This window comes from Strix uralensis, chromosome 5 (assembly GCF_047716275.1).
Source record: "Strix uralensis isolate ZFMK-TIS-50842 chromosome 5, bStrUra1, whole genome shotgun sequence".
Taxonomy (NCBI): domain Eukaryota; kingdom Metazoa; phylum Chordata; class Aves; order Strigiformes; family Strigidae; genus Strix; species Strix uralensis.
Window position 1 is genome coordinate 76,912,685 of NC_133976.1, and position 119,937 is coordinate 77,032,621.

Sequence of the window (119,937 nt, forward strand, 5' to 3'; positions counted from 1 at the left end):
CAGTGTGAAAGGTGAAATATAAACCTGAAATCTATCATCGGGATTATTACATTAAGAGGTTGTATGGTTATGTATTCACAACTGCAGTGAAACAAAGATAAGTATGTTTGCACTTGCATGTTTCAACTTAGTATTTTAATTGACTACCATAAAACATATCAGGTTGTGATAGAACAGCCTTTACCTTCTCTGAAATCCTGCTGTTGTTCTGATACGTTAGATTTTCTTTCAATGCGTTAAAATACTGTTATCAATCTGGTATTTATCATAAAGACCTTTTCAGCAAGAAAGCAACTTAAAACACCTGATTTAGTGAATGCTTTATGTGTGCAAGCAGCATTTCGATGGATGTGGCATACAGGGATATGATGCAGGTCTGTTTTTACTTTAGATGGGAGCACTCTACCACTTTGGGGGAAGATGGCCACAGGCACTGGGGACTTGGGGACAGCAGGCTTTGGGGGGCAGCGGTGGCTGCCGGCTCCAGCTCTTCTTCGCTTCTTCGCTGGAGAGAGCGGCATTTCCCAATGCACCATACCCACCACCTTGCTTCCTCTGTCATTCAACCCGAGGACCGAAGCCCACGGCAGGTCCCGCTGTGTGAGCTCACCTTTTTTTTCCCCTGGTAAGCCAGACTATCGGGGAAGGGGGTGCATGTCCCATCATGCAGACAAGGTGCAGACAGGGTGGACACTCGTATTTGGAAACAGGCATCTGCTCCCAGACCTCCAGATCGGACAAAGCTGGCCAGAGGATAAGGGAGGTGTTACCGAGCAGGATGCTGAGCTCACGACCAGACCCTTCCCTTGCCTGAAGCACCCTGTGTGGCGGCTCAAGGCCCAAATGCCGTCAATGGAAAAAATAAGGATGTTTTATCAATTCTAGCAATCAATTATCGTAGTTATAACTAGAGTAGGTACATCATTTTCAGATGAAAATATGGGTTTTGGAAGTATCTCTGTCATCGCCTCAAGGTACCTGTTTATAAAGCTACCTCAAAGCCACCACACTATTGTTTGTCAAATGACGTCAAACCAGTAAAGGGTCCCTTTCCTGCCCTGGCTCTTCACCGCGCTCCTGTTCCAGCACACCGTTAGCTCACACTGTACGTAAGGTCCCATTTGTTTCTCATTTTAATCCTGCCGGCACCCCAGTCCCGGTTTTATTCCACCCGCAGCTGGCGGGTTCCCCGCGCTGCCACCGAGGCCGCCGCTGGGAAGGACCCGCAGGCCGGGGCAGTGCTGGCAGCCCGCCGCAGGCCCCCTGGCGCTCGGTGCTCGCCCCCTCGCCCCGCCAAGCCGGCTCTGGGCGGGCTCCTCCGGCCTCCGCCGCCCTCCGAGCCCGCCCGCGCCACCGGCCCCCAGCGCCGGGCCCGGCCCCGTCCGCCACCGGCCGCGCTTCCGCCCCGCCAGGGGGCGCTGAGGCGGCGGGGGGCGGGGCCGCGGGGAGGGGGCGGGGCCCCAGCCCACGTTTGAGTTCCCAGGGCGACCGGTGGTCGCGCCGTGACGTCAGGGTGTTTCCCGGTGACGTCAGGCGGCTCATGCGCAGTGGCCGCGGCGGCGATTCTGGGTGACGTCACGGGCCGGGCGTGACGTGCCGGTGGCGCGGGCCGCTGGGAGCTGGCTGGGATCTGCGCTCGCCCCCTCCCCCCCTCCCACTACGGGTCGCGGCTGGGGGCGTCCCGGCGGCGGGGACGCGGCTCCCCCCTCCCCCTCCCTCGCCCCAGCGCTTCGATCCAAGATGGCGGCGCTGAGCAGCGGCGGCAGCGCGGAGGGGGCCTCGCTCTTCAACGGGGACATGGAGCCCGAGCCGCCGCCGCCCGCGCTCGGCGCCTGCTACGCGGGGGGCAGCAGCGGCAGCGGCGACCCGGCCATCCCGGAGGAGGTGAGGCCCCTCGGCGGCTGCGGCGGCCGCCCACCTCCCGCCGCCGAATGCGCCCCCGCCCCCTCCGGCCGACCCGCGCCCGGGGGCCGCCGGCGGGCCCGGCCGGGGCTACGGCGGCGGCGAGGGGCTCGCCGGAGCCCCGCAGGGCAGCGTGAAGCGCGGGGCCGGCGGCGGCGGCGGGGATCCCCGCGCCGGGGAGGCCCCGGCCTCCTCCCCCCCCTCCGGCGGCGGGGGCGCCGCTCGCTCCAGCCGCCGCCGGTGATGCAGTGTCGGGGCAGGGAGGCTCCGCGCCTCTCCGCGGCCTCGCTCCCGCCGCGCACCCCCCGGTGCCCGCAGGCAGCGCCCGCGGCCCGGGCCCGCTCTGTCCCGGGGGCGGCCCGTGTCGCCGTGAGGAGGCGGCGCGCCTGGGGCCGGGGGCCGGGGCTTCCCCCGCCCCGCCGCGCTCCGGCTGGGGAGGGGCGGCGGTCGCGGTCCGGTTTCAGACGAGCCCCGCTCCGTGCCCCTGCTGTCAGAGGGCTGTTAGCGGGCGGCTCTGGCCGGCAGGGCTTTTGTGTGGGGGTTTTGTAATCGGTTTCCCCCGATGGTTTGGAAACACTCGAAATATATTTTAAAAGCGGGGTTGGGTAGGGTTCCTTTTGTGACTGTCGGCCTGGCTCACCGTTCCTATGCGAGGACTCTGAGGAAATGTTAACGGACAGGGCACTGTGCAGGCACTGAGGATGTCGGGCCTCTGGTTTGTGTTTCTTACATACTTCCTGTGTTTTGGGGCATGTTACTTAACTTCCCAATCCCACGGAGAGCGAGCGGTACTACCTGTTTTGCTAGGGTTAAAGTGTAAGTTGCTAACGCTTCTGAAACGTTTTCAGAAGGCAGAATGAAATGTGCCGTAGCAACACAAGGTGTTCTGTCGATTCAAATACCATAGGCATTGAAGTCAGAACGAATTGCCAAATGCCATATATCAGGTTTGTTCTGGAGGTAAATACAGATGCCAGAAGCTCAGCCTTCTTGTTTTGAGTGTTAGTTGCAGAAGACTATTTCAGCCCAGCTCTCCCCAGCGTATCTGTGTAATTGGTACAGGACCTCTTCTCGGTGAGCAGAGTCTTGTGGCCCTGGGAGGTGCCGAGCCCACCAGGTGGCTTCTTGCTGCTCTGGGGGGAGAGCACCTCCAGCAGGGAAAGCGAACTGGCTTGGATCATCAGCTCACAGGGGGGTCCGCTTTGACTCCCAACTCACCGGGAAAAGGCTATCTTTTTATCCATTTTATTTATCAATAGCATAGTGGATTACAGCGGAATTAATGAGTTGAGAAGTTTGACAAGTGCTAGAACTCATGCTGGGTAGACGACCTGAAAGTAGAAATAGGGAGGGAGTCTGCCCCTATCGATGCTAGTGAGAGGTGAGATTGATTTCTTCATCTTAAGGAGCTACTGGCTTACTTGCTGAAGGCAGCTAAAGCTCAGTAGTATACGTGTATTTTACACCTAACCGACAGGGTGATTAAATGCTTTGGGTAATGCAAGTCCAGTCTTAACTTTCCTGAGTAAGGAGAAACCCTCAACTGGTCTAGAAACCTAAATACCTAAAGAGTGGAGTTGAACAAATGCTTTCTTTTGGCAGCAAAATAAGGTTAAAAAGCTTCTTGATGACTTTTATCACCAGATTGTCCTGGTACAGCTGTGCATGGAACTCAATTTCTCAGTTATTTCTGCCATAAAAAAAAAAAAAATATTTCAATACCTGGTTTATATTGTGGCCCTAGAAACAGTAATATCAATATAGTTGAGTTCGGTAAATAAACTGAGGTGCAAGAGAGAGGAGAGGGGAAAGCAGTGGCAGGAGGCAAGAATTTTAAAAAATCAATTTTTGTACCAAGGTGATTTTTTTGCAGAACTGCTGTAAGTCACTTGAACTTCAGAAATGTTAGATTTGACTCCAAATGCAAAATTACATACTGTAGCTTCTTCTCCCCCCACCCTGAATACCTTACGTCTTTACATGAGAGAGAGCAGCAGTCTGGTATCTGGAACACCTGCCAAGCAGAGACCTTGGTGCGTTGCAAATATGGGTGCATATATTCAAGGTTCGGAAGTGTGTGGGGGTATTCTTGTATTATTTAAAAGCAAACTTCTTGAACATTGGAAATACTGAAACACACATGTGTAAGGCAGAGCTGGTGCTAGAATTTTTATTTTCTGATGTGGTTTTGTTCTTTAGTTAGCTAGTTCTTAAGTAAGTTAAGTAATTACTTTTACTGTGTAAGAACACCTATTACTTCATCTAAATCTTTACTTTTAATAAAGTTCAAGACCAAAAAATTGCTGATACAGTTAAAATGGAAACTATCCTTAATACTAAAACAAGCCAACCTAAAGTGTAAGGCAAATTCAAAGTGACATAAGTCAGAAAAATACTGAAGTGCTTCTAACTGACTCATAGCTCTAATGCAAGTACATGTTCCAGTGTTTTGTTTCATTCCTTCAGGACATGGGTGAATCTAAGCTTTAAAAGTAACCTTGCTGTAGAAGCCCATCAAGGAGCATAACCTCTCTTATAGTGAGGACATACCTGGGAAGTTTTCGTTCCCTGTAATCTTTTTGGAACTGCTGTCCCGATTTCCAGAAGGAAAACCTTGAGTTCTATACTCAGTTTCTAGTTTTAAGCGGAGTGTACCACAAGAATACCCCCGTACTCGGCCCTGGTGAGGCCGCACCTTGATTCCTGTGTTCAGTTTTGGGCCCCTCACTACAAAAAAGACATTGAATTACTCGAGTGAATCCAGAGAAGGGCAACGAAGCTGGTGCAGGGTCTGGAGCACAGGTCGTACGAGGAGCGGCTGAGGGAACTGGGGTTGTTTAGTCTGGAGAAGAGGAGGCTGAGGGGAGACCTCATCACCCTCTACAACTACCTGAAAGGAGGTTGCAGAGAGCTGGGGATGAGTCTCTTTAACCAAGTAATAAGTGATAGGACAAGAGGTAATGGCCTCAAGTTACACCAGGGAAGGTTTAGACTGGATATTAGGAAGCATTTCTTTCCAGAAGGGGTTGTTAGGCATTGGAATGGGCTGCCCAGGGCAGTGGTGGAGTCCCTATCCCTGGAGGTGTTTTAAGAGTCGGGTTGACATAGCGCTGAGGGATATGGTGGAGTTGAGAACGGTCAGTGCTAGGTTAATGGTTGGACTAGATGATCTTCAAGGTCTTTTCCAACCTAGGTGATTCTGTGAATCTCTGAGAGACCTTGAAGTAGTCTTATACAAACTTGTAAGTTGTAACCCTCTGGTAAAGGAGGTATTCTGGATCAAGGTTGTAATCGAGTGCTTCTGTGTTGGTTAAAACTGCATCAATGTTGCTTACAAATTCAAGGGTTGGGGTTTTGAAAAACAAGTTTAAGCCATATTGTTCAACTCATGGTCAGTTTTTAATCAAATAATGAATTTAGTTCTTCAGAAGTTGCCTCAGTGGCCTAACTGCTGATGCTAAAAATCTTCTAATAATGAAGTTATTACATGAAAGTATAATAATTGCTAAAGCATTTTTTTCTGTGTTACAGTTCAAGATTAGTAAGAGTAACTGCATATGCACTCACATAGTACATTTAGGAAATGGGTACTTCGTGGAGGCGTAAGGATTTGAAAAGGGTTAGGGGAAAGCAAATTTAGCAGAAATTTTTTTCTTCCGCTCAACGTTCAGTTGCTGAAGTTGGGAGGCCTAGGATAAGTGCTGGTGTGCAGAGGCACGTAGGTTGGCTTCTTCCCCAGGATGAATTCTCAGGACAAGAGATTGTTTGGATGGAATGTTTTTAGAGTATAACAGGGTTGTTGATATAAGAAGTAAGGGGTGTGTGACAGCTGGGAGGAAAGGCTCAGTTCTTGTTGCTAGAGATTATTTACACCAATATTAAATAATTCAAATGGGATTTTCTGTACTTGGAGCTTTGTGCTCTGAACTGCTCTTTGGAAGACAAAACTTACTTTGAAGGTTGTGAAGTGAGGGCCTGAGCTGCTGGATGGTCAATTGTTTTATAGGTGGCAATGCTGGAATTTGTCCTGCATGAATATTAGTTATATATTTAGAGACCTTAATCTTATAAAACAGATTTAAGAAGAATAATAAGATGCGTAGAATGAAAAGGCGCCTTTAACCTTATAATATGAGGTAAGTGGCGAGTTCTCATAAAATAGCATAGGTACACCAAGAAAAGCTGGGGTTCATTTAGTTGCAATAACATTTAAGGAACCTATCATGCTGGGAATTAGAATAACTTTCCTTTTAGGTTTCTGTTTCTCTGAAGAGTTTACAATTAAATGTGTTAGTTGGAAAGTTGAAACAATATAAGCATTTTTTTTACTTCATTGCTTTTGTAGTTTTGGGAATAAGTCTATGTTGACTCTCAATTACGTTTCATTGCACTTGCATTCAGTGATTGAGATAACTTTATAGTCTGTGAATGACATCCTATTTAACTGTGAGGACAAGTTAAACTTTAGCTACAAGATGCTTCATATCCAGCTAATGTTCTGCTGGAGTATATCTCAAAAGATAAGTGAAATAATCCTTTTGTTTTGCATAGCACAGGAAAGGCCTTAGCTGAATGCTATGTCTGACTTTGGGTCACAGCTTCACAAGATACATGGTCTAGCTGAGGAAAGTCTAGAGAAGAATAATGGTGATCTGAAGACTAGAAGGTCATAGCTTTGAGGAAAGACTAAAAAAAACCTGAGGGTGTTTAAAAAAGAAGTGGAAATTGTCAGATCTGATGCAAAGAAGAATGCAAATAACTTGTTCTCCAGACTTGTGGTGATTACTGCCAGAAGTAGTGAGTTTAAATGTTAGCAGAGGAGATGGCTTCACGTTACTATTAGACCTTTTTCTTTATGACTAGGTATAGCGAAGCATGAAAATAGACTTTCTTATTTATAAAATGTCCATGAATAGATTCTGTCACCTCTAGAGGCAAACACGTGTCAGGAGTGATGGGGGAAAGTTGATCCAGGTCTAGAAAAGACAATGACTTTGATAACCTCTCGTCTTTTTTTCCTTAGGCGTTTTAGGATTTATTTGTGGCAAGGTAGATCGAGCATTAGAACACAACCTTGAAATACTTGAATTTAGTGGGATACTAAAGAAATTTCTGCTTATGGTGTTTTTCCCAAAAGGCAATAGGATTAACAGCTCTGTCCTGTGGTAGCTTGTTCGATTACACAAAGTTTACTTAATAGAGTAGTAGCTGCCTCTGAAAGGTTTGATGTCTCAGGAGGCTTGTTTCTTGTCTCTGTGGATATCCACAAACTGGTTGGATACAATATGTTTGGTACTGAGTTTTTTGTTAATTTATGTTGTTACTTAAGCCACTTACGCTATTCCCATTTGTATTTTGTTGTAGTTGTTAAACCCAAAGACATCTTATTTTTAAAGCTGTTCTAATAACATCCTTCTTGACACTTGTTTAGCCAGGAAAGGCAGTTCTTTTGTTGCATGTAGTTAAAAATACTGTAGACCAAATGAGATTTGTTTTTCTAATGGCAGTGTCTTTTGATGGTAGATATTTTAAAAAACAAACTGGAAAAAAAACCCTAATTTCCTTAAAACTCATATTCCACTTTGGTTATTTTGTAACAAATCTATAGTTCAGTTTTATTATTTATTGTATCTATAGAAAATTAGACTGCATGAAAGATTTTGGAGGGATTTTCCATTAGAAGGAAGTATAATTTTGTTTGTACTTGCAAGGGAAACAAGAGGACGTTTCAGATGATCATGAAATCGCTAAATCTCTTCCAATCCAGCCTTCTAGAGAAGCTGCTTCAGGTTTAAAGCTTTTTTGGAGACACTTTTTGGCCAAGTGTAATTTTTTTGCAAGTTTTATTTTCAGTTTGAACCACTTACTTTTGAAGGGCAGTGTAATGTACAATATAGTAGAAATGCTCTGTCATAACCATAGTCCACAACAGTTGATGCTGCTCCCTATCGCTGCGGTTACAGTAAAGGCAATCAAATGGTGCCCTGCCACCCCAGGGTGGGGGTTTTGCTGTTCCCTGGGCCTGCGTCGGGCCGCTCAGCCAGATCTACTCCCTTGTGCCGATTTAGGACCTACGTCATACTTTCCTACGTTGATTCAACTCACTAACACTGAAGAAAGTTGGCATTGCTGTTGCTGGGTTAGTTTTCTGCAAGCTTAGTGAACTGAATCTCCTCAACGTGGCATCCAGTGAGCTCCAGAATTCTTGCGAGGTAGGAGACAGGAGGAATGTGGTTAGGGGGAGTAGTGGTAGTACAGTGAGGTTTCCCCCTCACCTCCTTTTTTTTTTTTTTTTAAAGATCATCTTTGTCTCATGAAACTGCACTGGCCTTCATTTTTTTTATATTTGAATGAGAAGTCTTGTTCAGCTGAGGCTTCTGTAGCTGGACTTGCCAGGTTTAGATCCTGACACATTGGGTCTTTATGATCTTGAGCTTCCCATGCTAGGTTGTAACAATCCTGCTTGGTCTCTCTGGATTGCTTCTGAGCATACTTTTCACAGAAATATGATTACGTGCCATAGTTTTGTCAGTGTGCCAGGGATGCGAAGGTCCTCTATGAGCTTCTTGTATAGTAAGTATACTTTTCCAACAGCTTTGACCACTTGAGAGTTCTAGGTACAGTATTTAGGTTTTTGAGGTGTGAGATGGTTTTTGTAATTTTCAGCTGTGGTTTTCATAATTTTCAACTGTTCACACATCTGTGTGTGTGAACACAGCTACTTTCCCATAGCTAGTGCATGATACAGCAGTCAGTATGCAATGTACGTTTTTCTTTGCTTCAGCTTTTTTTATTCCAGTTGCTCTTGAGCTTTTTGGGCGTACAGTGAAATCCTCCTGATCTTCCCTTCTGCGCACAGCTTCTTTCTGAAATGATGAAATACGTATTTATGCAACTGATTTCCTTTTCTGTGGCCAGTGCTAAAGTCAAACAAGGCTGCTTGATGCAGAATTACATGCCCTTTTCTTTTTTTTTTTTTCCTGTTTAAACCCCTTTTTGCAATTATTTGGCTTGTTACTCCACCTTTTTAGCATTTGTGTGTTTTGAAGGACCAGCAACAGTGCAGTTCTTTATTCTGTTTCTGATGATATTTTATGAACGTGGACCCTAGCAAAAAAAGGTGAGACAGCAAAGGTTTAATATTTAACTATTCCCATTGTCCAAAAGTGCTGTCAGTTCAGGCAGGAGTTAGTTTTCAGGGGACAGTGCTGCCAGCTGTCAGCCCCCCAGACACTCCCCAACCAATGTGAGCATTAAAGATCAGAAAGCAGAATGTGTGCTCTTTTCAAAATGGAGCTGCTTGTGCAGTGCAAGTATAGTGTTTGGTATCAAATGAGTTCTCCACACTATTGATACTGAATTCAGGAGATCATAGGAATGTGTTTGGGCACTGAAGGAAGCTTTTGTTTTTCTAAGGTTTTGATCAAGTGAAATATTTTTGTAGGTTCTCCCAATATACCTGCACAAGATTTAGTATAAAGAGGCAATTCAATTTCTGCATGAAAGGTATCAACTTTCTTTAAAACCTTTCTTCTACGAGGCAAGCAAGTAAGGCTGCTAATGAACAAAATGTACCTACTGTTTAAAAATGTGTTGCATAACTAAGTGGCTAGGAATTATTTTTTTTTACCACTAAAAGGGGGATACCAGCTCAAATATCTTCATCTGTTACGTAGTGAGGCCCCTTAAAAAGTATACATTAGTAAAGTTGTTGTTAAATGCACTGATAAGAAGTAAATCTCAAATGCAATTACAGTGTTGTGTTGGTTGTTTTGGGTTGTTTTTTTTTTTCAGATAAAGGGATTGTTTTGAGGGTAGGCATTTCTGAAGTCTGAGTAGCATGTCTAGTTTTTTTATCCCTCTAGTACTAGTTATTCACTAATGGTGTTTGAAAAGCACTCTAAAATCAACATGAAATAAAATACATCATTATAACTTTGAGTTGATAGTATCTGGGTGTTTGAAACTGGATGGTTGTATACTGGTGCCTCAATCTTTGAACTGGTTTTGTAAATTTATTCATTAAATCTTAATAGGTTGAACATTCTTTCTAGTTAGTTGTAAGTAATATAGATTTAAATGTGAGTCTTCAGCATCGTCTGAGGTAGCTTTCAGAAAGGGTTTCTGTAAGCATGCTCATAATTTTGCTAGAATTATGAGAATGACATTTTTAAGCTTATGTACCTCATTGGAAATTGATGTAGCTTTTTCCAGTCAACTCAGTAGTTATGGGTTATAAGCCTAGCAGCAGGTTTTATGTACTAAATAGTTCTCCAGTTTGATCAGCTAAAGTTTGGTTGAGTCAAATGAAAATACCTTTTTCAGCAGGTTTTGTTTTTAATTTTTCTAAACTAGATGGTTGTTTCTAAACTAGATGGTTCCTTCTATGGTAGCTGTTGTATCTTGGTTTGGATTTTTTTTTTTTTAATTCGCCTAACTCTGTGATGAGTGGCAAGGAGCCAGTTCTGCCTCTTAAATGATTTCATTTTTCATGTTGGTACTAGGATTACTAAGGCAGCATGGTCTGCTGAGTAGAACATAGAATGCCCTTTAGGAGAATGTGGTTTCTGTGATCAGGAGCAAATTACTCATGTTTTACAAAAAAAAAAAAAAAAAACCCAACAAGTACACCTGCTCTGTTTTGGGTTATGAGACCTATTGTGAAAAGAATGGGATGGATACCTTAGTTACTTTATTGCATCACAGATATTTCTGAACAAACAGAATATATTTTTAGTTGGACTAACAGTTCCAGCTGTCTTACATTTTCAAACTAGTTGGTAGAAACCTCATGCGCAGTGTAGTAATAGTTTAGTTCTGGAATATTGCAAAGTGTATAAGAAATTATTTTATGGGTTGATTACATGAACTTTTAAATAGCTGCTGATTATCTTTTCTGGACAATCTAATTAATTGTGTGGCAAGGAGAGAGCAGAGTAAGTTCTGTAGTTCAGTTTATTTGTTTTGTCATTTTAATTAATGTGATCCAAGCTGTGTAAGAGCTCTGCTCGACTAGCATTTGCTTCTTATAGGCAATTATTGTAATTAGCTGGTTGGCTGCTTGCTTTCCATCACAAATATGACTTGTCTTCGACTTAAGGTATGCAGAGAAATAGTCTGGTGTATGCATGATAGTATTTTTTAAAATTTCATTGCTGTATGGATTTAACACATTGAGAGTCTGGTAGTTACCTCTCTAAATAAAAATTGCATTCTTAAATAAGTTAGGATAGGGTGTTTTATCTCTTTTTTAAAACTGTGACAGTCTAGGGAGAAGTTGTTAAATTCATAAATATAAATACAGTGAATTGTACGAGAACTTGATCTGTGCGTGATCCTCATGACTACTGAGTTAGTACCGAAGTGAATAAAAGAGACTAGTAATAATGCAACACAAAGGCCTTGAGGAATGTGGAATTAAAGATTTAGTTAGATCAAAGAAAGCCGTGCAGCTGGTGGTTAATGATTTAAATGAAGGATACAGACACCTCTTATTTTTCACACTGCTGTTCTACTATGGTAGAAAACACTTGTGAACTTTCCTTTTTATAGTGCTTGGAGGCAAATTCTACTCAGCAGCAAGCAGCAAAGATGGCAGGTGATGGAAAGTTGGGGAACGAAAGAGAATTAAACAGGAAGGCTGCTGCTTCATAGTAGCCTGAATCCATCTAACTGGGCTGTAGAGAGGAAAGGTGACTTTTTGTACCAGCTCAGGTGGTCACTGGGTCCTTTGCCAAGCTGTTTCAGCACACTAGACTGGCAAAAAAACTAACCTTGACAAAGAGAACAGTTTTCTGCTTATTTAGCATACTGAAATGGTTCAGCCAAAGGTTTAAGTTCTGGAGAAAGAGTAAGGAAGGGAGCAGGGATAAATAGCCAAGGACAATACCATAGTTGCACCCACTTTCTCGGTTGGTGTAAACCACAGAGCAAACGCTGCCCAAGGTTCTTGGTGACTCTGTTCTTACAGAGAAACTGCTTGGTTATGTTACAGGGATAGACTTTATTGAGCTTTATCCTTTACAATTTAGCATTGTATTTAAAAAAATATTTTTAAACACTTATAAGAAGTAAGGAACATTTGAAGTTTGAATTCCTTCTGTTAAAGAGGATGCAGCTTAAGTGGCAAAAGTCTGCCAGACTGAAAGGCTATTTATTCTGCGTTGGGTAGAGATGAATGATGAGCAATTCAATTTGCCTTTAGAATTAAACAAAGGAAAATGCATAGATTACTCTCAGTTGCAACTGATGGTTTGCAAATAAATGAGAGGTGCAAGAATATTAAGTGAAAACTGTTAGTAATGCCAGGATTTTGTGTGGTGCAAGTCTTCTGGTAAAGAAAGCAAGTCTTTATTGAATGTGTTTGTCTTAGAATCGCAGTTAGCCTTCCACTTATTTTTTCAGTAGATTTTCTGCCACTAGTTCCTCAGAGATGATATTCTGATACTTGAGTGTTAACTTGGTCAGAGGTTTCCTAGTTTTTTGGAGTAGAGGGGAAATTGTTTGGTGTTTCGTTTTGGCGGGGTTTTTTTGCTTAACAGGAACAGTGTTGTAACAAACACAGTTGAAAACCTGCATTACTGATTAGGGGTTAAGAATTGGCCTTCCTAAAAAATATTACCTGATAAATGGAAAATAGTTTTCATCTTGAAGTCTTTTTAATATTTTACTAACTGCTGTGCTTACAGTAGATGCCTGCTGATCACATTACTGTATTAACTGACCTAGTTATGATCCTAGTCATCAGACAGGATGGTACAAAAAATGTTGTACCTCTTCTTCAGGATTTTCCTTCTTGAACATACCATTACACATCTTCACCAAGGCCATTCTTCATCAGTCTAGAAAGATATGTTCATAGACTTTTGTGGAAAAAAGATACAGGATCCTTTTCCTGTTTGCTACAGTAACTTCTGTAGATACTGTTGTCTGTAACTTAATTACTATTCTGTGATTGTGAATTTTACTGGACTCATTCTGAACTGTCTAGCTAGCCAACAATGAAAATACACTGTCAAAGTTCGTATCTCAGACATTGTAAAGGAGCTGCAATAAAAATGATTCACCAACATTAATAAAAAATGCTGACGTTCATGTCACTTCTATAAACTCTCATGTGAAACTCATTGCACACTGGTTTTCAATTCAGTAAAGTTTTTCAGATGTTAGTGTTTTTCACATTTGTTTAATAAAAAGTTTAACTACACTGTTGAAAATGTGCTAAGCATGAAGAGCAAGCAAAGAGTAGGAAAAATGCAAAAATGTAACACAGTGGGTGTGCAAGTTGAGAGAAGCTTCCACTGATAGGTGAAGAGCTAGAGCCTGATGTATAGGAAGAGGGAAGGGACTGCCCTTCTGTAACACTGTATGTGTGTATTCCAGCAGATGACTGCAAAAAAAATAAAAGCGAACTTTGTAAGAGGTAGGACAAGGACTGGCAGCATTCAAGGTTGATGAGGATGGGAAATGTCTCAAGAAAAGATAACGAAATGTGAGAAAGAGGTAACAGTGATTTTCAGCAAAGAAACTGGAAGATGCAAACTCTGCCTCTTGACCTGTGAATGCTGAGGTGGGGTGTTATTAACCCTATTCATATGTCCTGGTGCCTCTCTCTCACTCTGACACTTCACTTTCAAGTTATTTAAGACATTAGTCCAGTTGAGAACAATCTCATACGTGACAGCTTTCTAAAGCATTTTCTGACAAAGTGGATCCTATCCTAGCTCAGTGGACCAAACAATTGAATTGATTGTGTAAAAAAGAAGCTTGAAGGGGCTGATTAGAATAGTATTGGATAGGTATTGATGATTTTGTCCTCTCTATAAAACAGTTTCCAAATCAAATGCTTAATTTTTTTTTTTTTTTTTAAATTACTTAGTTGGTTCTATGAAAGCATTCTCCATCATCGCCAAGTGTGATAAACCAAATGCAGGACATACTGTGCCTGGACAAATAATGGCTGCTTTTTTTTCTTTACAGAATAGATTTGAACTCTCAGGTTTCTTTTACCAAATGTGAATCATACATCTTACAGTTGGGGTGTGCTGCAAGATTTGAGTACTGATGCCAGGTGCAAAAAGTATAAAAGATAGTTTTCTTTTGTGCTGTCTCAGGCACTCTGTATTCTGACGAGCAGCAAAAGATGCGAAAATAAATTTGTGGCTTATAGCCTCGCATTTGTGGGGCCATAGTCTTCCTTGAATAGAATGGATATAGGCTTCTACTATATCTGACTTGCCTCTGTCTTGAAATAGGTCATCATCTTTATTACATTGCGAGGGAGTGCTTATTTGCAAAATTAATGCACAATTATCCACAATAGGCAGATATAAGTTGATATATTCCAGTATATCTGGAATATTTCCAGTCTTCTGGCTGCCTGTGTCCATGTTAGCCTGCGTCAGCTTCCTTGTGCAGCACTAAAAGGAGAATCAAATCTAATCTCTTGTGATAGAGAATAAACTTAACCTAATGCTATGAGATAGGACAGAAAAATTTATCTGAAGCTTTTTTTGGAAAAGTGATAAGGTTATCCAAGCTGTAAAGGATTCGTTCCTTTTTTGTGGAACTACAGTGAAATGGTGTGTCTCAAATAACCATGCTGCTTCCTGTGGGAAGGGACTGAGCTTGTATGTGGACAGTACTAGGTGCATTACAGATTTGTTTCAGAATACACTAAGATTTCTAGCAACTGTCTCTTAGGCCAGCATCGATTTTTGTATTTCTGCAAGATACTTGGCAGTTGTGATTTTACGGTTTCTTGCAGGTATGGAGTTTCATAAGTGTAGTAGAGTGCTCATAAGAGTAACAAAAAATAGGTCTGTTCTTTCTTAATAACCAACAGGCTTCTGCAGTTTTATTTCTAGAGAAAGTGTGAATAAAGTGTGGATAAAGGGATTACTGTGAGATCTCGAGGAAGAAATGGTATTAGTCTGTACACATTTAACTTGAAAAACTTTGTTTAATTCTGTTGTCTGGGAACAAGCTCTTTGGTTCAGAACTGGTTGTTAGAAGGATTCTGTATTTCATGTTTTTGCTGCCTCTGTTGTTAGGTAGTCCTTTGCTGCTGTCCTGGAATGTATATTCTTATGAGGAATAAGACACTTCCTAAAATGCTAGGCAATTTTTGTACACTCTTAAGTGGGGGGTTTTTTTGGCAGTTGAAAGAAACCCATACATCTGTGAGTGCTACTGAACTCAAGAGATCTAATTCTGAAGAACCTAGTGTTTCAGGTTGTACAGAGATGATGGGGATATATCTTGGCTCAAAATCTGTAAGGCTGGGCTGGTCCACATGATGCAAACTTAGCTGAGTTATCTGAGCAAGCAAGTCTGTAAGGAGACAAAGCAAGGCTGAAGTTGCTGGCTCTTCTTGCTGTGTAAGTGCAACAGGTATGGTGTATTTTTTGTAAGGTGGAAGCTGTGAGTACTGTGGTGTGCAGAAGCAGACATTTTTGAGTCACATGAGGTCACTTGCACAGAGCACCGGTTCCAAATTCCGGTTAGGAAAAGGCTTGAGTTCCTTCAGTTGAATTGAAGTAGTCAAAGATCCTGCATAGTAGGATTCACAGGGCTTGATTCTCAAGGAGCTAGCTAGTTAAGGGTGGCTCTGGATCACAAAAAAAGTGTGTCTAAGCATATTCACTGATATGGGAAGCCAGAATGTAAGTTTTCTGTAAGTAAAAATAAGAAGTTGCCACTTAAAGGGAAATTGTGAAGCTTGGAAATTTGCCATGGTATATGTGTTCTTGTGCGTACTTGATTAGGGATAGAATATGCTAGTCAATACTAGATTTGTGAAAGTTTTTTCAGCTTGTCGGAAGACTTTTGATGAATATGGCACACAAAATAGGTTTTCCATTTCTGTGAGCAACAAGTAATGATTTGTTGCTATGGTTGACTTTGATAAATTTCCTTCTGCCTTCAGTGTACTTTTAACTGTGTGAATAGCCTTTCAAAGATGATAGAAATCCATATTAAGTTTGCCTGCAAGATTCACTGGTGGAAAGGCTCTTGGTTTAGTGCACAGATGTATAGTAGGTAATTCAGGGCACTGTTTTCAGCTCCTCTGATCAATGTTGTCTTCCATTAGGCTTTAACTTCATCTTCTTCAGGTGAAGACATTTTTATCATAGCCTGGCAGCTGGCAGGCAGTAAGTTTAAATTTTTTTTAATTTTCTTTATTAGTCACTCAGTTTTTGCTCTTGTCATGATATTAACTTAGCAGGAAGATTTCTGCCCTCGTTAGATGCTGTTTGATTCTCTTGCTAACATCTCCTAAATAGCATGCTTCCGCTGTGCATATTGCTGTTCCTCAGTTGTATTGGTTATTCTGTATCTTTACTGTAAGAGAAGAGGGAAGCAAGGTTGTGGTTATGGACACAAAATAGAAAACATATGAGAGAGGAAGTTATTCAGTATCAATCTTCAAAACAAGTTTGTGGAAACTCACCTGACAGGGTGTGCTGGGTTTGTGTGGTGGGGTTTTGGTAGTGGGGGAAGGGGCTACAGCAGTGGCCCCTGTGAGAAGCTTCTCGAAAGCTCCCCTGGCTCTAAGTCAGAGCTGCCTCCGGCCAAGGCCGAGCCAGATAGCGATGGTGGCCATGCCTCTGTGATAACGTATTTAAGAAGGGAAACCTGAGAGGTTGGGGACTTTGCAGAGGTGTCCTCCTAGTAACTCGTCCTCAAACACCGAGGTCAGTAGAAGGAAGGGGGGGAGCTGTGCTGGAGCAGAGCCCCCCTGTATGGCATGGTGAGATGGCAGGGCTGACCCCGTCACCCACGGAGGTCACTGGAGGAGCAGAGATTTGCCTGTGGAGGACCCCCAGGACTCTGGGAAGAAGCCCCCACTGTTGTAGTTTGGTGCTGGGAGGACTGCAACACACTGGAGCATCTCGAGAAGAATGCATCTCCTGGGGAGGACTCACGGCAGAGGAAGTTTGTGGAGGACTGTCTCCCGTGAGAGGGATGCCACGTGTTGCAGGGGGAAGAATGCAGAGGAGTGCTTTGCCCCCTGTGCCTTGCAGGAAGAAGTGGCAGACTGACTGCACCCCCCATCCTCTGCCCCTATGCCATGGAGGGAGGAGGTAGATACATCAGGAACAAAACTGAGCCTGGGAAGAAGGGAGGGGTGTGGGGAGGTGTTTTTAAGGTATGGTAATGCTCCTCACTGTCCCATTCTGTCTGTTAAGTGTTGTTGTTGTTAGTGTTTTGAATTCGAGTGGTGTCTTTTTTTTTTTTTTTCCTTCCCTGAACCAGCCTGTCTTTTGCCTGTGACCATAGTGGATGAGCAACCCCCTCCCTGTCCTTATCTCGATTCCTGAGCCTTTTGATTCATTTTTCTCCTTCCCAGCACAAGAGAGACGTGACTATACTGGAGAGAGTCCAGTGAAGGGTCACAAAGATGATTGGTGAAAGGAGGATGGAGCCAGGCTCTTTTCATTGGTGCCCAGTGACAGTACCAGAGGCAGTGGGCACAAACTGAAACACAGGAGGTTCCTTCTGAACATCAGGAAACACCTTTTTCCTGTGAGGGTGATTGAGTGCTGGCAGAGGTTGCCCAGGGAGGTTGTGGAGTCTCTATCCTTGGAAGTATTCAGAAGCCATCTGGACATGGTCCTGGGCAACCTGCTTGAGCAGGGGGGTTGGACCAGATGACCTCCAGAGGTCCCTTCCAAACTCCACCCTTCTGTAATTCTCGGTTACTTTGTCAGTGAAGCATCTTCCCACATTCCCCATTGTCAGGCACAATAAATTGTCAATACTGGTTGTGGTACAGTACATGTTGAGGAAAACTTCTGGTGGGAAAAACTGCCAGGATGGCCAAATAATATAAGTTCTGCTAAGTACTAATGAAACCAGTTTCTGAAGGTAATCCTGAGATGATTCCCTAGTCTGCCAGGTATTTTTTGTATGCGCACCCAGGTTAACAGCATGTTACCAGTTACATAGTAGCTAAACATCCTAAACTCTTATATTGAACAGGTTAATCGAAATAGTTTTGATTCAGACTTGTTCTTTTCACCAAGCATACAATTAGCCCTCACCATCTTGGAGAAAAACTAACAAAATAGAGAAATCCTCCTCTTTGCTGCTGGTTGGCAGCCCTGGCTTCAACTTGATAAATGGATTGCAAGTTGAGAAGCAAGCTGACTTCCACAGTTGCCTCGAGGGAATTTACATATGGAATACTTGAATAGCACACTTTTTGTTTGGTAACCCCCCACTCCCCTCACTCCTTGTAGCTTGGGTTGCTTGTTCCTGAGCAAACTATTTCTGTTTGACTGTAGCTTTTTGATGTGATCTTTGTTTTGGTATCTGTTCTCAAACTTGGGCTAGAAGTGAATCGATTATTAGTTTACTTTAGGAAATTGCTGACAAATAACTGATGTCTAGAATAGAAGGAGTAAATAAGGTGGTGTGCAAAATGTGAGTTCTGTATTTTAGAGTTTGGGTTTTTTGTGAACATTGCAAGTTATGAGTAAAATTTGTTTTGATCCAACTTGAATTGGGTCTTATTATTGGTGCCTACTTTAGAATATGAAGTTATTGGCATCTTCTTTTCAAAGAGGTAGGTCATCACAATTTGTAAATCCAGACCTGGTCATGAGGCTGTATATATTATAATCTGTGAAGCAGAAAAGAGTTAAACTGAAAAAGGTAACAGGAATCTTTAAAATCCTTTTGGAAGAAGCACTGTTTATACTGTCTTCATTTATTCCATCCTGGGTCTGATAACTCTGACCTAATAATTTTCCCTGATAAATAATCTGAATAACTCTTCTATGAAGAAGAGATTCTCCTCTCTTCTTCTGTCTTCCCTGCTATAAATTTCTGTCTTTGGTTGGACTGAAGTAGTTTCTAAATCAGTGTAGTGTTATTGCTTTAAGTGTTTGGGTTTATGCTTCGCTATCTTTTTAGGTATAAATTAGGATTCATAATACTGTTCACCTATAGTAGTCTCCACGTCCTAAAATTAACTCTTTCAAGATATTGTGAAGAATGAGTGACAACCTGAGTTGTTTCATGGTACGGTGCCAAAAGTCTTCTCTGTGCACTAGAGGTAAATGTCTTTTTCAGATCATGGCCAAAGTCTGTAAGAAAACTTGCAGGGTGAGTATAGAAGTCAGGGTATAGAAGGTGATCTTTAAGACCAAGACATCTTGTTCCCATGCAAATAGAACACTATGTCTAGATTTTTGTGTATGTTGTTTACGCAGATTACTTAAGGTTTGATAGAACTTCGCTAAACTTTGTAGTACTGTGGAAATTGGGTTGCAAAGTCTTGGGAGGAAAATACTTAATATGATTTTGATAAACATGAAAAATAAACTGTTCTTAAGTTGTTTATTCAATGGTTCCTGAATTTTAAAAACAAATTTAATTTTTCTCTGTTCATCTCAGAAGCAAGATGTGTATTACTGACAGTGGATGAACAGGATAGCTTTGTGCACTCTTTTACTGATAATTAAAATACTTTTATTATGGACTTCTGTTATTAAATATCAAGAAAATACAATTTTTTTGTTTAGGACAGAATCTCTAGGCTCCTTTTGATTCTAAGAATTTTAAATTTTCTGTTTCAGGTGTGGAATATCAAACAGATGATTAAATTAACACAAGAACATATAGAGGCACTGCTAGACAAATTTGGAGGAGAGCATAACCCACCATCGATATATTTAGAGGTAAGTTTACATTCAAATGAATGTGGTTAGATTAATGGTTTGTTATTTTAATCTTATAAGAAGCATCTTGTGTTAAACCTGAGAATACCTGTAGTAAAAGAGACTATTCTCCTTGTGTATTAGAAACTTAACTCTTTCCCTGAAGATAGAAGGGAACTGTATGAGATTCCTGATATGCATCAGTAGGGGAAGATCGGTGGCATGGTCTAGTAGTTATGTTGGTGCAACTGAAATGTAAAACATCCTTTTAAGGTGTGGAGGCAGGCAAGACTGTGTGTATATAATAGAAAAAGGCATGCTCTCTTATTAAAAGCAAATATATACACACACCCATGAAAACATCTTATAAGATTAACATTGCCTTTAAAGCAGTTGACTTTACTTTTTTTCTCTTTGAAAAATAATCATGTAGAATCAAAAAAATTGTATTAGTAGAGGGGAACTTATTAAAGAAATACATAAAATTGTAAGGTGGAGTAATATTTTCAAGCTGTGTTTAATTTGTAAACTTAAATACAAATTAAATTTCTGTATTCTTTCATCACTCCGGATTCATAAAGTTGCATTGCTGTAGAACCATTAAGAGCATAAAAAAGGACTGCACGCATAAGTTACATCTATTAGGAATTGAATGGGTATCACTTGCTCCAAACCCTGCCCTTTTCTTGGTTCTCTCAAGTATTGAAATAACCGGAGGTCAACCAGATTTCTTTTGTAGTCTTTTTAATTGTAACTGCTGCCTAAAGGCACTGGGTAATTAAAAATAAAGATCTCATTATTTGAGGTACTTCTAGCTTTTATCTTAATCTGTCAGAGCAGGGCACTAGCTTGATTATACGAATATTGACATAATGTCCTTAACAGTTAAGGTCAAATGAGGCCCTCTATAGTTGCTTTAGTTACTGCTAATGTGAAATGGGAGTAGTGAATGAGTGCTAATAACTATTTTAACCACTCGGTGGTATATAAACACACCTCTGTTTTCACATGAACTGGTTTATTCCATATGTCTGGATTTAATATTGCCACATGTATGTTGGTTTCATTAGATTGTGTATGAAATTGCAATAATAATGAGCTTAATCTGTACTAAATCTGTATTTCAGGTAGTGAAATTGTTAGTTCATTACAACTATTTGTCACTTACTTGTATCTAAATTAAAACTGAGATCCCTACACTGGAAGCTTTTTGATTATTCTGTAGCTCATTGATAGGGAAGAGGGTATATGCAGTTGTAAATGCATGCTAGGAAATTGTTACAATAGTAAAGAGTATAGTAAGTCTGAATCAGTTTGTGACTACAAACCACAGAGCTTAATGTAGATTTGCAAGTTTGATGGTTCCATGTGCTGCTGAGACAAAACTGCAACTCTGGCTACTCAACATGGTAGGGAAGCCCTGCAAGACAGAGTGAAGTGTTACTTCACTGCCATGAGTTGTGCTGGGTCATGAAGTGGGTCTTGTGACAGGTAGTGCTGGTGCTGGCTAGGGAGCAGTAAGTCATTGGGAGGGAGGTGGAAGTGACTGGGATTCTGCTTTTTCAGTTGAATTATCCCAAGAGGCAGTGAGTCCTGTGAGAAGAGCCCATTCTCAATGAAATGAAAACGCCTTGCTTTTCCTAGGTGTTTGCAGTGTGGTTCCTCTGCTTCCTTTGTACAGGTGGTTGCGGTACCAGTAGTGGTTAAGCCACTTCCAGTCATTAACCTGGAAGGAGAATCTTCAGGTTTTGTTGGATTAGTTTGCCATCCCGTTAGTAGATTGAACAACTTCCTGATGAAGTCCAGTGAGCCCCAAAGCTGTGGTTAAGGTTAGGGAAGGGGAAGAGCTTGCAGCTCTGAGCCAAGAACCTAGAAAATGGGGTGAGAGAGGAGAGGAACTTCCTATTTGGATGGCCATTAGCTTAGACTGGATCATCCTCAGGTGGGTTGATTGAAGTGAAGAGGATTAATTGCTGCAAACCTGTCATTTGTTTAGTGTATTTGTTTAGTAGATTTCCTGTGGTACAACTAGTGTGAAGGAATAAAAAAGAAGAAATACATTACAGAGTACCTGATAACAGTCAGAAGCAAGATTACTGTCTACCCTTGACTGTTCATTTCAACCAGCAGCAGTTGTCTAGTGCATACTTTCTGTGCCTTTCCTGCCTTTTTGGCTGCTTTTGGCTTGGTCAAGATCAGGCGTTACTTTCTATTGTCAGAATTTACTTTGCAGCAATTTACCTGAATCTTATCTGGCACTGCTAGAGCTGCTGTTTTGACTTTCTGTACTTCTCCACCTTTCAGAAGAAGGGCCAGAACAACCCTGCTTGCAATGTAAAAGGACAAAGCTATATGTAAAAACCTTTGAATGTAATGTGATAAAGTGTGGAAGAACACGTTTGCTTCTAGGAAATGCAGAACTGAGAAAATACAGTAGTTTTGATATGAATAAAAAGAACAGGGGAGTGTGTAGAATACATGTGGGTAGCTTAAGTGGTTCAACAGACAACTTGTCTGTCTGGTATCTCTTAGAAATGGCAAACTCCCTATGTACGGAGTGGCTGTGCAATGTGGGGCCTGTTGCTCAAGTTCTGTATATGGGCATCATCACTAACTTCTATGCGTGACCCTTCTTTCTCCCCACACTTTCATGTCTGGGCTATGTCTAGGTCTTGATGCTATTTCCAAAGTGCTCAAACAGGAAGGTAGCATAATTTACACTCTGTCTATCCTTTTCTGACTGTTATATTTTGATTGTTTTGCTGAAGCCTTATTTCTGGCTCTAAAGTGCAATTGCCCTGCTTTTACCCAGCACCTGTATGGGTAATTTTGCTAGTCTGTTACTTGGACTGCATCACCCTTCCCTTTGTTTTCTTCCACCGCTCTGATCTCTTTTCATCTTCCATAAAATGTGGACTTCTGTAGATTGTGCCTGATGATCATCTCTTGAGTGCTATCAGCAAGCACATTGTCTGCTTCTCTTAGCAAAAGTTGGAATTAGCCAAAGCTAATTGCTAGGTAAGTACCTGCAAATGAACACTTCCGCTTTCACCGATATTGCCTTTCACTGTTGTAAACATCTAGTTTGTTATTATAATGCTTTCTGCAAAACCATGGCTTTTTGTATACCTATGAAAAGCTTGACAGCTATCCATCCATCTTCTGGTGTGTAGAATTTCAGTACAATAGGATTTGTTTGGTTCTTTTGTACTCTTGTCTGTCTTTATATCTTTCATTTCTTATGCATTTACTGCTCACATTCACAGAACTTACAGCACCCCTGTGCTGGCTCCTGGCCTCTGCTGGAGCTGCCTCTGTAGACCTGTCAAGTAACAGGTTGGTTGAACCTGGCAACAAAATTGCATTTCAGTTGAAAGTGGAAGGGAAAGGGTTGGGGGCATAGAAGCATGCAAAGGAAAGCTGAAGAATTGAACAAGAAAATTAATTCTGAAAACTGAGCATTCAAAGGATGTAGTTAAAATTATTTGTGCGTTGAAGATAAAACATACACCTCATTTAAAAATAAAAAGGAATTTATGCCTTAGGTACAGTTGCTCAAGAAAATGGAAGCTAAGAAGCTTTCATTTCTGTCCTCATCTGAGAGCAAGAAGACAAAATGTTGGTTTGTTTTATTTTTGTGGCAGACTTTTATTTTAATTCTAGGGGGGTTCAATGCGTTTTACATCAAAAGCACTTTAAAACTGACAGCTATTGTCACAGCCATCATTTCAGGATTCATTAACTGACTATGAAAGAGGAATGGATGTCTTGAAACATCGGAAGTGATTGACATGCGCTATGTTGAATTCGGCATATATTTAATTATTCCTGCAAGAGGGGGTACTTGGATTCAGGGGTATCTCCCTGCCTTGATCCATCACTCATCAGTGACAGTCTTAAAAAGGTGACTGTAGAGCACAGGGAGTAAGGCTGCTTGGTTTGCAGCTGCTTAGGAGTAGAGAATGTAGTGTGAAGCTGGAGGGCAGCGGGTAGCTTGTCTCTCTCCTCTCAGGGCAGGAAAGTAGGGGCCAAGGAAAGACACCAAAGCTGCAGACACTTCTGAGTGTGTGTATAAGGTACAGGGATAAGAAACAAAATGAACAGAAGAAAGAAGAGAACATTTGTCATTAACCACATTAGTTTCTTCTAATTGTTATAATTAGTAGTAGCTTCAGGTATCTTATCAATGGTCTCTCATATCATTATAAGAAAAACTTTTCTGTTTGTTCTGGCTGGAAGAAATAATAAACGTAGTAAGCAATGGCTGTATTAAAATTGAAAAATGGCTTGTAGCTAAAATTCTTTCTTAAGTAATCCTAGTTCTTCTTCCATCCCCTGTGTGTGAGCATGTATCTCGGATCTAACAGACCCCTGGAAATCACTGTCAAATATTTGAAATGACTGCTTGACTCAGTAGATGTAGAAATATCACTAATAGCATTTTTCTTTTCTTCTGGAAAGGAGGCTGCAGGAACTCCTTGGTAGGTTTTATCACACTTTTTGGAAGCACTCTGTATCACAGCAGCTGAAAACATCAATGATTTTTGTCTTCCCACATAATTTCGTAGTGCATTATATCTGTCCTTGAAGTGCTGTTTCCCAAAATACAGTTTGTGATTCACTGTGGAAAAACCCTTTTCTTAAGGGTTTCTCTAAGCATTGTAAATATTGGAAATCTTTACTGCAAAGAAGTCTAATATTATGATACTGGGAAAAGCTGGAATTCAGTCAGCAAAAATGTTTAAAATATGCAGTTGCATATTATTCTATAATGGCCATCCAAATTAATTTTTTTTGTCTCTACCAAGAAAGTACTGATGAAAACAATAGCCTAAGTTAGAGAAAGGTCTGTGCATTTCAACTTAGCATTGGCAACAAATGCTTTTTACAAACTGAAACGGGTTGTACAGATCCAGACTGGCCAAAAGCAGTCACCTCAAACTTAGAAAGGAGAGATCGTGCTTAAATGGCTTAATCATTTGTTAGCCTTCGTAGACTCTTAATGACTGTTCAGGGAGGCCTTACCTATTTAAACTTCCAAAATACATTGTGCACCCTTGCCTTGTAGTTATCTGTAGGGTATTATCTACGAACATTTCATCTGTGAAAACTTAATTGAACAGTAGTAGTCCATTTGCATGTAAATAGTTCTTCATGTGGTGTGAAGTGGCATCCTGGACCTGTAGGTTACTTCAGAGCTGGCCACTTCTTTTATGAACAAATTCATAGGTAGAACGATAGTAGTATAAAAAGAAGTTTTAAAACTCAGTCAGCTTTCTAGTATTGTCTTGAAGGATTCATCATCTTTCCTACTCTTGAAAGCAATTTAAAATGAGAATCATGGGGGTAGAGGTATATTTGTCCCCAACTACTGTGACTATTTTTTTTCCTGACTTGCTCTTTTCCTGGACTATTAAACGTATTTTATTCAGAGGCCTTGCTGTTGCCATTTTTGAGAGTTTGGCCATTGAATTTCAGGAGAGTAATTAATTCCTTATTCCTGTATATCTGAAGAATCCGTGCAGGAGGTCAAATTAATTAATCAAAGAAGATTACCTCTTTGCTGATCTAAAGTATGCTTATTGCAACAGCAGGCAGATGCAGTCTGAAATGCATCTTAGTGCTGAATCTCAGGTTGTTTCAGACTGACTGTGGGATTCCAGGAGAATACCAACTCTGAGTACAGTCACTGGGAAATGTGGTAGTTCTCTGGGGAAATTCAGGTTAATTTTTACCAGACTCCTAACAGATGCTGATCAAATACGTTGGACCAAAACTGGAGCGTCTAAAGTTAGACTAAGTACTGATTTAGGAGTCTTACTAAATGAAGAAATCTTGACGTACGTTACAGTCTATCTTCAGCTCCCACTTAACTTAGTGGAATTTGCATTTGATCAACAGCCGAAAAGGTCAGACATCTTTTAAATAGAAACTGTCTCAGTTTCAAAGACCAGGAAACTGTAGTTTAGGCTTTTTAAGAATTGCAATGTGTGGATATTATCTGAAATTGATTGAGGGAGGGACAGAGAATGGTAAAACCAGTTGGTCTGCCTGAGTTTAGACTGGGTTTCTAACCAGATGTGGTAGGGGGCAGGGAGAAGGAGAAACCCCATTTTGCTGCTTGGTTTTATCCCAGATTAATTTTTTAAAAAATATTTCATTTGTTGCTTTTTGTTTCCTTAAATGTTATTACTAGAATGTATAGGCTGGTTATGGCCCAAGGAAGCAAATTTCAAATATATAGTATAAATGATACCTAATACAAAAATATGCATATTTTTTTAGAAAATCCCTCATCATCATCTTGTCAGCAGAACTCTGTTAGCACATCTGTATAACATCCTGCAAATTCTGTTGACTTCAGAGGTCAGTTTTCACATTGTCAATAGGTTGCAACATTTAAGAAGTAACTTTGACTCTGCTGGTCCTGAGTGAGCAGCAGTTGTATTGTGGCATGTATGTATATTGTATACAAACATGCTAACTTGTAATGCTTTAGATGGACTTGGCAGTTTACCAGGCCTTTATACATTTTACTTAGTTGAAGCCTCAGGAGTGTTCTCACATGTATGAGAGTATATTTTATGATATGCATATATACTGATATGCAATATAATTAAAATTAACTTTTTGTTCTATTTTAGGTAACTAGAATTATGTGTAGATTGACAAGATGTGCCAATTTGGATCTAATATTCAGCTTTTCAAATATTTTTTCCTTTAGCTTTGTGAAATACTGTAAATTCACACTAAACTGGGAGCCCTGTAGCGATACAGCAAACAAACTTGTTGACTATAATATATGTTATTAAAGACAGGCTATTTTTGGCAACTAATAAACAAGCTGGAGGAGTTGAACAACAGAAGCCTCATGACAAAAAGCAGCACAACAGCAAAGGCGAATGCAGCATCTGGCGCCCGGGACGGGGTGGCTGCCCGTCGGCACAGGCAGGAGGCTGGCTGGGTCACAACTCGGCAGGAAAAGGGCCAGGGAGTGCTGGTGAGCCCCCAGCTGAGCTGTCAGTAAGCCACCCTCACCGAAACAGCAGCAAACTGCAGACTGAGCTGCGTTAGCAAGCGTGTAGCCAGCATGAAAAGGGACCCATCTACTTGCTACTTGTGTGACTGCATTGGGGTGGTGTTTAGCATAGAGGAGAGAAGGCTGAGGAGAAATCTGCAGGCAACCGAAAGAGAGGGCCAGACTCTTTTCAGACATGCACAGCAAAGGGGGAAGAGGCAATGCCACAGATAGCATCAGTGAATTTCATAAGAGAAAATTCTTCACATGAGAGTGGGTTTTGAGCCCTGGAACTGGTTGCTGAGAGGTTGTGGAGTCTCCATCCTTCAAGGCTTTGGAAACTTTCTTTGGCAAGGCTCCGAGTAACCTGATTGAACTTAAAAATTAGCTCTGTGTTAAACAGGTGTTCGGACTAGATGACTTCCAGGGATATCTTCCAACGTGTTTTTTTTTCTTCTTCCTGTGATTCTATATCAAGCTGAAAGCAGGATTTAAGTTTTCTTCTAGAACATTACTCCCTTCTTAATGAGAATATGTAAACTGAATGGATTTCATTCTAGATTTCATAAAGAATTCCTTCAGAATTGCCTTTAAAATCCTTAATTTAATGAATTGCTTGAATGTTCAGCTTAATCTTCTTCATGCTTTACATGCTGTACAAACAATTTTAATTTTTGTTTGTTTTTGAAAAACAATGTTAGAAATCAACCTGATTGACCCAGAGGGCCTTGACTGACTTAAATGTTTGTGTAGCTGTTGATGCCTGTCTGCTAATATGGCCATGCTGATGCAGGTCTCTGTTGTAGTTAGGCCAACTCTGTGACATAATCTTTCTTTTAGCTAGAAATATTTGCCATTGGCCAGCTTTGCTGTTGTAATGCTCTTTCAATTTAATGCCATGGGATAATTCTATGTTTTGACTTGGTGCTGTTGGCTGTGTAAGGTCTGTGGGTGCTAGTCATCAGCTGAAGTCAGTGTCTCACCAAAGTACTTAATCTTCATGAAAATGAGATTTCATTGGAGCTATTCTTTTCTGCTGCATGTACCGTTGCCCCTTCTGTATAAAAAGAATTTATTTTGTAAAAATAGAAAAATAAAGTCTCCTGGTGCATTTTCAGTTCCATTATGTTTTATTATGGGATCTTCTGCTGTGACACTGAGTAACAGAATAATACGTGAGAGCTTTTGTCTGCATAAAAAATAGAGAGCTTTTCATGCAGAACTTAATGGTATAGAACCCAAAGCCAGCAGCAGCTTCCAGCTTTCCATACTCATTGTTTATTCTCTTAAGATAAATCGTTTGGCTTGGAGTTTGCATTAGTGACAGATTAAGCTGCCAGTGTAAACATTGTAGGACTGAGTATTTTGAAAGATGTGTGTAATTTTGTGAAGGAACTAAGCCTGCAAGTATCCGGAAGCAATGTAATGTTGCATGTGTTCAGATAATATTTTGCAATGTTCATGAGAAAAGGAAGTAAGTATTTAGAAAAGTATTGGTGAAATGGTAACAGTTTATGATTCTTAATTTTTGTTTACTGAAGATAATTCTTGGCACATGGAGCTTTTACTGGAATTTACATAAAAAGTTGATCCTGGAAGTAGGAGAGAGATACTTGTGTTACTGTACAGCCAAAAATCCCATTATTTATAATTGGGTAACCTTTCAATTTACTTTTGACAGTAGAATTGGGCTAAAGTGAAAATGTTTTGGTTTTAAGTCTCTGAGTTTGGGGTCTATTAGTGAAACACTAGACATCTTCAATTTTTAAAAGGAATAGTAAGTAGTTCTCAGTTTCCTGCAACTTATGTCCATTTATTAACAATGGAACCCATAAAATTTAGAATTTGAAATTGTGATGTTCACCACCATTTTTTAAAATGCTTTTTCTTAGTCCTCACTGTCAAATTATCATTCTCTTTGTTAACACTGTGGGGTGATGACACAAACTTTGAACATCAGTCCATGCTGGGGGATGCTAAACCTTCATAAAAAGGGAGGGACCAACCACTGTTGACTCAACCTGGGTTAGGTGAACCTGCACATAAAACCCCGAGAAATAAATTCATAGTAAAATGTAGTATTTCTGGCAGCAGTACTGAATACTGGTTATTTTTTCTCTGAACTTTTAAGATTTGATTTTTTTTTTTCCCCACATGTAGACCCTTATAGACTTTTGGGTCAGTTCAATTCTCCTATAACTTCAGTTAGCAACATATTGTGCACAGAAAACTTGAGGAAAGCAAATTTAAAAAAAACCAAACAAACCAAAACACAACAAAAGACTATCTTTCCCTGACATACATACCCTTTGTGGCATTGAAAATTTATGCAGGTTGGCATAGATCTTGGTCTTGCTGCAGAGCTAAGTAGAAAATTCTGTTCCCAGCTGCTTAGATGTTAGGTTTGTAAGATCTTTGTTTCTTCTTGTCTGTAAAGGTCTAACATGTCCTAGGTTGACATTGACGTGCTTATGTAGCATGAAATACACATTCCCTAGTGGATTCAGGTTTTTGGAGATGCTCTGAACTAATTTATATTGCTGAAAAAATAATTCTGATACTTGGACACAGATCAAAACTTTCTTGTTACAAAGACAATGGTGGAAACAAACTATAAACAAAAATACATACTGATTATGTATTTGTATTATAGAGCTTAGCAGTAATGTTTAACTTAGCTACATTTTATAAAAACTTAGTGGGCAAATTTAATGTTTTGTGTAAGAAACTTGGTCAGTGTGTAATCAGGTTTTACATAAATTTGGTAAAAAATCACATTAATCTCATACAGATGTTAAATTCTTTCGAATTATCACTTTTTCATATTTATGGATAACTTTGTAACAAGGTAAACTTAGTTGTGTTCAAACTGCAATCAAGTTTTTTTTGTACTATCTGTTATGAAAGGATAGTGCCAGAGGTGAAGGATGGTGAACAATGAGTTAGGTGAGTTGTCAGGTAGAAATGGTAAAAAGCAGATTTTGGCTTTCTCTTAATTATTGCATTAGATGTACTTAACTGTCATTCCAACAGAATGATAAATTTAGCTGTGGACAGTAATTTGGCAGTGCAGCTGACAACATTTGTTAAAGATTGCTGTCTTCTATAAAGTAGTTTTGAATTAGACTATTTAGTGCAGGTGCTTTGAAACTGTGACTTACTGTTTCTTTTATTCACTTACCTATTTATTAAAAACTTAGTTGTTGGTTCAGAAGGTTTAACATAGTAACTTGAAAGCCATTTCTTCTTCATGTCCTACTGAAAAATTTGACTAGACCATTTTGTTCCCACTCCTGGGAAATTTGAAATCGCTTAGAAGGTGTTTTATTTCATGTTCATTCTGAATTTAGATTTCTGGTTTTTGTCTGAGGCTACTACATCATTAAAACAGCTGCTCTTCCTTCACAGGCCTATGAAGAGTACACCAGCAAACTAGATGCTCTACAGCAGAGAGAACAGCAGTTACTGGAATCCATGGGGAACGGCACGGATTTCTCTGTCTCCAGTTCAGCTTCAACAGATACAGTTGCATCATCTTCCTCCTCTAGCCTCTCTGTAGCACCTTCATCCCTTTCAGTTTATCAAAACCCTGCTGATATGTCACGGAATAACCCTAAGTCTCCACAGAAGCCTATTGTTAGAGTCTTCCTGCCCAACAAGCAAAGGACTGTGGTGAGTCAGTTTCTAATCACACACTTGTAACCTCAATGTTTCCTGTATCTCTCTCTCTCTGTATGCAAAAGTTAATTTCAGAGCCGAAAAAATATCTGTGTGAAGGTCAAAGAGGTGGCACGATCACTCTTTGTGCTCTGCTGCACTCAGTTGTTTTGATGTGTTGAATGTTTTCTACACAATTAACACAAAGATGTCCATGATAGCAGTAATACAGAACACAAAACTTTCAGGAGTTTTGTAACAATGAAGGTACCTCAAGAAATACTTTTCTCAAATCAGCTTTCTTGGATAAATAATAATCTACCATTTTACAGTGGTTAGGAGGGGGCAGGAAGCTCTATTTCTTGTATTATACAAAATTATTGATTAGTTTAACAGGGCAAGATTGGGGAAAGTAGGTGTTTTCCATGTTGTCAAAGTTACTAGCAGCAGTGGATGCTTTAGAGCCAGTACCAGCCTCCTGCAGCTAAGTAGGGCTGTGCAGAATCGCTTGTTGTGGTTTTTTTTTTATTTTCCTCCCCACTCACTGTGGTGAGTGTTTCACGTTGGGACCTTGATGCTACCAGGCCCTGTGTAGAGAACTGGCTATTAGGAGAGGCAAGAAGTATTGCCTGCAAACTGCTCAAAAACTAGTGTTTATCAGTTCTGACAATGTTACAGTGATTCCTGGAGTCATGGAAGAAGAGCTGACTTTCTGCTGGCTGTTTAATTGTCTGCTGTAGGCAGGATTTTTTTATTGGTTAAGAGCTGCTAACTGAAGAGCCTTGATATGTGCTTTAGACTAATACACTGCAAACCGTGATACATGAAATTACTGACAAGCTATGGTCCAGGCTCTGTTTTGCAAGGCAGTGCATACTCCTCACTTACAAGGGGAGCTGTGGTTCTGCAGGAGGTGGAAAATGAATGGATAGCACACCCACTGTCCATGTGGAATCAGTGCTTTTTGTAGCAGTCAGTCAGGTATTGGCTGTCACGGGACTGGCTGCCTGTGGAAACTGAGCAGTTGGCAAAGAGAAGAAAACAAACTGAGTAGTGCTGGGCATTGGGAGTATGTCCTCTCCCTTCCCCTGCTGCTTTCCTTCCATCCATCCCTCTCCCTGCCCCACTGAACAGAAAAGATCATAAGACTTGTAATGGGAACAATAAATTAAAGGGCAGTTTTCACCTGAATTTTTTTTTTTTTTAGTATTGCTTAATTGTTAAAGATACTGCTAAAAATTCAAAGTAGTATTTGGTTTTCAACCTAGAGGATGGGGGTTTAATGTAAACTGTTACACTGTGCAGATGTACAGTGTTAAGCAAGGTGATTTTGTTGTCTGCCTGTGAGGTATGGCTGGGTACATACTACAACCCTTGTTGTGATACGTGGAGAGACTCTCGTTTCTTCTTCATGTCTTCTGTCTCACCCTGTCTGGCTATTGTAGCCTCAGCCCCTGTGTGGGGCTGTCCCACAAATTGTTTTTGTTTCTTTCCTGCAATGGGTCACAGTGTATTCTGTGTGTTTCCTTTTGTGTCTCTCCTATCTGTTACCTCATCCTCTTCTTTAAGCCACATAGTATATCTCCACTCTTCTCACCTGCAGTATGCCTCTTCTGCTCCTTTCCCTCTCCTCTTTTTCATCTCTTCCTCAATCCTTATATTAGAGGTGTGGTAAAGCTTTTCTCAAGTCTGAGCTCTGTTTGGCTTTTGAAAGAATCATTTTATATACAGGCAAGAATGTGTTTTTTTTTTATGTTCAAATGTGTGTATTTCACCAAGTTTAAGTTATTTCTGAATATACAGATCTGATTATAAGCTAGGAAAAAAAGCCAACTGAATTTCAGTGTGAACAAGGTGATACAATTTTGGGCCGGTACAGTCTTGCCTCAACTGACTGTGGTTTTGTGCATGTTGCTTGTTAATTCTAATCAAAGTAAAACAGGATGTCTTCAACCAGTGCATCTTTAAGTTCTTAAATAAAAGTAACAGATGAGCTTGGTGTGCTGAAAAATGTGTGAGACTGTTTTCCTGGACTAGTATTTTGTCTCAGTTTTATCCTTAAGCTTTGAGGTTTTTCCAGCACTGAATCTAGATCTTTTCTGGGTAGGGGAGACACATGTGGCTTAATTTGGGTGTAGTCAGGGAGAGGCTCTTGCTTCTGACTCGCATCTCTCTACTGAAGTCTAATCACCATGTGCCTTACCAGTTTAGCCGTGCAGCTTGTTTCCAGCTTGGTAAATGTGGGACACTAAGAGTAGAGTTTCAGGAAAATTTGTAGTCTTGTGCTGTGGTAAAAAGGTGGTACCAACAAAAGAGCAGGAGACAGGGTAGTGGTGGAGGGAAGGTGTAAGTCCCTTTAGTCTCAAATCTGGTATAAGTGTGTCTGTAGATGCACTTACATCAAGGAACAGATGCCTGCAGATGCAGGGAGGTATGAGCTACACATATAGGATCATTGGCTGGAAGCTCAGGTTGACAGGATTCGGCTTCATATGTGTAGTAAGGTGGAATCTGCAGTTCTGCTAGGAGAGACCTATTTTTGGTTTAAATTGTTATTCTAAATAAACAATTGGAAATACATACTCAGGTACGATTGGAAATATATACTCAGGTATGGTCAGCAGATACTGCAAATTAATGGTTAGGCTTTGGCTCAAGGAGAAAGATGATTTCTTTTTATTTCAGTTTTATACATTGCTTGGATCTAGTTACATTACTAAATTGAACTTTTTTTTTAAATAGACCTAGTATATTATCTTTATTTTAGATCTGGGAAATGGTGCTTAGAGAAACTAATTGGGGTTCTTGGTCTTGGAGCTGAAGTTCGTTTCTCTGAAACTTGAAACAGTGCTCATGTTACTAAGTCAAGAATTTCTTGTATGGCAACTCTTAATTTAGTTACTCTGTTTTCAATATTTATTGATCCTACATATAGTCTGTTGAAAACTAAGGGAATTCCAGAAGAAAATCCACTTCAGAAGGAATTGCAGCTTACAGTGCAGTTTTAACTGCAAATAGTCAGACGACAGGGCACCACCCAGCAGTTTCCAGTGAATGCTGAGCTTACTTGCACTTGATGTAGTACACTTCCTTCCTTCTCTCAATGGATAAAGTGTTGCACATCTTAGTCTTCCTTCATAAACCTCTGGCTTCAAAACCAGACCTGTTGTTTCTTACTTGGGCCCATTAACTGAGCCATTTGCTTATGTAGCTATGATGGTAGTTTGGGGTTTTCAGGTATACAGGCTAGCTTCAGATGTGGTGGGCTGAAGTAGGAAGGAGATTCCTCATGAAAATACATGGTATCTGCCATTAGGGGCCTCCCCCTGCCCAAGTCCCCATTCCATGTCTGTTAAAGTAAGGCTAAAATGTGTCCTACAACCAAGCGTGTAACTGGGAGAAGAGAGATGTTCTTAAAGTTGCAGTGTTGCAACAAGCTTTCCCCCACCCCAACCTGAACTGCTTTCAGTTAATATCTACTTCTGACAGAAATCTTTTTTTAATATCACAATAATATTTTCAGTCTCTACATCCAACCACAGACCCCCTTCAGGAGGAGAGAAATCTTGGCAGATACTAGGGAGTCTTTGTTTATCTGGAAATGCAATGAGACTTCTTAAACTGACTTCATTTAAAGCGGCTGGAATTAAATTGGTAATAGAGAACCAACCTCCTCATTTATCTTTGATCATACTCTGAAGCACTCCCAAGTACTACAACAGCCTTCTACTTGTTCAGAGCTGTTAAAAATGCAGGAAATGGGAGGGGGGGGGGGGGGCACGAGATGCTTACTTTTTTGATTAGCAATTGCCTTGTTGCTTGAGAGTTGTCTACATTTTTTGTTTATTAGTAATATTGTTTGTGTGTAGGATCAGGGAAATATATCTGTTTGAACTGGCTCCAGTTAGAAATAAAACATGAAGAAACTGATGTTTCCTCAGTATAAAGAAGTAAGACCAAGTTGATCAGTGTACGTGATGCATAGGTAGTGTAGCTAATGTCATGTTTCTTTATACGTGTCATGATAAAGCAGAGTGTTGGATGGAAAGCTTTTCCTAATGTAGGAAAAGGTGTCACGGTGCTTCCTTGAAAACTTAGCCAGTACGTGATGCAGCCTACTGCTGCTGCTGAATTAACAGTCGAAGTTAGCATCTTGATTCAGCTGGTGATACAGCAGGGTTAGAAGCTAACTTTTTTGAAAGCAAAATCAATTTTATCCCCATAATGCAGAGAGATAAATATCTGAAATATGTATACTTCCTTGTTCAACTGGCAAGTTAAATGTCCTTTGGAAAAATATTCTGTGTAGATGTGACCAGGATGAGTCTGTGTGGGTTTTTTTGTTTTGTTCTAGGCCAGAGAAGGATGTTGAAATAATAGAAGTGCAAGATGGTAGAAGTCTGAGATTGTCAGTTATTTTGCAGAACAAATGGACAAGGCTTACCCAAACTGTGGGTGAGGAGAGTGTAGGGAAAAATAAGTTTAAAGCTTGTTTGGGTTAGGGATCTAAATGACTGTGGGGTGGATAGTAACAAAACTGCTAATTAAAGGAGAGCTTTTGGATGGGAGAGGGCAGTGGGAGCTCTGACCTTGAGCTGACTGCTAGAAGTCTGAGAGATTGTTGGATGCTGAGATTTGGTTTTGTTGGAAGGGAGATAGTTTTGAATGGGAAGTGGATGGTAGTGTGTTGTCAGCACGAAAGCATAGTTTACATTTACCAGTGAGATTTCTGAGAGAAGGCGTGGAGCCAGAAGAGAACACAGCCTTGTGGGATCCTTAGATAATTGTGTTGTGGATTAGGATTACTTTTTTTTTTTCCAAATTACATGATTATATGATTGAAGGTGCAAGCAGAGAGAGAAAAGAAACAGAAGATACTCATATAAATGAACGGAAGGAGACATGCAGCTGGTTGTTGGGGAGGGGTAGTAGTTCAAGGAGAATGAGGATTAACAACTGATCCAGGGGTATGGGAAGAAGTCATTAAAGATCTCAATAGGATAACTTCAGTTTTAGTGTAAGAGGCAGAAGACAGTGAAAAAGTTTAAAATGAACTGAAGAGTTGTTCCAGGCAATAAGCATTAAACAGCTTTCTGTGAATGTAAAGATTACAGGAATATAGTATTTGCATATAGGACAAGATTTAAGCATTTTTGGGGATTGCTTCTAGTTGTGTGGGTTTTTTTAATTTTTTTTTTTTATTCTTTGAGGGTTTGGGGGTATGTTATTTTTTGGGCACCTGGGTAAAGTATCTTTTTGCATGTCTTTGGGACTGCCAATTTTAAACTGGTAGGCTTAGGATAAGGAAAAAAATCCTCATTCATGATTGCAAGGACTTCTGCAATTTTTGCCTTCCTTTGTAAAAGTTGACAACACAGTTAAAATTCTTTAGGAATTTCACCTATTAGATTGCTTGGTTACTGTAGACCTTGACATTAGTAAGACTTTTTAGACATGTTTCCTGTGGCACATCACTCATGTCTGGTCCCTTGCAGGAAAGTGTTCCAAGTCCTTGGGTGGAATAAATATTTTGTGGATGTATCTGGAGTGTATCTCTGTCGTAGTGAAAGAGTACAAGAATGATGTAGGCATGTATGATATTTTCCCCGAGTTGTCTTACAAATTTGAGCTCTTTGTCATTCAGGAATTTTATGAGTTTAAGTGTTTTATATGTGGTGACCCTCCATCCAATCTCCCTTAAGTCCATGGTATGGATACAAAAAGTTTGTGTTTTGTGGTAAGGAATTCCATGGGTATGATTATGTGGTGTGAGTAATCATATTCTGTGTTGGCCTTTAAATCTGCCAGATGCTAACTCTCTATAGTGGATGAAATAAAGGTTTCTGAGAAAAGCCATTTAATACAAGGCCTGGTACAACAACAAATGGCTAAAACTAGTCATAATTTAGGAACAATATTAGGAGGTTTCTGATGTAGTGAAGTTGAGTAGGAAAGAAGAGAATGGAGTGGAGGGGCTTCTAACTCAAGTACTTTATGGACAAGATCATATAACTTGCTTATATTAGCAGCCAAGAATGATTTTGATTACCCAGGAAATCTCTTCCAGCCAAGTACTTAACAGTGTGGGAAGAAACAGTCCAAAAGCAAATGAGCAGTCCTGAATCATGGTATGCTGGGGCATGGGAAGTTAGAAAAAAATGGTGTTTAGGTGTAAGAAATGATGGGCAGTTAAAAGCCATCAGGTGGTGATGGTTCTTGCTCTTAATCTGTATGTAACCTGTTGCTGTCTGCTGCACAGTGCTAGCTTCCGGAGGAGATGTTTGCTTTATGTCCTCTGACCATCCTGGTGGAGTTCTTGTAAGAGTGGTGAGGAGTCTCTGCTTCTCTGCCCAGTGAGTTATAGGGGGTCTTCTAGCAGCTCCAGTGCTGTTCTGAGCATGCACAAGGAGTGGATTTGGTAGTTTTGAATTTCATTTCTGTCCATAGTGGTCTGAGTAGTGACAGTGGAGCTCAGAGGAAAAAAAGAGGGTGGGTGAAAGAAGGAGTAGAGGATGCTGTTCATGCTTTGGGAAAGCTTAGTAGCCTCCAAGTACTTAAGCTGTCTGCAGATTCTGGATAGAATCAAATCATCTTGTGTGTTCAACCATCATGAGGTCTAAAAACTTCCTATGGCAGCTTCTAAACCAAAAGTAATACTTTGGTTAAAAAAAAGTTTTCCTTTCTTCTGTGTTCAACTGTAGAAGATTGTGTGTGTTTTGGTTGTTCTTTGTTTTGCTTTTTTTAAGTTTGAGAATAGTTAGAGGTGATTTGTATAAAAACAAACAAAAAAACCCCACAACAACAACAACAGCAAAAAACCCCACGAAAACCTCAGCATAAATTTGGGCCAGTAAAGTTCTTTTCCACTTTATTATGTATCAGTATGCTTCATGTAAGTGTCATAGGTATATATGTATTAGAAAATTCATGAAAGTTCTCAATGCAAATGTGAGACAGCTTTTCAAAGGGAGAATTTGTATTTTTAAGACTTGCAGAAACTAAACAGGATTGTGAATGCTGTGCATGGGGACAACTCTTATTTCAGGTTTCTCACTCTTGTCACACCTTGGTTAATTAGTACATCTGCCTTTTAATTAGACAAGCAATCATGTGGTCTCTGCAGTTGTGAAGACTGGAAGAATCAGATATTTTTACCCTACTTAAATTCTTAGCATAAATTAATTTATCATGCATGCACAACTGGGCTCCTTCAAACGTTCTGTTTTTGAATCTGGTGCTTGATGCATTTCTTTTGACTTCAGATTTGCATCTTACTTTCTGGAGTTTATGCTGTGAGTTTGTGCCTGAAGCTTACCAAGTAGTAAGCACTGTATTTCTATAGGCATTCAAGCTGTCCTACCAGTTTCACCTCTCAAGTATAAGGAAAATTCAGGGAAGGGATGTTCAGGCAGCTGAATAAACTAGTTTCTTGCTTTTAGTTACACACCTGGTTTAACACAATTACATTTTTCTAATCAAAAACAATTAAAAAATCTCATGTAGTCTCAAACATGCAGCAGAGATGGAATTTATGTGTGGCCTGTGCTTGCTTGCTGAATGTATCTGTTTTGGAATTTTACGCATCATATGAATAGACTAGTAGAATGAAGTAAATGGTAACTTACTTTCAAGTGAACTTTACTTGATATGTTTTTTAATCTTTTTAAAAATACTTAGATTGTCGTGGAGAACTGTTGGCCTACTGATCATATTGCCGAAAGGCAAAATCAGATTAGAGACTAAATTACCACTTTCCATTGGGAAGAAATTTAACCATGGAAGACCTCTTTTAGGCTGTCAGTAGGCAAACAAAATTTTACTACATCACCAGAGTTGCACAATGAAATAGACTTTACAGGTGCCATCAGCAAGTCCTTCACATCTAGGAAAGCCTGAAGAACGTGTCTTTGGGAGGTGTTGAGTAAAGGAAGGTGTGCAGCAGTGCTGCACCAGACTGTACCAGAGTATGGCTTGAGTGGAGTTAATTTTTTTCACAGCAGCCCATGAAGTGCTGTGTTTTAGACTGGTGACCGAAACCATGCTGATAGCACAGCAGTGCGTTCGCTGTTGCTGAGCAGTGCTTGCACAGGGTCAAGGCCTGCCCTGTTTCCCACCGTTTCTCCCAGCAAGTAGGCTGAGGAGGGGGCACAGTGGGAACAGCTGACCCCAGCTGACCAAAGGGATATTCTGTGCCATATAGCATCATCCTCTGCAATGAGACGGAGGGGAGTTTTTCCAAAGTTGCTGTTGCTCAGGGGCTGGCTGGGCATCAGTCAGCTGGTGATGAGTGATTGCTTCTGCATCACTAGGAAATTTTTTTTCCCTTCTTTTTTTTCTTCACTTATTAAATTGTCTTTATCTCGGTCTAGGAGTTTTCTTGCTTTTGTCCTTCCAGTTCTCTTCCTCCATCCCACTGAGGGCAGAGTGAGCAAGCAGCTGAGTGATGCTTAGCTGCCTACTGGGTTTAACCCACCATGCGGGATAAACTCCATGTTGGATAAATTAAAAATAGTATGTGTTGAAAGGCGAATAATTTGATCGAATTTTATTGACACACAGTCTTAGATTGCAAACTCAAACAATATTGAAAACTTGCCATTATAAAATCGATGGCTTGTCATCTGGAATGCCTTGTGCAACATTGATCACTCCTTTTTAAGTGTATTCCTCGAGTAAGGAGAGCTTAGCGATTTCTTAAGAGATGGAAAGTCTGTCTGTAGAAAGTAATGAATGATAGAGGAAAATATTGTTTGGAGTGTGTTTCCTTTACCTCATGATGCACTAGGCACTTGACGAAATGGAATGCAAGTCACAAATCTGAAAATAATTGGAAGAAATGTTTTAATTCCATGTCTAGGAAGTCATACTTAAATTCATGGCTTCTTGTATTGTTTAAACAAACTAACCAACCAAACCTTTAATGTTTGTAGAGAATGTGTTTACCACCTGGAGACAAAAGTATCCTTTTGTTTATAGGATACCAATTGCAACAGTTTAGAGAGGGAGGTGGATTCTAGCCCTTTTGCGGTACAGTTTCTTGCCCCCCTGCCTTTAAAGCATTTGGAGTGTGATCATCTGAGACAGGATACTGCACAGGTAGACTCTGGGTCTGACCTGTTAGAAAGATTTATTTAAACTATTTTGTAACTTAAATTTCTAATGCGTTTGGGGTTTGGTTTGGAGAGCAGCCAGCAGACTTTTTCATCACTTGAACAGAAACCTGAAGGTCTTGGGTTTTGATTCCCATATAGTGGCTATGGATATTTTTCCAGATGAGTATTTCTCTCAAGTCTGAAGCCTAAAGCTGTATTTTCCAACTTATATTTTGTTTTCATTAGCAGATCACTGTCAGCCTTCACAACTTCTGGCACTGGTATTCACCCTAACTGAAATTTTAAGGTGGTGATCTCACTGTCTACTATAACCTTACAAATGACCAGTGCTCTTCTGATCAGTTTGGGTGCTGTCCCTCAAAGGCTTGAAAAATTGATGGTGTGGAGGCTGTTGATTAGGCACATCAGGTTTGGTCCGGTGTAGTTTAGTGATGGTATACTCTTGAGCAAATGTTTTTGTGTTGACATAAATCAGTCCATTGTGTTCTACAAATGAGTACCCCTTAATTGCATTGGAGGTGCAAGTGGGTGCTGGTAAGGGATATCTTTGCAAGTTTAATGGGATGCATTTGGTGGAATGGTAACAGCTTTGTAAAATGAGTAAATTCTGTTCAACTTCCCTTGGAAACAAGATTTAGTGCCATGAAGTTGTGTCCCATTTGTCTTACTACCATGCTCCATTAAGAATGTATATTCTGAAATGCTGCTTTCTCCTGGAAGCTGGTTGGAGCATCATGTCACTGAAATCCAGAACAGGTGTGTCTGAAAGCAGTGTTATTTGTCTTCTAGAGGATGTGAGGTCCAGTGAGGATGCTTTTTGCCAGGAGGAGGTTAATTTTATCTGTTAGTGCTGTAAAAAGTGGCCCTTCATACCTAAGATGAGAAACTAAATGTGGGTCTCATATTCAGATTTTTACCAGAAAACCTAACACGTGGGAGGGCAAAACTAGTTATGTGGCAAAAAGAAAGCTTAGCTTATTTCTCTCCCAACACGTTGTATTCTGTGAGCATGTTGCTGGCATTTATTTAGTCATCTGGGTATTGGGGGGGGGGGGGGTGTGTGTGTGATCTTTTAAGGTGTATGTGTTGAGATAAGGTGTATATGTTAAGTACCTTGAAGTGATATTTCAAAATCTGTACTACATGGAATATTCTCATTGTTGCACCCAGTACTCATTTTAACTGTTTAGAATTTTTCTGAAGCTCTAAGATAGGTTACACATATACATACATAACACTTGGCTAAAGTGAGCTGAACGGCAGTGCTAGGCTGAGGAAAAAATGGAACCAGCTAACTAGTTTTGAGAAGTATAGTGTGAGATATTCAGAGCTGTCCAGCCTCCACTTTCAGAGAATACCTTTACATTGATTTTGAAGTGCTTGTCAGTCTCGTCCATCTCTTTATTTCCATAAAATATTGGAAACTGCACTGGTGTAAGGAAGCATTTTTAACTTACTGAGACTATGCCGGTTTCTGCTCTGATGTTAGAAAAGTGATGTAAGAGTTATTTAGGGATGTAGCCCTGAATTTCCTACTGAATCAGGAATGACCTGATTTACAGAAATAAATCATTTATTATGCATTGCTTAAATGTTTGTGGCTGCAGTACTAAATATATATCAGCAATGTTGTTATGAATACTTGCTGTCCATAGAAATAGTTTACATGAGTAAAAGAAATGAGGAAATTGAGTGCTATAGTTCTGCTTAATCTGTTTAGGTAGTAAGACTCTGCTTTGAGAATTTTTGGAATCTGGAATAATTTTCATTTGTTTCCTTGGGACTTCACATTTGCAAAGTTGAGCATGTGTTTTGATGTTTTCCTGAATCACTACTTGCCCGATTCAAAATGCACAAGTAAATTACTTTCTCTTATGCACTGAGCACATCTTGCAGTCTGTATTGGCAGCTTCTGTGCTATTCTTCAGTATTGTTTAGCCCATACTCTTTCGTGCTCTTTGCTGTTGAAAATTGTTTGCTGAATCAACTTTCAAAGTATTATAAAAATCTAAACCTCTTCTGATCTACAAATCTTAGGTATATAAGTACCTTAAAAAGAAAACCCTTATCAATTACAATTTGAAAACAGATCCCCTAATTCAGTACCATGGATTTTTAGGTGGTAAATTGTTGTGAAACATTTAGATTCTCTTAGTTACAGAACAGAGGGATCAAAAGATAATGGATGAACATGGACAAAATGTGTTTGAAATAATATTAAGCATTCTTCGTTTCAATAAAATGCAAACTTTGTTCAATTTACTTGATTACAGTCATAAGGATGCATATTTCGGAGTAGATTGGAAATTTTCTCATGGGGAACAGATTTTGTCAAAAATTGCTGATGTGAATCAGTTAAAATGCTCTGTGGGAATCCTGTTAAAACTCTTGATGGAATTGATAAGCCCACTTTGGTGCCTGCCTGCCTGCCATGTTGGAGCTGCTGGCTCCTGGCAGGCAGCCCTGGGGCTCGGCGGGTCTGGGGGCTGCTCCTCACCAGGGCTGCTGCTCTCTGCACCCCCGGACTGCAGGGCTGCACACTCTCCCTCTGGCTGGGGTTGAGTAGGAAGCTGTTGTGAAACTCATGCCTTGGGGAGCCTGTCTGTGAGCTGGAAAAATATAATTTGTTTTGTTTTTTTTCCTTAAGATTGAGTTACTCTCCAAATCACTTTCTTGGAGCAGGATTTTTCTTTAACTTTGCCATGATTTGGGTGTGAGAAGAGGATGGGGGGAAAAAAGAGAGGTTTTAGAGGTAATGCTCTACAGGGTGAGATTTTTGCTTTACAGCAGGTGCTGGTAGGAGGGGGCTGAAGGGCTCCATGCACAGATGGTGATAGACCGTAGTGTACCAGTCTGGGAAAATGATTAATCAATACTCCAGGGATTTATTCCAGTATTTTGTTCTTTTAATTTAGCCTTCTGTTTCTCTGCTCAGGAGCTCTGTAAGAGAATGTTCTAAATAGGATGCTGATTCAGGATCCTAGTGATTTTTGAAAGTAATTAAAACAGTTCCCTAACTGTTTCTTAGCTGGGTTTTGTTGCAAATGGCAGTGAAGAGAACAAATGTTCTATCTATGTTTCTAATTGCAAGTTGCATAAATATGGCTCCAGTTTTAATGAAGGAGACTTGGGGAAGTAATACTGAGGAATAGTGAATAAGTGAGCAAGATGCTTAATGCACATTTTTCATAGTCCTATTGCACTTGAGTTGCTGTAGGCAACCTTCATTCTGATGCTACCTAAGTTTTAAGAGCTTGCCTTCCTGACTTTATTGATGTCTTAAAAGGAAGCATCTAACTTCATAAATACTGTTTTCAGCGAAGTTGAAAAAAAAAAAATCACCTGAAATGGCATTATTTGCACCAGTGTAATTCATTAATAGAGTTGTAAATTTTAGGTTCCTCATGCAGATCTTTGCTTCATGAGGTACTGAAGGATGTTGTCACCCTTTATGGAGGATCAGTGCTGGAGGAAGAAAATGTCTTCCATTGAGCACAAGGCTCCTTCCCTTTTTTTCATCAGCTCTTCTTTAATGTTGGTCACCTTTCCACTGCTTGGCTTTTCCTCCTTGTCCTGTTCCATTCCCTCACCCAGGTCTAGATTTTGCAACCTGTTTTTTTTGTAATACTTAGTGCCTTAAAGTTTTCTGCCTGAGCTAGAACCTCTCCCTCTTCTATGCTCAGTTCTAATGCCTCTCTTAGGCACTCCCTTCCTCCTGGTGCTCCTTGTCCAAAATGAGCCACCTTTCCTAATCACAGCAGGAAAGCTTCCTGTTCAGGATATGCTTCCATTGCCTCCCCAGCTATTTCAACTAGATCTCCCCTACGCAGTTTTTCATCAGGTCTTTTTTTTACTGCCCTCTGCCTCATTTAGCTCTTCAGTCTGTCTTCCCTCTGTCCTGCGTGGTTTGTTTCCCACCAACCTGCCGATGCCCTCTCCCAGTATATACATGGTTTCCCTGGTCAGTTCTTAAGTTTGTGCTGCCTCTCTCTTCCTGTTTCTCCTTTGTGCACAACTACTTTTCTGGTTCTCTTCAGTCCCCTTTTTCCTCCCGCAGTCTGTCACCCTGTCAGTATTTGATTTCTTTTTCCACTGTGGGTATCAGTGGTGCGGTAATGGAGGTTGCTGGAATGGTAGACCTGAAGGGTCTGTGGGGGTTCTACCTCAGTCCAGCGGGAGCTGTGCTTAGAGGAAGAATTAGCCTGGAGCTGAAGAACACTTGCTTGCTGCATCGAAATGGCTCGTGGTTGGACCCGACGTGTGTTGGTGGTTGGAGCATACCTCTGAAATCCTCAGAGATTTTAGTCAAATTTTTAAAACCATTTTCTCTGCATTTGTAAATAGATATTCTGGAGACAGGGATAACTTGTCACCGGACACTGAGGGGACAGACAGGTTCTTTTAGGGATCCTTGGCAGAATGATGATGGCCCTAAATCATAGTTACAATTAAAGCTTTATTTTCCTAACAGGATAAGTAGCGTTATACAGAATTTATAATACAACTGAATTTAAAATTTCTAATAATCTGGACCCTCTGCTGATCAGGTCAGATCTTTGATACATGGTTTGCTCTATCAATATAATAATCATCATCTAGACTCAAAATTCATATAAAAGATTATGAGTCACTCCCTTAATCCTGAGAGGAAGCAGAGGATGGTGGAAGCATCCCAGGCCACCAGCAGGTCCCGGCTCTTGCTGTCCAGCAGCAGCTCCAGTCTGAGTCCCCCCCTTAGGACTTGTCACTACTTGGCTTTATAGAGAGTGCTCTGTGCGCTGTTACACTTCCATGCTCTGCGACAGGGCCATCGCCATGGCCTCATGTGCCTGGGACCTTCAAGGCCAGCAAGGGAGGGAGTAATCAGCCTGGCGCCCAGGAACCTTGAGGCCGGCAGGGAGAGGAAGAAGAAATCTGTTTGGTTTGTCTGCTTGGTGCACAGGGCCTGATTATGAGGGGGAAGAGAACCGATATGTGACCTGCTTGGTCGCAGAGAATGACTGCTTGCCTCATAAAATGGTGTTAGTTATGCTAACCACAGTGCCAGGGCTCGGGAGCAGGGGTGCTGGTCATGGAACGACCCTGTGAAAAGTTGGTTTCGGTGTGAAGAATTAGTTTGGTAGAGACTTCAATAACAGGGGGCTGAATTTTACGATGGGAAGTTGTTGATGGTATTGAAGATAATAGGTGCTCCCAGGCTCCCTCTTAATACCAGTGACAGGTATTAGTAACAATTAAGGATGTTTTATGCTGGAGAAATGACCTACAAGTGATCGAAAGCCACAGTGTTTACTTCTACTTCTAGATTAGTTAAAAGGTGCATTAAGAAGTAATGGAGTGTGTAAAACAAAGTTACTTAAGGCTGAATATCAAGATTGTAAAGCAGTATGCTATAGGATGTTTTTTCCAAGGAATTAGTAAAAATTCTCTTTTTTTAAATGTTTACATGTTGACGAATATCCTATAAGAAGCACTTTCATATTGATAGGAGGAAGATTGTGAAGCAAAATATTCCTTTACTTTGTCTCTTCTGAGAGAGCATATGTTTGAGTTCTAGAAATGTGATATATAGTGTAACCTCAAGTGGTGCTCACAAAGCTACTTGAAATAGACTGCTACTTTTCACTGTCATCCTTAAGTAGGACATAGGGCCCCTAAATACCCATGGAAATTTAAGTGGAAGGAGCAAAAACTAGGCTCTGATCCAAAGCCAGTTGAAGCTGATTAAGAGACTGCTTTTGGCTACTGAGGGCTCTGGCTTAGGCCATTAGCAAGCCAGAATTGAGCATAAGGTGTTCAGACAGACTTTTGTTGTTCGTTAAGTCTGTGGGGTCTTTCTTTTGATTCATGTTTGAGGTGCTGTCTGTGATTACAGGAGATGTCCCAGTGTGTATATGACCTTAAGCGTTACATATTTTCACTGTTGAGTTCTAGAAATAGTAAGTGGGTAATACTCAACACCTTAACTACACTTCGTCACCAGATTATGTATTGTTCTGTTTTTGTGGCTTGACACTACACTGTTAAATCACAGGTATACCTAGAGATGATATACTTACTCCTTTAAGATATGCCTACAGCTGGGATAGAGTAGAGGCAAGGAAGATATCTTCACTTTGCATAGTTTGCAGTTATTTGGCTAGTTTTAGTGTGCTTCTCCATTCTTCCTATCCTGTTAGATATTTAAACTTTTCAAATAGTGAAACAGAAGAGGAATATGTTTCTCAAATAGGAAGTGTCTGTAGAGTTGCAAATATAGGTTAGTGAGAGGTGATGGTGTGCCCGACCCATATGATTGTTTTATTTTACTTGCTTGCTTATCTTCTATTTTAGAAATAGAAAATAAAATGTTTACATTTTTTCATAATGTTTTTTTGAGCTCAGTCCAAGTTAGTTCTTTCATTTTAATTTCACTTGGCTTGTTGCCCCACTTAATTTTACAGCTTGGCCTAAACTTTTTATAGATGTACATAGTTATTAGCTATCTGTGTGCTGTGTCTCCACTTTCTTCAAGTTGAGAAGAGTTGGAAGGTCATTTTTGGAGTTGGGTCAAGATTTCATTCCAAATGTTAATAGAAATGTAGAGCTTATTCCCTCTTCTAGCTGAACTAGATTGATTATATACTATTCACCAATAAATTTATGGGCTGCCCGGGGAGGTGGTGGACTCCCCATCCCTGGAGGTGTTTAAGAGTAAGGTTGACTTAGTGCTTAGGGATATGCTGTAGTTGGGAACTGTCAGTGTTAGGTCGATGGTTGGACTAGATGATCTTCAAGGTCTTTTCCAACCTAGACGATTCTGTGAAAATTATCCACAGTACAAAAAATATTTTGAAAAATTCAAAAAAAACCTAGCATTCTGTAAAGCATTATGAAAAGTAGGTTTTAGAACTTCAGGGTCAAAATGTTTGCATTGGTTTGGGGGGATAAATTGGAACTTGTTTTAATTAATTTCTTTTATATTTGACCTCCAGGTTCCAGCAAGATGTGGAGTGACAGTCCGAGACAGCCTAAAGAAAGCTCTGATGATGAGAGGTCTTATTCCAGAATGCTGTGCTGTTTACAGAATACAAGATGGGTACGGTTTACGTGTGATGGTTTTTGCTCTTAGAATCTCTTCTTGGAGTTACCCAGTGTGGCCGATATTGTGGAAGTTGTTTTCAAAGCTGGCACTAAATTTGTGTCTTGAAGACGTGTCTAAAAACAATGGCAAACTCCTAGAAAAAGATTAAATCACTTCAAGAACAGGCATAATTTAGAGTAATATGACTGTTGGCAAAACACTCAGTAATCGAACTCATGCTAACCAAACAAGTATTAAATAGGTTTCGTTAAATTTTTGGGTTTATTTGATTTAGTTATAGTGCATTCTTAACTGTATAGAGTTCCTGTGGGGGGAAAAAAAAGAAGAGTTTCCAGCCCTAAGAATTTTGTAGATTATCTTACTGCACAAAATTAGCTGCCTCTTTGGAACTCTTATGGAACAGGTACTTTCACAAGCACTTTACTTCATCAGAAGGGTGTCTGTCACCTTGGAACCAAGGAATTGGCCACTACTGGAACTGATGGAAGAAGACCATTTCCTTCATGCAGTTTGTCCAGGAAGGTGTGCTTTTCTTGCTGTGCACTGAGCTTAATGTCTTGACTTTAACGTTTCCTGTAGTTAGAGACAGGGTAGCAAAGCCCCACAGTGCAACTTTCGACCTGATGTCACATCTTCAGCTGGAGACCTGCAAGGGCTTGTGTGCTGGTGCTAATGAAAGGCTTATTTACACTTCAGAGAGAAGAAGCCAATTGGCTGGGACACTGACATTTCCTGGCTCACGGGAGAAGAGTTGCATGTGGAAGTCTTGGAGAATGTGCCACTCACGACACACAATTTTGTATGTACTGTTTTTTATGAAATGTTAAGTAGAGTTAAATCAACTTTGTACTTTCCGATTCAAATTAACAACTTTGAACAATATTTTGTATCTGTGGAATGTGGTGGGGGTTACAAAAGAAGTTTTTAATCACAATAGCTTAAGCAAATTAGATAGAATTGTAATTTAAATAAGTGATGTTAGAGTACTTGATCGCCCTTAAAACTTTCACTTTTGGATGGAATACACCCTCTAAAATCTATAAATATAGGGGGTTTAAATCAGCACTGCATTGCAGAGCTGTAATAATAATCTACTATTTTTGTATTGCTGTATCTATAAAATGTATTCTGGGCCTCCCTGCTGGCTCTGCAGCAGCAATTAACTAATGAACTAACTATTCCCAGAGCGGTGCTGACATCATCAATGATGCTAGTGCACAAATATGTTCTGACCTGATAAGGCACCAAGTAAATGGAAGCTGCTAAACAGAATCGATCTAAATGGTTCCAGCTACATACAAAATCCTGGAAATAATGTTCGTCACATTGAAAAGAAAGACCTTTTATTTAAATTTTAAAAAAAAAAAAAAAAAAAAAAAAAAACAACAAACAAAACAAACCCAAAATTCTATTTGGAAGCTGCTTAAACTATTTTACTCAAACAAGCTAGTTTGGCTATGGCTAGTTAGATGAAAGTCTAGTAGGCTTAATGGTTTTTTTTATATCCTTCTGGAATTTTGATTATTACATATAGTAATACAACTACAATGTGTTTTTATGCCAAACATTGCTAAATTTGAAAATGAAACTAAATCATTTTTCCCCCTCTATAATATAGGGATAATATATGTTCACCCTTTCGCAATTTTAAATGTTTCTGAGTTTCAGTAGTCAAAATTACAACTATATATGTAACTGTACGTAGAAGCCATATATATAAGCCATATGTATATTTCCAGTCCTGTGAGTGTTGGATAGAAATGTCATTTGACTCCTGGAAAAATTAGATGAGATAATCTTTCAGCAGCTTTTGTTTTTATAGGTTGTGTCCAATTAAATTCTGAATGTTTGTCTCTAGCATGATAATAGTGCACTGTTTTGCTTCAGATTTGTTGCTGGTTTTCTTACTGCTAATGAAGTGAAGCATTAATTGCAATAAATACTTGAAAGAAAACTTTAATGCATGAAGACTATTTCAGAAAGGAGATAATCTTTTATGTGAATCTGATATATAAAACTGTAGCTTCAGCAACAAAAAAGAGGCTTGTAAATGTATTTGAGGGAGCTAAAAGCAAATTGTGTGTCTTAGGCTTACAGGAGGACTCTATTTAATTATGATTATTTTTGACGATGTAGGTACGAAAAACATTCTTCACGTTAGCATTCTGCGACTTTTGTCGAAAGCTGCTTTTCCAGGGATTCCGGTGCCAGACATGTGGCTACAAATTTCACCAGCGCTGTAGTACAGAAGTGCCACTGATGTGTGTTAATTATGACCAACTTGAGTAAGTAATCACAATTGGTTTTAAAGTTGAGCCTTTATTAAACTTAGAGCTGTCAGTGATTTCTTATGTTAAATCTGTAATTCAGACATTCAGAGGAGGTGCCTGAAAAAAATATAGGAGTTCAGCTGTTCTTGTGAGACTGCATAATTCATATTCTTTCTCTACTAGCTCAGACAACCAGTTCATAATTTTTTTTCGGGACTATGAAGTGCTTTCTTTGAAGCATGAATGGGGTGGCTGAGCACTTGACTGTATCAAACAGACTTCTCATTGTTCACAGTTGTTATTCTTAATCAAAACTGCTTCTTTATGTGGTGGCTAGGGCCCTGTTTAAATGTTTAGATGTGGATTTAGATGCGGGTTTATTCTCTTCAACCTGAAAAAAATGTTGAGACACTAGTTTAATATGGGGAAATTGCAGTTGGTTTTAGAGTGATTGAAAATAAATCCATTAGTGAGTTTGATGCGTAGGTAAGAAACATAAAAAAGAATGTCCCAAACAGTCATGTGTTCTTGAATTTAATAGTTGATCTATTTGTGTAAGTCTTTCATATAGGTTAAGGATCTGGTGTAAACTGGTTCTGTGTTATATTTGATTGGTTTCAACAGAGGCTATTAAGTCTTTTAAATAGACTTTCATATAAGGAATCATTTAAAATGTTAGTTTTTTCCCCAAGAATAAATTTAATTTCTGCTTATGTTGGTATTTATGCTGTTTCCTTGGGCATCTCTAGAGTTTGTGCTCAGGGCTTATGGATAACATAGTTCTATCCACTTAGCATTTGTTTTTTGGCAGTGCATCAGTGCAAACATTAAAATAAGTTCATGTACTCAACATATAGATAGGTGTAAGTTGTGCATTCTTGAGGAACCAGATGTTTGCAATTTCAACTAAATTAAAAAATTACTTTCTGCAAAGTATGTGTAAGGCATGATCTTTTGTTCCTTTGTTAAGTAAATAATATTTTTAACAAATCTTGCAGATTAATGTGTTAGTGTAGTCTTTAATTTAAAATTTAGTATTTGATCAGAGGGGTTTTTTTTCAGTCTTTGTTATATTGTGAAGCTTCTGGATTTTGCACAAGTTAGGTTGGTTTTGTTTTGTTCTTGCCTCACAGTTTGCTGTTTGTCTCCAAGTTCTTTGAACATCACCCCATACCACAGGAGGAGGCCTCCTTAGGAGAGACCACCCCAGCATCTGGATCGTACCCCTCAGTGCCCCCCTCAGATTCTGTTGGGTATGACCTTATTCCTGCTGTTTAATAACATTACATTTCAGTACTGTATGCTTAGAAACAATCAAAATACTGCTTTGCAACTCTCTCTACATTTTTGTAATCTGGCTTGTCATGCAACTATATCCACCTATGCTTAACTTCGGAGAAGTGAATGTTTTCATTCACATGAATTATATAAATTAGTAATGAACCCAAGTTAAATGTGTGCATAAGTGTCTGTAGAATTGGGGCCTTACCTGTTAAACTGATTTCTTCTGCATGGTAGCTTAGACCTGGTCTAAACTGGAAAGATTTTATACTTAAAATTAATACAACCCAAAACTATATCCTCGCAAATTCTTTTAGTTTGTGTTATCAAACTACAATTTATTTGCCTTGAAGTGACATGCCTCTGTTTCAGAATAAGCAACACCACTCTAAGATTGGTGGGAACAGATGCCAATTTCAGGTCCATAATACTGCTTTAGTAGCTTTTCCACATACACATTGCTTCAGTATCCTACAGACCAGCTGTCTTCCTCCTGTTTATATGTTAGGATATACCAATAGCATCTGTTTGCTGCAGATCCAAGTTTTGTAAAATTAGCCTTCTAAAACTGACCACAGCCTCCATCCACTGTATTTCCTGCAAAGATTCTGGACCCTCTCTCTGAGAAGAGATAAGTGATCATGTTTAGATCGTTCCCCATAGCTAAGAGATCACTGATACCACCCAGCACTAGATAGTTGAGCAAATCTCCAGGAAGGAGTAACTCACGGAGTATCAAAGTCAAGAAACCTGGGGCAGATTTATTAGGAACACCAAATACAAAAGCCTTCAGAAAAACATTCTTAGGACATGTGTGCTGCATGGAGATGAACTGAACTTGACAGAGAGGCTCTCTTGGAATAGTGAGCATTGTGCCCAAACTAAAGCAGAAATACAGCTGGAAGCTACGCAGGCACCTGTGGACTCTTAACTAGAAGAAAAATTCCCTGGACAGCCAAGACTATTCTATGAAAGATCAAATACGATGTCTCCCAGGAAAATAGATGAAAGTCCTGCAGAGGGAACCTCATTTGGTAAGTACAGAGAGATATGATGCTTTTATTTGTATGATTTTGTGCAGTTTCAAGTAAATTTGGAAGTGCCCCTTCCAGGTAGTGGATGTTGCCTTTATATCCCATGAATGTTAGTAGAGCAGACTGTGGACAAGGCTGCTGCTGTGGTTCTCTAAGCTAAGGCTCTGCCTTTCTCGTGGTACAGCTGAAATTATAACCAGGCTAGAACTATTCATCTGTGAAGAAACTTGTTCATACCAAATGTGTTAAATGCCTGTGGATGCCAAAGGCACTATATAACCCCAATCCTAATACTGGTATATGCCAAATTTTCCTACTTTTCAATTCCCTCTGCCTCACGTTTGTGCTTTCTTACCAGTTTATGAGGATACAACAGGATGGATTATCTTAATTGATACATTCACTACTTCAGGTAGTCTTAGTTCTGTGAAGTAAAAGCTGAAAGAAGAAACTGAGACCAAAGCTGATCAATGCCTTAACGTTTTAAACTTCATATATGTATAAATGTTAGCGTTTAAATATACTTGCCAGCTGAGGTTAAGGAACTCATTCTGAGTATTGCATCTGTAAATGTTTGTGGTTGCAGGAGCTGTAAAAGGTTTCTAGCTTTCTACTTCTTGCTTTTTTGCCTTGCTGTACACTTCATTGTTAAACAAAAGGCATACATCATACCTTCAGAATTCTGTTTATTTTGAAAATGGTTTATGATTATCAGCTGGTGTTCATAAGTAGTATGCATGTTAGAAAGTCATGCACTTTTCCCCAAGCACCTGTGTTTGTAGTATTTCCTTCCAGAAGCAGTTCAGATATTATTGTATGAGCATATAGCGCTGTCCATACCTTTCTCCAGTTATCCTTCTGCCTTTCTTTAATAATACTTCTCTGCTTTTTAAAGACATAATTGTGGAGATGATAATATTTCTGAATATTTTTAGAGTAAAAATAAAATGCTGGCCTTTTCTATAAAAGCAAACACTTACCCACAGTTTTGTTAAAGGGTACTGCTACAATATGGGATAACAGCTCAACTGGAATAAAAAACAAGTCTGACATTTGTGGTTATTTTGTCTGGGAAGAGATGAGGGATTGAACTTTCAGAGTTGTTGGGCAATGGGATTGACAATATGAGGAACTAGCGTGTTATTAACACTTACTAGTTTAATAATTGTTCCTTTGATTTTTCTGTTCTCCTAGCATCTTGCATGGCACAGCCCACAGAGGAAGGGATGTTACTAATCATTTGGTAAACCTGAGGAAAGAGAAGGCAAACATCCTTCTTCATCTTTACCCTTGTGAAGGGATTCCAGCAGCAGGCAAAGTGCCCAAAGAAAGGAAGAGTGTGTGTTGCAAGACAAGCTCAAGAGCCAAAGGCATGTGTGACATGCTGAGAAATTGTCAAGGGATCAAATGAAGAAAGAGAAAGGGACATAAAGGAAAAGACCATTGGACATTATGCAAAAGCGGCTAAACATGCTGGAGAACTTTGTTTCGCTTTGCTCATGTGTAACATCCTAAAGCAATCCAGTCCTGTAGCCTTTCATTCTTCCAACTGTAAGCCATAGGCAGTCCCTCCAGATGTTCCTTCCCAAGATAAAGGAGCACATATGGTCCCACATGCACATTTCTGAATTCCTTATAAAAATGTGTCCAACCTCCATATTAGGTCTTTTGTCCCATTTTAGTTTTTTCAGTTTGCACTATCCTGTTGTGCCAAAGCAGCCCTTCTAGTTATAATGTGCACTTAACTGGAAAGAATTATTAAAGTAGGTGTCCCTAATAGTAGCCATTTGTAATAAAATTGAAGTACCCAAACTGTATATAATACATTGTATTCATTTCATTCATTGCACTATCATAAAGTTTCTTCTGTATCTTTGCTAGTAAAATATGAGCACAGAATTTCTGTGAACCCAGTTCCCTGGATCTTACAGATAGATGAAAAAGGGAGTTAGCTACTCAAAATATTCCAAAGTTGTCTTTTCCAACTTCCATCTATTCTCTCAGATGTTGTGATGTTGGGCAAAACTCGGCAAATTCATGAGGCAGATGTTATGGCAGGCTAAGTAACCTGTGAAGTGGTTGGTAAGGGGGTACATGGTCAGGCTTTTGAATAGCACAGAGGCAGGTTGGACTCAATAGGAACTGAAAGTGTTTGCTTTGCTTGAGGCAGAACACTGCTAGTAAGCAGGTTGACAACATCTTGGCTCTTTGAAAAACAACATTTCCCAACATGCTTAATCTTCTAAATTTGAGAAGGGAAGGGGGACTGTCTGGTTCACCATTCTTGGAAGCTTGCCAGTCCCTGGCTTGGAGGAGGCTCCGGCATGTGATTAAACACCTCTGTTTTCCTTTTTGTCTTTCAAATGTTCACTGATCATTCTGCCTCAGCTGAAGGTATTTTAGTCTAGAAAAGCTTCTGGAAAACCGAAGAAACAAAGACACAGTCTTACAATATTGTATTTAGTACTACAGCACCATTTAGATCCCCATGTGCTTAAGTGAACAAAAGCTTTGTGTTTTATTGCATAAAACAATGATGAACTTTCCCCCTAAAAATTCTGGCACTAGACCTTTTCCAAACCACTCCATATAAATGCTAGCAAGCATCCTACAGTATCCAACTCGATATGCATTCTTGCTGAGCAGAAAAGGCCTGGTAACAGAACCTTTAGAAAAGTCATCTTTAGTCTGTAGAACAGGTGGGGAAAACTTCTTGCTCCCCAAAACTTTATTTGCAAAAACGTGGTAGTGAACTGAAACCTGGTTTGGAGGACTAACGACAGCTGTGTAGGTTCTCTTGATAGCTCCTGGTACATGAAGCTATCAGAAATTTTAGGAAAGCATTGCTAAGCTTTGATCTGGGCCCAAAGGCCAATATAAATGCACACCATTGTGATAATCCTGGCAGTTGTTTTACACCTGCACAAGCCAGCATGGATGAAAACAAGTTGTTATGGTATAGAAAAATGCACTAATCCATATGAAGTTATGACTGTTACAGCTCTGTTCTGTGGTGCTTTTAGACTGACTCCACAGGATGATGTAAGAGTGATCTTCTCTAGCTTGTAGTTACAAACTTGTACTGCTATCCTTTACCCCACATCAACATTTGATTTGGTGTTATTCACTATTTCCAGGCTGAAGAGGAGGGGAAAGAAAAAAATTACTTTGTTTTCTGGCAATATCTATGGAGTACCATAATAATTAAATTAGAACATGTTTGACCTCCAAAATGTAGTTTACCTGTTTCCTAGTGTAGCTGAAACACCATTGTATCCCAGATCATAAGCAGTCCATAGAAACAGCTTGAAAATGGAAGTGCACTGTGTTCTTCACTAACAGCAGTAACAAAAAGAAAGCCCATTGTGCTGTGGTGCAAACAACAAAAAAAAGCCTTCATATGCAGATTAGCTTTAGGTTTATCTTGGGTATGAGTATGCAGTCTACCAGGTGAATAGTGTGTACTACACTGAGCCCTGTGGCTGAACTGAGATGCACTTGTTGAGGCTGGGAGGGGGAGAAGAAAAATCTCAGTCCAGTAGAGATGCTGTTATTTTAAAAGGGAAGTGGCACACACCCTATAACTGAAGCTAGGTGAATGTGAATTTTCAGTTTAATTATTTGCCTAACTACAGCAAAATAAAAACCCAAACAAAAATTGTGAAGCCAAAACAAATCTCTTTTAAGAAAAATCTTTCCTGAGTAGACCAGTTCTTAAACACATGAAACATTCCATTGGTGAGTTAAAGGAAACTGAGGAAAAACAATATGAAAATTTTCTTTTGTGTTTGTAAAGTGAACTAACTGGTATCATTGCAAGTTCTAAGATCTGGGGGAGGTACTTATATGATTTTATGAAATTGTTTGTTTATATATAAAGTAGCATGTGTAGGCACTTTTCTGAGTTATCTTGCTCCTTCCCATGGACCCAGTTTTGTAGAATAGTATTGTGGACACATTGACACTTGCTGTGATTGAGTAAAAATCTACATCTGTCTGCAATTACTCTTGTCTCCTGACAAAACCTTTTTCTGTTTTGTCTTGATAAAAAGGGAGGGAACAATGTGCTTATCCCAAATACATGGTCCAAGGAAAAGGCATGTTCTATTATACTGCCAGGAAAGTTTATAGCATATTAAATCAAAATTTGACAACTCTTATCAGCTTGCTGCCTGAGAAACTGAGAATTGTTTGTTAAAGGAATGCCCCCATCTAAGAGGCTGGAAGAAAGTGTGCAAGAGAGGTGGTACAACCTCTCTAATATGTCAGAATGTTGACCTTTTTATTTGTAGAAGGTCTCATCTAGATAGGAGGTTGACTGTTAACTGCTTACAAAGGCCACAGGAGCAACAGATACTCCAATCCTGGTATTTAAACCGCTCCTTCTTTAAAACCCAGCCTGCTATACATATGTGCCACAGTAAACAGTCCTTTGCAGCAGCTGTGTTCTGGTCCTCTTGATTTTTTTTTTTTTTTTTTTTTTTTTTGCAATATGTTTGGCACCGTGTTTGCATAACCTACAGGACTAGTTTTGTAACTTGCCTGGAACAGACAATGTCACTCTCTTCCAAATCATGATGGCTGATCCTTTTTGTCCTTTCTACCCTCCTGGATTAATTAAAATTTCAGAATACTGTAAGAACAGATTTTTGGTAGCTAAGAGGATTGCTCCATTCTTTGTGGTGAAATGTTTTCTGTAGCTCGAGATCTTGATGCAGATCAAGATACAGCCTTTGCCACACACAAGCAGAGGCTGGTGGTAATCTCTTCTGAGCTTGTGCTCTCAGGCCATCTCGGCTAGTAAACCACGTGTCTTTCTCTTCACTAGTTAACTTTTTCAAGCAAAATTTCCATTTAGCAAAAATAACCTACCTTTTTGCAAGTGTCCCAAGGACACCCATTCATGAAATCCTGATTGTATAGATGGAGCACAAGCCCAACTGCATATGGGACTCCCATCTCTGGATTCTTCGGTGTCTAAAGCCCAGAGATCCTCCCAATAATAGTTTAGAGACTCCAGAGTTCTTTATTAGCCTGTAATTGTTTTCTAAAGATCTGAACTTCCCCCATATAGAGTTTAATGAGTAGAAAGATCTATTCAGGTTGTTTTCAAACATGGTATGACAGAGCTTTCTATCTGTACTAGTAACACAATAAGCATGATGACCTGTGACCAGAAATACAGAAGTATTTGCAGATTCCCTTAGCAGATGACCATTTATGACTCAAAGGAGGATGTAATTGAAACAATATTTTCTGCAATTTGGTTTTCTCTCCTTGGCTTACTCATCACAGAAGATCTGATTGCTTCTGTTCTTGTCGTGTGGCAGAGCTCAAATGCTGTCTCTCAGTAACTCATTGCAATGATCTGATATTTGTTCTTACACATTCCCCTTAATTTGTTATTACTGAGAACTCTCAGGAAGTTTGGGCAGGAGTTAGCTATCCCAACAATGACAGTAGTGGCCTGAGACTTTTTAGGCTTTACTTACGAAATCGTTCTGTGCAGCATCTGACACGCTTGCCTTAACATGAAAATACAGTGCCTTAGAATGTCAACCAAGTGCTGTGTTTGTATCTGTACAGTATCCCATCTCCTGATGTGGGTTCTAGTTGCATGATTTCCTTACAAAAATGTTTAGAAGTTCAAAAATTTCTCATCTACAATAGAAAAGATGTTACCCAGAGGCACTTGTTAGCAATGAATGAAAACTTTAGCTTATGTATATGTATGTTTCTGAAATTCAGAGCATCTTCTAAAATGCTGGGCTGTTCAAGGCCCTTTCTCAGAGATTTGTCTGTTGGCAGTTTCAGTTCATTGCTTCCTAATATCTTCCCAATATTTATATTGTCATGAGACAATAGGTAGCAACTTTTAAAAGAAGTTAAGCAGGGTTAAACCCACTATCTATTCTTCCTCTGTCCCACCTCCCCACTTCCAAAACATAACCTAAGTACTTTTTTACAAGGCTTCACTAGACTGTTATTTGACTTAATTCACAAGTGCTGTGTTTCCCTCTTCTCAATTGTGAGACTTGGCCAGGAAGGAAAAGATGACAGGTACTTAGGATACAGATAGCACTGAGTTCTGGGATCAGTGCCAAACTGTATATTCAATGAAAGCTAGGATAAGTCTTTTAAAGCAGACCCATTTCTGAAAAAATGTCAAGAGATCCTGTTGAAAATGTTAGTTGTCTCTAAAGATCTTTGGAGAGGCCAGGGAGTGTTCGCTTGCAGGAGGTAGCACCAGGACCTGTTGCTGCTATATGCTGCTGTATAGTCTATTTCTGAAGCTTCTCCCTGTGGGCATTGCCTTGGTGGGCATGGTAACTAACCCATGAGTAACTGAATGGCTGGAAGACTCTGCTCCTCTCTTAGGAATTGTGTTTTCTCTAAGTCCTAAAAACCTTGTTGCCAGATATCATGTATATTTTAACATAAAGTTTTCTTTGACAAAGGTGGCAAATGCTTCTCATTGACCTTTTGCCTTATATCTATTAAATTGAATTTTTAAGACTTAACAGTGACTGACCTTGAGTTGAGTAAGAGATAAATGCCAATTTATCGTACTTTAACAAAATAAATGGATAACCAAAGAAGTTATATTCTGCCTTCTTGCAAACAAAAAAGCAAGTGTTTAGATGTTTTGTCTTTTAAATATATGATTCCTGGTACCATAAATTAAAGACTTTATCTACATTTATGACTGGCAGCATTTGCATTTCTTCACAAAACTTTTCTGTATAGACTGAATGCTTATCTTTCAAGTCAAATCTATTGCATTGCCTAACCTTAGCACTGTAAATAATGTTGTACTGTTCAAAGTTATTTCTTAAAGGTTGAGGTTAAGAGGTGTAATGTTTATTTTTAGTATCAATAGTTCATATTATGTTGGCTATAATATTAATCAATTATGTTGAATGACCAGTATGTAATTTCCAGTCTTTCTTCAATGAACAATAATCCCATCCATCAAATTTGTCCTATGGCATCTTCTGGCTACAGTGTTGATGTGAGATGTTAAGCATTTTTAGTTCTCAGTGGGTTGCCATTAAAAAGAGTGTATTGCATGAACTCTGAAGTGAGGAAACTGCACAGTATCTTGCCATCTGCATTACATGTTGGACTACGTGAATTTTTCAGATCAGGATTTATTATTATTAGTTTGGTATGGTATGTTAGGGTTTTTTGGTTTGTTTTTTTTTTTTTAACTTGGAACACTTCACAGCCATGTAATTAGATGGTTTGTGCAGTGGAGAGTTGTTGCAGTTGATCATAAGGGAGTAGAGATTGTTCATTATAAATTGTTTTTATGCAGGCCTTTAGATCAGTGTTTTTAAACGTATGTATTATTATAGTTGAAAAGGACTTACCACACCCACTATGCAGTATTTGAAGCCATTTGTAGACCTAAATCCTCTTTTTCCTTGACTTTGTTTCTCAGACCACCAATTCTCCCTAGTCCTTCTCCTTCAAAATCCATTCCAATCCCACAGCCCCTCCGACCAGCAGATGAAGACCATCGGAATCAATTTGGGCAACGCGACCGATCCTCTTCAGCTCCCAATGTTCACATCAATACAATTGAGCCAGTCAATATTGATGTAAGTATTAACAACATTTGGGTCAGGAATAGTAGATTTGATATTTCCCTTATGAATATCAGTGCATTAAATTTATTATGTGTACACACGAGTGCCATGTTTCTGAGCTAATCCTTGGTGGTCTGTCAGAGTCTTCGTAGATCCCATGTAAGACTTTTTTGCTGTTGAGAGCTGTAAGAATGCAAATAACCCATTCTCCAAAAGCAGAACTGCCTTCTGACTGTCCTGTCCTTTCATTTTCAAAGAAATGTTCTGCCACAAACCACTACTCTTTTTTTTTTTTTTGTCATTAGTCCCAAGGCTCGTTTGTGCTGCTAGCCATACCACAGTGTTAAGAATGAGAGCCATTAACCACTCTTGCAAACAATTATGTGTTAAGCATGTTTCTTTATATGCAGGATAGGGATTTTTAGTATTTGTAATTCAAGTAATATTTCTAGCATTGAATAAAATTAAATTATTGCAGTCTTACTGCAGATTTACTGAATGTTCCTTAGGATTTCAAGAGCCCAGTATATATTGTTCTGAGCATTCTTTTGGAGTGTTCAAAAACTGCTTCACATAACTCATTTTCCACATTCTTGAAATTTCTGGATGCTGAATCATAAATAACAATGATGGCTGATAGCAGGTGTAAGGCCAGCTAGGACCTTTCAAAATGTTGGTCGCAACAACCTCCTTGTAATTTTGCTAACGTATACAGCTTGTATTTTACCTTTAAGTCTTACTCTCTAGAAATTAGTCATTTGTTAGGTGAGCAGTCTTGAAGTCTGGCTAGATGCTAAGGCACAAAATCTGTTTTGCCTGTGAGCTGCGTGAAAGGTGTTAGTTGAGTATTAAGAGTGTGGCTGTGTGGACATTTGCATATGGTATATGGCAGTGGTGCAGCTGAGACGGGACCAGTGCTTTCAACTTGATGAAAACAGACATACAGAGGCAAACTGCTACAGTTTTCTAATTTTCTTCTGTTCAGAAAATCCTTAGTGTAGTTTACTTTTAGTCTGAATATGTTGCAGAAGATACTCTCAGTTCACAGTGGATTGCAAGTGAAGGAAACCTTTTGCAATTAGTCATTTCTGAGCAGAACAGAGTGTGCCTGGCTATGCAAATGAGATGCTTTGTTACAAGAAAAAACAAAGCAGAACTCGTTTGACTGATGTACCTCAGTACAGGAAATTGGTGTCCCAGCTTCTGATATGACAGTTCAAATAATTTGTGCCACAAACACTAACTAGAATGTTTGGTTCGATATTTCTTCATGCGTTTTGACCAACTGCGTGTTTAAATCAATATTTTCATGTCAGCATCTATTTTTGGTGGTGTACATTTCACTTCACTACTGAGAGATGCTGTTTTAAAGCAACTAATTTTGAAAAGTTTAGTAGTTGTTATAAGTAGTTCTTCAGAGTCACTGCTATTGGTAAGCCAGGCTAGCAAACAGCTTTTAATTCATGGACAACATATGAGATTACAGATTCTCAATTTGATCAATCTTAATTGATTCTGGTATGTAAACAATAGTACCTAAATTAAACACTTTTTTTTTTAATTTATAGGACTTGATTAGAGACCAGGGTTTACGAGGAGAGGGAGGTAAGTAGTGTTTAAACTAGTTACTGTGCTATATGTAATTACACAACCACTCTGTCCCTTCCCTTTGTTCTACTTCCTTCTACAAAACACAGGCACAAAGGAAAATATGACTAGAACAAAATATTAATTTGCATTTGCTTGTCCATGAACTTAATATTTGTCTAACAAAGGTTTGAGTCATTTGCCAGTCATTATGGGAGTGGGGGAGACGGAAGGAGAAAAAGTTTTGAAGCGGTATCTAGTTTTTTAGTTTTAAAATTATCTTGCACCATCACTTTTTTGCTCAACACAGACACACTCATTCACTCACATGGCTGCACACAGATATGCTACAACTTCCCAACTCTCTCAAAGATTTTTATGCCTGTTGTTACCTTTCCACCCATGGAAACAACGGGGGTTTTCATTGAAAACTATCAACGTGGTAGATGGACCTTACAGACAAACTGCTGCATCCTAAAGCAGCATGACATACTCCAGTTCTTCTCCCCCTCTGCCCCTGCTGAAGATGCTGCTTTGCTGTACTGCATGCCTGTGCTACTCTTGGAACCAGGTTGTTAGGACCTTACGCTAAGGCCCGGTCTTCTTATGTTTCCTTCAGTAACACACAGCCCTAATTCACAGTTAAGTCAGGACTAGTGCCAGAAGATTTATTTTTTTTCACATGTTATGCATGGGTCTGTTAAGTCACTTCTCCCACTGGCTGTCAAGGTCCTGAGAGGGCTTCTTATGTGCTGTATTTATTCCTATGAATATAATAATAATAATATAGAAATAAAGACATACTAAGTAGGGCAGGCATGTGACAGTTTTTCCAACTCCAAATCATTAATGCAGTCGTCTTCTACTAATTATAACTTGCTTCAGCCATAAGTAAAGACTGAATTACCTTAGTACACTCTATCCTAATCTCTAAGGTTTTGTATTATGGGCTATCACTGACTTTGTTTCTCCCATCCAAATCTGGTAGTCGGTAGGATGGTACCTACCTACTACGTTGTGTTTGATGGAGCTATTTTTAATTATGCCAGCAATAGACCGCTTTTAAAAAAGAAATTTCCTTTAATCCTGCAGGCCTACTAATTTAAAGTTGCCAGTTTTAGCTATTTTTGTATGTGTTGATAGGTGTGGCTCTCCAGTTTTGCCCATTTTGTCCAGCATTTAAATGTTGTGCTATCATGTTGGTTTTAACTTCTGATCATAAACTGTCTGCTTGGCATCTGAAAACAATTGGCAATTCCCAGTCCTGAAACAGTGTTATTAGTAATTGACTTTTTTTTTTCTTCAAAGTACAGAAGCAATCTATGAATAGGAGTCAAAGCATCCTAGTTATTTCCCATGACTTCTTTCATTTCTTCTATGTGTCTGTCTTTCTGTCTCTGCCTGCCCGTCTCTTTCTCTCTAACAGCCCCTTTGAACCAGCTGATGCGCTGTCTTCGGAAATACCAATCCCGGACTCCCAGTCCCCTCCTTCATTCTGTCCCCAGTGAAATAGTGTTTGATTTTGAGCCTGGCCCAGTGTTCAGAGGTAGTTGGGCTCTTCTTTCTTGTTTTCACCCAAACAAAATAAGTAAAACCACAGATGCTGTTTGTGCCTCACCCTCACACCGTGTGTATGTAAGTGTGTGAGTTTATCAAAACACCTCTGTTTTTTGCTTGGCCTGGCTGGAATGCTTTGAATGTGCTTTTCACACATACTCACTTTCACCTTTACACGCTTGAAAATGACTATAAAGAAACTCTGACTTAAATCTTCAAAAGCAAGGAATTTCATAGTTGAGGTTTTTATGTGGACCTTAACTTAATTTTTCTAAACAAAGGTCCTTGGATTGCATTGCAGAGATATTAAAGTGACATCCTTAACTTAGAATTTCCTTGACTGTTCAGTTTAAGTCAGTTCAGTGCTTTAACAGTTTTCGATACTCAATATTCTTTGTTTTGAAAAGTGATCTAGGAAATAAATCAAATGTGAATTACAAACATTTCCATTGATATCTTGTTAGGTCTCAAGCTTTCCAAGTAACGTGTCATGTCAACTTTCAACAAATAGTTCATTTTAAGAACGTGCTATTGATACTACATTGGGGCCTGAGATGGTTTAGACCATGTAGATTTTATTTAGTTCGTAAATTTCCAGTGAAACTGTATTTGTGTCCTGTACCATGTGAAATAAGACTCTTCCATTTTCACATCATTGACTTTGGGGGTAATTCAGGCCTAAAGCTGTCAATGGATCTGTTGTATTGCACAAAATTCCAAAAACCTCTGTGGGATTTCATATGGTGGAGAAACCAACTAGTGAGTGAAATGTAAACATCTGTGTCTATACGTATACATGTAGAAATGGGTAGTTCAGTGCATGTAGTGTGGTTTTCAAATGCTACCATTTTGGCTGTTTCAAAGACTTTTGTTTCAGAATATATTAAGAGCAGTTCACCTTGTGAACTTGTAAAATTCTTCCAGAAGTCTTTGTAAGAAGACAGGTGTTCCCAACAAGCAAACTGGCTACAGAATGGAGTATGTTACACACAGCTTCAGAGTCCAAGCTAATGACTTAAGTCCAACATTATCTGAAGTATTCTACTCTAATAACTTGGAAAACAGGCCATCTGGTATTATTATCAACAGATAACTGTAATGTTCTACCATGTGCTGTAAACGTTTTTGGTGAAGGGTGAATATTGCGCTAGCGTTTCTATATCATGGTATTAAAATTTAAGTAGGAGATTTAAGTTACCTCTAAAGGAAACACATTCTAGTAGAGCTTTGCTGTTACAGAGGAAGTCTGTAACCCAGTAAAACTTTTGGAAAATTGCTTGTGTTCTGGGAACATCATACATTTAATTCCATATATGTATGATTTCAGACAAATAACATGATAAATATATGAGAATATAGTGACCATAACACGAATGTGAACAAAAGCCCATCCTCCAGGTCACTGGCTTCCAACTGCTTATAAATGTAGTTACGATGCCCAATATGCATCATTATTGCTGCTTTATCATGTGGGACAAAGTTTATGGATGCTGTGTCCCATTTTTGATTTTCTTGTATGTCACTATTTTGTGCTTCCACTTCTAAATGTATGGATTTTAGCTCAGTGAGGACAGGCAGTGATAGATATATATATATAGTCTGATAAATTAGCACGCACTGAGTGGCTGAACTTGAGCAACAGTTTTAAAAGTCACAAAGTCAATTTTTTAACTCATGTTGGGATTAGGAGACACTTTTTTGGTAAGAAGGGGACTTCTGAAGGAATGTGAGAAGTATTGTCTTTTACCGCTTCCCAGAGCACTGATGTGAGAAAAAGTATTGGAATGTTGGACGGTGACATACATTGTTTAGCAGAGCAGCATGAATTTAATTAACAGTTGACCCTATTTTATGTCCTTTGCATTGGGAGGGTCAGCATAACCTTGTTACAAATAATTATGGTGTATTTTAAAAAGCAGTGTCTAGTTGAAGTGCTCTATTTGTAAAGAGCCACTGGGGCTCTTAAACACAGCTCTGTTAGTGACATCTTCCTGCATAGATTTGTTTGGATAACATATAGGCTACAGCTATACAGTTCTTTTTTGTATTTAATAGAATATGCTTCAAATAGCTAACTAAAGTACTTGTTCTTTTTTAGTCCTTTCTACAGTGTAATATTTACTTTTAAATAAGAGCTCTCTGCTAACAGATAGCTTTAAAACAGCCAAATGGTTTTCAGGTGGCACTTGGAGACTCAACCAGAAAACATTTCAATTTTTTGCATTTGGTCTATTTTGATTCCAAAGTACAGTATTTCAGCTATTTACTGGGTTCTTAAAAGGTTAGCTACAAGAAATCTGAGAGGTAGCTGCTGCTAACTAAAATGCTACTACTTTTCTTCTCAAAAAAAAAAGGTGGAATTAAAAAATATATTTTCAATTTTTTTTTTTTCTACTTAAAGAGACATTGTCCTTCTGATAATTCACAAAGAGACTGGGGACTATCTGGTATACAGGGGTGTTTGCGATAGACTTGTCTTTTCCTCAAATTGAAGACTTGAGCACTAATCTGATATTAGGACAATATTCCTAGTATATGTTTGTTCCCTCTTAACATTTACATTGGTGTTTGGAGATACTGTATCTTAAACGCAATTCTTGCACCTAATAGCAATACATTCTTGTAAGCTGGCTTCTTACAGATAAAATTATCCTGTTTCTGAAATTTAGGTTCAACTGCAGGTTTGTCTGCAACACCTCCTGCCTCTTTGCCTGGGTCACTCACCAATGTGAAAGCATTACAGAAATCACCAGGACCCCAACGGGAAAGGAAATCATCCTCATCCTCAGAAGACAGAAGTAGAATGGTAAGGAAAAGATCCACTACTTTCATTCGTAGTATGGTATATTCATAGTATAGAAATAGTACACAACCATGTTCCTCTCGCTTTTCTTTCATCAAAGCTTTCTGAATTATTTTGAAGATGAGTGTGGTAATGATCAAGGGCTTTAAATCAAGAAATAATGGAATACTGAAATTGTGGGACTGACATATAAATAATTTAAATAATTGACTATAGTTTAAATAATTGACTATACTCACTTTTACTCCATTGCACCCAAATGTCTTGGTGTGCTTCATATTATAATGCCAGTTTCCCTTCAAATAACAGCTTAACCTTTTCCACCATGATTCATGAACTTTGAAAGTTCTCTAGTGATTCTCAAATGTAACAATACATAAAAATGTCTGCATTTCTTTAAATTCACAGTTTAGCATTATGATTGAGTAAGAATTGAAAAATAAATGAGATTTTCTTTTTGGTAAGAGTTTCTTAATATTTACTGGGTTTAACACTGCCAGAAACCTGTGGCAAATATTTCGTGCCAGGAAATTAGTATAACTGTGTGCTGAGGTTTTGTGTATGACTGGCTTGAAAAGTCAAATGCAGTATCTGAAAAAGAAAGTTATTTTAGGACTTTAATCATATGAAACGCTTATACCAAATCTTTAACAAAGGAGCTATTTTCACAGACATTAATGCGCTTGCTTTCTCCATTTCTCTTGTTTGTGTATATATATAAAGAAAACCCTTGGTCGACGGGATTCAAGTGATGATTGGGAGATACCAGATGGACAGATCACAGTTGGACAGAGGATAGGATCTGGATCATTTGGAACAGTCTACAAAGGAAAGTGGCATGGTATGTGGCTGTCAAGGCAAACAGTTATTTTTAGGCAAGTAACATTGCCTGCTGGGGGCCACCCAGCTGGAAAGCAGCTTGGCAGAAAAGCCTGTGGGTATTCTGGTGGACACCAAGTTGAACATGAGGCAGCAGTGTGCCCATGCCGCATAGAAGGCTGATGATATCCTGGGCTGCATTAGGTAAAGCATTGCCAGCAGGTCAGGGGAGGTGATCTGTCCCCTCAGCACTGGTGAGGCCACACCTGGAGTGCTGGGTCCAGTTCTGGGCTCACCAGTACAACAGAGACATGGACATACCAAGGAGAGTCCGTTGAAGGGCTATAAAGATGATTTTTAAATTAGTAAGTAGTGTGCTAAATAGGTCATCTTAGAACTTCAAACTGTTTAGAAACTCAACTCTTGCGTGTTCTTCTGAATTAAATATTAGGGTAAAGATGAAACGTACTAAAGGCTGAAGTATTGATGAATGAGGATTTAAAATGTGTATTTGGAAAGCTTTGACTTGCCTAGGATTTCTCAGAGTAAAATAAGAATAGTGTATATAGATTTTACAGAATATTTACTTATTTTAATACTGTAGTGGTTTATTTCATGAAAGCTAGAAAATAGGGTATTTCTGATGCTCTATATAGCATTTTCTCAATAGAGGAGTATGTATCAATGACACTTAATAAAAATTGCTATTTTAAAGGTGATGTGGCAGTGAAAATGTTGAATGTTACGGCACCCACACCTCAACAGTTACAGGCTTTCAAAAATGAAGTAGGAGTGCTCAGGTAAGAATATTTTTAATGGCGTAAAATAACGTGTGTAGATTTATGCTACATTAATAATTGAATTTTAGATTTCCATTAGAACACATTGGCCTTGTTCCTCCATGATGATACCTTGGGCAGAAAATATAACTTGCCATTTAAAAATATTTCTTTGTATCCAATGCTAGCTCTTCCTTCCCCTGTATGTGTTTGTCTATATACCTATGTTGTGAATATATCTATGTCTAAACACTCAAGATAGGACTGGGTTTTGCTGTTGTACTACCCCGAGGGCCCAGTCAAGCCTAAGTGTGAACTGTAGGCCTTTCTTCCTATGATCCACGTTTTGAGATTGAAGGAGAGCATGACTAATTTTTGGTTTTGAGCTACAGCACTGCCCACGTTATCCATTGTTTAATAGTTTCTGTTCAGTAGCATTCACTTCTTTGAGGTTTTTTTTTTTAAATGGATTTCTCATAAAGTCACTTCTTGATTTCCTTTTCTCATGTCTACTGCTTGTACTTTCTCAGAGGAAGTATTTGTCTTGGGTTCAGTTCTTCAAAGAGGATCGATCAACACAATGCAAGAATATTTACTAGGGAAGACCATTAGCATCCAAGTATAATCTTGAGCAGTGTCAAGCATAATTCTGTTTTAAGAAATTAAATAGAAAGAAGGTTTTTGCCTCTGGAAAACTGATGTGTTGAGCTGGGCGGCTGTGCTGGAAGATCATCCCCAATAAGTTACACGGTGAAAAGGGGATGGTCAGCCTTTTTTCCCAGGAACTGTTAGTTTTGAGAACTCTAAGCCCATCATTGTGGAACTAGAGGCTTTCTGGGGTATGCTACTTCAGATATCTCTGCATATTTTTGACATACCTGCTCATGAGAACTTAATGAAATCAAAAATCTTAGATTTCATACCTAGTCCAGATTTCTGCTGGCAGTCCCATAGCTGGTGTCCAGCCTTTCTGTTGTGAATCATTTCAGCACTTACAGTAAATAGTCAGTTGTCATATACTTTGACCCAGACAAGTGAGATTTACCTGTAGTTGTGCCTTTTCCATTATGCTTTATCATTACTTTCTTAGCTTTGAGGTAGGATTTGCAAGAAACCTCTTTTTTTTTTTTTTTTGTTCACTCAGCAGTTACTCTCAGCATCACTGGACAAATCCTTGAACCTGAAAAAGGCACAGTCACAGACTGTGGAACTGTCCTAGTCTGCATTGCTGAAAGGACAGAGTTGTTCACACTCTAGGCTTCTATGTTAGTTTTTTAATATAAGAAAGCATAAAGAGTTCTGCCATCTTCAGCAGCAGCATAGATTTAAAAAGCTACCACAGGTTTTAAGCTTGGTCTGTCAGGTTTCTTCAACAGCGAGCTGACTGCCTTTGGTACAGAGCTGTGTTGGAAGATTGTCTTTATTTTTCCTCAGCCCCTGGGAAAGCTTGGAAATACTCCAGAATTCTTAGGTGCCTCATCTTTGTAATATCTCATTGGTATGTTTGTGGAGGTATCTAGTTCATCAATTTGATGACAATTAAGAATGTGATTGACTCTTCCTACAGGGTGATGAGAATCTTTCAGATTTCACAGTGTATCAGTAGATTCTTTCAGGCCTTGAATCTACTGGGATATTTCCTGAGATGATCCTCTCTGCATTGTTCATTATGAAGTTTTTCTGTCTGGAGTTGCTCTGTCTTTGAAATAGGTTTGATTTAATCTGGCCAAATCTCTGTGGTGAACTCCAGTCTCTCCCAGTGCTGTTTGGAAACAAGTTCATATCATAACCTTACTGAGGTACAGTTTTCATACCTGTTTCCATCCTTTCTTGTATGCTGGCTCCATAGAGAGTACAAAATTCTTGTCAAATAAAGCACTAAGAAAAACCGAAGCCTTGTCAAGGAGGTGTGTTGATGGTTTCTGAACAGAAGGGTGGTCCTTCCTGGAAGCCTCTGAGATTGGAATTTCATTTTGGATGTCTTCCTGATGGGCAGCAACATCTCATAGTCAGACTGGGGTTGCACAAAAGCAGACCTGCCTGCAAACCATCGCTGTCACATGGGGCCTAGTGGTAACAGCGTCTTTTGAGCAATCCTGTGCTGGGTTGCTTGCAAAAGCAAGAGGAAGCAGTGCTTACCCCAGAATAGCTATTCCATGTGATTATGATAAGAAAGGCGAACTGCTGGAATAATTCATTAAAACTGAATCTAGCAACAGGTTATCGTGCAATCTCAGTAAAAGTTGAGATTGACCCAACAACTTCTGTTTGGAAATATATATTTAGACTGTGATAGATCTGTCTGGGTTTTTCCTGATTTCCTGATCCACCTATTTTCCTCCCCTTTTTTATTTTCAACAGGAAAACACGACATGTGAATATCCTGCTTTTCATGGGTTATTCAACAAAACCCCAGTTGGCAATTGTTACGCAATGGTGTGAGGGGTCCAGCTTATATCACCATCTACACATCATTGAGACCAAATTTGAAATGATAAAATTAATTGATATTGCACGACAGACTGCACAAGGCATGGAGTAAGTATCAAATTACTTGTTTGCAAAAGAGTGTTGAGGCAATGTTTACTTATCCCCTTCACACTCTGACTGACACTGGCAAATAAGGCCAGCTGTCTGCTCACTTTGCCAAGCCCAGGGTCCTGCCTTGGTGATCAAAGCCTTTGGTGAAATGTTTATTATTTTGATTAGTAAAATAAACTTCATGTTCTTTTTTTGGAACATAGGGAAATACAAATCATCAAGGAAATATAGTCTTAGACAGTAGAATAAAGATAATTACAATGTAGTTAAACTTTCAGTCTTGTGGGCAAAGATTTCTCTTCCAGGCTTTACAGTCTTCACAGTGCAAATAGTCTTACGGTAGGAGGTAAAAGATAGTTTGAAAAGAAACACCCTGTGAGCAAAAGGACAGAATCCTGTAAGATAACACAGAAGGCAGACAGCCCTGTTAGCAAAAAGAATCGGGTTTTTTTTTTCTCCTTTTCTTATAAGTATTGTAGCTCTCTAAATAATAGATTTCAACATTTGAAGAAAACGTACCTATTTTGTTCTAAGGACTGTAAGTATTCCTTACTCCCATAGAGGGCAATTGAGTGAGTTAGAATTTACAAAACTAGTCCAGTATTGTGTGTCAAAATCAGAACACTGACGGTAAGATCAGAGAAATCGCCCTCCAGCTGGAAAACCGCTATGATGATTGCAGTTCATTGTGCCATTTCTCTACTAAGTATTCTATTACATTTTCAGTCGAGGTGGGGAGGTGTTTGCAGTAACCAGCCTCAGCCTTCTGTTAGTCTGCTCATCTCCCCAGGCTCCCTCTGTAGGCAGTGGAGGTGCAGAAGCTGTTTTATGAGCATGATTCAGAGCAGGAACATGAATTGGGGCTTTTCCAGCAGGTTTATGCCAATCTCACTGACTAAACAAAGAGCCATGGGAGACTACTTGCCTAATTTAGGCTGTATCTATGCTGTGGGGCAAGTACTCTCCTCTGTGTTCCCTGCAATCTTATTTATCCAGTCTGCAATCAGGGCATCTTTTTTCCAGTCCCATACTAAAAAGCAGTCAGCATACTTGAGTACACGCTGAGACTGGGAAGTACATTTAGCTCCCTCAATTTAGAAACACCTTAGCTAAAGCTGTGACTAGCCCACAAAGTGTCTTGACAGTCACCATTAAGGCTGGGAGGGAGAACCTTCAGCACTGAATGGCATGTCAAAAACTACTGGAGTTCTTTTATTCTGAATATTGACTTAGAACTGAAAAGCAGAAGTTGGTGCATAATTGTTATTTCATTCTTCAGTACCATCTGGTTTGAGCTGGAAATCTAAGCTATGGTTTTTTTTCTTTTTTTCCTGTTACTGTTGCAGGAACTGTCATGGGTAACTGACATTTTACCACCTTGATAAATGTGTGCAGTTTGAGTATCTAAGGAATTTGTGTTTCAGTAATACAGTAAATTTTGAGTTGTTGATTAGTGAAATATTATTTAACCCACCTAATTTATGATGTTCCTTTTCAGTTATTTGCATGCCAAGTCAATCATCCACAGAGACCTCAAGAGTAATAGTATCCTTTCTCAGAGATGTGAATGTGGAACATGATGGCATTCCTGTTTGGTTTTTTTTTTTTCCTGCCAGAAATGAACTTACTGATGCAAAAAGCTGTTCATGTGTGAATATTTGCTGAGTTGAAATTTCATTGAGAAGGGGTAATATCACTACTAGTGAAGTAAGGAATACTTACTATGTCTGTTGATGAGATTGCATTAACATAGCAAGTTTTGTTGTGTTATAACAAAGATTTTTGCATCACTTGATTTCGACATGCAATGAAAGATTACACCAGTTCACTTAGGGAATATTTTCAGCTTTTCTCATACTTGGCATTTCAAGAAAGCCACCTGGGCCATGGTCTGTTCAGCACTGGCCCAGTCGTTACTTATGTAACCCTCAAGTACCATAATTCACCATGCTGACTGCTTAGAACCTGTGTTACATGAAAACCTTCTTCAGTGATGGTGGATGGTTAAAACTGTTATGTCTAATGGTGCAGATTTGTAGCTGTTTATTGTTCTTGTAGGACAGGACCAGTACTGCTTGTTTGTTTTCCCTTAACATTTCCTCCTTAGATATTTTTCTTCATGAAGACCTCACAGTAAAAATAGGTGATTTTGGTCTAGCTACAGTGAAATCACGATGGAGCGGATCCCATCAGTTTGAACAGTTGTCTGGATCTATTCTATGGATGGTAAGCAAGGGGGAAGTGGTGTGTTTGTTTCAACAAATCTAATTGCCTTTGGCCAAAGTTTCTGAGACTATCCCTCCAGCACACTGACGTATACAAGCTGTCTTAAGCTGGAAAAGACAAGCAGTAATATGAAGTACTAAATGAATGCTTTTCAGTTCTTCTTTAAGCATATGTTTTCCAGTACTCAGCAAAAAAACTTTAGTGTCTTCATCGCTTGTTTAAACTGAAAAGAAAATGGTAGCTAAGGAGAAAGGGTATGATTAATCCAGAGTTGAGGAGAAGGTAAGAAAAGCCATGGAAAACATCCTGCAAAGGAGCAGAGAAACGTAAGATTATCTTACGTTTTAAGGATTCCACCATGGTTACTTTCAAGAGGTCATACAACTTGTGTAAGTCTTAATAAGAAGTATAGTTACAACCTCCTGTGCAGCTCCGCTTTCTCCTTTTCTCACTGAAAAAAGTGAAGGCTCTGTTAGTTGGCATTATTTTCAGTGTTGTTATAATTCTAGTTATAGCTTCTCAGCCTGGACAAGGTCGTTTTGTTCTGTTATAGAGGAATAAAGGGATGACCAAGCTAAAATCAACCAATGGATTTTGAGATTCATATCAACATCCACTCTATGTTAGGACCCAGTAACATCTGAAGACAAGAGTGGGCCTTACATCTGTTATACTCTGGACAAGTCCATGTTTTGTTCCTGGTATGTGAGGTGCAGCCCAATGTGGTGAAATAAACACAAATTCTTTCCTTTTATGCTACAGGCACCAGAAGTTATTAGGATGCAAGATAAAAACCCATATAGCTTTCAGTCGGATGTGTATGCATTTGGGATTGTACTTTATGAATTGATGACTGGACAGTTACCATACTCAAACATCAACAACAGGGACCAGGTAAGGGAAGGGATTGACTTCAGTCAACTACGGCCTAAAACAGAGATTGATTCAGCCTTGTGAAGTGCACATTTTGATGTTTTGTGTATTTGATTTATGTTTCTGATTCTGATCTTATGAGATGTTCCTACATTTTCTAGATCTGCCTCAGCCATGAATTTGCTTACTTCTCCTAATTTACTTACTTCTCTTGAGGGTTTGGGTTTTTTTGTTCTTTTTTACTTCAAGTATAGATTTTCAGCTTCTGAGCTGGTTGCCAGGATACTTATTAGGGAGAGAGCAGGTTACTTAATAGTAATCTAGTTTAGAATACTTCTGCAAAGGCAAGATGATCCTCTATATGTTTAGTTATTCCTTCAGTTTTGGGTTTTTTTTCCCTCCTCCCCTTACATTGAATAATAGTTCGGCAACGGGATTGACAAAATGGAACAGCACTCATCTCGCTGAATGTTTTATATTCATTTCTATCTTGAGAAATGCATGCACCATCTAATTGAATTTCAGGATATCAGCATTTCTCAAATCCTGCTTGATGGAGTATATGACTTTCCAGAGTGTGTGAATCCTGGAGGAAGATTACTTAATTGTGAACAAATATTCCTTAAGTCTAATGATAGGACATGCCTGTAATATATCTTCACAGGATAGGCATGTTTGCAAAGGCATATCTGATTCATTAGTTCTCTGTCTAATCTGAAAATAGTATCTATGCATAAAGATCTTTGGTGTAAACTATTTCATGTCTGGGTGGTGATATATTTATGTTGTTTCTGTGTCCGCATCCCTTGTTTTTTCACTGTCAGTACTTGAGAATTGCAACCATAGCAACGTTCATCTGTGAATGCCATTTTATAAGGCTGCTTCCATATTTGTCAGAACACTTCATCCCAACTCATCAAATTTGGAGTGACTCCTTTTTAAATTATTCTTATTTTTATTTTTAATTGTTTTTGCCTTTTGAAAGAATGAAAATGTCCAGATTCCTGGCCAGATGGATATAGCCTTCTAAAAGCAGTATTTGGGCATTGTTTTGTTTTTACCTTTTGAGATTTGGAAGATTAACACAGTGATGTGGGTGCTCACTGTTGAGTAATGAAACAAATTCTAAATTGCAAGTGAAGTCAACATACAAAATGTGATCTAATGTTTTGTCACTCCCAGTCTATTGTCTGAAAAGACGTAAATATTGCTCACTTACTGTTGGTGCATCTACATCAGCTACTATGACACAACTGAGATTCTTAGTGAGCAAAGCATCATTCTTGTTAGTGTTTCTCTCACCTTAACAGATTTTTCTAGACAGACTAGGACTGTTCTTCTAGTGATAACTCTCTTTTCTGTAGTTAAAATAAAAGTTTAATTCCTGTATTATTTGTAGAGAGAGTATTGGAAACATAAATAATTAATTTTTAATAATTTCAAATTAAAGACTATAATTTAGAAAAGAATAACTTATAGGTGATGATAAATCTCATTGCAGCAGAAGTAAGGGACGGGGTAGACAAATCTTTACTATGAAATGCTGCTCTGGCACATGGGGGTTTCTAAAGAAACCATATGGGAGTTTTATACTCCTTCTTGATGCCAACACAGATGCAACTGAATCAGAAAGTTGAAAAAGGACCAGGATTGTGTTAGTATAAATAACATGTATAGCTTGCTTGAGATGTGGGGTTTTTCTCTTGATTTTTTTTTTTTTTGTCAGTGTCAAGATATGAAATAGTTACACTTCATTAAATATAAGGTCTGATACACCTGCTGGGTCTGAGTATTCAGAAAAGGTAGTGATTATCCAGTTTGAAAGGGCTTTTTAGTGTCAGCACAAGTGCAGTACTCAAACCACATTGCATTTGACCTTGGCTTGACATGGTGATGTTTGATGGTTTTCTATATATCCAAGAGAACGGTAACCATATTTATGCTTTGCTTTCCTGCTTACTATTCGTTTACTTTGTTTTATGCTTAAGTTTTATCCTTAGGTGAAATATAAGCCTCCTGTGTTAAAGGAATTACTGTAAAAACACAAACACTGACTCCTCTTCTACAGAGGAGAGGCAGTTTCTCTTTTTCTTTCGTGTTTTTTTTTGGGGGTGGGGAAGGTGGTCAGGTGTCAAGCATAAGCTTTTGTGCTGGAAAAGTATATGAAGGCATTTATTCTCAAAAGGTAAGGGGTTTTTAATATCTGAAGTTCATGTGTTTCTTAAAATACCTTTCAGTGTGAACTTGCTGTTCACTTATATTATAAAACAGAATATTTATTTTTACAGAATATTTATTTTTAGGCATTCTGTTTGCTTATTCTTGTTCCTGTAACAGCTTTTGACACCGAAGAACAGCTCCTTAGATGGTTATTGCTATAAATGGTAACCATTTACTAGTGTTCAAATTTCACAGAAATCTCTCTTAGGAGGAGGAGGAAAAATCTATTTTTTTTTTCTCTGTACTGAATAGGTTAGCAAGCATTACTCTAAGAAACTTGGCAGTTTCAATACCAGATAATGTTTCCTGGGAACAGAAAATTTGCTGCTGGGACTAAAATGGTCTAGCAAAATGTTAATGTTTTGTTACTGTTTGTTTTATGGACTCACCTTCTTCCCCTTTTGTCTTTTTTCCCCCTTAAATAAAGATAATTTTTATGGTGGGACGAGGATACCTATCACCAGACCTCAGCAAAGTACGGAGCAACTGTCCAAAAGCTATGAAGAGACTAATGGCAGAATGCTTAAAAAAGAAAAGAGATGAGAGACCCCTTTTTCCGCAGGTGAGAAATGTTCCTCTTTAGTTCTCAGTAGACTTTACAATTCAAATATTAAAACCAAAGATCAGTTATGAACTCAGTGTTGAAAATTTTTTTATTACTGCTATAGCATGACTTCATAAGAGTACTGGTTCAGTACCTGGTCAGTGCTGTTTAATTAGAAATGTTTATTTTCAATTTGAAAAGCAGGTATTAAAATGACTTGTGTAGTTGGAAAAGCATTTGTGTGTTGAAGAAAATTTCAGCTGGGAGATACTGAAATTAATAGTTGCAATTAGATACCAATTAGAACTTGGTGTATGTTCTCAGAAATCTTTGTACCCCCCTCCTTGCTCTCCCGAAAGCTTTATGAAGGGGATAGTTTTGTCACAAAACTTGATTTATCGTGCCTGCTGAGGAAGGTTTGGATTCTAAAAGCTTGGAGGACGACGGTTTTGTTTGTTTGTTTGTTTTGAAGGTAACCAAAGCGTTTTCAAAAACTAAGGAGCTCCCCCTGCTGTCTTTATGGTAAATGGTATTCAGCAAACTGCTGCCAAAGCTGTGTTTATTTGCAGCGATGGTGGGTATAGGTACTAGTGCATAAACAAGGAGGCAAATAAAAGGCAACTATATTCATTGTGCTTACAGAGGGAAATCAGTATACCCTTTTAAAGGGAAAAAAGAGACAGTTTCTTCCCAAAATGTCCTCCTCAGCTTTTTGAGGATATAAACATCAGAGTGCAATGCAGTAATCTATTTTTAAAAGTTTCTGTTTAAATTTGTGTATAAATATTTTTCTGCAGCTAATTGATGTTCTGCCTTTGATTTTAACAGAATGTTACAACTTTGGAACAACAGATTTGATCACTTATTTTCTACTTGTTTTAGATTCTTGCCTCCATTGAGCTTCTGGCCCGGTCATTGCCAAAAATTCACCGCAGTGCATCTGAGCCCTCATTAAACCGGGCTGGCTTCCAGACAGAGGATTTTAGTCTATATGCTTGTGCTTCTCCGAAAACGCCCATCCAAGCAGGGGGATACGGTGGGTTTCCAGTACACTGAAAAGAAATGTGAAAGCATGTGCCTGTGTGTCTGTGTGCTGGTGTGTTTCTGTGAGTACAACACATGTGTATATTCTCAGTTCCTGCCAGCTGTGGGTTTAAGGTTTACTGAGGGAATGAAGACTCACTTCCTAACACTGGGCATTGAATGTCCCAAGCACAAAGTCTGTGTTGGTGAGGAATGCCCTGGAAACAGCTGGCACAAGAAGAATTATAAGGTCACATAAGAGAAATGGGAAAAGTCACTTCAAAACAACCAAAAATCCTTTTAAGGTCATTGGGTGTCATTTTTGCTTGCCTCTGTCATTTTTGCCTAGTTTATTGATTGGAATTAGTTACTCAGGAATGTACTTGATTTTAATCTACTCAAACTATGGTGGGTTTTTTCCTTCAGTTGAGGTCATTATATTTGAGCAATAGGCTTTAGATTCCTCAAAAGTGCTACTCATATGTGGGCAACAGTTGGAAAAATAAACTTAGCTTCAGAGCTGAGCACAGTCAAAACTTCTTGTGATCAACAGAAGAGAGCAGATACAACACAGAATCCCAAGAAGGACCTTAGTGACGTGTGACTCTTATATTTAAAGTTGAAGTTTAAAATAGTGCTGTTTAGAGAACGTCTCTTCCTGCAGAGGAGTGGTGGCATGGGGTTTTTTTTAATTTTTATTTTTGCCTAAATACTCTGACCTGCTATACTTTAGACCATCTCAAAATGTTCTATTACAATACAACATAGAAGAAATTCTGAATCTGCTTTTGCTGAACTGCAAGAATATTACTGTTAATGGTGCCTGTATCCTTCAATTAGCATGGCTTTAAAAAAAAAAATCTCAAGCATAACCAAATACTTATAAGAGAAGAAGGCTGCTAACACCCATAAATAGGAAAAGAGGATTTGAAAAGCAGTTGTTTTCATGGGAATCAGTATTATACCATGAATTCTGTTAAAATGAAAGGTTTTAATTAATATTGTTAAGAATACCACTGAACATACTTCTGTTCAGTAACGAATTGTTCTTTTCACTTCCATATAAATGTTGCTAGTTTGCCTAGAAGTGAATCAGACTAGGTATCTGACTGACAAAGCTAGACACCTTACCAAGATCCTGTCAGTTCACTTTAAAGATTGTATTTTTCTCTGCAGCATTCCTCTGGAGCAGGTGTATCAGAGTAGTGTTTCAGGTTATATCAGTCTTTGATGTCAGCTATGAAAACAGTAATGTTATTGGCTGTGTTCTTGCATATTTTGAAATTAGTTATGTGGTTTTGTTTATTTTAAACTGCTAAGCTACTAATTTTCACAGATTCTTCTGCATTGGAAACAAGCTATTGCTGCTCTTGTTAAGACTAAGACTTCCAGGGCCAGGAGTGTTCTTGATGGCTTCTGATTTACATACTTGTAGAGGAGTTTGCATGTTGCTAGCAATTCGAAATAGATCAGGAATTCAAAAAAGGTTTTCTTTTCTGCTGTCTGGCAACTGAGCTTTTTAAAACAGGAGGCAGAGTTAGAGAGATTGAAGAGATGTAGGCAATTTCTACATTTTCTGGCCAGATTCTAAGGGTCTTTTTGGCTTCTGCTGTTGGAACTAACTTTTCTCATTTTGTTAGTCAAGAAAACTCAGCTGTTGAAATCTATCTCTGTCGAAATAGTTATGGAGGGTGAAATTTGTTACTTTTTCAGAAAATACTTTCCATCTTTCTGGTAGTTTCACCTCATTTTGGCAGACTTATCTTAAAATGAAAACAGAATTTAAGCGTGTTTTTCCCCTCCTATTTATTAACTTTTTTTTCTTCTCCACAGAGAGGAGGTATGCTTCTTAAGTTTTGGGGTATAGTATTCAGTACAGGCTATGATGCCCATCTCAGTAAGAGCAGGAGGGTGCTGCTGGGTCTCCTGCAGAATCTAGAAATGTGGCATCCCACACAGAAAAGGCTCAACCACACAGGGAGTTACAGAGTGTGCAGAACCATCATCGCTGCCCTGCCCAGGCTTACTGTCTTTCAGGTCTGCCAGATCAGTTCAAACAAGTTATTCCTTGGACTAGTATTATCCTCCTTGTTAAGATTGTTGTTCTGTGCTATAGGAATTAACAATTATGGGGGAAAAATTGCTGCCATCCTTAGACACATTTGGCCCCATTTCCTGCTGTACAGTCAGTGCATTAGACTTCTTCCTGTGTCACCTGTTCTTACACACGTCAAGCATGGTTCAGGATCCATGGCCATAATGTGATCTTAGCTTCTCACTAAACATTTTATGAAGCCTGAAAGGAGGCTGGGTTTGGTGGATCATTAACTTTATCTGACATAAAAGCATTTAGGGATTTAAGTTCTATAGTTTGTTATTGCTGCTTCAATGAGATTTGGGAACATATGTAGGATGAAGTTGTCTAAATACACCTGGGGATTTGGGTCAGTGTTCTTCCAAGATGCAACTCAGCTATATTGTTTAGAAACTTTAAAACCTGTCGGTCCTGAAAACAGGCCTGTAGGATCCCAAGCTTTTCTGGAGGGGTAGTTGATGCTATGTGAGATTATTTTTTTTTCTTTACTTCCCTGTATCTCAGTATAGAAACAAAATCTGTCTTAGTACCTTCTAGAGCAACCCGATCCTCATAAACACTGTTTTCCACATCAGTGTACGTTCCAAATTTTTATTTAGCCAGTGTGTGGTATCCATACTAGAAGATCAGCAGAAGATCCAACAGAAAACTGTCTCTTTGTCATACTTTTTCCTGTGTCTGTGAATGTAATCCAGTCAAGGTGTTGGAATTTGCTGTTTCCCTTTGATGTCAGTTATTCTCTACTTAATAGATAAGGCTGGCACAGGTCTGGAAGGGAAACATTCTTCTCCTTACGATTCTTCTGAGAAACATGGTATCTACCCCAGGATAAGGAGTATAGTTAACATGCTGTGTATATCTTAGTAACCTCATAAATCCAGGTAACTTATAAATTTGTGAGAGCAGAAATTGGTAACTGCATCTTAAATCCTTCCAGGAATCAGGGGCAGCAGGTTCGCTCAGAAGACACCCTTATAATGTATTGTTTGGACACAACATGAAAGAACTTGATCATCTTTTTAGTACAGATTTTTTGAAAGTGTGCATTTAAAATAGTTTCCACTTGCTTTACATGTGACGAGCATGAAAAGACTGTAGTCACTGACTTGAAAGGGTTCTGTAAGAAGTGTAGGTTTTCAAATGCTATCTAGCCTTTGGAATGGAATTTCTTTGTTACCAGTCTAAGTAAGTATCTGAAGTTCTGATTGGTAAAAAGTGCATCAGATGTCTGGCTCACAATGGATAAAGACGTCTGCTGGGGTTTTTTTTTCACATCTCAAATTGCTAAGTCTGTGATTTCATAGCTTCGTGGTAAGCTTATCTCATTTGGAGCAGCTGTGGTCCAGCTCCTTACCCTTGCACTGGCAGATGCTCCCCAATTCCATGAGTCCTTTCTGTGCAGTTGAGTGGGTTCCCCTCACCATCAACAGAGCAGCTCTCCAAAAACTGTTTAGAAAACTCTGCTTGCCCACCAGCCTGAGCTAGCATTTGCAAGGTCAGCTCCTTGAGCCATCTTGCCTCAGGGCCAGATAGTGTCGGTGTGGCACAACGGGCAGGTCACTGCTTTACAGCTCAGGTCAAGAGGGAGAGTGGGATTGCAGTAGTCCCATCTTAGATTAGCATTGGCCATTACAGAACTGTGTTCAGAGATTTAGCAGTGTAGAATCGGGATGATCCTGTTCCAGCAGGACAGGGCATACTGGGTCACGTTCCTAAAGCTGTCTTCATTTTGTCCATTCGTTGAACTAAGGCAAGACTTTCCTGTCCTGCTAGAAAATGGTGAATTCACAGTTTCAGGTTACTTCATTTATGTGTATGCATCTAAGTCTCAGGAAGAGAAGTTGCCTGTGTTCTCTCTCCCTCTCCTACGGATGGGGTTTCTTTTAGAAGATAAAAGGACCAGCTACAGATATTTTATATCTTCAGAACAAAAAGGATGACATAAAGCATTTTAGCTCCTTCTGAGAAAGTCCTGTCAACACCTAGCAGGATGGAAGATTCCTGAACACGGATAGGTGTAGCCATCTACAGTCCTCATTTAGGGAAAGCTGTTAACCGCATTTTATACATGTTCGATCAACAAAATCCCATTATTAGATGATTGTATTACCTATTTTGGTCTCCTATTGATTTGAGATCAGATCAGCACCTGAATTTTGAAAGAAGAGATTTAGCATCAGCTTGTCAAAGAAAGTGTCTAAAGTTTTATTTAAATAGCAGAAAAGTCTGAACATCACTTTTTTATAGCTACCATTCTGTCTGAAACGCTTCTTGACTTCTGATCCTGTTTTTCCATTGCCCTTTTCCAATTAATCGTTTGTCTTTTTATCTTCCAAAATCCCTGTACAACTATTAAAAGCTGAATTATTACCAGAAATGGGCAGAAGGACAAGATGAGTAATGAGGGAGCAATCTCTTGTTTAGAAATTGATCTTTAATCAGCAGTTTAGGAAGGCAGACTGAAAAATAAATTAAGTAGAGCATGTTTTGAAAGTGTAGCTAAGCATGAATGTCGTTCTTAAAAATTAGCCTCACAGGCAGTACTTGATGACTTTTTTGTCCTTCTCTTAAAAGCAAAAAAGTACAAAAATTGAGGTGTTTTTAGAAGGTAATGTGGAAAGAGTTGAGAGATAGGTGAAATGTGTCAAAGAAGCAAGAAGAATTATCAAATATTTAGAGTATTTTAGAGCAAGGGTTTTATCTGTGGGGAAACTGGTAAAGTAGACAATTAAATCTATCGTGAGTTTTTTATTCTTTTGTTGTTATAACTTAAACCTACCACCACAGTGTATCAAGACACAGAGCTTGAGGTCTGTCACAGCTCCCTGTGCCAGCCACCCTTAGTTTAGACCTTGGATATACTCCCTTCTCATTTCCTACCATGCACAGAGCCCTCTCCACGTGTTCTTCATGTTCCCTTAGATCAGCTGGATCAGCTGTTCCTACCAGGCCCTGTAGATGCCTTTTCTTCTCCCTCCTTGTGCAGACTGCTGATCACTCTTGGTTCTCTTCTTTATAGAGCAAGACATTCCATGGAATTAATGCTATAGGCCTAAAATTCTGTTTGCAGGGATATTTCTGGTTTGTTTCCAATATTAAGAATAAGAATCTTAAGGGGGAAAAAAAGCCAACAAAACACTTGCTCTTGAAAGGATGAAAGGACACCAAGATAAGGAGCAGTTCTTTGGATGTAATGGCATTCAACATTCTTCTGTTGAACAGAACAAATAATCTCTTATGCCTGCTTATCACTCCTTCATTATTAGGAGAGCTCTGAGGAGTGCTCTTAAGAAAGGGGCATAAGCTAACGCAAAATTCACATGAAACCACACTCAGGGAATTTATATGTCTGTTTCTTTTTCTCTTGGTCATGAGTCCTTTTGGTTAAGCATAGTTGGGACACCCTTCCCTAAAAATCCAATAGAATACAATGTCATTGCGGGTGGCAGGGAAATTTTTTGGCTAAAGTATAAGATTAAGAGGATGAGTATCTTATGTTCAGCTTCTATTCAGTGTTCTGGCAAACTTCTTCAGATTTTGGGCAGCAATTTTACTCTGTGCCATAGTTTAATCATCTCTGAAATGGGACTACTAGTCTATCTCATGGCATGCTGACACTAGATAAACTATGTAGAATTTCAGGACATCACTGAATGTGAAAGCGCTGCATAGAATTATTGATTATTCAGTAATTCTGAAGGAAGCATGGGGTTGCTTTATTTGTTGTGCTCCCTATTAGTGAGGCCTAATTTCTGGTCTGGGAGTGAGTAGACAACCTCACGATTCTTATTTTTCTCACAGTAGGTTGCTATGTCGGTCTCTAAACCAGATCCTAGCGTTCTTTAATACTGGTTTAATATTCAGGCACTTTATATAGTCTTTAAAGGTTAATGGGTGTGTCAAATAGTCTTTGTTAAACCAGGTTTACACCAGAACAGAAATTAGCTTGCAGTCTGACACATTTATTGCAATTGTTGCTTTTCAGGAGGATATATGTGCAATAAGGAATTGAAAGTGAAATTGAACTGACACATTTTATTTTCAAATGCATGATGAATTGGACTTTGCTTGAACTTTCAGACCTCTGTCTTGGGAAGAATGGGTACAGCTTGCTTTCAAGAAATTCTTTTTCAGTAAAATATGCTGGGTCTGTATTCAGTGTTCTCTCACTATGTATTCTTTTGTGCTTTAATTTTAACAGTTTGCATTTTTTAACATCTTTTATATTCAACCTGTTGTTCAACTAGTCTGGAAAAAACCTCTGACCACCTAGTAACTGAAATCACTTTTTTAAACCAAGCTCTTGTCCTCCCTCTACAGGAGAATTTGCAGCGTTCAAGTAGCCACAGCACCATGGCAGCACCCACTCTGTTATTTAAGTCTTGTGTTCCTACAGTTTCTTAACATCAAAACTCTATTCTGCTCCGCAAAACCTAAAGTAATTTAGAAAAGATATCCATAAGCTTAAAAGTGGAGCAGAATGGAACTGCCAGTCCAACACAATGGGAAAAAATACCCTTTTTGGGAACCAGAATCCTCTGCTGCCAGTGTTTCTCCTTCAACACAAACCACCACGTGCATTCGGAGACCCGCAGTGGCTGCCTGTGCCGTTGGCATCATTCCCCGGAGAGAGGAGAGGGCGCTCGTGGTTTGACTGTGGTGCTCGGGCATGAGGGGATGGAACTGCTGCTGCAACTTAGGAGACTTGCTTTGGATGGTCTGCCAGTCGGCTTTCTCCCTCTAACAACGTCCCATCAGAGGCTGAAAATCTGATGAGTGCTAATTTAAAAGAATCATCCTCTGTTCTGATCTTTTTTTCCCCTGGTGTACTCACTGATTTACAGACAATGCAGTATCCCCTTTTCACTGTATTACTATGTCAAACACCTAAATCTGTCTATATTATTGGGTTTTATTCCAGTAAAATTTAAAAGTGTGGGGTGATGGGAGCTGGAGAAGATGTTACTCTAAAGGCAAAGAGGTTAATCTGAAGGAAAAGGGGATGCTGCTGCACCTTTTTTCAGATTTACTTTATCACTTCTTCAAAAAACAAACAACAACCACCAACCTTAACCTTTTTCCTTTTCCAGTATTTTCTTGGTGTGTGCATATACAACATCTTTTAGAAGGATCAGGTAGATCCTTCTTTTGTTGGTCCAGCAACAAACTGAAGTTTTAAAAAAAAATGTAGCGAGATTGTCCTCTCTTTTATTTTTTTTTTTTTTTTTTGTATCATATGATACAATGTATTTATCAAAGATGCTACCACAGCATCTGAAGTCTGTAGAGTTCCTGATACAGACTGTGAATGGTATATGTACCTACTTTAAAAGTTTTATTTTAAACGAGGGTGCAGGTTAATGCCAGGTACCTTACCAATATGTAATGTTTTCATAAATGGGGAAAAAAGTTCTCAGGTTGAATTGAATACAAATACAAAACCCCCTAGAATTAGACATTCCGAAAATTATGTTTTGGTACTTTCAAGAGCTTTTTTTAAAGGATTTTTATCCTGTTAACTAAACGTCCTCTGATAAGTGTGTGTGTAAATGTGGAGCATCTTGTCCTAATGGCAAGTTGTTAGATCAAAACAAAACGGTACTTGCTGGATCCACGCTGACTACTTCTCCTCTCATTGCTTTCTTCCCTGTCATCTCTTCCCTTCCGTTTTGTCTTTCCCTTTTGTACACTTCACAAACTAGGATGAAGGTGGCGGTATCTCCATTAGTGTGCTTTGTTTTCCTGTCCTCCAATCCTGGTTTTCAAATGGTTGGTAGCTTTTTGGCAAGTTACCCAGTCAGGGGAAAAAACAACTCATAAAGTTCTGCACATCATTTACCTCTAGTAAAATATCTTGTGATGTGATCTGTTTGCAAAGTTCTCTGGTATGTGGTATTACATGTAAATTATTTGTACAGAGGCAAGTCAGACCACATTAGAGAGAAATTCAAGCTCAGACAAGTTTTCAGAATTTGATCCGTATCTGCCCTGTACCACTCCAGGTGAGGCAGGAGAACTGACCCGCCTCTAGCGGGGAGGTTCTTGCTGGTGGGAGGTGGGGGGTGTTAAACAAAATTGTGACAAATAAATGAAGGAGTTAAACGCGTGTGAATGTGGTGTCCATGCTAAACATTTGGGTGTATTGGGTGAGGACACTGTCCTTCCCTCCCTAGTAGAGTTGGATTGTGTCTGTCTGCAGAAGGGTGCTCCCAGGTGAAGGGAGAAATGCACATCGGTAATGGAACGTGCTCTTAAAACCCTGGAGTTCTGCGGTGTTGCTGGTAGTCTGTTATGTTTGTCAGTAAATATTTACTGGGGTTATAGGGACCGGACTAATTTGAAGTGGGAATTATAATTGAAATACTGTGTATTCATATTAATTCCACAAACATTAGCAAGACAGCAATAGTGAATGACTTAATAGTCACTACAAGAATGAAGTGATTCATGTTGGCACATGAATAGAATTGATTTTGTGTACAGGATGCATTTTTAAAAAAAAAAAAAAGCACAAATTTTTTCTTGTCTGCTGTGGGTCTTCAGATGCTGTAAGGTTTTTTTTCCTTATTGAGATTGGCAGGAATTTGAATAGTAGCAATAGCCACTTTCCAGTGTGGAGAAGCTAATGAGCAAGCGGTGGTGTGCAGATGGGTGAAATCAGAGTGCTCCTGCTCCCTGGTGATCATCTGAGGCCAGTAGCCAAGAGGCGAAAGGAGCCTGAGGCCACTGGGGTCAGCTGACAGGTGAGACCATCTACAGATACAGACTCCCAGGGGGTGAAGTAGTCACTGCTCATTCTCCTTCCACCCCACAAATTGCTTCAACCCCTCTATGGGCTGTGGCCTAATTTGTACATGTCGGTCATACTGGAAATCAATGTTCTCTCAAAAGAAACTGTTATCGGAGCAAGTGTGTACAGGTGGTTCAACAGTCATTTGTTTCACAGAGCTTGTTAAAAGCCCTAGTTTCCTTCCACAAGGTCATGCTGGCAGAATACATCTGCTAAAACATAACTGTTGGGAATTTCATTCTACCTTTGCTTAAAATGAACTTATTTTTGTGAAGATTGATTACCCATTAGTCTACAATATGCTTCTTGAGCCCGTAGGAAAAGCACAAGGAAAATTGCCATCCTTGTCCATGCAAAGCACTTTATAAGTAACACATGATCTCTGGGGGTTTTTTTATTGGGGTTTGTTTGTTTGTAGTTTTGTTTTTCTGTTTTGTTTTTTTTTCCCTGAGGAATGTGCAAGTTGTTTGGCTGCTGTTTAGAGAAGTCCTTTCAGGATGCATTTCTACTGGTTTTCACATTTATTTCACTCCGGATAGCTGTAGTACTGTGTGTTTGTCTGTAAGAGGTCCCACGTAATATTCATGCAAAACTGTGGAAGAAATTTGGTTTGTAAATAGTTGGGATTATTATCTTTTTTATCTTTTTCTTTAGGAGTTTTTCTGGATGTCTTGCATGCCATCAGAACCAGTCTTAAAGGTGCCCTGTAGATGTTTAGTGAATGGGGAGATAAGAGTAGACAAGAACTGAGTGCCCTGTATAGCAGTGGGATGAAGGAAGTAAACTGAAATGACCAACACATGCCATAGTATGGAAACGTTAGTATATATTTTGTGTACGTGTGTTGGGGCAAACATCTAGACAGTCATGCTGCTTTTACCTCTACAGTATCTAGTATCTAATTTATTTGCAAAACTACCAGTATCCAATCCCAGCTATTTGTATCTTCATTAACCACGCATACACCTTCCCCTCTGCCTTTCCTTTTCCATACTGTTAGAAGAGGCCTGTTATCTGTTGCATCTTCCCTGTCAGTACGTGATTGTTTCCTGCAGCGTATTTGCTGGAACTGGAACATTGTAGTGCAGCTTAAACCAAATGGTATGGCTAGAGGCCTGGTTATTTTGGAAGTAATTTCTGCATGAATTAAGTCCTATATGGCCTCAGATACAATTAGCTCAGTGGTTTTTTTTGGGTTTTTTTTTTTGCTAAACTCATGCATGTCATTAAATGAATCTACTTCTGGTTTTTATGCTTACCTAAATCATCTTTTCTTGCACTTGAATGCTCTGGCAGCTGATGATGCAGCAGAATGTTCGTGGCCAAATACTGCCACCTTATCATGGCCTCTCAGCATCACTTGGATTAGTATGTGCTCATCAGAGGCAGAATTTGGCCTTCATATAAAATGAGTGAAATGCTGACTGTTGATAAATATCACATCTTTCCACAAACACCCAAACTGGGGGGAAAAATACACTGAAGAGCAACCATAAATAGGTTTGCTTCTGTGTTTGCCTGGTGATGTAAATGCATCCAGCATTTTACAGAACATTTGGGGAAGCCAGATCCCGAGAAACCTCACAAATACAAGCTGAAGTTTTGATAGCTGGAGGGGCTAAATTTAGGGAAGAAGCATGTAGACATTTCACACTTTTGCAGCCTATAGATTTCATTCCCTTCTTGACTGTGAGTGCAGCATGTGTAGCACAAACTATTCATAGTACTGTAGACAACATGTCTTCTGTCTGTTAAAAAAAGCATCACCAGTAGCACAATGCAACAGGCAAAGCTTCTAGGTACAGTCAAGTTCAGTTAAAAAGCAGTTGCATGAGTAGACTGTTACGGCATCACTTGAAGGTGCTGGGTGTTCTGTTTTTCTGTTACGGATTTTACGTAGAAGTTTATGAAATGAACTTTCTGTTTACTGCAGCCTTGTTAATATGCATTTGCACTTCGTATTTGTTTTGGCATGCGTTTTAAATATTTCTTCATTGCTTCATTACTTCTTACATAGTAAATAAAATTATCAGAAGAGCAGAGCAGAGCCAAGTTGTTAAAACTTTATCTTTGCATTTAAGTTTCAAGGATGCTAACACAGAAGCTACTAAGTCAGCACCATGACAGCAGTAAATAACTATGAAACTGTGGAAGGAGGAAACTTTAAAAACTGCAGAACATTGAGTACACCAAGAGTGAATTCAGATGAAAATTAGCACATCTCTTTTCTTTAGAAAAGAGCGCTACCACGACCCTCTGTTAAATGGTTTACATAGAGATCCCCAAAACAGTCTTTGCAGTTTGCCAAATGATCATGTGCCTTCGCAACCTTAAAAAGTACAACAGAATGTAAACCAGGTGCTTTGTAACTAGAGCAGTGGCTTTGGTTTACTTCTGATGCAGTAGTTTTGTATATAGCTATTACTATAGATAGGTAGTTTGGAGTTGGTAAACTTCTGTAAAGGAGCGAGGAGGGCAGAGCGCATTCCCCAGAATACCTATGATCATTTCAAAGCTAGGAATTGAAGGATACCTAATTCAGTTACAGTAAACCTGCTGCTTGAAATCTGCTCTATTGAAAGTTAAATGAGGTTTGTTGAATTTAAAGACAAATAAGCCCTCCTCCCCCCTCCAAAGACACAAAGATCTCATTAAAGAAAGGCAATAGAAAGCTCTGAAGAGGCCGAAAGTTACACTATCGTAGCATCTTGGAATGAGATGGTAGATGAAGAATGAGCGCTAGATAAGGAGAAATTGATGGCTAGTACTCATGTAATCAAAGTCCACATGTATCAGACCATACAATTAATTCCCTGGTCCAGAAAGTGCAATTAATTTTGTTTTCTGGAAAATCAGCAGGTTTCCTTGGTTCATCCTCAGGCCTCTTGCAGTTACTCTTCAGTGATCGCATACTGTTATTGCACGTTAACTGTGGGAGATGGTAGGTGCCTTGTCAGCTGAGGGACAACCAGTATGTTTGAATTTGATTTGTTCAGATTTCAAACTGGTTACGTAGACTTCTGGCAGTACCTACATACCAGTGTCATATTTCACCTACTTGTCCATAAAGGACAAAATAATAGGTTTTGGTATTAGTGCTTTTTCAGATCTTTTCTTTTTTGGGGGGCAAGACTTTGGGCATAATTGTAAATTATAAAGTTGTGTTTAAATGCACAGTTCATATGAAATACGAGACCAATTTTAATTTGGTTTTGTTCCTTTTAGAAAGCAAAGTGTAAAACCGTTTTACTAATGTTCCAGGAAGTATCTGGAATCCTTCTACCTACCCCAGATTCTACACTAAAAGTACATGTGAGAAGATGGTATTTTGTCTTTTTTTTTTTCCCTAACAAAATCACAAAGAAACTCTTTCCCTAAGAGAAGGGAGCTGATGGAAGGGTTTAGAAACTTCTAAACTACCTAGGCATTTGCTTCATAACATCACAGCAGCAGCGTGTTCAGCTCATCCAGCCTCCTTAAGAGCCAACAGTGGCCTGTCCGGTCATTTTGTCTAGTTTGTCATGTTTGCAGCAGCTGTACTTTAGAATAAGTCTTGTGTGACATTACTTTTGAGCGAGTAAACCATGAAAAATAACTTTGTTTTCTTTTTTGTTTGGGTTTGGAAAATTGTTGGGTTTTGTTTTGATAAATGTCATTGTGTTGCATTTGTGTATTCACCCTAGTTGAAAAGGAAATCTGTCTGTGTGTTTGGGAGTTCAGTGGAACATTAGGAGAAGAAATGAAGCCCGCCATCTGGCATGGATGGTGGGTCTAGGGGGCAAAACGGACCAAACTTGGGTGTTGGGTTATTTTGGGATGGTGGGGGTTTCTGAGGGCATAATTTAAATTAACTCTGTCTAAAATAAAATGTAAGTGCAATAAATGTGCTTTTTTATTCAAAGCTGTGAACCTTTAGGAAAAAAAAACAAAAAAAAAATCAAGAAAAAAATGCACATCATTCATTCATGAGCCTTGTGTCCTACCTGCCTCCCCTTCCTCCCCCCTCTCCACACTTCTCCTCAACTGACAGAAACCTGGCGGTGGCCAACGTGCATGTGTTGGCAACCCAAATTACCATTGCTTTTCTTCTGATCTCACTTGTTGGGATTGGGGAAAGTCCTGCCCCTCCTTCTTGCCACCCCTGAAATCCCGTTGGGATCCAGTGCTGACCTGCGCCACTAGAGCAGGGTCTACCCCTGTGGGGGGTGCACGAGCCAGCCCACCGGCGCTGTGGTCATCCTGACTGCAAGTGCAGTCTTCCTCCTGGCCCTGCTGCCTCCAGTTGCAGCTTCCCTCCCCACCTCATTTCAGGTGTAGTGAGGGTCTCCCAGGGCTGGGCAGGTGACATCTTTATTAAGCAGTTGCAGAAGTAGTCAGTCATCAGCTGCCTAATTGGATCCCTTTTCCCCTTTGTCAAACCACACATGCAGGCTGGCCACTGTTGCCTTCTGTGACTCTGCCTTGTTTTGAAGGAGCAGGTATATGTGTGTGTAATCTGTCGTGCATTACTTGCACTGTCTCTCTTTCTTACTTGAGCGCAGGCTGCTTTTCCTAGATTAGGAAAGGTGCACCGGTCTCTTGGGAAGTTTCCACGAGAGGCACAATGCATGTGTTTCATTAAAAAGTGATGGAAGGTGTAGCACTCAGTAGTTGGACCCCATGGGGGGAGTAAGAGAGGATTGGCTTGTTTAAAGTTTATAGATGTACAGATCTATATCCTTTAAACTTGATCATTTTTATATATAGTCAAGACAATGGCATTACCTCATAATACAGAGGCTTGTTTATGAGAGGCAAAGTATCTAGTAAGGAGAGGAAAGGGAAATTTATATAGATTTGATTTTTTTTTGTTTGTTTGTTCCTTAGTGCAATGAAATGTATGTCCCACCAATTTAAACTCTGTGCTAACACATTCCTTTCAGCTGTATTTTTTTTTTTTTGACCACCAGAGGTTTGCAAGGGGCTTGACTGCAAAGTAGAAGGTCCAGTCTGGTTACTTAAAAAAAAAACCAATTGTGTTAGTAGATTTCCATAGCTGCTTTTTAAAATCTACAATGGAGTAATTGTTTTGAAACTTGTATTTATTTTTTAATTCATAACAAAATGTTTATTTTCAGTTTCCTGTTACATAGGTCATGGCAACTCCCCTTCTTTCCTTCTCAAGTTTCCCCTGTAATTGCCAATACAACTTATTTTTCTTGTTTGTTCCTTCCCTCTTTACTTTTGTTGTCCCTTCATTTGTACTTTGGAGTTTTTCTCATGTAAATTTGTACAATGGGAAATATTGTCCAGTTTGGTTAGAGAGCATGGAGACTTAAAACATATTAAAATTTGATAGCTGAATTCAGATTGAAGAAAACTATTTCTGTGTAAAGTTATTTAAAGAACTCTGTATTATATAAAAGGCAAAAAGTTCTATGTACTTGATGTGAATATGAGAATACTGCTATAATAAAGATTGACTGCATGGAAAAGTCTGAAGGAGATTGTTTATCCTGTAATTCGAAACTTCTCCTCTCCACGAGGTTCCAGAGGTGCAACTACAGGAGTTAAGGGGAGTCAAAAATTTACTTTAATGTTGTTGCTTTAGAATGTAACTCTGGAAGGAGGAAAAAAAAAAGACAAAAATAATGATGATGGGATGCCTGGAGGGTAACCCACCTCCCTTCATCTTCCTTATGCTCGATGGCTGTGCTTAGCCCTAGGGCATTTTTACCTCTGCAGAGGGTTTTGCTTCACAAGGATTATTCCAGACTTTGATAATCTCCAAGGGTGATTCCCTGTCACTCTCAGGAAAACTTGGCACCAGTCGGTCTGGGTTCTCTTCAGGCTAACTTCCCCTGCTTCTATGGCAACTGTTATCCCAGCTGTTACTTGGTGACAAGATTTCAGTAAAATGTCTTTTAAGTTAACTTCTCTGCAGTTCTAACATGGACAAGTTTTATTTTCCCCCATGCTTTTAGTGGTTATTTAGCAGAGCTTTAATGATGGGATTCTTGGCTACTATGCATTCATGGAAGCTTTAACTCAGTCTCTGAACACGGCTATATTGCCTTATTTCTCGAGGCAGCACATTATGTATCAAGCAAACATTACAGAAGCTCATGTGGACTCTAGTATCCCACCTCTAAAGCTGTAATGTTCATTCTCCAGAAATCCTACAGCACTCACAGTAAATTTAGTTCAGAGTTTGCTTACAGTTGACTTTTATTGAAATAAGGACTGAGAAGCTGAAGCTCTGGTTCCAGGGCTGCCTTTTATTTCGAGGGTCCTGCAAATAACAGAAGAAAAGCTGGAGACCCTTTCACCTGTCTCTTTCCCACCAGTGAACCTCCTCCGTAGTGCCCGTGCTGCCTTCAGCTGAAGCTGTTAGAGCCATAATCTGATACAACAGCTTAAGAAATAGGGTAATTAAAGAATTATAAACAAATAAAAGCCTCAAACCTTTCAGGGGATAACTGCACAGCTCTCCCTCTAGAAACAGAGAGAGCACATCCTCAAGGTTAGGTAGTGCTGGGTCTACAGAACAGCACCAGGAAAATAATTTTGAACTGGTAGGAGTGAAGCAACAACTCAAATAAGTTGTTACACTGCAAGCTTGTACTGCCAAAACTAGACTACCCGGACGTGAGCATTCAGGTGCTCAAGAGAAGAGTGTGTGAAGGCGATGAGCAGTGCAAACCAATACCTGCGCTCTGGACAAAACAGACTTGGCACATTTACCTTTGGAAGGGCACAAATAATTGCTGGAAGTGGGATACTTGCGGCAGTACCAAGAGAAGACGGCCAGCAAGCAGAGCCGGGCCCGCTGCCCTGGCGCTGTATCACAGCCGGGAGCTTTGAAGCAAAGTTAAAGCACAACCCAGACCGCGTGTGGACTGGAGACTGCGTTTATTGCTGTGTACAGCAAACCGAGCCCGGGGACAGCCCCCGGGGGGGCCGCCGGGCCCGGGGGAGGGGCGGCGGGCGGCCCACCGCTGTGCTGCTGCCGGGAGCGCCGGCACCCGCGGCTGCGGGCGCCTACTCCGCGTCGTCCGGAGGGATCCCGAGCTCCTCGTCCGTCCAGGCCGAAGGGTCGGGGTAGGGGAAGTGGCCCTGGGAAAGAGGCACGGTCACAGCCCGGCCAAGGCCCCGGCCCGCGGTCCCCACCCGCCCCCCGCCGCCGCCGCGCCGGCCTCACCAGCACCATGTCCGAGCTGTGCCAGAAGTGCCAGAAGATCCAGAACCACATGAAGCCGCTGAGGACCTCGCTCCGGATCACCTGCGCCCGCGTCAGCTCCGGGAACTGCCGGTACCGCGGCGGGATGTGCACCCCGCCGCCCGCGCTGCAACACACGCACCGCCGCCGCCTCACTGCCGGCCCCGCCGCCGCCCGCGGCCCCGCTCCCCTCCCTCGCACGCCCCACTCACTGCCGCAGCCCGATCGCGCCGCTCCCGGCCCGCAGCAGCCGCCCCGCCGACCGCCCCAGCGACACCAGCATGATGGCACCTCTGCCACCCCCCCGCCCCCCAATGTCACCCCTGCCACCTCCCAACAACAGCTGCGGCCATTGGTCCGCCCGGGCGCCTACCAACTCGGGGTGCGGAGGGGCTGTAGGCGGGAGCGAGGCACAGCACAGCGCCCCGCGCAGGCGGCGGGGTGTCGGGGTATCGCGGAGACACCTCCCTACCGCCACGCTGCCCCCGCGCCGCGGCTGGGCCCGCGGCGGCTGCAAAGGCGCCTCTGCCCCCCCCCGGCACTTGGGAGCGGCGGGACGGCACCAACGCACCGGCGCGGGGTGGGGTATGTGTGCTCCTCATGAGTCCCAAAAGTTGGCGCCGGCCACGGAGCGCACAAGGGAGGGATCGGGGTGACCTCCGCAGCCAAACCGCTCGTTTCGGAGCGGGAGATGAAGGCGACGCCGGCTGCTCGTTTTTAAGGAAAGGCGCTAAAGAAATAACCCGCCCCTCTTCCCCCCCCCCTCCCCCAGGCGGTCCAGGTGGTTCAGCCCACAGCGTCTGGTTGCGCAGCAACGGGGCACGCGCGCGGTGCCAGCCGGAGCGACGGGAGCAGCCTCGCCTGCGCCTCCCCGCCGTGAGGGGCCGGGGGGACCCGGACTCTGGGCCCCGGGCCTGGGCTGCGGGCGGGCGGGGCTCCTGAAGGAGCGTCTGGTGTGGAGCCTCTTCCTGCGGGCCGGCGGCCCCACCGGCGTGGCGTTCTGCCGTGAGGGGAGCGCTGGCGGCGAGGCAAGGCCGCTCTGCCGGCCGGCGGCTGTAGGACGCCAAAGCACAGAAACGCCCAATAAAGAATCTCACGCCTGCCCCGTGTTAGTAAAGACCTGCACGTGTGAGTGGGCTCGCGTTACTTATTTCTTCTTTTTTTCTCCTTTTTTTCCTTAAATAGGCGTTAAGATGGCGCTGCTGCCTAGTCAGATGTTCGCTCAGTAGGGTCACTGAAGCAGCCGCCTGGCTTCGACCCCTGCGAGTGCTGTGGTGCTGGAAGGCCCAGCCTGCCAGTCAGTGTGTCTGTTCACTCCCAGCAAGAGTCGGAGGAAACCTGCCAGCTTCTTAGGGAGGACAAGTCGCACCCAGTATGTGTCATGTACCTTCTGGGAGATTCAGATGACCATGAGCGAAGCAAGCAAAAATAATGGAGAAAGTAGCCAGACAATCAGAGGGGTCCTTTCAAGCGATCAGACTCCCCCTTACTGCTTCTGAAAAGGTATACCACTAATATAAGATCAGTGCATGCTAATTAGTTCCTCCTGAATCTTTATGGGATGGTGTTTTGCTGATGAGGGATATCAAGATGACACTTCACAAAGTAGAACTGGGGAAGAGTTTCTGTGACCCTCTGGAAGAGTAACCTCCTTTTGCCTGGCAGCTTATGAACAACACAGTCTGTGGACAAAGATTTAAAATAGGTTTGGCATCTCTGTGACAGGCTATACCTGACATCCTGAGCTGGCATAGCCACCTTTCTAATTGTACATTACTTGTACCTTAAATCTCTGCTTGTGAGGAAAGAGCACTTTACATAGCCCCTGAGCCAAAGGCATCATCACCAACACTTGGGGTCAAATTCAGGTGTATCTTGCTCCAGCTCCATTTACCTTTGCAGGGAAAGACTCACCCTGTAAAGTGATTTCATTGAACTTTACAGACCAGCACTTGAGGTGTTTCTGGCAGGTGAAGGTGAAAATTCTGAAGGAAAGAACAAATGCCTTGCTTTGATTGTCCTTTTTCTTTGGTAGGTGACTGTACAGTTTTGTTTACAGCCAGTGTATCCTGATTCACAGACTTCAGTGTTGTTTTTCTCTTAGGCAGGGGTGGTCAAATACTCTATTTTAAATAAATAACAGTATCTTCTAAATCTGTTAACATCCCAAGCAGCTGTCATCCTCAGCTGGAACAGCATAGGTTTTGCATGTCTACCCTGTGGATGTCCTTGTAGTTAAGAGATTTTAAGTTCCCCACTCTTCTGAGTCTTGTAACAGCCCTAATGCATTTTCAGCAACAGTTTACAGCGAACAGTGGGAAGCTGTGCAACCGTTGTTTTTGCTTAACACACGATTATTTCAACATGAGTTTATCTTTTCCCATAAAACCTAAATGCTTTAATATAAGGTTCGTAGTTTTGTCGTCGACTCCACCTCGCAACTCCCTTGTGTTTTGTCTTTCTCCCTTCTCATAGTCCCTGGCATATTGTTCCCTGTGTCATTGTTCTCAAACATTTCACATTTTCCATCTTGTGCTGGCCAGATGGCTCCACTGCTGGCTTTGACCTTCAAAGGCAGCTTTGTCTTCCTAGAATCAATCCTCACCTTCTTCATTCTTCCTTGACTCCAGCTCCTTTCATTGACGTTACCGCTCTTGCTTGCGTGGGGACTTTGGGGAGCTGTGTAAGAAGCAGGGTGCAAGAGAAGGCAATGCAGACATGCCCACTGGCTGCCCCTGAGCTGCTGTTTGAGAGCTGGGGGCAGACTGGCTGGTACACCTGCGTTGCTCCTGGGGGCAGGAGAGGCAGCTCCAGAACCCCCACTCTGCCTCTGTTCTGCCACCTGTCTCCAAGCTGTGCCTTGTCCTGAGAAATTAGTGTATTTTTCCAGGTTCAAAGCTCTTTACTGAAATCAATTAACTAAAAGGAAAGAAAAGGAAGGTAGGAAAGGAGAACCATTCTGATTTAAGAAGCACACTTAGTGCTTCCTTCACAGTAGAATAAAATGATGATAGGATGTGAGACAGGCCAAAATGGAGATCTGCTGTAGCTTAGTGTATACTCAAAATGACATGTCCTTTGAAGAACACATCTCATCATGACTGAAGAAACAGTGATACACTTGCTACATATCTAGCAGATGAATAGAAGGCAGGTGAAACACAAGGGGTTTTTATCATATAGTTCTTTTTTTATATATATTTCTTCGTTTGAAGCTTGATTTCTTAAAATCAAAATTGTTTGTGATGAGCTTAGAGATAAACAGCATAGCACTGCAAGGTATGATGGAAGAATTAAAACAGAGGAGTAATACACTGCAAAGTAAATTTCAATTTTATAAATAATATTCCTGTTTAAAGACTTAAGTGTTCAAAAATCATGCTCATCTTCTGCTTCCATCTCCTCCTTCCCCACCTCCAGGTAAGCTCCATGTCCATCTCACGTGTCCAGTGTTGTCACACAACTAATAAAGATCCCTGTGGCTCTCTGGTGCCAAGATGTCCAGTAACACAGTAAGTGCCAAATCTATAAATGGGTCACTGGAAATGCAGAGAAGAAAAAAGCTAGGAAACAAAGACAGTTATTGCGGGGTTGGGTGGGTGTCCCATGTGCATTTAGTTCCTTTTCATTGCAGCAAGTTGCAGAAGTTCTGTTGCTAAGGTCTTTCTTACTTGTGTTTTTGTTTTCCACAGCTTTCCTGTTTGTGCATGGAACCCAGGTTCCCTTTGTATGCCCTTGATATCCTCATCAAAAAGGAATTGCATTGATTCATGCCCAGAGGCTTTCAGTTTCTTGAGGGGGGCTCGTGTGCTGGCAAGGAGAGAAGCTGATGGCTATTACTACCTGGGCCATGTTGCCCAAGAGGTGAAGGTAGCTATTTATTGGGAACTGTGCTGTAAGAGGATCTGTGTGTCTTTTCCCTGTTCTTCCCATGCCTCTCCAGTCCCATGGCCTCGCTGCAGTGTGGCTCTCCTGTGATACAGTGCACTTCATAACCACTGTTGTCTCCTCACATCCTATTTTCATCTGTTTCCTGATGATGACTGGCTGTTTACTATGAAGAGTCCTGCAAGCAAAAGCAACTTGGAAATAATCCATTTTAGTAGTTATAATAAGTTGTTATTCAGAGACAATCAAACAAAACAGGGCCCTTATCCCTATTGTCTACTTCTGCCCAGTCTAGCAGCAAAGTCAGTTAGCTAAACAGCATAATAGTAATCCAAAATGTCTGCCCCCAGGGACCACCTCCTCCTTACCAAAGTGAGAGCTTTCGTCGTTCTCCTCTGTTTCTGCAATTTGTGAAGTGATTTTGGACGCCATACAGGAAATCCCTCCTGCAGGCTTTCTTTACAAATCCAGTTCATTTCGCAGTTGCAGGTTAGTTAAATAGTGATGCTAGTATAGGTGAGGATGGCTGTAAGCTCCAGTGTGGGGTGGAACAGATGGGGTCGGCTAAAGGCATGAGTGACACGAGCTGGAGCCGGAGCTGACAGCATTATTTGTGTAAGTGCACTCACAGATCTGCAGAGAAGGTTGAGATTTTTGTAATGGATCTGCCCCACACCCCTTGCTGAAGGCTTAAAGCATTTAAATTTATGACAGTTACGATGTTTTACTAGTTTGTTGTCATTTTGATTACTATGTAACGAACTGCATCACATACAGCAGTTTCTTTTGGCTACTCTTTTTCTGATAGGAGATTTCCCTGGTACAGTTCTGCCTTAGCCTCCTGATTGTGTTCTTACTAAAATCTAAGTCCAAACTGAAAGGAAGAGAAAGGCTGTCAGCTCCTTAAGCCCCAGCTTTTTAATTACTTTTAAAGTCCAGTATGGACACAGTACAGTGAAAAACCTGGTAGAAGAGGAAAGCTACCTTCCCAGATCACATTCTGCTTCCTGGGATTTCTGCCACTTCCCTCTTAGCACTTGTGTTTGTTTGGCCATTAATTGGACCCAGATGTCTGTCTTGCAGACCACATGTTTTATTCTTGTAGGGCTCCAGGGAATGCTTTTTAATTGAATTTGACAAAAGTCGCACTCTGAAAGGCAAGGTACAGCTTCGCACGCAGGAAACGCCTCTCTACGACATTCTCCACTATGAAGATGCCAGGCAACAGCCTCTTGCTCCAGGAGACAGGGTTTTGGCACCATGGGAGGCTCGAGCTGAACGTTTTGGCCCAGGCACTGTGCTAAAGGTTATGGAGAACAAAGAGGCACGTTTAGGTATGAGCTATTGGCTTTCTTAATAGTGCTAGACTCACCACGATTGCTGGTCACTACACAGAAAAGAGAACAGTCTCAGTCATGGGGAATTCACCACCTGCTTCTTGGGTACTCTTCATCATCTTTTTTGTTGTTGCTGGCACTAAGCAGACTTTTTGTTTTCAGTGCCAGAATTAATGCAGCTCCCAGAATTAGCCTTTTCTTTGTTCTGTGAGTGGAAACTTCCTCAAAAAGTGGGGGGGGGCTCATGTCCTCCCAACGCAAGGAGAAGAATGTTCCTGGCCTTCATGAGTATTCACCTGATTATCTGTTAGTCTAGTTTCCAGCTTTTGCAGGATAAAATCCTGGCTCACTGTGATGAGTGAAAATTTTGCTATCTCCTGTCTCTTCATAGTTCTAAAAGAAGGTGAAATTTTAAACCTATAAAGAAAAGATTATGCAAGTTGTTACGAAATTGTCTAAACACAAACTGTTACTTTTATCTCCTGCTTTCTAAGGGATAAATCACACAGGTTGACATGCTTCTAATACATTCTTTGCCTTTTTTTTCTTTTTTTTTTTTTAAATATGCACAGCACTCAACAGAAGGGGAGTGCTTGTGAATTTCTGGAATGGGCAGACTAAGGAGGTGTCTTCTGACCAAGCTCTGCGGATTCCTCTGCCCTTGAGTGATCGCATCATCCTAGAACTGCAGATGCCTTTAGCAGCCAGGCAGATGGTGGTAGATTCGAGTGTGGATTACCCATACATCGTGACACCGGGTTATAGAGCCTCAGGCCATTACAGACAGGGTCACTCAGACCCAGACTACCAGCCAAGGGGTCTGTATTGGTCTCGGCCATGTGCTGAGTACAGCTGTAGGTGTGCCTCACTTCCCCATTGCTGCCTTGTAGCCCAGGAACCTACGCGGCCTGCAGGGTGCAAAGTGCAGCAGGAAGATGCCTTCATCCCAGGAACAAGCTTGAGTAAAGAAGAGCTCAGCAAGAAAGTAGAAGAGCAACTGTCTGAAATGAGGATTTCATCTTCAGAAAGTGTTTCCAGAGAGGAAGAGAAGAGATTGAAGACGGAAAGTGCTGCAAAAGATGTTCAGTGTTGTCTGGAAGAGGACAATGAGGTTATAGAACCTAAAAAGGTAAAAAGTGCTTCACTCTGGCTCTTTTGTTAACATTTGATCTGCTATTTGTATAATGTCTGCTTTGTTACCTCAAGTTTTCTACTGTTGGTACCAAAAAATTACTAGAGGTTTTAGGCCTGGCCCTTATGCATGCCTGCTAAAGAATGGAGAGACTTTGCTCTGCACTGACTTTGTGATCCTTTGACTGGGGAAAGAACTGGAAGCTGTCATTGTCACTGGCTGGAGCAGACTCCTAGAACCTCTTCCACGGATGCAGAATATGAGAAGTGTCACACAGCCCAGTTTGTCTACATCCTGCTTCTGTGTAAGTGAGGTAAAGGCAGGAAAAAGTGTAAAACAAAAGGCTTTACACCAAATAAGGATTACTGTAAGGATTGTTCCATATTAAGGCAGTCCATGGCATAATTCTATTAAGATACTTCTCCGCTCTGTTAGAGGTGTCACCTCTCCCAATTAAAGATCAAAAGAGACTTTTGTGATCCTCGGTACTTGATTCGGTGCTCACGAACAGGGCACCGGATGAGGATCCATAAGGAGGAGGTTAATGTGCACCAGCTACTGCCAGGCTTTTCTCCATTGCTCTGCATGGGTTAGAATCCTGACTTCTGGCATGTGCCGGAAGCATGGCTGTCTTTCAGCCAGAGCTCCTCTGGCCTGATCTCTTTTGTACCAGTTTGGACCCTTACAGGCAGAAGTACTGCCAGTTTTTAGGTCATTTGAAGATGTAGAGAAACCCACAAAGTGATCAGAAATGACCCTACTTGAGAGTTCTTTGTTTTGCTAGTAAAGAACTCCCCCAGAGGTTTTTTTTATTCTTTCTCAAACTTCAGTTGCAACTTAAGATCTTACGCTGTAAGTTCATGAACCTAACCTATTCTTTTCCTTATCAGGTCTGGATTATGATTGCATTTCTTGTTATTTCTAGAGTCCTCAAAGGGAGATGGCTCGCACTGTCGTTGATACTGCTGTCAACACAGACAGCTGGTTAATCGAGACAGCCCGCAAGGAAGAAGCAGAGAGCAGACAGCAGGATGTTGAAACTGAGGCTAATATTAAACACGAACATGGTATTGAAATTGTAGCTGTTTTATCCAAACATAAGACTTGCCACACAACATCAGCGCAGCAGGCCGTCCTGTCTAAGATCTGTTGCCATAGTTCTTGATGTTTCAAAAGAAAATGCCACAATGCTACCATAATGTAGTATCATTATATGTAGGTATTAACAGTAGTATGGCTTGAGAAGTTGTTCTTCTTCTCAGTGTGAAAGTATTTTCAGACAGAAGTTGGGATTTTTTGGCTTTTACAGCTACTGCAGTAGCAGCTTTTGGGTTTTCTTAACCTTTATCATAATGCTTACTATAAATATTATTTATTATAAAATTCCCTTACTTTAAAAATTAATCTGTAACATTAACTGACGCCTATAGCAAAAAGATTTCACCAGGACTGTTCTGCAGAACACTCCTTCTCTTATCTGTGCTGAAAATGATTGCTTTATACGTCATTGAGTAAACTTTTATTTCCTTATCATCCAAAAGGGACTGGATCATGATTTTAATCAAATTGTTGCTGTTCTCATTTAAGCTATTTTTGTGACAACTGCAGGCATTTAGGTGAGGATGCTGAAAGCCTAAAGCTTTCTCCTAAGTGTTATTGCTTTGCTCTGTGTCACTGCTGGTAGAGGAAGAATGAAAAGTCAAGCAGGAGTGCACATTTCCTCCCAGCTGGTGTTCCAGCATCATTTCGTGCAATAACTGCCACTCAGGTTCACGCTGTCTTTAGCAGAAAGGTGCAAGCAAACACTGCTTCTGTTCTCAGTTACCCAAGAGCTGTGTTAGCACAGTGTTGTGCCCAAGCTAATTCCTTCTGTCTCTCAGCAGGATATATAGCTCAGGCTTTGCTCTGTCAAGAAATACATAATTTTTGCTTGTCTCAGAGCACTGGCAGAAGCAGCTCATGTCTGCTTGCGAAATACCATGTAAACAACCCCTTAGCCTGAGCAGCTGTACATGCAGTCAGTGATCTTGTGTTACCAGGCAAAACACTTGCTTGACTGCAATGGCAAGCTTGTTTTTTGAAAGCTGGGACCTGTTTTGTGCAGACCAAAAAATGTCCCACTTCTTCAGAGGAAAATGTTTGTACTAAGTCATAAAAGTCTTACTTGAATATATTTTGTATGAACTTTTTCTTTTTTTTTTTAAATTTGCTTTCTTTTTGTAAGGCATCTATAACCTCTTATATCCCTGCCCTAATTTATTTGAAAGGTTTTTTTGAGTCCAGAGTGGCAGAAGCTCCAATCCAGCATTCCCAAAGGAGCCCTTCCCTGGGAAGCAGTGCTTTGGTTCCTTTCAGGCGCCAAAGCTTCTTTGACCGAGTGAATCAATCACTAGAGAAAGACAGCCTGACCATCAAATCAGCTCTACGTGTACAGAGACTGCACAGTACCACCAATGTGCAGGCTGGGAGATCCATGCATCTTGTAAATCTTCTAAAAGACAAAAGCATTACAGTAAGTATTTGGTCCAAACTAGATTTAGCTATTAGGATCAAGCCATTTGTTTGTGTCATGTGAGAATATACTCTCCTTTGATGTCTTTCTCAAAGGTTTTTACTGCAACAAAAATTATGCCTATGTAGAATTATGGCTATGCCTATACAGAAACATAAGGTTTCCGCTTTGGAATCAGTGTTGTACAGGAACAGGGCACTTTGGTATTTTTACTCAGCACTTTTGATTGAGTTTTTTATTTTAGATTTAATCTTTTGTAAATAAACCTCTCAGCCAGCTCTACTAGACAGGAAGAAAATTATTCCTCTTTTACAGATACTGAAAGCAAAAAGGAGAAAGCCTCAGTAGTCAGCTGAATCCCATAGCAGGGAGTGTGTGTCAGGGGTGGGATGGAACTTCAAGTCTCGTAATCATCAGGCCAGTCTTTTACCCGCTGGAAAACACCATTTGTTCACCTCCCACCTATAAAATACCTTTGATTCTTTCTTTGTTCTCTCCCTCTGTATGTCCCTAAACACAAACCACCCACAAGGCACAGTTTTTGCAAAGAATAGCAATACAATGGAGAACAAAGGTGTTTACTGCCCCTAGGAAGCCGTACAGATCAATGTGTTGAGAGAAATCAGTCAAAATGCTACCGGAGACTGACAGGGACGTTGTTGGAAGGTCCTGTAGTGCTTTCCAGCTTGTGGTATTAGAGATGTCCTCAGGAAAGAACTGGAAGGAGACATTCTGTTAGCAGAGAAGCAGCTAATAGCAGGAACATACCAATTGCAGCTGGGAATAGGAGGAGAGAGGATGCATTTGAGAGAGGAAAATATTTTGTGGAAACTCTGTTCCAGCCCCAAACAGCTCTAGCAGTGTAAACTGAAATCCATGTCTAAGTTTTGGTGATGTTTCCTTGCTCCTTTCCTCATATGGGGCTCCTTCCCTCATATGGGGCACTGTAGGAGTACAAAAGAAATAAATACTGCACTATGGCTGTGAAAAGAAGCCTTCTAGGTGCTCCTTCATCTCTACCAGCACAGTGCATTTAAAAATGCAAATTAGGAACACTGCCCAGCATTCAAATGCAGCTGCTACTGAAGAAAACTCAAAAACTGCTTGACTGTGGGTAGAAATCTCAGACAACAGGAAGTGAAGAGTTAGTATACCTGCACAGAACTCCAGGCAGATTCTGTGTTCGGCCAGAGGGAGGCAGATATTTCTCTTTCTAATAAAATCTAGTAAGGAATCTGCAATACAGTTTGTGGTCAGAACCTGTATTTTCCATCCAATCCAGAAGCTGACACAAAGATTGGACAGTTTTAAGCACTGGCTCAACACTGGAACAACCAGAACAGCATAGCCTACTGACCTATAAAGAACTCTTAAAATACGTGGATTTTCAGGCACCCCTTTGTTGGTTCTTTTGTACAGGTTTTAGCATCATACTCAATATTTTCATGGATGGGAAGTGATATGATAGTATTCATGAGCCAGTGCAACTTCTGGAGCTCAGGAGTGACACAGGAAGATTAAGCTGTTCTGGTTTTGTAGGTTTACAGTTTGCGTTAGAAAAATATACTGATGAGATTAAGGGTTCAGTTTGGTTTTTTTTCTCTTAGAAATCAATCCTTAATGGTGCATCTCAGGAGAGATGGAATAAGATGGACTTCAGCAGAGCCAAGATTGAGCACAAAAGGTGGCAAGAGGAACAGAGGCAGCTGAAGAGAGAGCAGCAGCAAGAGGCAGATGGCATCCGACGCCAGCTGCGCAGGGACAACCAAAGGTAATACCTAGGAGCTAACTGTTTTTTGCAGTAAATGTCAGAAGGTTGGTAATGTCTACTCCCTGGTGCTCTCAGTCAGTCTCTGAACATCACGTGTTGTGCCTCATGCTAGTCTCTGCAGAGGGGTTTACTGATGGGGATAAACGTGATGCTCGAGGTATGGGTGTGTGGGTGCACGTGGACCCACAGCCTTTAACATTATCTCCAAGGGCAAATTTCCTTCAGTCTCGTCCTCGGACCCAAAGTCCTTTTGCCTCCCCCCAGGCCCCTGCCCCTGGTCCCACAGCCCACTTAAGCTCAGCAGGTCCTTACCCAGATGACCCACCTCCTTCCATCTCTTCTGTTGCCCCTGTGGCTCCACCACCCATACACATAGGCACCCAGTTCTCCCCATTAGTCCTACAGCCCTGGAGGCACAATCCATTTCCTTGGTTCCTGGTCTTTAGGGCCAAGAACACAAGGCGCACCTGGTTAAGTAGTCAGGTGAAGAGATGACTGCAGTTAGCTGCCATCAGACCCCAGCCCACTTGGGGGTTTTGCCACCTCTGTTTAGGACATGGGTTTAACCCTCATAACCTAACAAAGAATTCTGGAATGTTAACTGAGCACAGATTGCCAAAATATCTGCTTTGTGTCTTAGACACTGTCTTTTTCTTTTATTGCTCTTTCTTCCTGAGAAATTTGAGAAATTTTGTTTTGGAAACAGGCAGCGATTGCGTCAGAGAACATTGCAAGTGTTGGAGAAACAGCTGGAGCACAAAGACAGAGCTTGCAGCACATGGCACTGCTCCAGGCTGCTGGGGCAGAGAGGAGCAGGAAGGCATCCTCCTTGCTAGAGGAGGAGAAGAGGAAGGCAAGTCAGAGGCTGCGGTTCTTAAAGGCACAGCGTTTGCAGAGAGAGGAGTTGCAGGCAGAACGCAATGACAGGAGCTTTGAACAAGAGAAAGAAAGGCTGGTAAGGGCAATTTCAGAAACGTTTTTCCCGTACTACAGTGTTTCAAGCAGTGGCACCATCCAGAGTATTTGTCTTTCACCTGTTTTATTTCCAATAATTTAGAGATAAATAGATGAAGGGTAACATTTTTTGACACATGTATAAAGATGAAAGATGGGAAGTGAAATTCTCCATCTCTGTGGTAGAAAGATTCCTTCTGCATGCAAGGCATGAATTTCCATAGATTATACCCATTTCTGACTTCTGCCAGTGGTAACTGTGGATGAAATTCAGCGTGAAAGCTGGCTGTACTATTGTAAATGTCTTTAATTTTATGTAGGATTTTCTCAGGAGCAGAATGCAGTCACGGCAGGAAATGTTGGAACAAGAATCACGGGAGCAGAACAGGCAACAAAAATGGCACCGGGCTGCCAAAGGGAGACTGTTGCAGAGCAGAGACCAGTCACACCAAAAGATGGAAAAAGAAGGCAAAAAACTCTGTGACCTCCAGCAGTACCTCAGAGAGCAGAATCTTTTGATGCTCCGGGCATCACTGCTAGCATAAGGAAGCTGCCAAGAGGGTAAGCAGGCCCTTGAGCAGTTCACAGACCTGCTCTGTATCCTGTAGGTGTGAGTCTGTGGGCTGGAGCTTGAGTGCTTGAGTGCAGTTGTGTCAAGGGGAATTATGATTCCTGGAGAAGCCTTTAATCTTCCTTTCATTGCAGCCAGAGTGCATTTTCACTGCTCCATCCTTTACATGCCTTTCTTTCTGGAGTTACCCCTCCTTCTGGAGTTACTTCTGTCAAACTGTTGTGTGACCCTGCTGACAGACCTGACTCTGCAACCAAGAGCTACCTTGGTATTTAACATGAAACACGGCCATAGTGCCGAGTTTCTGCCCCAAAGGCATCTGAAGGGGGCAGCTCTTTCCCAAGGCCTCCAAGGAGTCAGTACCCATCGTGCTGAGTGTTGTAGTCTGAGGCTGGTGAAAGTGTCATGGAGCGATCCAAAGCGGAGCAACAGAGGACCTGGGAGTTAGTTACAGAAGTGATTCAAAGGGCACAAGATCTAGAGCCTGGCAGAGGGGCATCAGCTTGTAGCTGCTTTTGAGATGCAAATAAGAGACAGCAATTAGTTAAGTGAGGGCGCAAGCCATGCATTAGAATAGGAGGTGAAGAACAAGAACTGAGGTCAAGACAAACCCCCTGGCATGAGTCCCTCAAGTGAAGCAGTGCAAGCACAGGCACAGGTTACGTCCTGCTCACACAAGTCTGCAGGGAAATTAAATGCAGGTCTCAAAAGGCTTCTGCTGTTGAATTCTGGGAACTTCCTGCCCTGCTGTGTTTATTCCAGAGCAGCACCAGAAGAGCACATTTCTTTAAGGTCAAGGACCACATAAAGTAGGACGTGTAGTTACGTGATGCTGTCATATGACTTACCTTGGTACGTTAACGTTCTATTAAATAACGGGGAAGGAGAGCTGGACACCAGCTGGATGTTAAAAAAACCAAACCTGCAGCAATGAAAATGTACATGCTAAAATACAATGTAAATTATCCACTGCATTTCCATTATGAACAACTGACTCTTCCAAGTCAGTTGAGATCCATAGGGAAGAAGTCCCCGTACATATGACACAGTTGTGCTACTTCCTGCCAAAACTGCTGTAAGGGGCAGGGCAAGGATAAAGTGACATGAGAGGTGCTTCAGAAAATCTGCTAAGACAACTTGGAGCCCTCCAGCTTTGGCTTCAGGTAAGTGTAGGTCTTCTACTGTCAGGGTGTCCATACTGCTTGGAATACATAGGCCACTCCCCTAGAGGAGGGGGTGACTTATAGAAGCCCAAAATGCAAAGAGGAAGATGGGTTTTTTTGGTGACAAGCCACCCCTTCTAGGCATTGTGATGACAAAAATGTCTGTTCTCTGAAATACCTGTCTTTGGAGAATCACCAAACCCAGTGGTGGGCCTGGGGGTCTGTTTTGCCTACGATCTCGCTTTCAGGCTGACAGTCTCCAAAAGCAGGTAATCTTAGGTCAGAAAGATACTGGCTTATCTTTGCAGGTAGGGCAGCTGGTCTGAATAAACAGACTTTTTGTTCACCATGAATAAATGAGGAGAATGCTACAAAGATAAATGAATTGGTAAATTCATGACAGGTAACCAATTATGTGAGAATCCAAGGTAGCCAGCAGTGCTCTAGAAGAGTTCCCTGTTCAGGCTGTAGAGTGAAACATAGCTACCACCTGGAGTCCACAGGGCAACTTGCTCACGACTCCCCTGATTTTCTCGGCGCACTCCTGTCTTTTCTTAGCAAAGCAGCTGGCACCACACAAACCTCTCCCCTCCACTGAAAGGAAACAGCAAGGCACGTCAAGAGACAGTTTTCTGTAACAGGAGAGGTTTTTTTAATGCATTGTACTCTGATGAGTGGAGGTGCCTTCATTGACAAAGGGGAGGAGGAGGTTATGCTTGTCACATCCTGAAGTGCTGTAGTGCTGTCCCTCTTCCTCATCAGGTACAAAATACAGCGGCTCTGTCACAGAGAATGCTATTGTCAGCTTTGGGTAGCCAGAAATGTGACTGTTCCTTTCATGTGGGTGTTTAGGAAAGGAGAATAGACATGGCACAATTTTTTTGCTGGAGCAGTCAGAGCTATATTGAAGGATTTTCTTCTTTTGCACAAAATTATGCTAAAATATATATAATATTTGTAATACCTTGTTTTAAGGAAATATAATAAATACCTTGTTTTTACCTAATACCAAACTAGATACAAAATTTAAATGTTGTTGCCTGACATTCTGTGTACACTTAGAAACACGTGACACATTTTCTGGCATATCACTCAGCAAAAAGCGTAAGTATTACAAAAATTCACCCCTTTTACAGGAACACAGCACTAGTGATAAGAGCAGTTTCTAAAAAAAAAAGGAAAACTAAACGATTAAGAAAACTTGTAAAAGGGAGCTCCTTTGAAATTCTGCCAAATCTTTTGAATGGCCAGCAGTTTCTTAGCAGTAAGTCTCAGACTGTGTTCCTCCAGAGATAGCTGAGAGGCTATGGCTTCAGCATCCCCCAAAAAGGCAGTTAAAAGTTAAGTCTCCCATCCAGATGTTTACAAAATATTCTAAGGCCTTAATAGATAAAAGGGGTATTCATAACTTTAGGAGCTGTCATATGCATGAACCATCCTGAGATTTTTGTTTTTAAAAAAAGGGAAAAGGAAAGAAAGATGAACCTACACATAAGGTGAAGGCTTTGACATTTTCTCTGTTTAAATTAAGGTCTGAGAAAATTATAACTTGCTGCATATATGGAAACTACTTGTGAAACAGAGTTTTGCATTTCAGACGTGGAATTCTCTCATTTGGCTTAAGCTCTGTTTAGCCTCTGGGAAAGTTGGCTGAAATCTGCTCAGCAAGAACAGGGGTGGCTGTGCCCAAGACCTGCCTAACCGATGGACTCGGCCCAGGCTGCACACGCCGCAGGGGGCTGGGCCAGGCCCCCCTGCCCCCCCAGCTGGGTGGAAATGGGAGCCGGCAGGGAAAGCCAGTGTGGGCAGCCCGCGGGGATCTCCTTTAATGTAAAGTTTGTGGATTGCTTGCTTTTCTTCTTTTTTTGAGTTCTTTTACACAAAATCATGTGCTAGTTAGGACAACAGTATACCTAGTTGTAAGTCTAACTAGACCTAGAAAAACAAGCCTAAAACTTAAAAGACATTGAACTCTGCTGCTGCTTTCATCCCTAAGCATTTGGAAAGGGAGTATGTAATGATTAAAGGAAAATACATTAAATATATTGAGCAGAACCTAAACTTATTTTTCAGACTTCATTTATATATCATTAATCATTATTTTATAGTCACCATAAACCAGCAGATTGTCTGCTTATGTACTTCCTCTCCATTGCTTAACCATCTGAAAACAGACCACTGCAGCCACCCTGTGCTGCTGCAATTTCACATACAGTATATCTGGGAATATATTTAGTGTTACAGTATTTCCAGTCATTCATAGACTGTATTTCTCACTATTAAAATACAGCCATAAAGTAATTTTAATATTACTATTAAAATAACTGACTAAAACCCATGTATGATCTAGCTCTTTTGCTGGCTTTATTTAATTTTAAACATTGACAATGTGTTTTCTATCCATTAGGAAAATGCTTGGACTCTTTGTTTTGCAAACTGCTGGAAACAAAACCCAAGCATTTGCATATTAGTTAAAGTTTTGAGTTGACTAGGGTCAGACTCGGGAGCAAGGGGGAGGGTGGTAGGAAGGAAGCACACAGAAAAGACATTTTTTTAAGGTTCGAAAGAAACTAAGACCAGTACAAATATTCCCAAAAGTTGTTTTTATTATGGAATTAGCTTTTCTGCCTAGGCAATTATTTTCTTTTGCTGTTTATAATCCAGACTTCTATAGTATAGTATAGTGCTAGAGTATGGAAGTCTGAAAAATCGGATTGACTCGTCTGTTTTTATCATCCAAAATGACTAACAGACCACTCCATGCAGGACGTCAGGATACTTCTACAATAAAAGTAGAAGTTAAAACTACAAAAGACAAAAAGGTTTACTGGCTTTTTTCAGCCTGAATTAGTTGGTTAGGTAGTGTTAGAATATAATTTCTCATACCACAATGACAGATAAATCTGTAAATTAACTTTAAATATTTAACCTGATATATTTCAAAACAGACTTGATCAATGAACATCTTTTTAAAGGCTTTTAGACAAGTAACACTGCTTTTCTCATCAGGCTGCAGTGGTCTTGTGCACCTAAACTACATAATATGTCAGTTTAAAAACTATCAGAGCACATCAGCTCATAGAACCGTGTAGTGAGTCCAAACTCTCCAACTGTGCAGTCTTCCTGGTTTCTGGAATAGACCTTCTAATCATCCCATGCCTGGTGTTTGGCTGAAATGACTGAAGGCAACATTAATGGAGTAATTGCTGCATGGCATTTCCCCGAGATACATGTGACTTCTCACCTTCAGCTTCTTTCTCTGTCAGCTCACAGACGGCAGAGGAAACCCTGCACAGTGAGAGGGCAGCCACAAGAGTCTATTTGAGAACAGAAGCTGAAGTTTTGATGAGCAGTGGTTTAGCTGCCTCTAGGATGTCCAGTTCAGGGTCCAGTGAACGACCAAGACCTTCCAGAACCATGATGGCAAAGATGATGGAAGCAAAATTGCTCTCGAGCTTCACCTAGAACCATAAGCAACTGAATGAACAGAGTGGACTTTTTTTTTTTTTTTTTTGAGTCCATTCCACAGAGGCAACAGCTCTAGCTACACTGAGAGGGAAGGGAAGAGGCTGGGGAGAGCATAGGCACATCTGAAACTATCCTGCAACTCCAGCACTTGGAGCTTCAGGATACAATGAAATCTAACAGCAGGCCCAAAAATGAGACAACAGTTTCAGGGTAAGTGCCCTAAGGGAACCCAAGAGTTTGTTTTTCAGTTCCAAGAAGGGGGATGGAATTTTTTTCTTCCATACTGGAATAGCAGGAGCTTAGGAAAGCTCACCATTGCTAGTGTAGTTATAAGCTGCAGTAGCATCTAACATACCTGAACACATGCACTTGTCTAAGGGGGAGGTCACCTTCTGAACAGCCACCAGAGACCCCCATGAATCACAGAGGAAACGATCCTCTGCTCTGCGTGCAAACAAACTACTCCCCAGTTCCCAGCCAGGCACCAGGATTGTTTCAAGGCATAACAGGGCAGTAAGAATTCATGGAGTTGGGAGGACTTGCTTTGTAAGGGCATAAATTACATTTCATGTTATTAGAAACCAGCTTAATAAGGCTTAATGACAAAAACCTCTAACTAAGGAACGTTTAGGGGTACCATCTGCAGGCTGGGCAGCCCTGTGGCTGACACTCTCATCTCTAGTTAAGGCCACCACAGCTCTGTTGATTTCCAAAGTTGTTTCCAACCCTGGAAACTTGTTCCCCAAATACTATCGGTTATAGGAAGGAATCTTTGTTCTGTGAGCAACTCCTCACTTTTGAGGCCTCTAACAAACCAGTAAAACAGCCTAGTGCTGTTACATAACCACATATCAAGAAAGAGGTCCAGGGAAGAAAGCGTGCAATGATATAAAAGTGGAACATATATTAGATTTCATTTTCTGCTTCTAAGAGACTACAAAAGAGATAGGAAAAACTATGTGTTACAGCAACATTTCTTTTAGTAAATAGTATCAACCATTAAATGCAGCACTAAGACAAAACCCAACAAAACAGAAATTGGCCTCAGGAGGGTACATATCAATTCCTGAGAAACAGTATGCCTGCAGCACCTGGATGCATTCCTGCAGCCCCCCTCCTAGCAGTTCCTTTCAGAAGTTACAGTCCCTCTCCTTGTCAGCCCTTCACGTTCCCAGCAGTTCTCCCTCCCTTAATGAGCTTCCAGCTGATGAAGGCAGATGGTGACAGGACCTCACCTTATGGGTCATCAGTAGTTTAAAGACATTTGAGAGGAGATTTGCCACCTGAAGCTGGAATACAAAAGGAGAAGTTAACAACTGATCAAAAAAACCTGTGGTCAAGAAGACTGAGCCACCTGAGTGACAGGCAGGATTCTTCTAGGTGTTTGTTAGCATTTGGTTCTGGTGGTGGGACAAGGTAGTTGGGCTGACAGCAGCTAACATGGAGGTATGATTCCCCCACAACCCCACCCAGGATCCGGAGTTCAGCTGTGACCCACAGCTCTGCTTACCTGCCAGCCCAGGGAGGCTGAGCACGCCTGACCTCACAACATGCACTGATTTGCTCAACACCACCACACTACACTCTCTGAAGTACCCAGGCTGGCCTTAGCTAACAGGACACAAGCTGTAACATCACACTCCGCAACTCCTCACAGGGAACTGCAGATGTTAGAGATTAAAAAAAAAAAAAACAACCCACAAACAAAAAACCCCCACAACCAAACACACACACTTTTTTTTAATTAGAAGGAAATAAGAAAGGATTTGTGGACTTTTGCTGCACCTGAGAGACTAAAAGCACCCCAGTACTGGTTGGTGGTGCTGAGGAGATCAGAGCTGGCCTTTCCACATGGATCATTCTGAAAGCCAAGTTGCACTGAACTGGAGGTAAGCGAGGGTGGGACACTGTGCACTTGCCTTTCCTAGGGCAATGGTGTTCCCCCGGACCTTGGTCACTAGTTCTGCCATTTCAGCTTTGAATCGCTCGATATCCTGGCACTGGTTAGCACGGGCATGATGAAGGATCAGTTCTGCCACTCTCTCCCCCTGTGAAAAGTCGAAAAGGAGAATCACAACTTGACCAGTGGTGCCAGCAGGCCTTCAGGAGCTGCACATCATCACTCCCAGCAGGCCTCTGCCGCACAGCTCCCTGGAGGAGCCGTACTGCAGGGAGAACTCCCAGGGCCATGTTCTTCCCTTCCAGCAACAGAGACCCAACAAATCAACAGAAGCAGGTGCAAAAAGAGCAGAACTGGTCCAAAAGTCTTAGCAGTTATCTGGCAAAACCCTCCTTATTTTTCTTGTAGGGTAGAACACAACAAAGATCAATCTCAGTGAGTCAGAAGTTTCAGGGGGAAAAATAAAACCCACAGGATTGGCATTTTCTTCTCAGCAGAGGAGATAAGGGAGCATAGAAGGGCATATATTAACCTCTCTTATGGGCTAAATCCAACCTTCCATATGCAAACTGCAGAGGAAGAGCGAGCTGATTCTACACCAGCAGATGCTTGGTGAGAAAGAGGGGGGAGCCATATTCAAGCTTCACTTGTGAGAGGCTTTATACCTCTTCTTGGAAGACATGTCTGACAGCAACGTACAGAGCCAGAGGCCCCAGGTTTGGCAGTGAGACTTGGTGTTGAAGTTTTTCACCTGCACATCATGAATTACACCCAGCCTGAGCTGTGCCTTCATGCATTTGCAATCAAGTGTTTGCAGTTTTTGCTTAGTAGCTGAGAAGTAAGTCTGGCAGCACAGGATGGGCCTGAATACACAGTTTAGCACCAACACCTCGGTATGCTCCAGCAGATTAAACAGACCAAGTTAAAGCATGCCCCTCTTGAGATATGCTGGTGAGCCACCCAACCCACAGCTGAGAAACAGCAACATGCAAGTATGAGCACAGATGCTTGTTCTCAGAATGAGCAGGAGACATCAGCACTGGATTCTCTAGTCCATCTGAGAGTGTATTTTAAATAAGTGGGAAGATAAAGTAGTTCCCCTTATACAGAGGAGCTTGGCAGAGGCCAGACCCGCCCCCGCCCCATTTTGCTTCCTCTTTTCTACAGACGCTGACACAACAGCAGAATGGGGGATGGCATATGGGCTTTCCTGCAGCAAGGCTGCAGAAGGGAACGTGTGTGGAAGACCAAGATGTTAATCCATTCCCCCCTCTTGTCTAGCAAAACCTGGCAGATTCTGCAACAGTCTCAAGTGTGAGTGGCTCCCAGGCAGCCCTAACTTGCATCAGAAGCACTCCTAACCTGGGAGTGGCAGCCAGTGCTTCCCATTTAACACCTTCTGTCTCCTGGGCCACTGAAATCGCTCCACTCTGGGAGCCTCCTTGCTGTAGCTGAACATCTTACCCCTGTGTCTGGTGTAGCTTCCATGCTAGCAAGTCTCTTCTCCCCTCTTAGGGAGGTTTGCAAAAGGAAATCACAGAATTGTCTAGGTTGGAAAGGACCTTGAAGATCATCCAGTCCAACCATCAACCCAACATTAACAGTTCCCAACTACACCATACCCCTCAGCGCTAAGTTGACCCTACTCTTAAACACCTCCAGGGATGGGGACTCCACCACCTCCCTGGGCAGCCCATTCCAACACCTAACAACCCCTTCTGGAAAGAAATGCTTCCTAATATCTAGTCTAAACCTTCCCTGGAGCAACTTGAGGCCATTACCTCTTGTCCTATCGCTTATTACTTGGTTAAAGAGACTCATCCCCAGCTGTCTGCAACCTCCTTTCAGGTAGTTGTAGAGGGCGATGAGGTCGCCCCTCAGCCTTCTCTTCTTCAAATGGAGAAAAAACTATCACTTGGGCCATCAGACTCCAGCTGTCTCCCTTCCGCACCCTCAGCTCCCCAGCCCCGTGCCAGAGGCCTCACCTGGCCCTGGACCACGGCCGTGAAAACTGCCCGGAAGTTCTGCATGTCGGTGCTCTGCAGCTCCGCCACGATGCCCGCGTCCAGCAGCACCAGGCAGAGCTGCCTGAGGGGCGGCTGCACTTCCACCACGAGTGTGTCACACAGGTCCACGATGGCTGTCTGTTCCTTGCAGCCAGGGCTGACACGGGCCATGCCTTGAACCAGGATGTTCCCAGGGTGCAGGTCAGCATGGACAAAGTTGTCAACAAAGACCTAGAGGACAGGCAAGTCTTAAAGCAGCTCATTCCCACCAAACATGCCCATGCCAAAACTCCCCTGGTCTGTTCACCGTCATGTGCGTCATCCTAGGCAGCAACACAGCAAACGGCTCCTGCTGGAGACCAGCTGTGCTGAAACGGCACGGGTGCTACTCGCTCTAGGAGTCGGCAGGGCTGTGTGAAGCAATCCTGTGTGTTTGCTAGAGGTCAGGTAGGACAGCCAGGAGTCCCAGCAGGAACAGTAGCCCTCTTGGGCAATTAACCCTAAACTGGGGGCACACCGGTGGGTCCTGGCAAGGAGTAATGCAGTAAGGACGGGCCATTTGCCATTCAGTGGCATGGGTTATAGCAAATGGTTAAGTTTGTCTAGTCCAGGACATCAACCCACATCACAACTGTATTGAAAAATAAGAAAAATGAGTTGAGAGAAGAGGAAACAAATGTATGTAGTACTTCTCTGCCTCTGCTAGCAGTTAGCACCAGAAAGGACTAGCAAGAGGGCAAACACAAGACAGTGCCTTAGCCCTCCTGGCCTCCTGGGACTGCAGGACTTCCTGCCCCAAGGAGGTTTATTTCATGGATTTCTCCTACAAATTTGTCCAGTTGCCACATAAATAATTAGAGCTGTGTGAAAAAAGGAGGTTTTTTTAGGTGTTGCCTGCAAAAATGACCTCTGATAAATTTATGTCCTCCTCATTGGTCTGTTTTGAGAAACCATACACAATAGATCCAAACTCAGTCTCATGCACTCATGACTGCATATATCTGTCATAAGCTACTCATTTGTCTGCTTTCCAGAGTTAAGAGTCCAAATTATTTCACCATTCCAGTATGGAAGCCATTCCACACCAGTAATCACCCTAGGTGCCTTCCTCTGCACCCCTTCTAGTTATATTACAGCCCTTGAAATGAAGGGTCCTGGACAGTGTGGGACTGGAACTGCACAGAGTATTCAAGAAACAGGTTTTGGTTGGGGATTTTTTGTAGGTTTTGGTTGGTTGGTTTGTTTTGGGTTCCCCCCCCCCCCCCCCAAAGAAACAGCCATAATGTTTCTTTGCTCCAATTCTTTTCTACTCCTAAAATTTGAGGTTTTTGCTTTGCTCCTAACCATTGATTCCAATGTTGGTGTAAAAACTATTCTAGTTCCACCATTGCTTTTCTGAGTGGTAAAAGCAATTTCAGAGTCTGTCATACTACACAGAGTCAGAACTGCAGGCCTCCCCATCACCCCAGCATGATGTTGCAGTTATCAGCTGAATTTCATCTGACACTTACTGCCCACGCATTCAGTACTGTGAGGCTCTTTCGCAACTCCTCCCTGTTAGTTCTCATGGTTCCTCACGAGACAATTGTGTCACCCTCTCAATACTCCTTTTCAGATCATTTGTGATTATTTCAACCACAGATGAACTAGACAGACAGAAGCTGAATCATAAGCTGAATCTGGCCAGGTTTGTTTTCTTTACTCCGTATTTAGTTCTTCCTTAAAAAAAGGCAGTTTTGGAGGAGGATTCAATACATGAAGAAAGTAGCTAGCTGTTTTCCCTGTGAGTTGCATCCATAGTCTCTACAGAGAGCATGATATTTGCTAATTACATTGCACTTTATAGTACTTGGGCAATAAGTGAATATTCATTAAATAGATCAGTGGGTTTCCTAAGCAATGCACTGATCAAGTTGAATAGGATGACCCTACTGTGTGCAAGCAGATCGCCCTTCTGCAGTGGAAGAAGCTCCGTGTCAAAGTCTACAGGAGTGGTGTGTCTAGCCCAGGCTTTACTCAGACCTTGTGTCACACTGCACATGAAGTACAGCCCCTCCCTCTGCCAGTTCAGGAGCTCCACAGTGCTCAAACAGCCCACGTCACAGGTTACCACAAGATACCTGGCATTCACAGGCTGGCTCTCCGTGGGGAGAAGGGTAGGAGACAAGGGAAGCAAACAGGTTCTCTCTTTAGCCCTGTTGTCTTATTACCCCAACTGAACGGCTTCTGCAGGAAGACAACCTTCACTTCCAGCCTCAGCCAAGTGCCTACCATCTTTAGAAGCATGTCCATGCCCATCTTTGCAATTCTCTTCCTCAGCTCTGTGGCAATCTCGGCATGCAGGTAGTGCGAAATAGGCTCACTCTCCTGAAAAAGATGGAGCTGGAGTCAAACACACCCTGTGTCCCACCTTCAACCACACCTTTACCTAGGTGCCCAGAACTGAGGGAAGGTGGTAAGAATACCCTAAGAAGGACCTGCTCAGCAGCGGCTGGACCTACTGTGATGGAGAACATCAGAGAAGCAAGGGTTTGTTCTTTGGAAAGGCAGTGATATAGCCTGGGGCAGAAATATTCTTGCCAGGACCACATGCATGAAAACTAAGGCTGAGGGTAGCTTTTGTCTGTGACTCAAAAAGCCACAAGGGAAGTGAGGCAAGCATCAGAAAGGGTCAGATCGCTGGGCTCCTTGCTTTGACCCACCACAGCAGAGAGCTGAAGTGTGGTGTTGGTTTGCAAAGCACAGGCAAGCGCATGGTGGCTGGACACACTGCTGGTCTGCTTGGTTTCAGGCCAAGTGTTCACTTCTGTATGGAGTTGTCTGCAACCTGTCTTCCAGGATGCACTGTTTACAAACAGAGAGAGTGGAAGAGACACTGAGGAAGGACACCAATCTCTTTAAGCAAATAAGAGAAAAGTATCCTTCTGCCTCTGATCGATCGCTCCTTCTCAAAGAACACCTCTTGACATGTTCTCCTAAGCACCTTCTCATTGCTACCACTGTTCCAAGACCCTCAATTCTTACCTCAAATGTTTCCACTAGAACATCTGTCGTTACCAAAGGCCGAACGGGAGTTGGAAACTTCACAAAATTGACATCTAGAAAATTTTGTCGGAAGCGCTCCAGATTTCTGGCTTCGTAGCGTAAGTCAATCTCAAGGGAGAAAAAGTAGGTTGGAAATTAGATGCAATTAGAATTAGATCTTCAGGATCCTGTATGAAGATATGACTGTACGGTGCAATACTCAATACCAACACAACTAGTCAGAGAGCCAGAAAGAAAACAAAAGAGTGGTGCTTCGTACATGCTTATAGCTTTCCTGATGGAAGAGTAGAGTAACAGACTGGGTAACAGCTGGCCCACAACCCAGCACCTTCGAAATACGGGTGACTCTTACTACAGGCGTGGTGTCTCCAAACAGACCAGGACTGAATTATTTTCAAGGGTAAAACAGATCCTGAACCAAAGCTTACTGTCCAAATAGCAAAGCAGGCAGAAAAGGTGGAATTGCAGCCTTAGCCTCACTTTACAGATAGGCAGCCACAGCAGGAAGAAACATGATGTAACACATGTAAATTAATCCACTATGCAAAGTCCTGGCCCCAGCTCTTCAGTGATGTGGTGCCTTCACACAAGGGCATCTCTCCTGCCCACTGCTGCTGCCCAAGGAGGCAGGATAACCTGGCCTCCCCTCTCTCATCTGGCAGTGGGGAATATCCCAGGAATATTTGTTCTTTCAAAGAGAAATGGAAGGAAATTACAACAAGCCTATCTGATGCTCTCCTAAATCCTCAGTCTTCAGAGCATACACCAAAAGCTCTGCCAGACTGAACCGGTGCTACTGATCTCAAGTCACATCTGAATACAGTCAACAGTTTACAACTTGGATTTACTGTGCAAATTTTTTTTGCAATAGCAGAAAAGAATTAAGGCTTTCAAAAGCTTATAACAGGCTTCAGACTCTGCAGTCTAGTCACAAAAATGAAATTAGCAGATAATGGTTCATTTTAATAGAACCATAAGCCTAATTAAGCCTGTGGTGAAATCTTTGTAAGTTTGGTAGTAAGGACGTTTCCAGACTGTGTCTTTATAAGACATTACTAAATCAGGATGTTTTCAGATCTATCTGTAAAGCTTAACTTTACCGATACTATGAGTGATGATAATACAACATAGGATGTATTATTAACTTATGTAAAAGTGTATTAGTTATGCCAATACATATACCTCAGCGCTAACGAACATGACCAGTGAGCAGATTGCAAACGAATGTGTAGGACTGAAGAGTAAAAACACACATCTGAGCACTTGTTTGGAGAGATTCTTTTCCTAAGGAGAGGTCTCTCACCAGTGTTCATCTTTCACAATGCTGCAAAAAGGACTGAGACTATGGCTAGCTAGCTGTTCACGCTGTTCACTAGAAAACATACCCAAAGTCTAAAAAAATATTTTTAAATCTAATAAAGATTGTTAAATTTTTTCATTGGTTTGCTTTTTTACTCTGGGAGCATATAAGCTTTCCTACAGTAACATTACGTGACTGATTAGCATAAAGAACATAACTAAAGAACAAGCAAGCCTTCATCTAAGCCTTTAAAAAGTAGCAGTATGAGCAGTTAGAGCTAGCCAGGAGCAAGACAAAGGGCTGTTTTGTTTCAATATGTGGGGACCATGGCATGGCACGCACCTGCTGAATCATAAGCTTCTCAAACTCCTCCACAATTTCTGTCAAACTGAGCCACTTGAATCCAGGGAGAAGTCCAATGATGTGGCTACCCATCTTCATGAGAAACAGATCCATCTGGACTTGGTGGACCAGCCCAGGGTGCAGGACCTGCACAAGAATGAACAGTGGCAAGATCAACTCCGCAAACACTCCATTTCAATCAGCTCAAGTGATACTTTCCAAAAAGACAGAACACAGCCTATTAGGCTGGGAGCTAACAACGCTTCCCCAGCTAGTCCTCAGAAGAAATCACATTTTGCCATGTATTAAGTTGTAAAGAAACATTTCATAATTGTTAAATGGAATATATCTGTGCTGGAGACTAGTCTCACCCAATGTCATTTTCCACTATTTTCATGCTCCCACCCTCTCCCTGCCATGTAGTACTGACTAGTATTTGGAGCAGCTCAAATATAACATTTCTTTAAATAAACTTTGCTGGAAAGAACCTATCTGTTCCAGATTTTTTCATGTGAGCAGAGAAGGGGTTTCATTGTCTGGAAGGTAAAACCAAGCTTAAATATCCATTCTTTTAATGTAAATTGGGCCCTTGTAAGCATTTCTGGTATCCACGTGCCACGTCAAATGGTGCCATAGGCACTGAGTGTACTTGAGCTCTCCGGGCTGGGAAGAGCTGGGGCCACCAGAAGTCTGGATTGCAGCTGGCTGGAACCAAAGCACTGAGAAAAGACACCCAGGGAGATGAGCATCACTACTGTCACTCTACCTGCCCCTAGCCAGCTTCTCATCTCCCTGGGAATTAACTGGCCTTATCCAGCATGCTCCATTGTCACACATCTACCGGTCAGATGACTTACTTTAATGGCTACAGGCGTGAGATGTCTGGCTGACGAAGGATTTGCGTTCAGGAGTGGTTTGGCCATCTGCTCCATAAGGGACGTCCCGCTCACAGGGCTTCCCCGGGAGCAGTCTGCTGGGCTCAGCTCCACCCTGCTCCTCTCCTCCCGCATCTCCTCACTCTTCCTCCTCCTCAGCCACCTGAGGAGGCCTCTAAAGCCTGACACTTCCCATGCTTCAAAAGCAGACCTTAATTCTGAGCGCTGCACTAGCTCCTTGGCCTGGGAGCCCGCAATAGCCGTGAGGTCAGCATAGGCTTTATACACCTGGGCGACGCAGCCCGAGCCCACCGGCTCCCGGCTTTGGAACTCGAGGATGCCCGTCCAGCCCTCGCCAAAGGCCTTCCTCAAGAGCTCATCGGTGTGGGCCCACGGGTGTGGGCTCACCTCGACGTGCAGCTTAGAGAACTCATCGCAGAAGGCCTCGGAGAAGAGGTCCCTCCGGGTGCTGGCCCACTGGCCCAGCTTGACACAGGTGGGGCCGGCGGCCTCGGCCGCCCTCCGCAGCAGCCGCAGCCACAGGGTGCCCAGGCCAGGCCACAGGCGGCTCAGCGGGTAGAGCAGCAGCAGGGGGCCGAAGCGCAGCAGCAACCCGCAGGCCCGCAAACCCAACCGGAGCGCCAGACCCAAGCGCCGCAGCGGCCCCCGGGCCGGCCGCTCCGGGCCGCGCTCCCCCGCCCACACCGGCCGCCGCTGCCCCGGCCTCTCCTTCCAGCCGGTCCCAGCGGGCACCACCAAGGCCACCGCGACCCAGCGCCCGGCGCGCAGCCCGCCGCGCCCCGCCGCCGCCCAGCAGGCCGGCGCCCCCCTCGCCCCAGCGGCCCGCCCGAGGAGGGGGCGCGGGAGCGGCAACAAGCGCGCGGCGCCGCCCGCCACCATCGCCCGCCGCCGGTAACGGCCGCCCGGGGCCCGGCGGGGCGGGGCAGAGCGGCGGGGCCAGCCAATCAGCGCCGGCGGGCGGGGGCGGCCCGCCCCTTAAAGGGACAGGAGCGACCGCCCGGGAGGAGTGAGGCGACTGTTCCCGCCTCGCAGGTGGCACCTGAGGCCTGTGGGGGAGGAGCTCGCCTGAGCCGCAGCCCCCCGAGAGGGAGCGTCCCCCCAGGCTCAGGCTGTACCAAAGGAGGCCCCTGCCCTCCTGTCCCCGGGCTCCTGATGATGAGAGGGGAGGGGTCTGCTGGAGAGCTGCCAGTCAGAGAGGGACCTGGGGGTGCTGATTGACAGCCGGCTGAACAGGAGCCAGCAGTGTGCCCAGGTGGCCAAGAAGGCCAATGGCATCCTGGCTTGTATCAGAAATAGCATGGCCAGCAGGGACAGGGAAGGGATCTTACCCCTGTACTCGGCACTGGTGAGGCTGCACCTCAATTACTGTGTTCAGTTTTGGGCCCCTCACTACAAAAAGGACATTGAATGTCTCGAGCGTGTCCAGAGAAGGGCAACGAAGCTGGTGAAGGGTCTGGAGCACAGGTCATACGAGGAGCAGCTGAGGGAACTGGGGTTGTTTAGTCTGGAGAAGAGGAGGCTGAGGGGAGACCTCATCACCCTCTACAACTACCTGAAAGGAGGTTGCAGAGAGCTGGGGATGAGTCTCTTTAACCAAGTAATAAGCGATAGGACAAGAGGGAATGGCCTCAAGTTGCGCCAGGGAAGGTTTAGGCTAGATATTAGGAAGCATTTCTTTACAGAACTAGTTGTTAGGCGTTGGAATGGGCTGCCCAGGGAGGTGATGGAGTCCCCATCCCTGGAGGTGTTCAAGAGGCGGGTTGACGTAGCACTGAGGGATATGGTGTAGTTGGGAACTGTCAGTGCTAAGTTAATGGTTGGACTAGATGATCTTCAAGGTCCCTTCCAACCTAGATGATTCTGTGATTTTGACAGTGGCGGTGAGCTCGTGCCATCTTGACTTTGAGCCTCCCTTGGCTGGGACCAGCCAGTGGATCAACTACAGGTGAAATGAGGGGGTGGACACACGCAGGGGGTACT

The 119,937-nt window shown here is 41.3% G+C and overlaps 4 protein-coding genes across 7 annotated transcripts; 2 read left to right on the forward strand and 2 right to left on the reverse strand.

Moving 5' to 3' along the window:
* Window positions 1–1,584: 1,584 nt before the first annotated feature.
* Window positions 1,585–89,951, forward strand: BRAF (B-Raf proto-oncogene, serine/threonine kinase). Of its 2 annotated transcripts, none has more exons than XM_074871799.1 (19): window positions 1,585–1,884; window positions 19,488–19,589; window positions 29,995–30,258; window positions 46,331–46,434; window positions 47,137–47,239; window positions 48,577–48,725; window positions 49,844–49,963; window positions 58,470–58,629; window positions 60,186–60,222; window positions 64,431–64,567; window positions 65,288–65,405; window positions 66,099–66,183; window positions 68,524–68,700; window positions 70,202–70,248; window positions 70,811–70,929; window positions 71,692–71,823; window positions 74,450–74,584; window positions 75,449–75,602; window positions 81,985–89,951. In XM_074871799.1, the coding sequence occupies exons 1-19, from the start codon at window positions 1,741–1,743 to the stop codon at window positions 82,086–82,088; spliced, it is 2,391 nt and encodes a 796-aa protein (XP_074727900.1). In that variant the 5' UTR covers window positions 1,585–1,740; the 3' UTR covers window positions 82,089–89,951. The 2 variants fall into 2 exon arrangements, with proteins under 2 accessions (XP_074727900.1, XP_074727901.1); XM_074871800.1 differs by having other exon boundaries at window positions 82,005–89,951.
* A 1,397-nt stretch (window positions 89,952–91,348) lies between these two features.
* NDUFB2 (NADH:ubiquinone oxidoreductase subunit B2) lies at window positions 91,349–91,983 on the reverse strand. Its single transcript, XM_074871801.1, has 3 exons — window positions 91,885–91,983; window positions 91,655–91,799; window positions 91,349–91,569 (listed from the first exon to the last, which is right to left on the reverse strand). The coding sequence occupies exons 1-3, from the start codon at window positions 91,953–91,955 to the stop codon at window positions 91,495–91,497; spliced, it is 291 nt and encodes a 96-aa protein (XP_074727902.1). The 5' UTR covers window positions 91,956–91,983; the 3' UTR covers window positions 91,349–91,494.
* Window positions 91,984–93,034: 1,051 nt separating this feature from the next.
* On the forward strand, window positions 93,035–105,569 carry LOC141944720 (uncharacterized). Of its 3 annotated transcripts, none has more exons than XM_074871802.1 (10): window positions 93,035–93,175; window positions 95,093–95,184; window positions 95,365–95,542; window positions 96,666–96,894; window positions 97,470–98,026; window positions 98,955–99,096; window positions 100,297–100,541; window positions 102,149–102,312; window positions 103,019–103,267; window positions 103,587–105,569. In XM_074871802.1, exons 1-9 carry the CDS (start codon window positions 93,104–93,106, stop codon window positions 103,146–103,148), a joined length of 1,809 nt encoding a protein of 602 aa, XP_074727903.1. In that variant the 5' UTR covers window positions 93,035–93,103; the 3' UTR covers window positions 103,149–103,267; window positions 103,587–105,569. The 3 variants fall into 3 exon arrangements, with proteins under 3 accessions (XP_074727903.1, XP_074727904.1, XP_074727906.1); XM_074871803.1 differs by having other exon boundaries at window positions 95,365–95,536; XM_074871805.1 differs by lacking the exon at window positions 95,093–95,184 and having other exon boundaries at window positions 93,086–93,175.
* A 2,019-nt stretch (window positions 105,570–107,588) lies between these two features.
* ADCK2 (aarF domain containing kinase 2) lies at window positions 107,589–118,836 on the reverse strand. Its single transcript, XM_074871806.1, has 8 exons — window positions 117,919–118,836; window positions 117,062–117,208; window positions 115,399–115,527; window positions 114,646–114,741; window positions 112,354–112,605; window positions 110,388–110,516; window positions 109,704–109,757; window positions 107,589–108,461 (listed from the first exon to the last, which is right to left on the reverse strand). Exons 1-8 carry the CDS (start codon window positions 118,834–118,836, stop codon window positions 108,318–108,320), a joined length of 1,869 nt encoding a protein of 622 aa, XP_074727907.1. The 3' UTR covers window positions 107,589–108,317.
* Between the last annotated feature and the right edge of the window lie 1,101 nt (window positions 118,837–119,937).

Excerpts from the sequence above, each read along its gene's own strand:
- BRAF (XM_074871799.1), top strand. The coding sequence starts at position 1,741 with ATGGCGGCGCTGAGCAGCGGCGGCAGCGCGGAGGGGGCCTCGCTCTTC. Across the intron at positions 19,590-29,994 it reads CACCATCGATATATTTAGAG|GCCTATGAAGAGTACACCAG; the intron begins GTAAGTTTACAT and ends CTTCCTTCACAG. Across the intron at positions 48,726-49,843 it reads GTTAATTATGACCAACTTGA|TTTGCTGTTTGTCTCCAAGT; the intron begins GTAAGTAATCAC and ends CTTGCCTCACAG.
- NDUFB2 (XM_074871801.1), bottom strand. The coding sequence starts at position 91,955 with ATGCTGGTGTCGCTGGGGCGGTCGGCGGGGCGGCTGCTGCGGGCCGGG. Across the intron at positions 91,800-91,884 it reads GGCGCGATCGGGCTGCGGCA|CGCGGGCGGCGGGGTGCACA; the intron begins GTGAGTGGGGCG and ends CGTGTGTTGCAG. Across the intron at positions 91,570-91,654 it reads ACAGCTCGGACATGGTGCTG|GGCCACTTCCCCTACCCCGA; the intron begins GTGAGGCCGGCG and ends CCTCTTTCCCAG.
- LOC141944720 (XM_074871802.1), top strand. The coding sequence starts at position 93,104 with ATGGAGAAAGTAGCCAGACAATCAGAGGGGTCCTTTCAAGCGATCAGA. Across the intron at positions 95,185-95,364 it reads CCAAGATGTCCAGTAACACA|CTTTCCTGTTTGTGCATGGA; the intron begins GTAAGTGCCAAA and ends TGTTTTCCACAG. Across the intron at positions 95,543-96,665 it reads ATGTTGCCCAAGAGGTGAAG|GGCTCCAGGGAATGCTTTTT; the intron begins GTAGCTATTTAT and ends TTATTCTTGTAG.
- ADCK2 (XM_074871806.1), bottom strand. The coding sequence starts at position 118,836 with ATGGTGGCGGGCGGCGCCGCGCGCTTGTTGCCGCTCCCGCGCCCCCTC. Across the intron at positions 115,528-117,061 it reads AGAAGCTTATGATTCAGCAG|ATTGACTTACGCTACGAAGC; the intron begins GTGCGTGCCATG and ends TTCTCCCTTGAG. Across the intron at positions 108,462-109,703 it reads AACTACTGATGACCCATAAG|GTGAAGCTCGAGAGCAATTT; the intron begins GTGAGGTCCTGT and ends TTATGGTTCTAG.